This window comes from Spodoptera frugiperda, chromosome 26 (genome assembly GCF_023101765.2).
Source record: "Spodoptera frugiperda isolate SF20-4 chromosome 26, AGI-APGP_CSIRO_Sfru_2.0, whole genome shotgun sequence".
Classification (NCBI taxonomy): Eukaryota; Metazoa; Arthropoda; class Insecta; order Lepidoptera; family Noctuidae; genus Spodoptera; species Spodoptera frugiperda.
This window is the reverse complement of record NC_064237.1, coordinates 10,174,637-10,318,815: the sequence shown is the minus strand read 5'-3', so window position 1 is coordinate 10,318,815 and position 144,179 is coordinate 10,174,637. Positions and strand designations below refer to the sequence as shown.

General features: G+C 35.0%; 7 protein-coding genes, 1 long non-coding RNA gene, 6 other non-coding genes and 1 pseudogene across 16 annotated transcripts; 5 read left to right on the top strand and 10 right to left on the bottom strand.

Annotated features, from left to right (window-relative positions):
• Positions 1-55,160: 55,160 nt before the first annotated feature.
• On the bottom strand, positions 55,161-58,564 carry LOC118264815 (ecdysone oxidase). The gene is made up of 4 exons (XM_035577469.2): positions 58,441-58,564; positions 57,860-57,984; positions 57,323-57,456; positions 55,161-57,126 (listed from the first exon to the last, which is right to left on the bottom strand). The coding sequence occupies exons 1-4, from the start codon at positions 58,446-58,448 to the stop codon at positions 55,552-55,554; spliced, it is 1,842 nt and encodes a 613-aa protein (XP_035433362.2). The 5' UTR covers positions 58,449-58,564; the 3' UTR covers positions 55,161-55,551.
• A 2,927-nt stretch (positions 58,565-61,491) lies between these two features.
• On the bottom strand, positions 61,492-64,534 carry LOC118264388 (ecdysone oxidase-like). The gene is made up of 4 exons (XM_050704780.1): positions 64,335-64,534; positions 63,820-63,947; positions 63,137-63,270; positions 61,492-63,069 (listed from the first exon to the last, which is right to left on the bottom strand). The coding sequence occupies exons 1-4, from the start codon at positions 64,340-64,342 to the stop codon at positions 61,495-61,497; spliced, it is 1,845 nt and encodes a 614-aa protein (XP_050560737.1). The 5' UTR covers positions 64,343-64,534; the 3' UTR covers positions 61,492-61,494.
• A 588-nt stretch (positions 64,535-65,122) lies between these two features.
• Positions 65,123-81,202, bottom strand: LOC118264860 (ecdysone oxidase-like; annotated as a pseudogene).
• On the top strand, positions 66,137-84,015 carry LOC126912479 (uncharacterized). 2 transcript variants are annotated; one of them, XR_007707181.1, is made up of 2 exons: positions 66,137-66,283; positions 83,826-84,015. It is a non-coding gene; the product is annotated as an uncharacterized LOC126912479 (long non-coding RNA). The 2 variants fall into 2 exon arrangements; XR_007707180.1 differs by lacking the exon at positions 83,826-84,015 and adding an exon at positions 79,857-80,046.
• On the bottom strand, positions 82,753-85,249 carry LOC118264588 (ecdysone oxidase). Its single transcript, XM_050704753.1, has 4 exons — positions 85,210-85,249; positions 84,853-84,980; positions 84,418-84,551; positions 82,753-84,350 (listed from the first exon to the last, which is right to left on the bottom strand). Exons 1-4 carry the CDS (start codon positions 85,215-85,217, stop codon positions 82,776-82,778), a joined length of 1,845 nt encoding a protein of 614 aa, XP_050560710.1. The 5' UTR covers positions 85,218-85,249; the 3' UTR covers positions 82,753-82,775.
• A 1,449-nt stretch (positions 85,250-86,698) lies between these two features.
• Positions 86,699-90,114, bottom strand: LOC118264453 (ecdysone oxidase-like). The gene is made up of 4 exons (XM_035576968.2): positions 89,828-90,114; positions 89,305-89,447; positions 88,794-88,921; positions 86,699-88,458 (listed from the first exon to the last, which is right to left on the bottom strand). Exons 1-4 carry the CDS (start codon positions 89,836-89,838, stop codon positions 86,884-86,886), a joined length of 1,857 nt encoding a protein of 618 aa, XP_035432861.2. The 5' UTR covers positions 89,839-90,114; the 3' UTR covers positions 86,699-86,883.
• Positions 90,115-91,661: 1,547 nt separating this feature from the next.
• Positions 91,662-97,330, bottom strand: LOC118264738 (ecdysone oxidase). Of its 2 annotated transcripts, none has more exons than XM_035577357.2 (4): positions 97,182-97,330; positions 96,527-96,654; positions 95,579-95,712; positions 91,662-93,438 (listed from the first exon to the last, which is right to left on the bottom strand). In XM_035577357.2, the coding sequence occupies exons 1-4, from the start codon at positions 97,187-97,189 to the stop codon at positions 91,864-91,866; spliced, it is 1,845 nt and encodes a 614-aa protein (XP_035433250.2). In that variant the 5' UTR covers positions 97,190-97,330; the 3' UTR covers positions 91,662-91,863. The 2 variants fall into 2 exon arrangements, with proteins under 2 accessions (XP_035433250.2, XP_050560709.1); XM_050704752.1 differs by lacking the exon at positions 97,182-97,330 and adding an exon at positions 96,964-97,140.
• A 1,158-nt stretch (positions 97,331-98,488) lies between these two features.
• On the bottom strand, positions 98,489-102,411 carry LOC118264729 (ecdysone oxidase). Its single transcript, XM_050704754.1, has 4 exons — positions 101,329-102,411; positions 100,683-100,807; positions 100,453-100,586; positions 98,489-100,375 (listed from the first exon to the last, which is right to left on the bottom strand). Exons 1-4 carry the CDS (start codon positions 101,334-101,336, stop codon positions 98,801-98,803), a joined length of 1,842 nt encoding a protein of 613 aa, XP_050560711.1. The 5' UTR covers positions 101,337-102,411; the 3' UTR covers positions 98,489-98,800.
• An 18,810-nt stretch (positions 102,412-121,221) lies between these two features.
• Positions 121,222-121,294, top strand: Trnav-cac (transfer RNA valine (anticodon CAC)). The gene has a single exon. It is a non-coding gene; the product is annotated as a tRNA-Val (tRNA).
• A 726-nt stretch (positions 121,295-122,020) lies between these two features.
• Trnav-cac (transfer RNA valine (anticodon CAC)) lies at positions 122,021-122,093 on the bottom strand. Its single transcript has one exon. It is a non-coding gene; the product is annotated as a tRNA-Val (tRNA).
• A 595-nt stretch (positions 122,094-122,688) lies between these two features.
• Positions 122,689-122,761, bottom strand: Trnav-uac (transfer RNA valine (anticodon UAC)). The gene has a single exon. It is a non-coding gene; the product is annotated as a tRNA-Val (tRNA).
• Positions 122,762-123,147: 386 nt separating this feature from the next.
• Positions 123,148-123,220, bottom strand: Trnav-cac (transfer RNA valine (anticodon CAC)). The gene has a single exon. It is a non-coding gene; the product is annotated as a tRNA-Val (tRNA).
• Positions 123,221-123,609: 389 nt separating this feature from the next.
• Trnav-cac (transfer RNA valine (anticodon CAC)) lies at positions 123,610-123,682 on the top strand. Its single transcript has one exon. It is a non-coding gene; the product is annotated as a tRNA-Val (tRNA).
• An 826-nt stretch (positions 123,683-124,508) lies between these two features.
• Positions 124,509-124,581, top strand: Trnav-uac (transfer RNA valine (anticodon UAC)). Its single transcript has one exon. It is a non-coding gene; the product is annotated as a tRNA-Val (tRNA).
• Positions 124,582-132,746: 8,165 nt separating this feature from the next.
• Positions 132,747-139,390, top strand: LOC118264489 (uncharacterized). Its single transcript, XM_050704779.1, has 3 exons — positions 132,747-132,913; positions 137,471-137,556; positions 139,190-139,390. Exons 1-3 carry the CDS (start codon positions 132,854-132,856, stop codon positions 139,350-139,352), a joined length of 309 nt encoding a protein of 102 aa, XP_050560736.1. The 5' UTR covers positions 132,747-132,853; the 3' UTR covers positions 139,353-139,390.
• The last annotated feature ends 4,789 nt before the right edge of the window (positions 139,391-144,179 follow it).

Sequence of the window (144,179 nt, the reverse complement as noted above, 5' to 3'; positions counted from 1 at the left end):
CTACATACTAAATTAAATGCGATTTTCTCGAGCCATTTACGTACTTTCTAAGATTTATTTAGACCCCAGTGACGTACGGTAAAGGAAAACATGGGCTTATGATTTCTAATTATAAGTTTGAAATCGGCAACACGACTTGAGCAAGCGCGATGATTATTTCTCAAACCTTCTCCGCGTGAGAAGAGGATTGCTTATTGGTAGGCACTTATAGGCTGTTGACATGAGCTACAGACTACCTACCGGGGCTCCGGCCCGAAAAGCAGGAGTAGGAACGGGGTGGTTTTCAGTCAGTAAGAGTCTGACATTCCCTCTCGCCTCGCCCAAGGCAGGAGAAGTCATTGGATGATTTTCCCCCCTTAAAAAAGGCTGTTGATATGTGACATGAAACTGAATACATCACAATGTGACCGAACCCGAATAAAAAGAAATATTATTGAAGTTTTCCTCCAAACAGCGATCAATGAAGGAAGTTATTTGAAGTTCTCAATCACGCTCTCGGCTTTTATTTACGATTGTTATTATTCAAAAGGTTCTGTATAAACATAAACAAAAGGTTGATGACATTTTGATGGCATTCCCATCGTTTATGTCGACGTTTTATGTTGGTTCTCTTGACAGTGCAACCGTTTGCCTTTGGTTTCCTTATTGTAATGCAAAGAGACTGGTTCTAAGGAAATATTGTTGGAGCTTGTCAATTCGTTTTTGTGATGATGTTTGAGATTAATGACTATGAAATTATTTTGTCTGTATTAGAGTGCTTTTCCACCAGTGAAGTGCTCTGCTATGTTGCTGTGGGATCCATGTATTACACTCATTGGTACACATATCTTAGTACTGGTAGAAATGGACTGAGCTAAGCTATATATTTTATATGTAAAGCTATATTTTTTATATGTAAAGTTATGCATGAAATGGATGTGTGCTATAGACGTGTGCTTCGGATAGCTACCCTACTATTGATACATCGCATACTCATACCACGCATCTTCCACTTTGCAAGTATTATCAACAAAAACCTACGCATTTAAAACCCTTTTCAATCTTTGTCACCCAATACTTTGCCCGCACCATTTTCTAATCACGTCGTTAAGCCCAGTTTATTTAGCTTAATTGGTTTACACAGCTTGTGTTCCCCGTTAAGTGAATAAATAGAGAATATATAGCAATCCTTTGATTGTAATTACGACAATATAGGAGATTAAGTCGACAAACGCTAGCTTAGCGGGATTAGGACTAAGTCACGTACGGATTGGTATAACATGCTTTGTGCATACTATAGTACTGGTTGTATATGAATGCAGTGGAGGATTTTTGTTGGTTTTACAGATGAAAGTATGTAGCGTACTCTTTACTGGTTTAATGGGTGAACAGAAGTGCATTTATAAAGTATAGCTCATAAAGCAAGTACTAAGAGGAGATACCATAACGTGATACGAAAAACGGCTCCGTTCAATGATATTATAAACAAAAAGGTGTAGATTGGTTATACGCACTCAGTGGCACATTAAATTGAGGACAATTGGCTAGATTGTTTGTCAGTGGTGTCTAAATAGTCGTAGAAAGTAAATGTAACTCGGAAAAAAACATTGGTAGGTTTTGAACCGGCGCGCGGCGTCTTGATGCATGAGAAGCGGGCGTTTTAAACGTACGGGCCACATCAAATTCTGTAGCCATATTTAAGTCAAGGATACATTAGGGGATAAATATCCTACGACATATTCTGTCGCTAGCAACGTTGGGTGAAGTAGCGCGACGTTGCCGGACATACCTGGCAACATCGCTTGTCACGACATCGCTACGGACATGAGTCGCGTTATCGCCATTATATGTCGGGTGAAAATACGTTTGACATGTCGCCGATCCATATCGTAGAACATTTGTCCCCTAGTGTATCCTTGGCTTTACTCTCCCATAGCCAACAATACTGTTCTTTGACCAAAAGATTAATTTCAAATTAAAAATCCTGCTTATGGTTTATTTTGGGACAACAAATCCTACCTTCCTCCGTGTGTCTTCAGATTAGTGGCGACATCCACCCACGCTTTCCTTTTAATATTACTGTGGTATTTTTATCCACAATAGACCTTATTTAAGGTACACATTGTTCACAATCGTTAATACAAACTTCATCCTTATACTCCTGTGATAGAGTCTAAAGTCTGTTGAAGAAGTTTGATGGAATTGGTTAGTTTAATGTGCGTTAGACTAATGACTGTAAAGTTTTTTTGGGGATTGTGAATTGGGAATGGGCGGGACGTAGGTAAGGTTGGTAAGGAGTAGGTAAAGTTAAAGGAAAGAAACTTTTGTACATTTTATACATACATACATATGCTTAAGTATTTGTTCCCATAAAGTAAATAGAACCTACAGAGTGTACTATGGTTTTTGCATGCTTCGATAGTTTTTATTGTATTTATACGTCCGCGTCGGCTTGTCGGCTTCCAACATTTTTTTAAATCTTTTAAGTGAATACTAGCTTCTACGTAGCCTTCACACTGAAGATTATACTTATGTATAAGCTTTATACGGCTGCATAAGGTTAATACGTATGTATAAGCGTCACACTGAAGCAAAATACAATTCAATGCATGCGTCATTTTGAAATTAACAGTTAAATATTTTATTTACGATTAATTTCCGTCTAGATTCAGTTTTAATAACGGATCACCCCTGTATATAAATATGCATAATTTCGAAAAAAAAAACATTGTTACACAGTATTTTCGCGTAAAAGGGCCCTAAAGCTGTGACACAGGTATTAACTCACAACATTATATAATTACTTGGAACAAAACGTAAAAAAAACTTTTTTAATCTTATTTATATTCATAGACTTGTATATGTAAGCGGTTGTACATGAATATAATGGCTCATTCATATGTGTAGCGATGAAAAAGGTCAGGAATTTAGCCTAAAAATATTTTTTCATACTGCAAATACTAGGTTTAACATTTAGGTGGTAAATAAATTAAGAAAAAAATTAATGTAAGCTGTTTTTAGACGTGTAACCTTTTGATTATAATGTTAACGTATAAATGCCTTAAGGACCTGAAAAAAAAAATCGACAACCTGTAGCACGTATGCACGAATGCACCAAACCATTATGCATTGTATTCTTTTCTTTGTACTAATATTCTAAATGCGAACGTTTGTGAGTTCATGTGTTTGTATGTTTCTTTGTTACTCAATCTCGTTAAAACGGCTGAAGGAATCGAATAAAATTTAAAGCAGGAGTAGATTATGGTTTGGAATAATAGAATAACAAACATAGAATACTTTTATCCCACGGGAACGCGGGATAAAAGTATATAAAGTAACACATCATCAGCCTATAAGTAGCTACTACTGACTAAAGGCCGGTCCTCACACAGAGAAGGTTTAAGCATTAATCACCACACTCGCTCAATGCGGATTGGCGATTTCAAAATTATAATTAAAATTTTATTATAAGCCCAGGTTTCCTCACAATGTTTTCCTTCACCGTTTGTCAGTGGTGTCTAAATAATCTAATAGAAATTAATGACGTAATAATAACGGATGTAATGCAGTAATTGGCTGTCCTGGAAATAGAATGAGAACATTGCACTCACTCTGGGCTGATTAAATTCACTTCTTCAAACCAGACTTCACTTACTTATATTATTTGCTTGTCTTTCTTGACACTCGCTTCTCCTTAAATTTCTCAATGACCCTCTGAAACGTTCCCATTTTGGAGACCGTCCAATTTCAAAAATCTTTTATGTACTTCCCAAAAAGTTGTAAATTGACATTTTATAATATTGACCTCATTTGAGAGTTTTGTCTTTGTTAAATACGAGTCATTCTGTGAAGATTTTATAGATATAGTCTTGGAACGGTATTGGATGAAAACGAGCTGTCTTGGGTCACGTGGTGGTACAAATAATTGGAAACCAACAATTCTTTGGATAAGTGCGTTGCTAGTGAAGTACATTTTGTAAAATAGTGTTAAGAAGATCCTTTGGAGTATGTATTTCATATCTACACCTATATTGTATGGAGTTGGAAAAATCACATGAATAGCCATTTTTTAAGAGGGGAAAATTATCCAATATCTTCTCCCGCCTTGGATGAGCAAAGAGGATTAGACTCTTACTGACTAAAATCCACCCCGTTCCTACTCCTGTTTTTCGAGCCGAAATCCCCATTAACCCGCTAGGTAGTCCGCAGCTCTGGGTCAATAAGTGACTACAGCTGATTAAGGGCCGCTTCTCACTCGGAAAAGGAATCATAATTAGAAATTATAAATTCAGGTTTTCTCGCGATGGTTTCCTTCACCTTGCCAGTGGTGTCTAATTAATCATAGAAAGTAAATATAACTTGGCAAAGTTACATTGGTAATTGCTGTTGGTAGGTTTTGTACCCGCACTCAGTATGAGATGGATATTAAACCTCTGGGCAACCTCGACATAGAAATCATATGCAACGCAAAAATTCTAGTTAATTGAATCCAGTGTCGGCGATAAAATACCGAAATATTGCATTTGAACATTGCTTTTGTATCGGAGATTTTTTGGAAATAATATAAAATTTTCTGCTGTGAACAATGGATTTGTTTCGAAAACGATCCTTTGTTCAAAATACTTTTTGCACGCAAAAGAATGGCTGCAATAGTAAATGGTATTGACGTCCTGTGGAACTAAGCTTCGCAGGATTTATGTCACCGATTAAAAAAATATGGCTTCTTTTTATATCAGTCCATAACATGGATTTATATGAAAAAATATCTATAGAATACCCGACATGCATATACATATAAAAATGAAATATTATAAAAGTCCGTTTCAAAATCTTGTTTGATGTATTGTTTACAAAAATAACCAAGTTTTGTTAGAACTTTAACATGAAATTGAAAAAAAACTGAATTTATGTTTTGTTTTCCTAAGGCCGCGTTTCCATTGACGCGGAGCGGGGCGGAGAGGAGCGGTGAAGAGCGGTGAAAAGTGGTCAGTGTTTCCACTAACGCGGATCTGGGCGGAGAGGAGCGGTGAAAATGGTCAGCGGAGTGAAGTGAGGCGGAGCGGAGCATACTTTTGGAATCATATTGAGAGATTGACCATGTCTAAATACAATAGACCCTTTATCGATCAAATATCGCAATCGATATTTTTATTTAGAGTTTATTGTTTTTTTATATGATATATTAAACGAAATAAGATTTACAAATATAGTTAATTTTGTCATTAATAAACGATATTTCGACATGAAAATAAAACTAAAAGAAAGTATTTTCTCAATTGAAAGTTATGATTTACTTGAATATCAATTATCATTAACGACTATTTGAGTAACGACTGTTTAAGAAAATTTTAAACATCATTGAAAATAAATATATTTTTGTTTGATAAATAATTTGTTTCATAGTAATCGATTTTAAGAAAATCGATTAAACAACACCCTGACACGCGCTATTTGGACATCCCTTTTTGGTTACTTCGTGAATCTTCGTGCTTATTCGGCAATACTCGGTACTCGGTTATGTCTCTGTCACACGTTAGCATTGGCGTCGTGTTAGTGTCACTATCCCTGTCTTAAGTACAGTCCGCTCCGCACCGCCCCGCTGTCCTACGCACAGCACCGCCCCGCTGTCCTCCCCACCGCATCGTCTCGCTATATATTTGTATGAATATCCGCTCAGCTCTGCTCCGCCCCGCTCATGCTGTTTCCATTGAAGCGGAGTGGAGATTTCGAGCACAGTGATTGGTCAATTCGTGCACCGCTAAGCTCCTCTCCGCCCCGCTCCGCGTCAATGGAAACGCGGCCTAACGCAATAGGCTAGTTTTTGCAATGATGATGATTTATGAATATTTCATTGTATTGGAAAGCCGAAGTAATTTATTTTTGACTGAGGACCTACCCAATTATTTCACAAATTAACTAACCTTCAAATGAAACAAGAAAATATTTCTAAATGTAGATAATGCGAAAGAAAGGTATGTCAGACTTAACCAATCGACTTTAAATAGATCTAAATCCACGACAATTTCTAGACAAACACCTTCTCCATACGTCTTACACACAACAGCATATCAACACACATTTATCTGCCTTTCTTCAATCGATTTGCAACCTTATCGCAAAAACATAATGTTGAAAATCCAATAAATAATGTGTGATAGATTGGTATACCTTGATCTGCTTGTATGTAAGTAGTATTCGGGATTCAGACGTGACGATAACGCGTGTAAAATAACAAAAAAAATGTGTGTCTGTATAAAAAGCGTCCTTGAATATTAAATTCATATTGTTTTACTCCATAATCAAAGCGAAGGGAATCAATAAGAAGCAAGTATTTTGCATAAACCTTTGATCAGTTTCAGTACGAAATGAGGATCATTATTTTTTGTGCTGCAAAAAATGTTGGCTTTGAAAATGTTAAATTGAAATGAAAATTATTTTGAATATTGTCTAGGTAAGTTATTTTTGAGACCTAAAGATTTTAATGAAGCTGGTTTAACAAAAGTATTTATATAAAAGTTAATTGAAACGTCTAGGATTCTAATGTATTATCACTACATAGTATAAAATAAAACTACTAATGGAAATAGGCTATTAAATTTTTATTTTCAGTACCTACTTTGGCAATGACTGTGTTTCAAATATCGTCTCAGTGTTAATTCATCATGAATCGAAAGCGGCATGTATGCTCCGTAACAATTGTCACTACATTGTCTCTGCCTGCCCCATGGGAGACACTGTGAGGTTATGTATGTAACAATACGGAATACATTTCTTTTGATTAAAATATGTACATACTACAATAGTAATTTATTTTGACCTTCACACGACATTATAGTTACTACGCGGTACTAATTCAAATAAAAGGATAAACAAGAACAAGGAACTAGATTAGGCTGGACACGGCACTAGCTAACAAAACACTCTCATACTAAGAAAACACTAACAGCAATCATGCGACGAAGTTTTGTATCCTACGCCTCTCGGGAGTAACGTGGACGAAACTTTTCACTTCTAGTTTTATTTATATCTATCATCTGGTTACTACCAGTAATTTCTGCTTTTACCTGCCCAAGTTTGCTTTTTAGGTGAATTAGTTAAGAGATGAGTTACGCGACTAATGTCCTAATTGTGTTTGTGAATTAAGTCTATTTTACTATGGCACTGTTATGGATGTAAGCCGTCTAGTAGTAAAGTTAAAAAAAGTTATTAATAATCAAGAATCTAACATGATGTAAACATTTGACTCGACTTATATATCCATTAAAATCCTTAGAGCTAACTTTTTACGCTGTCTAACTTTAGTATTTTATTTTAAGACATAAGCACTTATTCGGATAACGTGTAAAACAGGACGCTCAAATTACCTAAAAAAGTCTCATAAAAAATTCGAACTTTATTAGGTGCGAAGAGAGAAATTAAATTTTCATCACGCTACGTACGGCGAGGCACAAGGCTTTTTACTTCCAAAAACTGTATTTTTATAGTGGCAAAAAGAAAATCGGAACGTAAAATTTTTCGCTACGATTATACGTGGTTGTAAAACGAGGAAATCGTCCGACGAGTTTCCCGGGGCTTCTTTCGCGGCCATCTGCCAAAAATGTTTACTAAAACGTTTATGAGAGATGAAAAAATATTCTGCCTCCGCTAAGCCCTCGGACCCCAATTTCGTTTGAATCCTCCTATCATTCAAATCTTTAGTATTGCGTATCTGTAGCTACTCGTAGGTATGTCAATACAAGCTTATTGTTTCGGATTTACTTGTTTGTTCACAGAATATAGTTTCGATTTCGATTTTATTGTGAGATAACTCGTGTTTGCATGTAAAAGTTGGGTATTGTGTCTGTTTATCGGATTCGAGGAAGTGTAACTTGTTGTTACTTTATGTAAAGAGAACATTTTGTAACGAAATAAATGTTTTATATTTTTTATACCAGGAAATCCTCCCATTCATGTTCTTGTTCGTGCCTAATTAAGTGATTAATAATATCTACCTTACCTGTTTATTCACAATAAGTTTCACAATATTTTTCCTTTTTATTTTTAAGATAGACTATCAACTTTGTCTAGTTATAACCAAGTTAAGATATTATATTATAAAGTCGTTCAAAGTTTTCTAAATATTGACTACAAGTAATTGTGTTGAATAAAGCGTGGTAGACAAACAAAATTTATATTTAGCCTCAACCTTACTACAAGATAAGTTTTCTGAAATCAATTTGGATCAAAAATAATATGATTACACAAACAAAGGTGAAAATATTTGTCTATTTCTTTATTCTAGAAGATTGATGTTTTCTTATTTCTAAGTCAATCACAAATATAAACGAGATCAAAGATAGTTATGTATACCTACGCATTTTACTATTAAAGATAGTTATATCATAGTTGAACAATTTCTCATCATCGTTGCACAGGCACACTACACGCATATTAATTGGTACACATTGCTTATCGCTGGTGGAAACAGACTCAGCTAAGCTATGTTTTTTATATGTAAATATGCGTGCTATGGATGTATGCTGTGGATGGCTTCCTTATTATCAATCCATCGCATACTCGATCTGTGCATCTTCCTCGCACAGCTACATAGATTAGTATCAGTGGAAATGGTCACATAGTTTCTCAGCTTAGCTATTATATTTTTGTAGCATAGCTACATAGCAGATCTCTGGTGGAAAAGCAGCCTAAGACTAAAAGGGCTTGTTTACCGAACTAAATGGATATCAGGAATCCTTTGCACTAAATGCAGAAACGGCTTCTGTTCCAATGGCCCACATAAATAATTCGAGCGCCAACCAGAGCATCCAAACTGCAAATTCTCAAAGTTTACATTACAAAGCTTGTTTCGTGTGGAAGAATTTTTATCTACATTGTAGTATATAATATTACATCGCTTATACACTGATGCTATATTATTGAAGGTATAGCTAGAGACGTATGTGTGTTCACAACAAAATACAATGACTATTTTCTTCTGTATCGTGGGTGCGTTTACAAACGTACAAGTTCACATACACGTTACATGACACCCAGACTCGAAACAACAATTAATGGTTCACACAAAGAGTCGCTTGCTGGCCACTTCGCCAACCGTGCAGTCATTGTGTCGATGGTATTATTTCAATATCATCAAAACTTTTATAAGATAAATAAAAAAAATATGTCATGTGCATGACTTAAAATCCACTCTTTAACATGGTACCTACTGTACTTTTTCTGAACATATGAACAGGTACAATAATGGATGTACTGACAATCTCTATCACAACAATTTTAAACACAAAACACACGATAATAATATAAAGTCTAACACAAAAGAAAAAAAAAACTGCTAAGCTCCTACTTATTCGCTACCTAGCTTACAAAAGAAAAGGACAGAACTACCTTTGAAACGAAGACAATTGTACTCATTTCACGGGAACGTGGAGAAATGACTTTATGTGGGGTCCCAACAAAGATACAAATTAAACTAAGGCTTTACCTAAGAAAAAGTGGGAATGTAATAAGCCTGGAGGCATCCCCTAGCGAGGGGTACCGTCCCAAGTATGCGTTACTGTGCTATGTAGGTAATGTTCATATATTTAATCGTGGTATATATGTATTTAGTAAGGAGTTCGCTCTTGGTTTTTTGCAAAGTGAGACCACTATTTTGTTAGTCTAACAGATTTATTAATATTATTCTGGTGATTGGATTTTTAAACCGTAATTAGTTTATGTAAAATCTGGCGTTTGGAATCCGATTTATTAAATTTGGCTAAGTATTTTTGGGATTCTTTTTTGGTTTTTGTGAGTTTTAGTATTTAATAACGTGTAGTTAGCAATTACGTTGATTAAGTATCATAGATAGGCTTGATTATTACATTTATGTATCAGTTCAGGAAGCAAACACAACGTTCAAGTAAGTAGGTATGTTTTTTTTTAAACTTCTATGAAAACATGGCCAAATTTTGTCATTACTTTTACTGAGTTTTAATACTACACAGACTTTAATTGGTCAACCTGCTAACGTTCTTTGACTTACGATAGTACACGTCGAGAGCTTTGTAGGTTACTATGTAAAATACACTCAGGAGAGCAGCTTAGCTAAAATATGCTTTAAATTCTGGGTATAAAGCGGACTCGACAAGTACTATCTGTGTGGACTGGGGTCTGCTATTTTGTCAACTTGATCATAGATCACAGAGAAGTGGATCATTTTGAAGACGTTTGGTATTTTGATTGAGTTCGAGTTATTCCTTTTCTTGACATTTTGGGGTTTAAGGACCTTTTAAATAACGAAGGTTAAGGTTAAGATGAGGGTAAGATTTTAACTTCAAGATCAAATCAAATGATACATAAGTACTGTGTTTTCTTCTGTGGATTTTACTACTGAACATTTTTATTCTTAATCCAATTCTGTGTATTCGAGGAGTACAACTATTCAATATGTAAAAGATTATTATTGAAGGCGACAATTCCACTTCCATTTTCACTTAAATGCGATTAATTTCGAAGATCCTCGCACTTGGGAATTTTAGCAAATCCATATTGGCAGCCGGCCGTCAGATCTGCTTTTACTAAATAATAAAATGAAATGTGACGTGTAAAAGACAGATTTTTTTAAATCATTTAAAATAAAATAAAAATCAATTCCTTTACAGAGTAATTGGAGATGAAATTCTTGTTTCTATAGTCGCCATTGTGGTAGGAGAATCGGATGATTGAGAGGTCAATGACTCTATCGGCAGGATCAATTCAGACTGGAGCTAATATTTTTACGATTTGTGATTATTTGTTTTTGTGTGCTTTTATATTTAGAGTGAGTGCGCTCAGTAGTCTCTAAGAAAGTGGATTCACTTCAGTGAAGTTTGTGTTCATGAATGTATGCAGGTCTCACATAAATACATTCCCATCGTTTAATAGAAATAGTATGGTTGATCTTATATTGGTGTTCTCTGACCTCTGCATTGCCTGTATAATGTAATTATTGTTTAGAAAAAACATTTTATTGGTTTATAAAAGATTGTTATTTTACTGTTTTGTAGAAAAATTGGCAATGAAATGAAAAGTAATAATATTAAATAAAAGAAAGTAGGCGTCGCTGTGTTATTCTTCACAAAACTCTTTACAATAACTTTTACCGGAAAAAGGATGTACCCCTTTGGTACTTCTAGGAAATACACACAAAACTTCATAATTTATTTTAATAAATACAAAGTTATGAATTCTTAAAAAAATATATACACAAAAACTGTTAAGAGACCAAAAGGAACAATCTTTGGTATATACTATATGAACGTGTACATAATATCTGCATAACATACGTAATACGTATGTATATATATCTACCATGACACAAGTAATCCAAGCTTATCATATTTTATTAAATTGGTCACCAGAATTAGGGATGTCACCGATTTATTTCGGATTCAGATACGGATAGGGTACACAAGTTTTGGTTTCGGTAACGGATCTTTAATTTTTTTAAAGAATAAGTGAAATACACGGTAAGTACGGTCATAAAAGGTTTCTTTAGGTTCTGATATCGAAAGTTATCAAGAAATAGATCGGGCTCGGTTACTGTTACGTATATTTTTACTGATACTTGATAGTTGTCGGAAAGGAAGTGTTGACGTAATGAGGCAGTGGATGGAAACGTATTGATAATAATGATTCGGTTATTGTTACACATATCAAAAACATCACTACCCAAAAAGCTTATTCGTCAAATATTACGTTGCGGTATGCGTAGTACAGCGGCTACGCGGCTACGTAGCTACGCGGCTACGGCGTAGCTCGGGGCTGTGTGTTGTCTAGACATTGTGTAATATATTGCTGAGGTCCTTTGGCCTGACCTTACTTTGTAAATAAAGATATATTGCCTTCGTATCGCTTATTATGTCAAGGACACTCTCACTGTTTATGTGTTACCAAGGAATATGTATAATACTTTTATTTCAGTATTATCATAAGACGTTGTTATTCGTATATAATGGACTTGTATTGTTCGATTTACTCACTACGAAGTATGATTTTGTTAATTTTCATGACATTTAAAGTAATCACACATATTTTTTTAAGGTAAAAGCAAACATTAAATTAAAAGGAGAATCTGTTCGAAGAAGTAAGTAAACGACGGTAAAGGTACGGTAGTTAGAATGACCAATACTTGCAATAAATCGTCTTTCTCCAAGAATGGTAATACCAACCCAGATAATGTTTCAGTTAGAGCAATCTCCATTCAAATGATACCACAAACACAGTTAGTTCTAAATCGAGTGCAAATTGCAATCTGCCGTCTGACGTAACAGGTGGCGCAAATATTCAACGTTTGTTAACTAACAAGTGCCCGTAATTGTCTGTGAATCATACTATCTCTCTCTTACCAGTACCTAAAACGGTTGCGAGAAAAAGATAGGAAGATATCATAATATTGCAAGGCTAATTTATGATGCAATTAAAAATGTAGGGTGGTAGTTCCTATTTTGGTAAACTTAGTCATGTGAAGATAGCAATGTCTGTAGTTTAACTTTTTTAAGCAATTTCATGTATTTCTATCTCATTAATTGAGTAGTAAATAATCTTGGTTCAGCACTAATCAGTCGCCTCGATCTCGATTTACGTCACAAATGTTAGTTTTCATATTAACCAGTAAAATCATAAAGCCAGGTTTATGTAACCGCTCGACCGAAGCTACAGACGACCGTAATAGTTACCGGGGCTCCGGCTTGCAGCAGGAGTTAGAAAGGGGTATTATTAGCCAGTAAGAGTCTGACACTCCCTCTTACTTTACCCAGGGTAAGATGGGTCATTCAATGATTTTCCCCCTCACCAAAAGGACCTACCTAACCTAACCATTGGTAACAGAAAAAAATCACGTAGCTACTCATCTCCCCTTTATTTCCGCAAATACAAACACGTGTCGACCAAATTCAAGGACATTTGTTCAGAATTCGTTATCGAATTATCGGAATTACACTGATGAGGTGGCGCCACTGTCAACCGCGTTCTAAAACAAACAAACAAACAAACTTTCATTCATCAGTATGTAGGTAATCATGTTAATCTTGATTGAGTTTTTGTTGTAAATGCATTACGCTGTTTGGAGCTTGTCATTTTGTTAAATGTATGTTGTGTTGTTATTAGTATGAGTTGAAATATGTTTTGTAACTCATTTTTGGATGTAGTACTGAGGTTTTTCGGTTTATCGAAAATTTTTCAGTACTAGCACGGAGTCTGGAATTGTGTCCGATATATGGCTCACCCCCTTATTACAAGGGACTTATAACACAAATGGTGAAAAGTGGGTGTACATTGTATAGTGGCATTACGTACCACAATTTGCACCTCTGCCTATCCTTTCGGGGATAAAAGGTATAATGGCGTTTGAAATTGACACCTATTTACAAACTAGACGCGATCTTTAGTAATGAGGAAACCGGCTGAAGAGAAGAAAAACCTACATTCACGTTTTTATCCTATACAATTTACCTTCTTGTTTTAAAATTAATCCCTTCCACATAAACCCTTATGTATGTAACTGCTAACTAATCAGAAACATTCGTGGTTATAACGCTAGGTACAGTATAAAGTTAGATTAATTAAATTAATCCAATTATAGTACTAGGTATCCGTGTTAGAGGTCCAAGCGACCGCAACTCTGACCGCAGGCAGACTAAAGGTCACATGAATGAAAATATATAATTAGGTATGTGAAAATTGTCTGGTTTACGAAAAATTAATGTTATTAATTTAGAGTAAAGGGACCTTATTGTGAGGAAACCTGGATTTTTTATTTCAAAATTATAAGTTTTAAATTGGCAAACAACCTTGAGGAAACGTGGTGATGTTCATTTCTTCTCTGTGTGAGAAAATGAATTATTTCAGCAGGCACTTGCAGGTTGGTGATGTCGAAAACATTAAATAGTTTTAAAAGGATGCCCCACGCTAGCATTTTCTCCTGTGTCATGGACAAATATACAATTTCGCATGCATATGACATTTAGACTTGAAACAACAATTTGTGAATCACACAAAGAGTTGCTCCGTCTGGGATCAAACCCACTATACGTTGCACGGCAGCCAATTCCGACGGTGCAGTTAAATATTAATTACATACAATATTATTAGTTACCGTTCGTTAACCACTGTATTCGAAAACCAATCCCTGTTATGCGACTTATAAAATATTATTTTCAGTGTGCTGCTACATTACATTTTTAAAATTTGCAAAGCTAGAATCTTATATTTTGAAAGATAAAGAGTATCTTACTTGCAGAATACATTTCTGCAGTTTTTACAAGTACTACTTTACATTTCAAATGCTAAGCAGTAGAGATCTCGTTCAGTAGCACGAATCGGTAAAATATACCCAGTTTTAGTGAGGGTACCTGGATAAGGTCAGTCTCTTTGAGAAATAAATAAATGTAATCTAGCTACTAAGTTCAACGGACATAAAAATATACAGATAACTGATATTATGTTTTTTTTAATGGGATAGGCCGGTAAATGAGCAGACGGATCACCTGATGATTGTTTAAATCGGCACCTACTATGGGCACCCGAAACACTGAAGGCGTAACAAGGTGCGTTACCGATGTTTTTGGGGTTAGGATTTTGAGGATTGTTGGGGTTCAGGGATTGGGAAGGGAGCTAATTTGGCCTGCGGTAACCTCACTGCCACGACGAAACACAAGGCAAGCGTAGTTTCACGTCGGTTTTCTGATGTGGTATCACTCCCGTCGGGCCGACATATTTGTGCTGAAGCACTCTCAGACATGTTGAAAACTTTCCTTCTTATGTTTTCAACGTAATAATTGGTTTTTTATTCATTTAGGGGTAAGTAAAGCTGCACAAATGAAATGTAACACATAGTAAGCGCAATATTCGTTAGTCGTAGGTTTAGGACTGTAGGACATGTGATTATTGCCAAGCTTACCACACGTTTAACAATTTGAAAATCAAATACCGTCTTTTTATTTTAGAGTCGTACCTCTCCCCTTAGTAGCTATCGAACTAGAGATTCAACAAACGAGCTAGGTATAATGTTAGTATCTACCTGTTCTAATGAATTATTCACATTTCTACGTATTTAAATTTCAAAGAAGGCATGTTTCTACTTTTTGTAGTTATATTATTATTTTCTAGGTACAAAGTAATTCGAAAGTGTTGGTACAGTACTCTTACTTGCAAACTAGTTTTCACTTTGTGTTTGTTGTGTACCTTTTTCTCTTTTCACATTTGCAATTTTTAATATATGTTAATTTTATAAACAATTTCTTCTGCCGTGCAGACACTAAAACGCAAACGCCTAATGTAAAATATTCTTATATTTTAATTATAGTTTATATATGTTATTTAATGCATAATGTACAATTTTTCAGCCATCTTCGTCCTACTGCAGGGCAAAGCCCTCCCTCCTTCTACTCGTCTCGTCGTAGAGCTTTATGTGGCTGAAAAAAAAATTCAATAATTATATAAAAATATTTTCCATTAAAATAAGACTAAAGATATCAAACGGTGTTGTGTGCAGGAAACCGGATACTTAGTAAATAGCTGGATATGGCTTAAGCCCAGCCCCAGGTTATTAACCTTTACAAATGTATTAATTAAATTTGTATTCAGTTACAGATTCCACCTACATCCATAGAAATTGTGGCTGACTGCCGCAAGCTGAATGGGGGTTAACTTGAAAGGTCAAGTACAGAACATCAGGTCAACATACACCGATCAGTCAAATAAGTAAAAATAAGATTCTCAACTTAAATACTTCGAGATAAAGTCTACAATCTACTGGAGGTAGAGTGTATAGCATGATGTGCGTGAGTCTGAACTAGGTGAATAATTTTAAATAAATCAATAGCTTTTATGCGGGACCCTGTCCTCTAAAATGTTAGGGTTAAGTTGAGATATTTTCTTAAAATATTTTTCTGAATAATGCTTTTAAATTTTACTTTTACTTTGTATTTGTCTAGAAAATTATGCGATCATATTTTTTGACTTATATTTTCTTTTCAGATGGGTTCTTGTAGGTCTTTTTAAGTAACCAATACATACTTCTTTATTTCTTAACATACTTTTTGAATTAATAAAAACCATAAATCGATCATTAAAATCAGGATCTAGATTTGAATAAATGAGTGCTTCATTGGAGCCACATAACCTACAAAACTTATTTAATCTACAAAACCTTGTGATAAAAACATTAAAGTGTGGGAGAGCCATGCTTCGGTACGAATGGTCCAGCTCGACAGAAGTGATACTACGGCTTCGTTGGGGTTTTGTTGCGCGATTGAGGTTATCGGAGACCCAATTACCCTCCTCCTCAAACTTCCCAATCCCGATATCCCAACAACTCTTTAATTCACCACCCCCAAAGGGCCGACAATGCACTTGTAACGCCTTTGGTGTTTCGAGTGTCCATAGGCGGTGGCGATTGCTTCCCATCAAATGATCCGTCTTCTCGTTTACCATAAAGAAACAATAGTTATATTTCAAAATCTAAGAATCACATAAAAGCTTAAATTTTCCCTAAGCAATTTCCAAATAGACCTTAAAATAGGATTTATTTACATTTTAAACAATGAGGCCTAGGGTAAATAAAATAGTGCCTAATAATTTATTCAAATATTCTAGATCTAACTAAACTAAACGGGCTATTTATTGGCAGTCTGATTAATTTGTTGAATTTTGTTGTGATACCTAACTTTTTCGACCTTTGTAAGACTAGATTTAGGTCAGTACTAAGCACTAAGTTTTATCTAGTTGGCTTAGATTATTAGTTCTCCAATTTATTATGTGTATACAGATAACAATAATAAATAATCCGACCGACCAATGCTAAGAATTTGAGTACTTCCAAGGCTTAAGTGACTATTTAAGAGCGTCTACCGAGCAATAAGTTTGATTTTCATGTTGGGCACTTGTATGGTTTCATAATAGGGATGATGATGGGGTACGAAAATATAAATTATATTTTTAATTTGTTAGGTAATGAAAAAATATTAGACACGTATTTTTTTCTTTTGTCATAAAAGACAACAATACTTATATAAAACGAATCAAATTAGGGAGTGGAAGCAAATATATGTCATTTCAACGTATTAAATGCACCTAGAAGTCATGTCATATTTCAAATCGATATACTTTCGAAAGTATTTGTTTCTGCATAGAAATAAAAATACGTGTCTAATATTTTAAAATAATATACACGACGGACATTAAAATAAAAATTAGTCATCTACCTTATTATACTACTTTTCTCCACTATAACATACGAAAGTTTTAATCTCCAATTTGGTACCATACATTGGTGGTTGTACCAAATTCTTGTTGTCAAATTACATGATAATAAAAAAGGGTCAGTAACAAAATAATTTACATTCCCACTCCTAATACCATTGGATAACGACGACAAATTACATAATATCATCCACTGCGTGCTCCAGCATTTTCTATTCATAAATTCATAGACTAAAGCAAGTAATGGACGATTTTCCTCCGATAGTCTCACCACTCTTTTTAATGGTTTAAATTGAAATGCAAATGTTCTTCGCAACGTTTCTAGAACTCAAATAAGATATAACTTGGAATATAGTTCGTGAAATGCAGCTGCGTGTAGGATTTATTACATTATGTTATAGAGAAATGAGATATTGCACTTTGAGTAGAGCATCTATGTAAGGAAAGTTTAAGTGGTTATGAAACGGTTGCTCTTTTGCTGTCTACATTAAGAAGTAGGTGGAAGTTTTATAGTTAAGATGCACATTTTATGCTTTTTATGTTAGTTATATTATTTACGTTATTTATTCTGTTATGTTATACTAAGTGCTTTGGTAATAAAGTGTGATGTGCCACCACTTCTACTCTTCTCTGCGGATGACTATAAGCTAAACTACACATTTGACAGAGATCAGGTAGTCGCTCTTTTAAGCTTTATTTACATTGTCCCATACTAGGATTTTCTTTGTGTCGTGGGTGCGTTTTCAAACATACAATTTCACATACACATGACACCCAGACCCAAGCAATAATTTTTGAATCTCACAAAGAATTGCTCCGTGTAGGAATTGACCCCGCTACCCGTTGTATGTATATCTCAATTTCCCTAAACACTTTCCGCACGTACGATCACTACAAAAATTCGAATGAAAGAGGCATCGGCAATCGGACTGCTGATACTCGTATCGACAATCTGATCGCAATGGACGCAGTCTGAAAATTAGTTCGTTTGATGCGATTCGTCCGATGCATGCGATGCGGCACTGTGGACGCTTACCTTTATGTACTCCTAGATTATCAGTCTACAGTGACCCACGGGCAGTTAGTATTCCTGATGGTGTTACTCAATTTCCCTAAACACTTTCCGCACGTACGATTACTACAAAAATTCGAATGAAAGAGGCATCGGCAATCGGACTGCTGATACTCGTATCGACAATCTAATCGAACAATGGACGCAGTCTGAAAATTAGTTCGTTTGATGCGATTCGTCCGATGCATGCGATGCGGCACTGTGGACGCTTACCTTTATGTACTCCTAGAGAAAACCTATAGTCTACAGTGAACAGCCACGGGCAGTTGGTATTCCTGACTGGTGTTACTCAAGCAGTTCAAAAAATCAAAAACTGCAATTGAAAACGTAATAAACTTAGCAAAAAATAACTTTTTACTACGGTACTTACCCACTCCAACTCATTACTTAGTGTCCAGTATAGTAAATCTAATTTCCGACTAAATAGCAAAAAATAACTATTATTACTACTGCTCCCGATGAACCAAATGAATGTAACGAAACCATAGCGCGATCTATTTCGATCTATCGAGGATAAAGACAACTTGGATTATTTATTTATACTCCGTTCGGGCATTTTCTTTGTACTAAAAGTTTAATTATATTGTTTTTTTTTTCATACCTTTTTACTATTTATTTACTTTTTTTCGATGAATTAAAACAATAACATGAACCGAAGTCGTGTAACGATCGACATAGAATTATCTATACTCCGTTAGAGCATTTTCTTTGTACTAAATGTTTTATTATATTGATATTATTTTTTTCATACCTTTTTACTATTTATTTACTTTTTTTCGATGAATTAAAACAATAACATGAACCGAAGTCGTGTAACGATCGACATAGAATTATTTATAAATAATTTATTTCTTATTTTTATTTTTTGATTTTTGAAATAAAAATATATCTATGTCCTTTCTAAGGTTCTAAACTATATCTGTACCAAATTTCAACCAAATCCGTCAAATAGTTGCGGAGATTAATGGTATAAGCATAGAATGTTTGACGTACTTTAATTTGACATAACTTTTTTATTTATGAACCGATTGACATGAAACAAACACTAAATGTAAATTTAAGCATCCCACAATATATTCGTGAAAACCGCATCCAACTCGGATCAGCCGTTTCTGAGATTAGCGCGCACAGACGAACAGACAAACAGACAAACAGACAAACAGACAAACAGACAAACAGACAAAAAAAAAGTTAATTACATTTTTGGGTTCGACATCGACATAACAATAACCCCTGCTATTTTTTTTATTTTTATTTTCAATGTACAGACAGCACTTTTCTACGATTTTATTATATGTATAGATTATATCTTCCTACAGTTCATTCGACCAGGCCGAAACTTTAATTAAGACTGAAACAAAACGATACTACCTACAATAACTTTGAAGCTAAGTATATTAAAGGAAAAATGTTCATTTTAAAACTAATAAGATATCTGACGCCACGTGCGACTGACTACTATCGGCATTTTGTAAGAGCTCAGTCTTTATAGCTTCGAAATGAGCGGTGATTGGTTCTTATACAGGTTGTAAATTCAGACTAAGGAGGTTCGTTTTCATCTCAAATGGAGTTTCGTGCTCGTCCTTCTCCATTCGAAGCTACACTTTGGAATGAACAGCTTCATTGATGGACAGACTGACAGACTATTATTTATTTCTTAATTTGTTGGCATTTGTATAGTACCTATTTATAGTTTAATTGAAATAAATGATTTGACTTTGACTTCTCAAATAGAGTGGAGAGTATTTTGAATGTAACTGGTAAGAGAAGTATTCATTCCGCGCGCGCCTCAAAGAGCCATCAGACCACCACAGATGTGGTCCAGTAGAGCAGAAGTAGGACCGTTATCCTGCTCTTCGAGCCAGAGCTCCGGTAACCTGCTCGGTAGACCGTAGCTCCGGGATGGGACTTTACGACTTGACGGGACCCCTACCACACGCTTATAAAATGAATAATAATAATGTTACATTACACTTCTGAGCTCAGTCGCGTTTTTTTAGCCGTAGTCTAATAAAATTACATTATAAAGTGAGATTGAACGATCACAGTAATAATTTGCTTTAAGGTGCTTACAGATGGTATAACATAACAATTTACAAAACATGTTACGGATTATTATGTAAGTAGGTAAATTAAGTACTTTTGCGGTGCCTAATAGGGCCTATAGTAGGAACATATTATTGTATAAAATTGTAGACCACAATGTAAACTATGGATGCAAGAAAGTGATTTGATTTATGTATACACTGAATGTTAGCAGCTATCTTTTTAATAGATAAGCCGACAAAAGAGCAGAACTAGGACCTTACAAGAGGCAGTTACAAGTGCGTTGCCACTGTTGATTTTTAGGGGGATTTGGACATAATTATATTAAGTAATAGTACCAATATCAGTTATTATAAAATGTTGTACAACAGGTTTTCCCAATAGGCTACTTCAAGAGTAAATAGGTTTCTTATGGGTCATATAAGCCCCAAGTTTTACAAACGTTCTTAGGTCACGGTAACCTCTTACCATTAGATGGACTGCGCGCTTTCTTGCCACCTTGTCGTGGTATTAAAAAAGTAACCTTTTGTACAATAGTCTGTTGAAGTTGAAACATGGCTTGAAACTAGTCGAGTGCCTCGTCAAACAGTTACGTGAGTAAGCCGATGACATAATAAATAATATAGGATATGTTAAAGTGTCCTAAAACATAAGTTGCACAGCATGTTACATGGTTTGTACGCACCTTTAGGCTCATTCTGATTACGTTGATGTATTCAACCGAGACCCTTAATGGATGGTCGTTATGATACCAAAGCGAAACAGGTTAGAAAGTCACGCAACCGCTTTATTTACAAATAATTTATTTGACGCGATAAAAAAGGTAGAATTAAGATTGTTTACGTTTTTCTCTAATTTTTTTCGAAATGTTTTTTTGCCTTGCTCAAAGTATTTTTATATTGTTATTTAGTTATTTTGTTTGTTGGCTAGAATAAAATTTAGTTGGAAAAGTGCCGGCTGTTTTTTATTTAAATGAAAATAAAATTCGTGAAAAAGTGAGTGAACGAAAAAGTGTTTACTATGTTGAAACTCGTTTCATTTTTGGAGTACCATAAGCAAAAGCTAAAACTGGAAAATAGGATCCCAGTTTTAGTCAGTAAGACTCCGCTGCCAGTCTATCTGTTCGTCTGTCGTATCTTATAAACTTATTGTCTATTATTGTCTAGACAGTTTGTTGAGGCTTTCGTAAGTTTAGCTTATGTAGTTTTGTTACTACATAGTACATATTGTCTACCTATTAACTGATATACCCTTATAACAACCACAATAAATACAACGTATTTAACTCTTTGAAATCACAGAAACCATACACAATTCTTAACCACCACAAACAAATAAAGTAGAAAAATAACATTGCACACATGAATGAAATGTTTTCTAACATCCAACAAAAAATTACGATAAAATAAACACACAGCAAAAGTCAGCCATCATGTTTTTTCATTGTAAATAAATGGTGGGGTTTTTCCAAAACAACTTAATAAACAAATCCACACAAAGGCTTCAAACCAGCCACAATGCAATTTGTAACTGGAAAATTTTGATTTCTTTTTAGAAGTAAATAAATACATTTTTTTTGGAAGTGCATGTAAAACGAACTATTTTATTTAGTTTTCACTATTTCCATTTTGCAAGCTTTTATTTATTTTTTCAATCGCCAAAGTGCGAATAGGTTGATTGTTAAAAATTTACACCTAACACAAAAAAAGTCCGGAGCTGTGGATAACCTGGAGGGTTTACCGTGTTTCCAGTTTAAAGCAGAAGTAGGAACGTGGTGGTTTTTAGTCAGTAAGAATCTGACACTGCCATTTCGCCTCACCCGGGCGGGAGAAGTCATTGGATGATTATCCGCCCTTGATAATATACTCATAAAATTAAATAAATATATCCACGTAGGTATGTATGTACTGACTTACTGAATAAGATGATACTTATCAATAAGAGTTTCAGAAAAACTTAATAACAAAAATAGATTTTAAATGTATGTAGTTACGAATTTGAAGTCTTTTACTTTAACGTGTTATCTACCTTTATAAATAGTAATTTATTCCCTCAGACGAGAGCTTTAATTCTTTCTTAAGATGTAGCTCAAATTCTTAATATTTTAAAATCCTTCTCTTATTTATTTAGTGTCAAAAAGGGATTAAATTAACTTTCTTCTGAGGACTTGGTAGACTAGCAACAGATTTCTGTTGATACAAGCAACAAGTATACTTACTGCATTTTCTGTAGTAAAAATAATAGACTTGAATGAATACTGAAAAATTAAGTAGTATGTTATATAATATCCTTTAATATTTTTTAAATAAGAAAAAAGTAGCTCAATACCATCCTAAATTCTTAGCCAATATAATTCATTCTTACTAAGACGCAGTGCAATATAGCTTTTGAACGCAACAAAATCGCCAGCAATCGGCACCAAAAGTTGCACGTTTGCTAAACCTTTATACACAAGTACTTACGTTTTTATTACCCAGTATTAAATGATCGTATAATATGAATATTTTCTTTTTTAATGGAATAGAGCATACGAGCCGATGGATCACCTGATGATAAGCGATCAGCGCTGCCCATGGACACCCGCAACACTAGAGGAGTCACAGGTGCGTTACCGGTCTTTTAAGAAAGAATAAGTACGCTATTTTCTTGAAGTTTCGAAGGTCGTATCGGATCGAAAATACTGGCGCCGGCAGTTTCCACAGTTTTGCTGTGCTTTACTTTATGCTTCTAAACTTTATGAGATCAATTTACGCTAGAAAAAAATTAGTCTTCATATATTATATAATAAGTCTAGTCTTCATATACAGCTGGCCCTTAGGTACAAAGATGTTTTGTTAGCTGAAAGCTAGTCGATGTTTCAGGGTTAGTGCAGTGTTCAGTGTTCACTCGACTTTGGTGTTTATTTAGGTCTCTTTAGTGTTCAAAGTTGGTTTAGTCTAGACACGTATCATGCTGGTGAAGATTGCAAAGGTTGGTTTGCTTAAGCTCAAAACGTTTGGTCATATAATTTTGTGCTGTTTGTAATGTTTATAAAGTTAAGACCTGTAGATATGATATTTTGATTATTTCTATAATTGGATAATTTATTTTATTTTCAGTCGTGTTTGTTCCACTGCAGGGCGAAGGCCTTCCTACCCTCCTTCCACTCGTCTCTTGGATATTGGTCATTTGGTTAATTGGATAATCTTAAAAAAAGGGTATATTATATTTTAAAGATAAGTTTAAAGTTATGAGCGCGATTCTGATTACCTTCATTAATTCTTCAATTCTTCAATTAATTCTTCAATTAATTTAATTATATTTCATATTCTACTAGCTTCCGCCAGCGACGTCATGTCACATGAAATACAAATCCTATCACCCAAGTCAGTTCATACCCTGTATGTATACCAAATTTCATCAAAATCCGTTCAGTAGTTTCAGCGTCAGATTTTGTTGACAACAGCATCGAATATACTTAATAAATATATAAGTAATTAATGATATAAATAAAAAACAGAAAATGTGTTTATAAAAAGTAAATCTCTACCAACTTATCTAGAGATTAATTGCCACGTAACTAAGAGATAGCCTGTGTATAATAAAAGTGCTTACTTAACAAACTTAAAAATGCTTAATCCGTTGCCAACCAGTTTACTTAGTCCGCTTAAACTGTAATAAGCCGAACTTGTTATTTAAACTTGAGTCGTACTTCAACTTAACTTTTTTGAAAACTTTAAGCTGTTTTTAAGTATATAGTAATATTCTTAGAAATATAACGTGTTTTAAAATTATCTGCCACGGCTTTAATGGGAGGTAGTGTTGTGTTCGAACATTACAATAGTGTAGAAATTTCGTACCTCAGACCAGTTACTTCAATTTGAGAACATAAAGAAGTTAAATAATCAAATATTTCTATGGATTATTTTCTAGAATCCCATCTCTAGTAATGAATTTCACCGACAAAGGTTAATGATTGAGTGATTTAAGTAATTATGTGTATGTAATAAAGGCCCTATTAAAGTTTATATAAGACTTATTGATTGAACTCCAAATCGCAATTGCAACCACTCTTGCAACTGAGTAACTTTCTTAGCTTCCAAATACAGTTCTAACATCAAATCAAATAATTCTTTGATTAATCGTTTTCTAAGAACGAAGAGAGCTAAGAGAGATAGAATTGACAAAGCAATAAAGCTACTACAATCTTGATAATAAAGCTACTCAAATGTACAACAAATCTACTCTTTTTAATACCGACAATGTGTTTACTGATATAGCAACATGTTTGTGTAACAATGTTACAATCATTGATACACATTATAAAAGTATTCTGTTACTGGGAACTAAGTGATTAGGTGACCGACAGACAACACACAGAATACTTATAATATATGAAGATTTTCACTCAAAATTTAGAAAAAAAAACATGTTTTGATTCGGGTACAAAGTCCCAACTAATACTAGTACAAGCTATTAAAAAAAGCTGACGCGTCCTGTAACATTAACACGTTGCTGCAACATAGTTGCGAACACTTGACACGTTTTTCCGTGATGGTGTTGTTGCGCAAGCTGCTACGCTACGTGTTGCACGTTCGACTGTAGTAGCAGGACAATTTGTGTGTTAGTTGTTTGTGCTTTACCTTCTTAGCTAATTGTGTGTTTGAGAATTGGTGTTAATTCAGTGTTCTAAATGTGTACCAGTTTGCTTTATTTTTAAAGTAATCGAAACGAGAGCGCGTTCGGTCCTCTGTACTCCTAGTACGAGGTCGCTTTACGTACAACGATAACAAAACGAGAGCGCGTCTGGTGCTCTGATTTGCCGGTGGGAATGAACCAACCAATCACACCGCCGAACACGCTCTCATTTCGATCTCGTTAAACGTAAAACAAATTCGTACTAAGGCCTCTGATTAGTTGGTTTATTCGAGCCGGCCAATCAGAGCACCGAACGCTCTAAGGCAAAACTCAAAATAAGGGTACTGAAAATAACGTTTACAAACAAAACACTATCTTAAACGTTTTTTTTTTATCAACAAAACAATTACTTTAACCCAACTAACCAGAATTTACTTTACAATTCAACGAATAACAATAAATAAACCGTATTCGTAAACAAAAGAGGTTCTCTATCACTTATTCCAAGTTTAAAGGACCGATATTTACCTTAAATCTTTGGAAAATAAAAACAAAGGAGCCGTTGGTTTTGCGAGTATTTTGCAGTTCCGTAGAACGGAAACCGCACAGGATTGTGTCCTTTTGTCTGTCCTTTTATTACGAATCTCTGCTTTTCATGGAACTTGTGTAATACGTTCTGACGTATGTTAAAGGAATAAGGTTTGTGAATAATATTTTTCGTGATGTTGTAAATATTATTTGGTGCATGTTGTTATTGAGTGGGTTTTTTAAGGGAGGAAAATCATCCAATGAATTCTCTCACCTTGGGCGACGCGAGGGAGAGTCAAACTCTTACTGACTAAAAACCACACCGTTCCTCACTCCTGCTTTTTCAGCCGGAGCCCCGGTAAACCCGCTAGGTAGACCGCAGCTCCGGATAAGAATATTAGTATTTAATTTAATAGTATATAGGTATAGTCATACCTATATACTATTAAATTGTTCGTGTGTCAAGTCTTTCTATGTCACATAAAACCTTCTAATATTGTGGCTTGTGGGTACCATTTAGTTTGTATTAAAAATAGTTTTCGGACTTCATACAAAACTATTTAAACAAAAATCCAATTAAAAACAGACATTCTAATCGCTAATTTACCACGTCACTAAATCAGAAATCAACCTTCATTTTAACAATAAATAATAATAGTCCAACTAACTCGAATGAGTCACGGAAACTTGAGCGCATGTCCAACAAACTTGGGTGGTTTTTGACGGCTAAAGGGCTTTCCTGACCTCAGCATCTTCAAAGTAATTAAACATGGTGACAGGGAGGCGATGACTGGTGTTTTTACCCTGCTTCGTGGTTAAAGAGCCTTTAGCGATAACGCGAACCTTGCAGTATTTGAGGGCGACTCCAGAGGCAATTAGTGGGCTATTGGTTGCTACGCTATTTTTAGGTACGCCGTGGGCACACCTTAATGCCAAACTGAAAGTAGAAAGAGGTTTTATATTGAGTACTTATTTGATTTATGAAAACTTAAAATAATATATTTTTTTGGTAAATCGTAACATATTATTGAGTACATATAAAGATCAGATTGGCAATATATTATATTAAATAAGGGCCAAATTAAAAGTACCCTTTACTAACGAGCATACATGAAAAGACTGATGACTGTTGAGGAAGCGAAAGAGGTATGTAAGATTCGTAGCAATTGCCATTCTATTGCCTCTGTCTACTTCTATGAGAGACAGGTGTGAGGTTATGTTTATTGAGTACACCAACTTAAAAAGGAACTCATATTATCTTTCTAATAATTTGCATTTGCATGTCTTTGATACTAAACCCGAAAAAAAGGAAAAGGTGTACAGGTGTACATAAAATACATGTATGCAATGTTCCAATCCTGTTATACGCCGAGGGGTTACGTGAAAATGCACTCACGGTGAACTAGATTTTCGGTGTAATATTAGTGTGTAGGCCTAATGCCATAGATTGGAATTGATGTTGACCTTTTCGAGCGTAGTTTTACTAAGAATTTCAATCCGTATTACTTAGAAACTGTATTCAAATCATTTTACTGTCAACCGGAGATCATTAAAAGAGTTAGTAACGTGGCTTAATAACCACTTTCCTTAACTTAACTCCGTTGTATCTAATTATTGCAACCTTATATGACAAAATAAAAAAATACATATCTAATATTTTTTAATTATCTAACAAACGGACTATTTAGACTTTTAATTTTCATACCCTATAGCACTCATAACAGCTAGGTATACATAGTCTTACTGATTCCATAGTGATAATTTCAAGGTTAAAATTCTCTTGACTCTATTTCTCTTTTTAGACAATACTTCCGCGCAGTTTCACCCGATCTGCTCGGCTCCTATTGGGCATAGCGTGAAGTTTTATAGCCTATAGCCATCTTCAATAAATGAACTATCTCACACAAAAATTATTATCTATTCAAATCGGTCCAGTAATTCCGGAGATTAGCGCGTTCAAACAAACAAACAAACATAGTATAGATTCTATCTCAAATTATTCACGAACAAAACCAAACTTAAATTAGAATTGAGCTACGAAACTGAATGAATTTAAAGTTTTAAAGTTTGTAAGAGTGCTGAGCGCTTGAGAAAGTGGAAGCAAAGGGTTTGAATGAAGTCTTTGATCAATTCTGGGTTTCCTATCGGGTGCGTGGTGTTCTATGAGTTTAAGAAGGTTGTCCTACATTAAATATAAATGCAGTTTTTAATTAAGTCTAAAGGCTGTGCTCCGGCACGGCGTTGTTCCGAATTGTTGCTACCGGTAGTTGCCAGTGTGCTTACAATGCGTCGCCCGCGAGGTGCAAGCTCGCAGTCAGCGCACCGACGATGGCGAGCGACGACGACGTTGTTTTGCTTTCTGGCGAGTGATTCGCCGCTGGGTAGCTGTCTGTTAGCAGTAAGTATGTGGCACGCATGCTTTAAGCGCGTGGGCGCCTCAACCAAAAGTCAAGGGGACTGTGCGCTGACCACTCGTCCCGTCGGCTCTTTTGTATATATCGACAATTTTAAATGACAAGTTAATTACTGAGTTGAAGCGGTGCTAGTTAATTGATTTATGGTATAAAGTCTGTAATTTGATAACAACGCATTGAGTAGTTTAGTTTTTTTTATATATTTCCATGTATTTATAAAATTTCTTTCAATGTTTAAGTAAACAGATCTCCTTCAATTACCTATTTTTGGCATACAAAATTGAAAAAGTCTCACCTATTTATTATAACAGTGAAATAAATCAATTTCTAGGATGTCATTTGCAGAAAAATAGGACTGTGGAGGTGACTAGGTTTCAAGATTTATAGTTTTGTCTTCTAAAAATAGTTTGGCGTGGTAGTTGGAGCTTCTGTACCGTGTTGCGACTTTTTATTCACAGATCGACTATGAGGTATTGGCTGTAGTTCCAAGTCTGTACGATATTTTAATTTTTGGATAATTTATCTTTGCGTACTTGACATATGACTTGAAATTATGCAATAAAACTACTTCCAGTAATCACCAAAAGAAATACATTACATGTAATTAATATATCAATAAAATTGTGTGACAAAATGGGTGAAACATATTCTTTATTATTAATTATCAGGTATAGCTTACTCACGTAAACTTTCAAGGATGCTCGACTACTTTCAAATCTTACTGGGGTTTATAATTTTAGATATTTGACTGCACGGTTGGTGCGGTGGCTGGGCAACTGGCTGCCGCGCAACGGGTAGCGGGTTCGATTCCAGCACGGAGCAATTCTTTGTGTGATCCACAAATTGTTGTTTCGGGTCTGGGTGTCATGTGCATGTGATCTTGTATGTTGTAAACGCCCCACGACACAGGAGAAAATCCTAATGAGGGGCAACGTTTTTTTAAATAAAAAAAAAAAATAGATATGTACGGCGAAGTACATTGCTTTGACACCAAGCAACTTGAGATAAAGGCAGGAAGGTGGTCAGTAGAGTAGATACAAAATATTATTAGTTAAGCTACTTTCTTTTAATCTACTTGTATTGTAAAACAAGATGATAAGCCCTCAAGCGAACAGGACAATTAAATAAGTTTCAGAGAGACTGTAATATCTCTTAATATCAGAAATTGGAGAGAGTAACGTACAACTAATAATAGTTGGGCGATATTGAGTATGGATGTTTGATAGGCCTATATTAATATGATACCGTACCGAATATAAGGACATATCTACATATTATATTTTGTTTGTATATCCGTTGTCTTCTGAGACAATCATCATCGGATTTTTGGTTTTTTATTTCTTGTGAAATATTTTAATGGTAATATTTTTTTGTTCATTCACAGACCGTAGTTTGAAAATTGGATTTTAATTTTTTATCGTCTATATCTGGGTACGTTTTACAAATGTTTCAAGGTTTATATTATTATCTTATACTTGTGTCGGTCCCTAAATCTGGAAAAATAGTTATTCTACTTAATACAGAAAATGTAGTACCAAAAGTACCCATTTCTATCCAAAATCCCATTTCTATCCAAAATTCTAGAGAAGCTGGTCCACCAACAACTCAGCATATTCCTTTCCAAACATAATCTCCTTAGTCCCTTCCAATCTGGGTTTCGACCGGGGCATAGCACTACAACGGCTCTTGTTAACATCACAGACGATATCCGGTCGGGCATGGAATCAGGAAAGTTAACGGTTCTCGTACTCCTAGATTTCAGCAACGCTTTTAACACCGTTGACTTCGATTTATTGCTCGGCGTGCTCAGCTCCTTTGGCATGTCCCCGTCGGTGATCGACTGGTTTCGAAGTTACCTGTTCGGCCGCCGACAGCGTGTTCACTTTGATGATTCTAAATCTTCATGGTGTTCCACTGCTGCCGGTGTGCCACAGGGCGGCGTTTTATCTCCTCTTCTCTTCACTCTATTTATTAATTCTATCTCTCAAGGCCTGTCTTCTTCCTACCACCTTTATGCAGATGATCTTCAGATCTACACCCAAGCCTGTCTTGAGGATCTTCCGGCCGCCATTAGTTTGATTAACGTCGATATGGCACGGATAGGTGACTGGAGTTCTAGATTCGGTTTGCTGGTAAATCCGACTAAAACACAAGTGACGATCATCGGTAGTGCGCGTACAGTCTCCAAAATTAACTGGGCGAGTCTTCCTCAGGTTTCTTTTCTAAGTTCAAACATTCCTTTCTCTCGCGATGTTAAGAACCTGGGGATTTACATCGACAGTAACCTCTCTTGGAACAAACAATTGCAGGAGGTCAGTCGTAAGTTGTTTGCGTCTGCGGGCTCCTTGAGGCGACTTCGTAATTTCTTACCCACAAACACCAAATTGCACTTGCTCAGTCTCTTCTTCTACCAATACTCGACTATGCTGATGTCAGCTATCTTGATCTCACCCAAGAACAATTAGACAAGCTTGAGCGACTTCAAAACCTTTCTATCAGATTTATATTTGGTTTGCGCAAGTATGATCATGTTTCTGAATTTCGTAATAAGCTCAAATGGCTTCCTATTCGCCTTCGTCGGAACGCTCATATTCTTTCTTTATTGTTTAATGTACTTTTTAACCCTGCTGCCCCTTCGTACCTAAAGGAACGCTTTCAGTTCCTGGGTGTAACGCATACGAAGTTCCTGAGATCATCGGAGAATCTTAAGCTCAGCATCCGTAAGCACTCCACTTGCTTCTACGACAAGTCCTTCACAATACAAGCGGCTCGGTTGTGGAATGCATTACCAGTGGAAGCGCGGCGTGCTAAAACTCCAGGTCAGTTTAAAAGGCTCGTGAGGGAACACTACCTGTCATTGTAGTTTCTTGTATCCTTGCAATTCGAGGACACACACACACACACACACACATGTAGTTATCATATTGCATTTACATATTTATTACTACCATTTATTTGTTATATAATATATTGACACGCCTTTCTAAGTAAAATATAAGATTTAGATGTAAATAATCTATTTTAATATTATTTATGTATGTTTATAATATCTAACTATTTCATCATCATCATCATCATCAGCCGAGAGACGTCCACTGCTGAACAAAGGCCTCCCCTTGGTCCTCCACGTAGAACGACAAGCCGCCACCTGCATCCACTGTAGTTGTCTTCTAACTATTTACCTATCTAACACATTATTTACAACTTATTCCAAAAAAAATAAGGAATATTATATAATATTAGTTTATTTATTACTTAGAATTATGTCCAATTTCTCATGTTACTATAGTACATTTTAGCATAGTTTGTAAATTTTATTTTTTAGTTGTTTTTTTTTTCTTTTTTTTCCCCTTTTGAATTATTGTGCACGCACTACCCATTCCCAGATCATATGATAAATTCCATCCAAAGGTTGTCTGGAAGAAATCGCCGTGTGTGATAAGACCGCCCATTGTACTTTAATTACTATTAATTACAATGTTAATGTGTGTGTGCAATAAAGTATAAAATAAATACATAAAGTGTATCATACTGCCGTTCTCAGAGTCATTTAATGCTTATGGTTACTTAACACTGCCCTTATCAATTGTTTTAGTAACAAAATCGTTACTAAGAAACAGTTTAAGTGATCATTAAAAGTCTCTGAATAAGGCAGATACTCACATCTTACTTCTCATCTTCAAAAACCAAATTACATATAATATTATATTAAAGCTGCGCATTCAAGAAACTATTTTTTATAACAACAGTTCCTCTATTCATACATTCTAACAATATACAGCGTAGGACAAAGTTATTCATAGTTGGAACAGGCATCCTAATTGAACAAGTTGCGCTTCGTGGGTAATTCTATAGGAGGGAGTGGGGGTGATATTCTATAGAATATTTATACGAGTAGTAGAACAATATTTTAGTGACATAGTAATAGGATGTGTGTGGCAACAATTTGAATTTAAAAATCATGAAATACTTTATGTAATGATTAAAATATAACCTTTTAAGTGTGGGAGAGCCATACTTCAGCACGAATGGGTCAGCTCGACGGGAGTGATATTACGGCCTAATAGAAAATCCAAGTGAAACAACGCTTGTGTTGTGTTTCGTCTAATTACCCAATTACCTTCCCAATGTCTCCGGTCCCCAAATCCCCAACAATCCTCAGATTCCAAATCCCTCCCAACACGTAACGTATTTGTAACGTCACTGGTGTTTCGGGTGTCCATGGGCGGTGCCGTTTGCTTACCATCAAGTGATCCGGCTGCTCTTTTTTTTTTCTTTTTTATGGGACTTGCCGGTAGTCGAGCAGACGTATTACCTGATGGTAAGCAATCGCCGCCGCCCATGGACACTTGAAACACCAGAGGCTTTACAAGTGCGTTACCGGCTTTTTGGGAGTTAGGAATTTAAGGGTTGTTGTTCGGGAATGGGGATGGGGAAGATTGGGAAGGGGGAATTGGGCCTCCAGTAACCTCACTCACACAATGAAACACAACGCAAGCGTTGTTTCACGTTGGTTTTCTGTGAGGCCGTGGTATTACTCCGGTCGAGCCGGCCCATTCGTGCCGAAGCATGGCTCTCCCACACTTAATGTTTACCGCCTTATACCATAAAAAAAACTAGTAGGTATAATCAGAGAGTATTTGACTATAGTAATTATTTGTAAGCATTGATATGAGTACCAATGAGAGATGGATAATATCGTATGATTAATATTCTGTGAAAATTTTAATACAAAAGTGAAATAAATATTTATTGGTGAATTGAGAAAACATTTTCTTTGTTTTCGTTGAATTTAAAGTCGAAATGTTGAAAATGTTTCATCATGGTAATAATGAGTCGCAATTATTATGCAGTACATCTGCATAATAATTGCGACTTTTTTTAAAAAGGGAATGGCCTTTTAATTTTCTTTATTATTACCTTGCTCCACACTACGATTCTCTCCTGTGTCGTGGGTGCGTTTAAAACATTACTTGAACAATTTCACATACACATGACACTCACATTGAAAACAATTACTTGTGATTCACAAAAATAATTGCTGAATTGCGCGAATCGAAGCCACTACATAGGCAGCTGGTTGCCAACCGCCGCGCTAACCGAGCAGTCGAAAGTCTACCATAAATCAAAATCTACCATAGTAAGTAATTAAGTAAAAAACACACACACAACGTCACGTCTTTTATCCCCGAAGGGGTAGGCAGAGGTGCACATTACGGCACGTAATGCCGCTATGCAATGTACACCCACTTTTCACCATTTGTGTTATAAGTCCTATGTAATAGGGGGTGAGCCTATTGCCATATCCCGGGCACGTTTCCAGACTGCATGCTGAAAAAATCCCAGTAATACTTTACCCGACCCGGGCATCGAACCCGAGACCCCTTGTTCGGCAGTCGCACTTGCAACCACTCGACCAACGAGGCAGTCAGTAAGTAATTAATTACTTAGTGTTACATATATTTGCTATAACTTAAAGATATTCAACTATCTATTCCATTATGTATATCCTTCAGAAAGCTAGGCGAACTTGACTTCTTGACCCGTTTACCCAGCCTCCACTTCACTCCAAGTTTACGGGCCCTGTATTAGACACTTGTTGTATGTATGCCTTAGAAGATAGTTACGAGTTTTGTAGGCTTCTGAAGAAGTACTATAGCTGTTTTAACTTTCCTTCCTTATCTAGGTTTTTTTTTGGTTTTTGTTTATTTCTAACTAACTATGTAGTATACTACTGACTATAACCGCCCATTGTACCATCTATAATATAAAAATAAGTCGGGTTTTCCTTCCTGACGCTGTAACTCCAAATCGTACGAAACGATTTCCACAATTTTGGCTCCTATAAAATTTTCTTTACTATAAACCTCATGGTAGTTATAGTAAGGAAAATTTAAGAAAAAAATAATTGGTGGCGAAACGGAGTTCGCCGTGTTTTCTTGTCAAATTCTTAATGTTTGTCCTTTGTGTTTATATTTATTGTACTTAATTGCACAAATACACAAGATACGTTTTCAAAGTCTTTTCAAATTTATTCCAATTAAACCATAAATAGGTACTTTTGAAATGTCAACAAATAAAGAAATAAATAATATTCTGTCAGTCTGTCCGTCAGTCAACCTCTTTGCAAAATGTAGCTGTGTTTACATGGTAATCCGGCTATTCTTTGAAATGGCTGGACTGATTTTGACAGGAAATTTTATTGGCAGATATCTGATGTACTAAGAAGTAACTCATTCATTTTATGAATCACAAAATCTGTAATACACGCGAGCGAAGACACGATCATACTTCAGTTACTCAAAATTTATCAAGGCAAGCAGTACGCCACTAATGAAAATTTTGCTAGTACTAACTGAAACTACTTTATCATTACAAAATTTATATCAATTCATTGAAAATAACATGTTTTTTCAGCTTTACAGTTATGAAAAGTGTTCGTGAAAGCTGAGGATCCAGTGATTCAGGAATTTTGTTGGCAGTGATGAATTACTGGGCAGCTACATAGTGTTATCAGAATAAAATTATTATTAGAATCTAGTTTTCTACGGGATTATAATATTTATGAGCTCAATGTGCTTACATAGAAGAAGTGTTACGTAACAGACTACGTACACTCGTAAGTAATCATTATTAGGTAATTTGTACCTACTCTGTTCGTTTTTTTATTAAATTGTACGCGTACTCAGAAACAAAGTGGAGTGAACGAAGCTTAAAAGAAGTGTGGCGAAACTGACAAGTGACAGATGACAGAAGTCGCACATAGACTATCGACGAGCAAATCAACGGATGACGTCGTAAATACTTGCATCGCACATATGAAGTTTACATGCGAATTAGCACGGATAGAAAATCCCAACGAACAACAGTTGGGCAGAAAGCCCGCCAGGCATGATCACCTCGCCTGGTCGGAGGATCCTCCTTTTCTTAGGGAACTTTACTCTCTGTTCCCTAAAGAAGCATGGCTAGTCCTGAAGAGGTACCTGGAGCTGCGGACTACGTAACTGGTTACTGGGGCTCCGGTTCAAGGCAGGAATAGGAACGGGGTGGTTTTTAGTCGGTAAGTGTCTGATACTCCCTCTCGCCTCACCTAAGGCGGGAGAAGTCAAAATAAGGATTGAAGGAGTAACAAGAATTCACAATTAGAACACAATTTCAGCTTGAATCTCGAAAAATAACTTAATATAACGATCATAATTATTCATTATGTGGAGTTAAATAAGAACGGTGTAATCTTAATATGTATATATTTCCTCAAGCTAACGATACTAAAAATAAATGTCGGTAGGTAATGTCACAATATGTATTTCGTTTCCATTTGTAAGAGAGGTTTGTACCCGAGTTACCATATTTCCAGGAAGGGCCGTGCTAACATTACTTAGTGTAACATTTCATGCATATTTCACTAAACATAAGTATTCCATTAAAATTCTACATCTGTGTAAAGGTGTTCCTCTAAAGTAATTTAAAATTAATTTCTCTGATTTATATTCTATGTATTAAACTTTTGACATAACTGTGTTCGCACGCACACAGCCCTATCATAGGCTTGTTTGTATAAAGCTGCCATTTCGACTTTTACGACGTACATACGTAGGGTTGCCAAATGGGCTCATGAAAAAGAGATCCAAGCTCGATACGGGGAATATGTAAATGATTTTTTTTTATATTTGAGTGTGTTCGAGGAGCATGTACTGATGATTAGATTCGGTGAGACAGGTTGATGCTACAAAAGAGGTTTTGTCTCCATTGTTTTTTTTAGAAAGGAATACATTTCTAAGTAAGTTCGTTTTGAACGCAAAATAACCTTTACTTCAATCATAATGCCAATTAAATGGGAACAAACGGCTCGGGGTACTACGTAATGCAAAATGATTGCGGAAAAACAAGGAGTAATTTAATTCAAGAGGAAAAAAATAAGGTAAAATTTCCCATTTAGCACTCGACTTACACAAATAATGGAAATGAAATATGTCGATTATTGTACAATAATACTTTGGAAGTTCGTAATACTAAAGGAAAATGTTTGTAAATAAGAAGAAAACCTACATACTCCATAGTAAATATAGGATAATTTGAAACATAAACACATTTTTCCCTATCAAATACATTCGCTTTAAGGATCAAAAAGGCACGTCGGACATATGAAATTGCTTTTAAAAGGGTGCCGTTATACGCTAGATGTACTCATTGAATTATGCAAACCTACCCCATCTGAGAGACCTAACATTTTACGATGTGTAACATAATTAAATTCCGAAAGCGTATGTATATTTTGTCGTCGATCTCTTAAAAGAAACTCGTCACGTTGTAAAAATATTTGCTGTCATCCCCAACATTTAAATTAATGACAAAAACTTGGAACCGAACCGAACTTTGTCAATATACCGCCGGAACAATATGGATGAACAATTTTAATAATCCGCGAATGACGCTACGAATGGACGCGTTTGCAATTTTTTCATAGCTTTGTCGAACGTTTAATGCTTCGAACTTGAGCGATGACTCACATTTTTGGTTGAATACATGCCTATTAAGTTTTTTCATCGAAAAATTATTAAATAAATTCCTTTTTTGGATGGTTTACTTTTGACGCTGCAGAAGTTCTTAAGTTTTTGTACATCTCAATAAATATTAAGTGACGGGACAGTTGCTGGCAGATTGATGGCATGAACTAATTCAATGATAAGACAGCATTCTCAGTTCTTGCATTTAAAATATAGCCTTGTTCACAAAACAAAAACCCAAACAAAGTAAAGTAAAGAGAGCCATCACGTCCCAACATATAATACAAAAATGTTTTCGCCAAGAACAAGAGAGTTGTTATGCTGTACGAATTTATAGAATCTCGGTCATGAATCATGTTTTTCACCGGTTTATGTTTTTCTACGGCAGACAGGAAAATGTTGCCTCCATTTTATAACCGTAAGGAGCTTGTTTGTATTAAGAACATTGACTTCCGCGATTTCAATTCTGTTCAACGTTCAAGGAAAGTAAATATTGATATTTTTTTGATCTTTCACCCTTGTTTTGACTCAAAGCCAGTGCTGATAAACTTATTAAAATTTGAAGTCTGCTTATTGACATTTAATAAGGGGAATCTAAAATAAAATCGCCTTATTTTTGTAATTTAGCGAAGTACTATACCGTGCTCAATGATTCTGAGAAAACAATAATAAGAAATAATCAGGAGAAAATTGATTTTATATTATGAGTTGATCGATTCGTGTAATAGACGAAAATAAACTAAGTAATCGTTTACTTGGAAAATTCCAGAAAAGAACCACTTACGTAAACGAGAAAACTGAAAATTCCACAAACAAAACGTAAATACGTTGAAATAAGTTTTAGAATAATTACGTAATTTAGTTTAACTAAGAGATTGGCGAAAATAGACAAATGGAAAATTTTCAGTACCTCATAGCACAGTTATATAACTATTTTCGTATTCCTTCAAACAATATTTTGTAACCTTTACACCTTTCCTGGACTGTCAAAAACAATTCAGGATCAAAATTAACCAAATCGATTCAGACGTTCTCGAGTGTTAGCGGGACTGACAAACAGCAATTTTATTGATCAGAAATACTTAAAATTATTTATGTACCAACTAAGAATTCCTCATCAAAAATACGATAGCAAATAATTTTTTACTCAAAAAAATCAGGAGGGATCAAGGAACAAACATTGATTGGTTTATTTCAATCAAGGATCAAAGGGAACGGATTGATTGCTGTTAAGAGGAAAAATATTTTACATTCCAATAATACCGTGACTTCTGCCTGTTTACTAAATAATAATTATTTAAACAGACATTTTATATTCAAACGTAGAACATGTTTCAAGATAAATGATATACTTAATGTTATATTATTTTAATAAAACGGTTATCACAATTCACGTACATCAATAGAGAAAGGTTCTACTAGTTTCAAGTCACAGAGGGACTCTCAGACGTGGTGACATCGCATCTACGCGTACATATATCACTGAGTGAGTAAACTCAAATTTTTAGTTAATTTAGTATGTCTCATGATAGTTATGACAAAAATTCTATTAAAAATTACCAATTTCCCAATCTTCCCAATCCCAAATTCTTAAATTCTCACCCTCAAAAGGCTGGCAACGCACTTGTAACACCTCTAGTGTTGCGGGTGTGGCAAAGGCGGCAGCGATTGCTTACCATCAGGTGATCCGTCTAGTAGTTTACCTGCTCATACAATAAAAAAAAATCTTTTAAAATTCTACCAACCCAATTAGCGATTTGTTTCTCCACACCTAGTGACGTACAACTGTGCGTTATTTGTAAAGTAAATAGTAGTCACGGCTCAGTTAGCGCGGCTAACGAACTGTCGGTGTTGTACTCCCAGCTAACTCGTTACTCCTTGGTGACTAGTCATACGTGGGTTCTATATAAACAGCTTATGTACTGCCTAACAATATCTAGGTACTCCGTCTAAGATCTTTTTATTGGTTGAGTTGAACTAGTTATAATTCTATTAGATTTTTCGTTCTGTAATATCATGAAATAGAAATAAGCATTATCAGAAGTATTTAACAAGGTTTAATTAATAATTCTCGCCAAAGGTATTTCAGATTTTTTCCTCCTGTGAGTTACCGGAGGCTCAATTGCCCCCTTCCCAATCCCCGATTCTCCAACAACCCATAAATTCCTAACTCCTAAAAGGCGACGCACTTGTAACGCCTCTGGTGCTTCGAGTGTCCATGGGCGGCAGCGATTGCTTACCATCATGTAATCCGTCTGCTCATTATTCGGCCTATTTCATAGAAAAAAAAACCCTACTAACATTCGCGTTTATAATAATTATGTATTAGTAGGATACACTGAAAAAGAGTATCCGTTTTGTGACATAATCGTAATGATATATTTTAGGTGCTGTTTTTACATAAGCAGTAGAAATGTTATAGTACCCATTTAATTTAAGTATTAATAGTATGTAAAATAAAACAAATTAGGTACTTAAGTACGGTAAACAGAGATCGATTAATCTGTAAAATATTCCTAAACAAACTCGCTCCAAGTTACCCATTACAAATTCCTTTTAAGTTACGAAATATAATTAACACAGATACCCTCTTTATTACTAAAATTAAGATTTAAGTAAGTTTGCTTTTTTTTGTTAACGAATTTGTTAACATTTTTGTAGATTGTAATGTTATATTGTGTAGCTTTTAAATGAACATAGTTCATCATCAATAGCTAATGACAATACTTCTACATTATTAGACAATAAGGGCCTGTTACATAAAAAAGTATAGATACAATAATGTTAATGGATTAGAAATCACAGATTCAGGGGGCTTACTCTGGATTCCAATTCCGATCAATCGACATTGATATCTATAGTGAAATTTCGTAATCTTGACTTGCAACAATAGCATCGCATTGCTGCGGACTACCTAGCGAGAAACGCGTCCATTGCATCCGTATTACGTGGATATTGAATGAATTAAATGGTATTGAGTTTGGCTTTATATTCCGTACTCTGAATGCTATAACAACTACGGTTGAAGTTCTATAGTTTTTACATTAAATAATTATTGAGATTTTATTGGATTAAAATTGCATTTAAATTGAGATTGATTTTAAGACTAAACGCCCTAGTTTAGCAATAAGTACAGTGCAGTGCTTCTGTTTCCTATACATTTGACAAAAAGAAGACAGATTGTTGGTTCTTACGACACCAAAAGTAGTGATGGTGACCAAATGTATTATGCTCCTTTATCACCACACGCTGAAGAGACAATGAACTTTAAAAGTTCTGAAAATGCATCAGAATTCAACAACTTCATTTCTTCTGCTCTTTAATTATTCTTAAAGCTGAATGTTATAATTAACTAAAAATAAGAAAAGCAAGACTGTTTGATGTGCGAACGTGTTTAATTTTAATCCGAGACGTTTTGCTTTGTTGTAGTGTTCGTGTATTAAAGTTTAGTGTACACTGTCGGTGGTGGTTAAGTCAGAAAATATCAAAACTGACATTAAAGCACCAACAGAAATAAATGATTAAGTAGATTAAGCGTCAGGAGCAAACAAAGAAATAACCTAGGTATTAACATAATCTTAATAATCATTATTTGTGTATTATAACTGAATTTACTTGACAAAAGAAAAAAATCAGCGGCGTCACCTTCGTGCCCGTCTGATAAAAAGTATACTATCACCCACGCCAGCTCATACTCTGTCTGTATACCAAATTTCATCAAAATCCAATCAGTAGTTTCAGCGTGATTGACGGATAAACATCCAAACAATCAAACAACCTTTCAGATTTAAAACATTATAGCGTAATTTGTCTCAAATATTTTGCTTTGACAAAATTATTACTTATTTAGTTCGTAAAATTGGAAACATACATGAGTACCTATGCTAACTTGCAGTTACATTCCTGTTGCAAGCGACCAGCTGTGACTGCGACGAAAATAAACCCGAGTTCTTAAATGTGTTACAGGCATGCAAGTCAACTGCATGCCGCTGTGTAACAGTGCTTTTACACTGCACTTTCATATTTTATAAGGTACGAGTATTTGTATTGAGTTTAAAGGTGATCGTACTAGTTATTATAAATGCCAAAGTTTGTGAGCTTATGTTTGTTGTATGTTTGTTACTCAATCACGTCAAATCGGCTGAAGGGATCGGGATGAAATTTGGAACAACGCGTAGATTATGGTCTAGAATAACACGTGGAACTTTTTATTTCACACGAACGCGGGCGAAGCCGCCGACAGAAACTAATTTATAATAAGGAAAATTCGTCGCATTTCCACATTCAAATGTCCAGATGAATTTCATACATTGACCGTAATTTTAGAATTTTGAAAATCTGTGTGCTCAGTAATCAAGGCATTCTTGTTGTTGCCAAATGAGGCAAAATTAGTTTTCACAATAAGTACAATGATAACGGTAAGTACAATGTAATTATGAGTTCAAAATTAATAATTAAGTTAGAAAACTATTACGTGAAACCAAAATTATCCTATGTACGGTACTAAAATTATTTTTCATATTATAAATGTTCAATTGAAAATAAATTAAGCAAACACCATAATTAGATATTACAATATATAGTCCGGTCAATTTAGACCTGAAAAAAACAGTAATGAAAGAACAAAAATTCCGACAGAGCTGAATTTTGGTACAGACCTTTATTTTACTATAAAGATTAAAAAATTAAAAGTCCCCATCGATCCCATATGTGCTTCAAAAGTTATTCGAGGTCAAAGTTCAACATTTTAGGTATTTTGAGTTTTCTCAAAAACCGTAAGTTTTTCAAAAAAATACCTCAGACCAAATTTGTAGATCTCAAAATTCTCTACAAAATGGTCCTTATAAGTTTTTCTATAAGTATTACCGTTTCTAAGATAGATTCGTGTGTCCCCACACACATTTTTCCACTTTGGAAGCGTCTAACTTTTAAACGATTGATTTTGACGAAAAGTGGTTTTAGAAACCTTAATGTCTTTTTTAAAGACCTATCCATAGACACCCATCACGGATATGTAAGCTGAAAAAAAATTTTTTTGAATCAGTTCCATGTATGGAGTGCCCCCCTTTACTTTTTAAATTTATAATTTTTTATTCAAAATTCGAATAGCGGTTACCGAAATACACCATCTTACAAAGTTTCAACTATGTAGGCCCAACAGTTTCGTGGCCCAACAGGCTGTGACATACGGACGGACGGACGGACGGACGGACGGACGGACAGACATTTATTTCCGAAACTGTTGGGCCTACATAGTTGAAACTTTGTAAGATGGTGTATTTCGGTAACCGCTATTCGAATTTTGAATAAAAATTTATAAATTTAATAATAAAAGAGGGGCACTCTATACATGGAACTGATTCAAAAAAAATTTTTTTTCAGCTTACATATCCGTGATGGGTGTCTATGGATAGGTTTTTAAAAAAGACATTAAGGTTTCTAAAACCACTTTTCGTCAAAATCAATCGTTTGAAAGTTAGACGCTTCCAAAGTGGAAAAATGTGTGTGGGGACACACGAATCTATCTTAGAAACGGTAATACTTATAGAAAAACTTATAAGAACCATTTTGTAGAGAATTTTAAGATCTACAAATTTGGTCTGAGGTATTTTTTTGAAAAACTTACAGTTTTTGAGAAAAACTCAAAAAACCTAAAATGTTGAACTTTGACCTCGAATAACTTTTGAAGCACATATGGGATCGATGGGGACTTTTAATATTTTAATCTTTATAGTAAAATAAAGGTCTGTACCAAAATTCAGCTCTGTCGGAATTTTTGATATTTCAATATCGTATATTGACCGGACTAATAACAACAAACTACATTTATTCTGTTATTCAAAATTTTCCCCAAAATAATAGACAAAGTTGTTTATAAGACACATAATTCACTGGCTATGCTAAGCCCCTAAAGCAAGGGCAAAGTTTACTGGCCATCAGTACTTGGGGCTACTAAGTATTGAACATCTCTCGTTAACGTAACTGTCTGGCTCATTAGTATAAGGGCACAAGTAGAGAATGCAAATCCGCCGTGTTTTGAAAATCCGGATTTTTAAGAACGGATTTTTGGTCCAATCCGGATTATCCGGATTTTACGGATTTTTCATGAAAATAAACAAATCTACTTATGTTAGTTTAATAATATGAAGTTTTTTATATCCAACATCAGAAATCGATGAAATATCCTGTGACTGTAATGAACCTGTACTTATTAATACACCAGAAATAAATCCGTTAGCGTCCGATCCAATCGATGTACCAAACTTAGGAGATTTTGAAGAATCCAGTGTTTCTAGCAGTAATTAGGCAGAAAATTATTTTTGAGCAACAAATAAAAAACTAAATGACTGATTAGGAATTAAAAAAATAACTAAGCATAAAAAATTTAATTACCAAAAATTTATGTAAATAGCTGATTGAAAATTTTTAAATAGACCAGAGGGGGCCTACTCCGGTTCTCGAATCCGAAATTTCGTTTAATCTTCGGCCGTAGGTTTTCTTGATTTACTAATAGAATTACTTGAAATAACGTTTTATTTTTAATTTCATATCAAAACCTATTTATTTATCTTCATTTCATTCGTTTATTTTGGTTCCCGAAAGTTCGCAATAAATAGAATAAAATTGTAGTACGAAATCTGCGAAGTTTTGGACAAAACTTCGTTTTCTTTGAATTAGAGTAGACCTACAGATTAGTTTTAAAGTGCCCATTTATTTACTACTAGCTACTTCCGCGCGGTTTCACCCGCTCTGCTTGGCTCCTATTGGTCATAGCGTGATGTTTTATAGTCTATAGCCTTCCTCAATAAATGCACTATTCAACACAAAAAGAATTATTCAAATCGGACCAGTAGTTCTGGAGATTAGCGCGTTCAAACAAACAAACAAACTCTTCATTCAGCTTTATAATATAAAAGTATAGATAAAGAAAGATGATTGGGATCGCTGTTATAGCAGCGGTAAGTCCCCTCTTTGAGGAGTGGCTAGAGAGGCGTCATGGCGTCCTCACCTACCGCCTGACGCAGGTGCTTACCCGACACGGAAGTTTCGGTAGGTACCTGTTTCGGATTCGGCGGGAGGAAACGCCCGGGTGTCGGCATTGCGAGGACCACCCAGAGGACACGGTGGAGCATACAGTAGCGGTGTGCCCTGCATGGGCTGAGCACCGCCGTGTCCTTAGGGATGTGATCGGCGACGGTGACCTCTCGCGTCCGGCTCTGGTTCAGCCCATGGTGCGGAGCGAGGGGGGATGGGACGCCGTCTCCTCCTTTTGCGAAGCAGTCATGCTAGCTAAGGAGGAGACGGAGCGCGTGAGAGAACGATCCTCCTCACGTCCTAGCCGCCGCAGTAGACACTCCGGGCGTCGGGGATCGCGTGACGATCTCCGGCCACCGTAAGTGCGGGTCTGCGGACGGCGAGCAAGGGTAGCTCGCCGCCCGACCAGAACCAGACCCGCGCGTGCGGCGCGTCGCGTTCCGCGCGCGCCTCAAAGAGCCAGACCACCACAGATGGGGCCCAGCAGGGCTGATGCCCGACCCGGAGCTGCGGACAACGTAAAAGGTTACCGGGGCTCCGGCTCAAAGCAGAAGAAGACACTCCCTCTCGCCTCACCTAGGGCGGGAGAAGTCATTAAATGATTTTCCCCCTCAAAAAAAAAAAAAAAAAGATAAAGAAAGATGATGAAAATTAAGTCTAATCTGACATTACTAAGCCTGAAAACCATGAAGGGAAGTTTCCAATCACTAAAATAACATTAACAGTATCATCCATAGTTGGCTATTAATGACTATTAACTGTTTTTAATCGATTTATTAGCCGAATTATATTAAGCGGAATAACCATCACTACCTCTGGAGGACGCGAGCCGAACATACGCGTGATAATGTCATTGCGAATTACGATTTCTTATTATTCAGAAAATCCGCGGATTTGATTTTCGAATCCGGATTGACAACTCGAGTAAAAATGTACGGATATCCGGATTTTTCGGATTACGGATAGTCCGGATTGGATTCCCTAGGCACAAGTGGACACTACTAGTTATAGTGGTCCTAGAGTCAGTTCTTGTATTATGATTAAGATTTAATGTGCTTTTTCGTTTTGATTTTTTTTTTATTTTGCGTGGAACAAATAGGGAATTGATATGGAGCAATAAATAGCAATTAAACTTGGCTAGGCATATACAAACTGTGTCTATTGTTGATGAATTCTCATGTAGATACATGACGAACTGATGATTTGTTTACGATTTCCCACTGTTGTAACTTATAAAACAGTGGGAAGGTACTAATAAATCTATAATAAATAGTGAAACAAAATCTTACATCATGCCATTGTGTAGAACATGGTTTCCCAACCTTTTCCTGACCAAGGACTACTTTTATATCATTATTGTTAGGTTAGGGGCCGCTATAGTATTGTTCTTGCGTTTTCATGTGGTCTCACGGTCTAATTTTCTCAATGTAAAATCAGATTATTGAAATCTGCAGCTCCTCTCAGTTGTCTCCATTAATTTAAGTTTAATTTGAGTAAAATTTTATTGGATAGAGGTATAGTCTTAAATATATATTTTTTTTATTTAATTTCGCCAATTTGTTTTCTGCTGAGCATTAGTCCACGGATCACCGCTTGGGAACCACTGGTGTAAAAGGACACAAACAACTGACAACAGTTGTTACAACTGTTTACAAATGATCACAACTAGGACACTCCAACACTATACATTTGGAAACTTCGGAAGTCGTTCGGGTGTAATCGTTAGCATTCGTCATTCTATAACTGCAGTAGAGAACATGGATCAAGTGTTTGAGAGAGAAACATGGTGTCAAGATAAGGATCGATCTTTGGAACGAAATATACGAGTGTTATCCCCAGAAAAAGTACAACTCACAGTTTCAACCAGCTTTGTTTTTAGTAGATAAAACTAAGTTTATATTATAATTTTAGTGACACATATTAAATATTGTTTTATGTTTTTCGAACACACGACGCGGCGAATATAGCGCGACAGCGTGCTGCAGTATTCTGTTCATGTATATGAGCTTTTAGGATGGCTTGAAACTAGTCGTGTTCTTCATCAAATAATTACGCGAGTAAACCGAAAAACATAATAATTAACATAAAACTATTGTAATTTGTTATCCTGTTGCTAAATATCGAAGGGACTTTCTCGGTAAGTTCCACTACTACTTTATAGGACATTTCAAGACTAGATACTTAAAAATATTTTTCTGGAAAAAAATATGTGAAAAACTCCATTCAGTCTTTTTGATCAATCGGTTAACTGTCGAATAACGATTAAATGGCTTACTTCTTAAATCAAAAATGTTGTTACACATTTAAACAGCCTTTATTATTGCTCGTTCCATACAACTTGACAAGTAATACGGGACGATCATGAATATCAAATTCACAAAAGGACATTTCTAGTTGAACTGAGCACTGTACAAATGTACATACATCTAAGATCAAGTATTCCGAGCATCCACAAAGAACTACAAGTCCAGTTCAGTTTTGTATACTCAGCTGTTTATTTGTGAATCGTGTGGAATTCGAACTATTTCTTTACATTGATATTTTGTTACTAAGACTGATATTTGTGATGTATGACGTATGAGTTGAAGTATTAATTTATCTGTTTTTAGTATTAGATGAGGTCAGGTCTTTGAGTTTTTTTTTTGTAATAAGCCGGTAAACGAGCTTTCGGATCACCTGATTGTAAGCAATCGCCGTCGCCCATTGACACCCGAAACACCAAACGCGTTACAAGTGCGTTGCCGGTCTTTTGGGGGTTAGGAATTTAAGGGTTGTTGGAGAATCGGGGAAGATTGGGGAGGGGGTAATTGGGCCTCCGGTAACCTCACTCACACAACGAAAGCGTTGTTTCACATCGGTTTTCTGTAAGGCCTTGGTATCACTCCGGTCGAGCCGGCCCATTCGTGTCGAAGCATGGCTCTTCCACAACAAACAAACTAATGAAGTGAATCGAAGTATTGTTATGAGCATTTATCGAAACGAAATGGAATCAAGACTTGCAACAATGCCAGTTTAATTTGGCTTACCCCTGCTCTGGTTTATTATACATACAATTGGAAATAAAAAGGCATGATATTGATGTTATTTTCAATACCCCATGAGTTTCCAATAAATTATTTGCGTAAATAATTCCTATTGTATGGATACTCGTAATATGAATAGGAAGGATGGAGATAAAGAACGAAATGTATTTACAAGTTTGAACAAAAGATATTGCCTTGTGGGGTCAATGAACTCTACGCGACCCTAAGCTGGGGGCTATTTACTAAGATTTAGTAAGAAAATAACATAAAGCCTTATTTTATAGGCATACAGATTTATGAAGGACTAGATTCTGTCAGCGGTTTCGCCCGCGTTCCCGTGAGATAAAAAGTATGCTTTGTGTTATTTCAGATCTTGGGTATCGGAATGTGGAACATGGGTAGATTTGGGTCTGCAATAACACACAGGCTATTTTTATCCTACGAGACCCTGAGAAGAGAAGACCCTGAAGCCGCTGGTAAAAGCTAGTAATTATATAGATTTGAATCCTAAAACAAAAGTCTATTTACACTTAGCTGGACTCGAGAATTTAAACCGAATTGCTCAGTTTTAGATTAGAGGTGAGGATACATTTTTATAATAACTATCGTGAGATTTACTAAATTAAATAAGAAATCACCGGTTACTCTCGTACATTAATGGGGAAAAGCTCTACAAGTTAGTTACTCAGTAGGCTGGGCGGACGTCGCCGCGTCTGCGGACGCTGCTCATGATTTAAGAGTCCCTCTGTGTCCCGAAACTAGTAGAGCTTTTCTCCATTAATTTACGTGAGCAAAATTTTGATGTTTTAGTTAATTTGGAAGTGAAGAGGTGTTTATGTAGATATTTGATTCAAAATTAATATAAAATTCCAATAATATCCTAAACTGTTCAGCTATCTATTCAAAAAGACACACGTGTTTTATCGTTATAACAAAGGTACCAAATGTGAGTGATTCAGGTTATTTAGTTCGGCATTAGCTCAAAGTTATTGTTTAGCCAGTTTTCTAGATACACGTGTTTCGTATTCTATGAAAATGTTCAATAGAAGAGAATAACGTACTTCAGTATTGTGAACGGTGAACTATGTCAAAGACAAATTAATAAAAGGGTTTTTATGACTCTTTTGATGTTTATACACTGAAACACATTAAGCTATGCAGAACCAGTATAAAGTGACCGTTGAATGTCCAGTATGAGTATACAAAGCAAGACCATGGTACACTTTGTTTTATCTATAAAATAGTATTTATTTTACCTAGATACTACATTTACATGGGAACTTAAATTTCAGAACTATCAAAACAAAAAGTTCAGTACCTCTTTGTCATACATTTTGTATGCATCTTACAAAATGACGCTATAATGTTATTTTCACCCGGAGCTAATTTTTGAAATGCATTTCAGTGACAAATATATCGACTACTACTAGACTAGTTAAAATGTCATGTTATGGTTGTGTCATTCCGGAGCTGCGGACTACTTAGTGGGCTCCGGCTTGAAAAGCAAGAATAAAAAAGGGGTGGTTTTTTGTCAATAAGAGTCCGTCACTCCGTCTCTTCTCGCCCAAGGCGGGAGAAGTCATTGGATGATTTTCCCCCCTCAAAAAAGGCAACATTTTCACCGGAATCCATTGTTTTATCTTACAACACTGGCCAATTATTTCGTCCCATTAATTCGATATATTTCACGTTAAAATAAACCACTGTAGCACACAGAACATATTGATGTCCCGTTTTATTCGGTCGCATCCGCCAACTAAAGTCAACAGTTTAAAATTGTGGGTACTTAATTGAACAAACTATTGGTGTTTAAAATAAAAACGTCAAAGTGCTTTATTGGAAATGATTCGTGAATTTAGAAATAGATTTGTCTTTGTTTTGCGGTTTTAGGCAGTGAAATAACGATGATCTATTTGTCATAAACATAAAACATATGTATATACGTAGGATAACTGAGATTATGATCTTTTTGAGGAGGGAAACTTATTTAATGACTTATCCCGCCTTTGGCGAGGCGAGAGGGAGTGTAGGCAGACTGTCCACCCCGTTCCTACTCCTGCTTTTCTAGCCGGAGTCTCAGTGAACCCGCTAGGTTAGGTTAGCTAGCTCCGGGTTAATACAACCATAACATGACATTCTAGCTAGTCTAGTAGTAGTCGACACTTTGGTCACTAAAATGCATATTAAAATAAATGAAATTCTACTACAATTAATTCCATAGTAACAAAAAACAATAGACCGTTTAAATAATCGTTTCTTAAACGGTACGCGTGTTGAGACCGATATGCCAAAAAAGCTGTGGCGTCTCTCGCGCCGACGACATTGACAAATAACAGACATCTTTCTCACGCATCTGATTCAAGTTAGGAACGATAAGATTGAATGTATGCCTTATAAGAAATGAAAAAAACTTTCAAAACTTTTAAAGGAAAGAAAGATATATCAGTCTAAGGTAATCGCCTCAAATGAATTACTTGTTTCTTCCGAGTTAGTCTCGATAACTCCTTTTGTTGTTTTATAAGAAAAAATGTAGCGAAAGATGCTTCTATTGTGTTCGTTGTTCTTTTAATACAATGTTTTGTAGCTAAAGATATAAAAAGATACTTATTTTTATATTGTTTGTTTGTTTATAAATAAATATTGGTGTAGAGGTTGCTAGTAAGGCCAATGAATCCAGTTCGATTCGTTCTAAAAGATATTTTTAAACCTTTTCGATAATATCAATTAAAATATTGTAGCGTACTGTTGCTAGTGGAAATATTGAATACTGTGTAAAAACGAAATCTAGAACATTAAAAAAAAACAAATAGTTTTTCGTTAGCAACTGAGCTACTGAACTAAGCATCTTAAGTAAACATAGCTTTGGATGAAATTGAACACTAAGCTTCTTCACGATTTCATAGAAGTAATAAAAATAGAAACTAGCTGTAGGTTAAAATAGGTTTAGGTTATGTTCGGAAAATAGGTATACGTACCTGGTCTTATCTTCGTGGAAATCCGCCGTGATGTTTATGTTGTCAGGAAATTAAACTAAGAACTGAAGGTAAGGTATTAAAAAGTAAGTATCTAGGACGAAAACATTGACAGTAAAGCTTGATATGTACATAGGTTGGAAAATAAATAAAGTACATAAACATTGCAGTGTATGATGTAACTTCATTGATTGAGTGGTCATTAGTGCAACTGCAGGCAAAGCAAGAAGTGTCTCGAGTTTAATCCTCCCCAATCCCCAAGTTCCTATCAATCCCCAAATTCCTTACCCCCTAATAGGCCGGCAACGTACTTGTAACGCCTCTGGTGTATCTGGTGTCCATGGGCGTCACCGATTGCTTGCCATCAGATGATCTATCTGCGCGTAACTTAAAACTATAGTAATATCCGAATTCGAATCATAAATACACAATACTATAAAACTGACTGTACTCTACGCAATTTTTATTTTAATGTAGACTATTCAATAATTTCCGACAATAATAACTATTCACGCCTCCACATGTGAAAATACAGGTGGCTTTGTCAGTAGTAATTTTACAAGGAAAACGATGCGATTTTTGAACCAAACAAATCTTATAGACTTTTGCAAAGACTGCTCCATGTGTCGACTGGTTGTCAAAACAACTGTGAGAAAAAGGAGTTGGAGTTAAGTTTTTCTAAAATTTGTATTATATATGGCTATAATACACATCAAGTTAAACACACATGGTGTAAACGGAACGCTCCCGAAAATCTCTATGCCTTTTGTTATTATTTTTTGCAACATCAGCCTTAAGCCGTTAATTTTTTTTATGGAATATGTGCCAAACGAGCAGACGAGTCACCTGATGGTAAGTAATCAGCTCCGCCAATGGACACCCGCATCACCAGAGGAGTACAGGTGAGTTGCCGGCATTTTAAAAAAGAGTATGCTCTTTTCTTGCTAGTTTGAAGGCCATATCGGTTCGGAAATACCGCCGACGACAGCTTATTCCACAGTTTTGCTGTGCGAGGCAGAAAGATTACAACTATTACTACTTAAAATAAACAAAGAATTCCCTAATTTTCATTAGAATATATCTCGTTTTTTAACATCACCTGTTTGCGGCATTTGGGTGTATTCCATTTGTATCCTGTATAACCACCAGCAAATAAGATCTCGCTTTATATGATCTTTCCGTATATTCATAGATCAGGTTATATTGGATTGTAAGTATTACATTCACCTCTGTCTAAATTATCAGGAATTAAAAGATGAGGTTGTATTATATTATAAACCTTACATGGAAGTTGTTATATTTTCTTTTGTTCTGACATGTTTGAACACGTTTTGTTTTAATTATTAAGTTATGTTTCTGTGTATTATTTTCAGTATTCAGACTGTTTAAACAAAGGTCTACAGGTGTGTTGTATTTTTCAGCTGCAAATGATTAATGTAGTATTTAGTGATTTCATTATTTGATACATGTAAAGAGTAATTTAATTTTAGGTAGTGTTTTCAAACCAATGGGACTTTTGTTCATGTTTTGAATTAAATACCACTATAAAATCACCATTTAAACATAGGTACTAAGTTTGACCCGTTTATTATTATTTGTGCTGTCGTGTCCTTATACAAAAATCTTCAAAAATAAAAGATAAAATCATAAAGATAAATCTCTTTGAACAATGAAAGTTAACTAAGCTTAGAATAAACGGGAACAAACATTTGAATATCTGGGACAGTCGCCGAAATATCACTTAGGTCGACTTTTAACAGGATCATGGTACAAACTGACCTGTTTTGGTGAATAGGGAGAAAGTCACGGCTGACCTGATAACGTTTGAAAGCAAATAGCCAACGTTTCCTTTATAATATCCTATAAAAATAAACAAGTATTAGGGACGTCATTTAAACCAAAGCGAATAGTGCGTTACGATTTGTTTTTTCCTCAAAATGTACGTAGAAATTTCGAGAAGAAACCGAAGGATATTCTCGGTATTTTCGCAATACGTTCTGACGGCAAACATAGGGGCTTTCCAAGGATTTCTCTCGGGGACTATGCGAGTAAGGAGATCGAGAAAATCGAAGTGAAGAAAGGATATCTGTTGAATAAGATGAAAATGCAGTAAACTTCATATAAATATTGAATTCAAGAAATACAGTTTCGATTTGGTATAACAACACTGTCCCACTTGAGCGCATGAAAGATACCTACCATTTATATTACAAATCATCTTTTAAAATAAAAAAAAACCTATGTATTTTCGTACATTAAAAAATCTGCTCTCTGCTTAAATTTTAATTCCAAGTAAATATTTAGACCATTGAAAAATACCAAAGGATTGGTCCTTAGCATTTGCTTAAGAAGCCTTGATCCGTTAAGGATCCATTAATACAACGAATACGAAACAGTAAGACAACGAAATCACCCCATCAATGTAGAAATTCAACCCGAAATAAGAGCTCGATACATTTATTTGCTTTTACTGATTCAGCGGCTATATCCGTACATGTTTATGCATGTGATATATTGATATTCCTACCCAAATCCCTTAAGGAGGAAGACAATGGAACCCATTCTCGCTTACAATAAATATTTCACTTCGAACCGCAATTATGAAAAAGCCTACCATTTTCAATGTCAATAAAAGGTCAGGGGTTGGAAGATAATGGTAGTTTACATGAGATAGTTTTAGTTAATATTATATTTTATGGTGTGTTCTTTGCAATAGATGATTTGCTGAATCTTAACCCCTAAACTAATTGCTATCTATATCTAATAAAAACTGTGGACACTTACGTGTGGGAGAGTCATGCTTTCAGCACGAATGGGCCGACTCGACCGGAGTGATATCATGACCTCACATTAAAACGACGTGAAGCAACGCTTACTCTGTATTTCGTTGTGTGAGTGAGGTTACCGGAGGTCCAATTAACCCCCTTCCTAATGTTCCCAATCCCCGATTCCCTAACAAACCTTAAATTTGTAACCCCTAAAAAAAACGGCGACACACTTGTAACGCCTCTGGTGTTTCGAGTGTCCATGGGCGGCGGTGATTGCTTACCATCAGGTGATCTATCTGTTCGATTACCGACTTATACCATACAAAAGAAGTCAATCTTTTGAGTATTCATGTTTTGCATGTTACAAATTTTCGTCATGGTGTAAGAAACATAAACTTTCACTCTGATACCTCTCGCTCAGGAGTTACACTTTCAGCTACGCAACCAATAGTCCCTAAAGGAACTTGTTTTATATTTATTATGCTCACTCGAGGCAGTTTGTGTGGGCAAAGATAAAATTAGCATTGTGGAATACTTTTGGGTTGTTATAATAATAGTAGGGTTATGGTACGGAATGGCCGAAGAGGGTTCTATAATGGCTACTATTAAACTTGAAAGTGAAACATCAGTAACGAATAAAAACAACGATTTGGAAACAATCGTAGAAGGTGTAATAGTATAATTATTCTAGTGCCCTCGTTTATTTGTGAAATGGAATTTAGTTTATTTTTTGAGGAGGGGGGCAGAAATCATTCTATGGCTTTTCCCACCTTAGGCGAGGCGAGGAGTGTCAGACTTTTACTGACTAAAAACCACTCCATTCCTACACTCGCTTTAGGAGCCGGAGCCCCGGTAAACCAGCTAGGTAGTCCGCAGCTAAATGGAATTTAGTTTAGATCCACAAAATATAGTATTTGTCAGTACAAAAATCATTTCTATTATATATCCAGTGTCACTCTCACAGTATGCCAACGACACCTCTCAAGCCAAAATAGGCTGCAGGGCGTGCCAAACAAAAACCACTCCATTCCTACACTCGCTTTAGGAGCCGGAGCCCCGGTAAACCAGCTATAAATGGAATTTAGTTTAGATCCACAAAATATAGTAACATAAGCTTCCCCCTTTCGCATTATTGTGGACGCACTATCCATTCCCAGATCATTTTAAAAATTCCATCCAAAGGTTGTCTGGAAGAAATCGCTGTGTGTGATAAGACCGCCCATTGTACTCAAATTACTATTACAATGTAAATGTGTTTTATGTGTATGTGCAATAGAGTTCAAAATAAATAAATAAGCGTAATATTAGTCTAGTTTAATTTTGTATGTTTGTGTTTTGTAACGTGCAGGATTTACCCTTTGGACAATGCGCCGCAGAAAACGACATTGTCTGTTCAAAACAAAAGACAGCTAGTGCACTTCCTACTCATTTAGGGACATACAGACTGGCGACTTGTGACTTGTATTGCGTTTAATCGCAGCACGAAATTTCTTGCGTTTTGCACACACTAACTTACAACTATTGTCAACTACTGCGTCGATATTAGTTGATGTCTCGTTTTATCTACGTATCTCTTGCGTGTACATATAATATTTAACATTATGGTAAGAAATTGTTTCATAAGATTCAGCTTACTTACGATAAATGGATTCAATGACAATCCAATTAACAGTTTTGCCATGAAAAAGTTCACATCACATCACATTAGCAGCCTATAAAAGTCCATTACTGAGAAGGATGCGGCATGTGGATTGGCGATTTCAAACTTGTAATCAGAAATTATATTAAGTTGTCAGTGGTGTCTAAAATAATCTTAGAAAGTACGTATAGCTTGGAAAATAATCATATTGGTACTTGCCGTTGTTTGGTTTCTGCCCTCATGCATGAGAAGTGGGCGTTTTAAACCAACGCGCCACCACGACAGGAAAAAGTAAAAAAAATATAGTTATAGAGTGCAATTTTGGTGTCACACGTTGTTTAAAAAAAGGAGAGGTCTTTATGTACGTATTGTCTGGCCAAGCTCTAGCTCTATAAAGCATTGTATCAGGAATGCAATGCTTTATATTCAGCGATCTTCTACTCAACAGTCAAAAACGTAATAAAAAAAGTAAATTCAACGAAAGTAGCACGTTTGCTTCAGACTTAACGAGCGCAAACAAGCAAAGGAATCGATGTTCGCAGAAAACACCTTTTGTACGACGTCTCTATTCATCTGCGCACCAACAATGAGCTTGCCTGCCTCTTTTCACAGTCGGTTAAGAATAGTTAATGGTTTTATCTGTTGAATGACTATTTATACTTGAACGCGATATCCATGCGTTTTCAGATATAATTCATTTCGTTTTTTGTTGGTATTTTGTTCTTTATATCTTCAGTAAGAGACGTAATTTGGTGGCCATTTGTGTTTTATGTATGGGTGGAATGGTGTTATATGTGAGTGAAATAATATCAAATACAAAAACATAGACATGAGTGTGTAATAACCACTAAATCTTAATTAACTTTGGCATAATACCGTAGTGTTTTAAAGATACGTTTTTTTTGGCGTAAACTACTATGAATATAAACTACTAATTACTCAAAACAAAAAAATTGCTTGAACTAAAGACTAGAGACATTTTATATTTTTATAGAACACAAAAATTATTTTGCTATTACATAAAACTTTTGTTTTATACTTCGGCACTCTTTCACCATAATTTTTATATATCAACGACGATTTTCGGGGTGCCAACTAGGTCTTTAGTTGTGCCAAATCTCGATAAATGTGTTTCCGATAATCTGAACTATCTAGGGCGTCTTCCACACAATAGCCGGAGAAATTTGAAAGATGGGTTAGCTTATAATGTAGAATTTATTTAATACATGCTGCTATTATAGGCTTTCACGTATTTCATTTGTGTTTTCATATAAAATAATCCTAAATGTTTTATTAAGTCTCCCTGACTAACCGTCAGGAAGTTTAAATAAAAATATAAATTAAACATAATCATTTTATTTAGCACTAAACAAACAAGAAACCATAATAACAAAATGATAGATACACGATTAAAATATAAATATCAAAGTGCTATTTTAACTGTTTGCAATCTAACTCACGTTATAGATTAGAGATAAACAACTTTCAAAAAGCAAAAATTGTACTTACATTGTTAAATAATGTTTACAATGCAAAGGAGTTTAATCTACACACTGAAACAATAAAAGCGGCTCCTTAGATAATGCCCAATGATAACCAGTTATGAAATAAGTAACTATTTATTTTTTATTTAAGAAACGTTGTCTCACATTAGGATTTTCTCCTGTGTCGTGGGTGCGTTTACAATACAATTTCACATGAGGCTAGGCATATAGTAGTGTTGAATACGTTTTAAAGCTTTCTATAATCTTCCAAAATCAGTTCTGCACCTCTTTCTCCCACCACTCCAGTTGGTCCGTTAGTATTTCCACTTATTTGTGTTGGCATTACACTTGCATCTATCACACGAAGGTTTCGGACTCCATGGACTTTCAATCGACTATTTACTACTGATGTCTTTGGATCTGGTCCCATCTGACATGTTCCTACAGGATGATATACAGTGAATACCATCTCCAAACAAATACACTTCCAATAATCTATACTGTCTAATTCGTAAACATCACACGGTGGCCATTCCATTCTTGGTAAAAAGGCATTTATTTCTCTAAATTCTGTAGTATTCACTAACTTAGTCAGCATTTGAATTCCAATTGCTGCTAATTCTAAATCTTCATCATCACCGAAGTAGTTAGCATCTATTATTGGATAGTCATGTGGATTTGTTGAATTCAAATAAATACTGCCTCTTGATTTAGGATGGAGAACATGGAATGGGAACATGTATGCTGTATGTTTTTTGTTAAGTTCAAGCAATGGTTCTACTACGTGGTCTTTGTATTTGAACCATGAACGTAACATTTCTTCTAATATTTCACTATTTTTCCATATCATTCCAACGTGACTTTGAAACTGGGGATAAGTGATATCTGAGTCCGCAGAGTAAAATGCTAAGGCATCGATGACATAATTGTGTGATAGATACCCCGTGCGGTTGTAAAGATAACGGATGGCATCAAATTGTTGTTCAGCTACAGTTTGTTCTCCAGTTTCATCACAAAATACTATAACAGGAATAAAAAGATGATCTTGTAAATTTTGTCCTACCATTGGAGAATCAACTACGACTGGTATTTTTTTAGAACGAAGATGCTTTTTTGGTCCAATTCCAGACAACATTAAAAGCTGTGGAGAGTTTACAGCACCTGCGCTTACAATAACTTCATTTTTAGCATAAAATTTAAATATTTTTGAGTCACGTTCTACCTCAACTCCACGAACAGTTTTAGAACCTTGTTTAAATATCAATTTGGTAACGAAGCTATTCTTAATAATTTTTAAATTTTTTCTATCAAGTATTGGGCCTAAATAAGCCTTACTAAAGCTCTGTCTTTGCCCAGAAGTTGCTGTACCCCTCATGCGACCAGATCCTAATGTGTTTGCGACATTGTAATCTGGCACATTCTTGATGCCTATCTCATTCCAAGCAGATAAGACTCTCTGTCTAATATGTGGGTATGTATAGTTGAATGAGTTTATGATTAATGGTCCATCGTGCCCATAATGTGCGCTGATATCAGGATTCTTCAACATTTCCATATCTTGGAAACTTTCTTGTTTCCTAAAACACCGACGGACTTCTTCGACACTCCATTCTGGATTACCGAGGTCAAACCAGTTTTGATAGTCTTGGTCATTTCCTTGTACGTAGATCATGGCGTTTATGCTGCTACTTCCACCCATCATTTTCCCGCGTGCCCAGTCTATATTTCCACCTATAGTAGCACCATCTGTCCTTCCATTTGGCAGTGTCTTATAGTCCCAATCGTATCTTGAATGATATAGTGTCGTGGATAGAGTTGGGATCTAAAACATGTTGCATAATAAAGTATAAAATATTTTCATAGTTTTTTACTTTTTTATTGATAAGGATCTAATTAAAGATGAGATATTGAAACTTGAAGACAAGTTTTATTTTATGTTTTTTTCTATTTATAAATCGTATAATAGTAAGGTTTTCCTTTAGAGTCATATTTCCAAATGCAAAGACATTTCTACTTACATCAGATTCTGCTGGAGCATCATCACCTGCCTCGATCAGTAAAACCTTCCATTCTGGTACAGCGCTCAATCTGTTCGCCAACACACTGCCAGCAGTTCCAGCGCCAACAATAATGAAGTCGAAACTTTCTCCGTCTGTGACAAAAGAGGTATCAATAAAAATATTATATTAACTAAAAATCACCGTTTACCCACGTGAATTAATGGAGAAAAGCTACTACTAGTTTCCAGTTACAGAGGGATTCTCTATCATGAGCAACGTGCGCAGACGCGGCGATGTCGCGCATCCTACCGCAGCGCAGCAATCCGTGATTTTACTTAATTTAATAGGTAAGTCTCACGATAGTGATTACAAGAATATTATGCTAATGACTTTAAAATTTTAACATTCAAATAAAACCACTTTATTTGTCGTTAATTTAATGTAGTACAATGTGAAACACTAGATAAGTCTTTACTGCGTTGTCGGCTTTTGATCAAAGGTCTAAATACTTTAAAGTTGATACGACAAAGATAATTATAATATTATTCTATTTACTTGTTACATCAGCATCTGGAATTGACAGCGTAATTCCACATTGCAACGCAGCCACAAACTGGATAGCCGAAGCAAAGATGTTTGGAGCTACACCAGTCGTTGCATTCACACATGATGAAGTGAAACTAAAAAAACAAAAAATATTCAATAAATAAGCTGGTAAACGAGCATATGGATCACCTGATGGTATACTATAGGCGCCGCCTATCGACACCCGAAACATCAAAGACGGTACAAGTGCGTTGCTGGCCTCTTGGGAATTTGAAGATTGCAGGGAATTCGGGGATAAAGGAGATTGAGGAGAAGGGCCATTGGTCCTCCGGTAACCTCGCTCACACGACGATACAATTATCTGTAAGGCCGTGGTATTACTCCGGTCAAGCCGGCCCGTTTGTGCCGAAGCATGCTTCTTTCCAGAAATATGGCAAGCCCACTTTCATTTGTAATAAGATTAAATACTCATCTAATATTCGAAAGATAAAGGGTTTCTATTCAAGTATAAAGAAAGAAAATTAAAGAAAGAGTTGCAACCAGCGTACCTTTTTTAAGTAAGTCCATGATAAATCAAAATTGTCACTTACCATTCCATCCTTATCTTTAAGAGTGGTGGACGAAATGAAAATTGGTTTCAGATGAGTATAGAATTTCCTTATGATGAAACCCTATACATTGCCACCATTAAACTAAGATTAAAAGATGTATGAGGAGACTTGCCTTTTATATCATAAAGTTTGTTGAAAGAAACTAAAAATACCCCTAAATATTATCATAACCAAACATATCTTAATTAAAATTTATTTTATATTTAATTAGGTGTCATCTTTTCTTACTGAATTTCTTTAGGCTATCTATGCAAATTTTTATATTCAGAGTACCGTATCGGAAGTTTGCGATTTCCGGGTTTCGTTGTACCGTTGTAGTTTTAACCAATATTATCAGCCATAAGGTGTCCATGGCGTCTATCCTTATCATGATGGCCATCCCTATCATCTAATGTCTTGCATTACAATTGCCAGTAGGTGGTCTCCATTATCTTTCCGAAAAATTTGACCTTTTGTCTTTTTGGTTTTCCGCGGCCTCCACCACTTGTCTTCCGTTGATCAAAGTGATTAATATGTGCTTCGGTATCTTTTCTTTTAAATGTTGCTCCACACTACGATTTTCTCCTGTGTCGTGGATACGTTAACAAACATACTTGTACAAGTTCACATACACATGATACCCAGACCCGGAACAATAATTTGTGGTTCACAGAAAGAGTTGTTCCGTATGGAAATCGAAACCGCGATACGTTGCACGGCAGCCAGTTGCCTAGCCACCGCGCCATGCGTGCAGCGTGCAGTCAGTGCTTCTTCCATCTTCTTATTTTCAATTTAAGAGCTATAAAAATCAAACGTTATTTGATTCCGTACAAATTTTCTGTGAAAACCTAGTTATTAACCCCCGACGCAAAAAGAGGGGTGTTATAAGTTTGACGTGTCTGTCTGTCTGTCGGTCTGTCTGTGGCATCATAATTCCCGAACGGATGCAGTGATTTCAGTTTAGTTTTTCGTATGAAAGGGGACTTATGTGCGAGTGTTCTTAGACATGTTTGATGAAAATCGGTTGAGCCGTTTTAAAGTTATGGGCGGTGAAAGTGGGGAGATTAGCCGAAGGTCTGCAAATATACTGGGATGGGGTCTCAAATTAAACCGCACTGAAAGAAGATATTGAAAGATATTATTTTTTCGTATTAACAAAAATAAAAAATAAATAAAAAAAATAAAAGATAAATAAAAATTAAATAAAATTTAATAACAAAAATATAAAATGTTTAATTTAACGTTTTATTATAAACAAAAAATCTTGCACCAATGTAATCTTTAGCCTACTTATAGAAACAAAAACTAGTAATTAATAAGTAAAAAAAAAGCGAACGAGCTTGACCTTTGATGTAATCTTTACCTTAACAAGAATCGAAATTATACTAAGTATATGTAATATACTAAGCCAAACTTAACCTAACCTACCTATAAAAAGTATAAAATAAAAAATTAAATTAAAAATTTAAAAAACTCCCGACATAAAAACTTAGTTTCCCTTTAAAAAGTAAAAAAATATAAAAGAAACTTAATCTTAAAGTACCTAAGAATGTACTAATAATTCTAAGAAAAAAAAATACGTCTCGTTGGGGGACCGCATTCATACGGACTGTACACCGCCGCCCGCGCCGCTATATTTCTATTTTCTGCGTTATAGTTAAGTACTTAAACAGCAATTTACTTTAATGTTAACACCAAGCATGTGATACTAATGATCAAATCGTAGATAAGTAAGAAATAATTAGGAGCGGTCCCCCAACGCGACGTATTTTTTTTTAGAATTATTAGTACATTCTTAGGTACTTTAAGATTAAGTTTCTTTTATTATTTTTTACTTTTTAAAGGGAAGCTAAGTTTTTATGTCGGGGGTTTTTTTTAATTTTTATACAGGGTTTAAACGAAACGCTCCCAAACGCCGCAAACAGGTGAAGAAAACTATACTAGTATTATTTTCAAAAACAATTAAGGAAATCAATGTTTATTTTGTGTAATAAGGCTGATGTTTAAAAATATTAGATGATTAAAACAAAAAAAAAAATTTTGCTTTTTGGGAGCATTCTGTTTCCACCTTGTAGACTGCGACAACAATGAGTAGTTACTAGTTACGTGTACCTAATTTTTACTTAAAGATAAAACAAAAAACCAATTTAACTATGCACGTGGAAATGCAAATTGAGTTTACTCTTTTTTATTCATGTTTGAACAAATGCAACGGAAACGGAATGACCCAGCAGTTTTTTAATTTGTACCACTATCAGTAGGTAGTGGCTTATCACGTGCGCCTTCTGATGGTAAGCAATTTCTAGGTGTATTTCGTTATAATTCTACATCTGCTTAACTTTTACATAGGTAGCAAACAACTCATCTACTTTTTTTTTTGAGGAATGAAAATCAACAATTGAATTTTCCCGCAGTCAAAGTCAAATCATTTATTCCAATTAAACCATATACTTAGGTACTTTTGAAACGTCAACAAAGAAAGAAATAAACCATAGTCTGTCAGTGTGTCCGTCAGTAAAGCTAGGTGCTCGTTCCAAAGTATACCTTCAAATAGAGAAGAAAACAAGAAACGAGTTGATTGGACTTGGGTCTGACAAAAGGGAGTGTCCAACTCTAACTGACTAAAACCAACTCCTACTTTATTCTGAAGCCGCGGTTGTCTCAGTTGTGGTAGCCCTAGCATAACTCACCTGGCTGAGTGTATTGTCCACCCGTCCGTATCATAATCTACTGACGGATCTTTAAGATCATGGATGCTGAAAATGACTCTAGCCGTTTACCCAAACTAAAATAATATTATTTCTATAAAATAAAAGAGTTTAAATTAAAGAAGTTTAAATTATTTAATTTTATTATTACACAGAACACATATATATGTTTAGATGAATACATTACATTTAGTACAGCCAAAAACGAAAAGGACGAATGGCACTATGGACAAGTGCACAAAATACAAAACATACGCTTTATTGCTTACTTTATAATTATAAAAAATAACTAAACAAGTTTTACAAACGAAGTACATTTAGTATCAAACCAATGAGAAGAAATGAATCACAATTTGTTGTAGTCTTCCAGTATTAACTCTGCTCCTCTTTCTCCAATCATTCCAGTTGGACCGTTAGTGTTACCACTGGTCAGTGTTGGCATGATGCTGGCATCTATCACACGAAGGTTTCGGACTCCATGGACTTTCAATCGACTATTTACTACTGCTGTGTTTGGATCTGGTCCCATCTGACATGTTCCAACTGGATGATATATAGTAACTACCATTTCCATACAAACACACTTCCAGTAATCTCTACTGTCTAATTCATAATCATCACATGGTGGCCATTCCATTCTTCCCAAAAAGGCATTTATTGCTCTAAATTCTGTAGTATTTACTATCTTAGTGAGCATTTTAATTCCAGTTACCGTTAATTCTAAATCTTTAGGGTCACCGAAATAGTTCGCATTGATAATTGGATGAACTCGGGGGTCTTTTGATTGCAAATCAATACTCCCTCTTGATGCAGGATGTAATGTGTGAAAAGCATGCATGTAAACAGCATGTTTTTTGTTGAGTTCAATTAATGGATTTTTTACGTTATCTTTGTAATTAAACCATGAATCTAAAATTTCTGCCATATAGGGACTATTTTGCCATATTATTGCAACATGACTTTGAAACTCAGGATAAGTAGCATCTGGGTCATCAGAGTAAAATGCTAAAGCGTCGATAGCAACATTGTGTGATAGATACCCTGTGCGGTTATAAATATAGCGAATGGCATCAAATTGTTGTTCAGCTACAGTTTGTTCTCCAGTTTCATCACAAAATATTAAAACAGGAATAAAAAGATGATCTTGTAAATTTTGTCCTACCATTGGAGAATCAACTACGACTGGTATTTCTTTAGAACGAAGGTGCTCCTTTGGTCCAATTCCAGACAACATTAAAAGCTGTGGAGAGTTTATAGCACCTGCGCTTACAATAACTTCATTTGTAGCATAAAATTTAAATATTTTTGAATCATGATCCACCTCAACTCCGTGAATAGTTTTAGAACCGTGTTTAAATATCAATTTGGTCACTAAGCTATTCTTCATAATTTTTAGATTTTTTCTATCAAGTATTGGGTTTAAATAAGCCTTATTAAAACTCTGTCTTTCTCCAGTAGCTGCTGTACACCTCATACGACCAGATCCCAATACGTTTGCGACATTATAATCTGGCACATTCTTTATACCTATCTTGTTCCAAGCTGATAAAATTTTCTTTCTAAGATTTGGATATGTGAAATTGAATGAGTTTATAGGCAAGGGGCCGTCGTACCCATAATGTTTACTGGTATAAGGATTTTTCAACATGTCCATATCTTGTAAACTTTCTTGTTTCCTAAAGCACCGACGAACTTCTTCGACACTCCATTCTGGGTTACCGAGGTCATACCAGTTTTGATAGTCTTGGTCATTTCCTTGTACGTAGATCATTGCATTAATATTGCTACAACCGCCTACCATTTTAGCACGAGGCCAATATACAGAACCGTTTACGTTAGCTCCGTTTGTTCTTGAATTAGGAGCTGTCAAGTAGTTCCAATCGTATCTTGTATGATATAGCGTTGTGTGAAGGCCTGGAATCTAAAACATTTTTGGTTAATATTTTCTGTCTTCACTGACTTTATGATGTTGAAATATTTTTACTTACATCAGCTTCTACTGGAGCGTCATCACCTGCCTCGATCAGTAAAACATTCCATTCTGGTACAGCACTCAATCTGTTCGCCAACACACTGCCAGCAGTTCCAGCTCCCACGATTATGAAATGAAATGTTTCTCCATCTGGTAGACAATGGAATTGGCGTTTATAAATTGCTGGCTGGGGCCGTAAATTATTTGACTAACTAAACATATAATCTATATCCATACCTAGAATACAACTGTGTAAGTTTAAATTCTATATATTTAAAGGGTGTTACTAGATAAATCAAAACTCATTTGATTAAAAAAATATGTCTGTCTGTCTGAATGTTTAATTATACATACTTTAATATCCGGGGCATAATCTTTATGTTTATCCCGAATAAACACTAAAAACAAACTTAATTGTTATTCTAGACACGATAACTGTACCAAACACAAATAATGTAAGTGTCGACTATGCTGTAACTGTAAGACCGATGGTCGAAATTACTTTGAGCCGTTATTGTAAATGCGAAAGATTGTAAGATTGTGTGTTTGTGTGTATGTTTGTTACTCAATCACGTCAAAAGCGCTATAAATTTATAACAAGGGTAAGTAATAACACATAGGCGCATTTTGGCATATTTTCGCATTTATGTTTTAATCATATTTTTAAACCAGACTAATTATAAAAAATATTCTATTAACCTGTTATATTGGCATCTGGCGTTGGCCCTTCTGTGATGCCACATTGTAATGTAGCTAAAAACTGGAATGCTGTAGTGAAGATGAATGGGGCTACTCCAGTCGTTGGAGAAATACACGATGCATTGTAACTGAAAAATAAGCCATTTTATTATTATTATATGGATTAACGTGATAATAAGAGAACGATTGCATGATTCAGCCTATACTGTAGTATTTCAGTGGTCAAAGTCAAAGCATTTATTTCAATTAATCCCAAATTAGGCACTTTTGAAACGTCAAATTGAATTGTCCGTCAGTCTGTATGTCAGTGAAGCTAGGTGATTCGATTTTAGGTTCAATCACGAATTTCACGTGCGCTTTTCTTCAAGAATCAATTTGACATTTATTTCAAGCTGCACTAGTAATGGTTGTAGGCACCAAGCCAAATATTACTTTCTTAAATTCTTCCAATGATTTTGAAAATAATGTTACTCAAGTTTTTTAGTATTGTAAATTAAAAGTAAAATATGACTTACCAATCCATCCTGACTGTTAAAAGGTCTATCAGTTTGTAACTGTTTCCGATATAGTCAAAGTATGAAAAGAAACCTTTACATTGTAATAGTTCATCGACTTACTCGTATTACGCGTATAAGGAAACAGTTCTTTTTATATTGCTGTAACTTCTATTGTAGAAAAAAAAAACGCAATAAATACAAAATAACATGAATCAAGTTATTTTTTTCATATTCAATTAAGTATTATTGTAACATTTTTTTTTACTTGTTACGCTTAATCGTGAATTGAAATAGTCTAGCTTTATAAACTAGATTTAAACCTACGGATTTGGTTACAAGAAGTAACTCTTGCTAACTTCTTGCTTCAAGCCAGAGCCTCGACTATCCATTAAGTCTTTCACGGCTCCGGGCGTTATTAACATCGGTGGTGTGAAGGTTATCCTTAGGTTACAAAATTTAATTGACAGGGCGAGTTAAACGAGTTTGAATACAGGTCTTATAATTGAATAATTTCCAATTTAAAATTATCTGATAAATATTTAATTAGTAACAAACAGGTGCTAAATAATTTCACTCATATGGAAAATTGAATTTTAATTCCTTGTATAATTGTCTGCATAAATTAATTCGTTAGGACTGTGAAAGTGAATGTCACCTTTATTCGACATATTAATAAATATTTAAACAACTGTTTTTTTATTAACGTCTTCAACATTCACGTTTATTAATAATATAGGTATAATAATCTCTATATATAAAAATCAATTGCTGTTTGTTAGTCTCGCTAAAACTCGAGAACGGTTGGAGCAATTTGGCAAAGGTTTAAAAGGGTCTGAGGTATCTTCAATTAAACAACAACATGTATTGATAGTATTTACTATCGTGTATGAAGTGGTAACTTGGCAAGTTGAAATAAATCACAATTTGTTATAGTCTTCCAGTATCAACTCTGCTCCTCTTTCTCCAATCATTCCAGTTGGACCGTTAGTGTTACCACTGGTCAGTGTTGGCATGATGCTGGCATCTATCACACGAAGGTTTCGGACTCCATGGACTTTCAATCGACTATTTACTACTGATGTCTTTGGATCTGGCCCCATCTGGCATGTTCCTACCGGGTGGTTTATGGTAATCACCATCTCCATACAAATACACTTCCAATAATCTCTACTATCCAATTCATAGCGATCACATGGTGGCCATTCCATTCTCCCCAAAAACCCATTAATTTCTTTGAAAGCTGTAGTGTTCACTACTTTGGTAAGGATCTTAATTCCAGTTACAGCTGCTTCTAAATCTCTAGGATCAATGAAATAGTTGGGGTTGATAATTGGATGGTCTCGTGGGTTGTTGGACCTCAAAGTAATATTACCTCTAGAATACGGATGAAGGAGGAGAAAATTCATTTGGTAAAACGCGTACTTTTTATTCATATCTACTATTGGTTTAACCACCTGGTCTTTGTATCTGTCACGGTTGATCCAAATTGACTGAAATGTAGAACTATTCCGGAAAGTAATTGAATAGTGACTTTGAAAATCAGGGTAAGTAGCATTAGGTTTGTCAGAAAAAAGAGCTAAAATATTCGCAGAGAGATTTCCACCCAAGTATCCAGTGCGATTGTAGAGGTACCGGATAATGTCAAATTGTTGTTTGGCAGTGTTCTGTTCACCTGGTACATCAGCATAAATAATGATGGGAATCAAACAGTGATCTTGCAAATTATGTCCAACCATTGGAGAATCTACGATGACAGATATCTTCTTTGAAGCGAGGTGTTCTTTGGGTCCGATTCCGGACAGCATAAGAATTTGAGGAGAATTTACAGTACCAGCGCTTAGGATTACCTCCTTTCTGGCATAAAAGCAGTACTTTTTTGAGTTTCGCTCTAACTCCACACCATAAGTAGTTTTTGTATAAGGATTTATCAACAACTTTGTTACCAAACTATTTTTTAGGATCTTAAGGTTACTTCTATGAAGAATGGGATTTAAATAGGCTTTGTTATGACTCTGTCTTTCCCCACTAGCAGCTGTGACTCTCAAAAATCCTGATCCTAAAGAGTTTGCCACATTATAATCAGCCAAATTTTTTATCCCTATTTCGTTCCAAGCAGAATACATTTTTTCCGTAAGAAACATATTGGTTGTGTTGAAAGTGTTTATAACCAATGGCCCATCGTGGCCATAGTGATTGCTAATCTCTGGATTTTGCAACAACTCCATATTTTGGAAGCTTTCTGCTTTTCTGAAGCACCGACGAACTTCTTCAACACTCCATTCAGGATTGCCAAGGTCAACCCAATTTTGATAATCTTGGTCGTTTCCTTGTACGTAAACCATGGCGTTATGATTACTGCAACCGCCCAGCATTTTAGCGCGAGGCCAGTTGATAGAACCGTTTACGTTAGCTCCGTTTGTCCTTCCATTAGGCGGTGTCACGTAGCCCCAATCGTATCTTGTATGAAATAATGATGTACGTAGGCCTGGAATCTAAAACATTATTAGTTAATATTTTCTGTCTTCAATGTTTTTATGCTGTTTAAACATCCCTTATTGAGCTTGCTGTTGAGCAGAATATCACTGAAAAATAAAGATTTTTTTCTACGTATTTTTCCAGGATAAAAAGTATCCTATTTTATGCCCAGGATAATAATATAATACCTTTAGTTTTCACGTGAAGCCTGCTTACAGACACAGACAAAAAAAATACATATTTGGGTTTGGTATCGATCCAGTAACACATGCTATTTATTCTTTCAATATTTTCAATGTACAGAATTGACCCTTCTACAGATTTATTATAAGTATAGAAGATGAATGAATGAATGAATGACAGTGTTATAAACGTAAGAGTAGACAAATATAATCAGAAAGCTCCGTTGCTAAGCTATCGGGAGTTATATGTGTTTTTGTGAGTCAACCATAAAAGATAGACATTTGCTGTCGTGGAATATTTTTTAAACAATTTTAAGGAGGACATTTCCGTCATACATTATTTCTGTGTAGCTCCATTAAGGCTTCACAACGGAAGCTTAAAAATGGAGTAAGTTCTCCTGTTTTCCCAACCCTACTGCTCTGCTCCTATTGATCGTAGCGTGAAAAAGTATAATAACCTGCCCATATGAAGAACAATTGTACCAAGTTTCGTTGAAATCTGTCGAGGGGTTTTTATTTGTAAAAGAACATACAGACAGACAGACAGACAAAAATTGATTGCATTTTGGCGTCAGTATCGATCACTAATCGCTGATAGTTATTTTGGAATAATTTACAGTTTATTATAAGTATAGATAGATTATCTGTCTTCAATGTATAACGTTAACATTTTTACTTACATCAGCTTCTACTGGAGCATCATCACCTGCTTCCACAAGTAATATTTTCCATTCTGGTATTGCGCTCAACAGCTGTACCACCTCCGACAATAATAAAATCGAATTTTTCATAATCTGAAAGAAAAAATATCGCATGCTATTGTAAAAACACCAGGAGACAAAATAATTTGAAATAACATTAATATCTATCGTTTGATAAGAACATGCATTGCATTTGTTTTTAATTTTTCTATCATTGATGAAGATGAGATAGTATTATGTAAGAAAGTGGCATTTTTTTACATTTGTTGGGTCGGCGTTTGGCCGCTATCTCGCCTGATGGCAAGTGATGATGCGGCCTACGATGGAGCACGTCTGCCCATAAGCAACCTATTCACTCGAGCTTTGAAGACACTCAGGTTATACCCATCAAGAAACACAGACTCCGGCAAAGAATTCCACTCCCTAGGAGTTCGCACAAGGAAGCTTGAAGCGAAGCGCTTCGTGCGAGTGGGTGGGGTATCTACCATGAAACAGTGGCGCTTCGCCGATAGTCTTGTGGTTCAAGGATGGAAAGGACTAGGGGGAATCAAGTTGTGCATGATGAGAAATACTTCAAAAATGTTTATGTATCAAACTGTGTGTACCGGTAGGTAGGTATTATAAAAACAAAATAGGTATACGTACTCTCAACTTGTGAATCAGGTATCAGGCCTTCTGTGATTAAACATTGTGCGGCGGCAAAGAACTGAAGGGCAGAGGCGAATAGTTGTGGAGCTGTGCCGGTTGTAGGCGTCGCACATGACACGTTGTAACTAGCAATAAAATGTAATCAATTGTAACAACATTTTCTTATTTCTGATAACTAGTGACCAATAATTTGTAATCTTTATTCTTAATTTTACTGGCCAATTCTTCACTTATTGAAAATAATCTTATACCTGACAATAACTAATATTAAAATTCTAATCTATTTTTTTGTTTATGTAACTTACCAGTCCATCACTCGTCGTCAAATGATCAAATAGGTTGTAAAACATAACACAACAAGTAAATTATCGTATCTATGTACTCAAGCGTGAAAGAGTTCGGATATGTAATTAATGTACTTGATTACTTTTTTTTTAACGTTGATAAGTCTGCGTTAGGCCACCAACCCGCTTACTTCCAGGACGGCGAAGCGAAGATGCGACTTAAATAAATTTATAGCTACTTAGAGCTATACCTGTGACTTTTCTTATTATATTTTTGATGGAATGAGTATTTCAGCTGCTGTACCCCTCATGCGACCAGAGCCTAATGTGATTGCGACATTGTAATCTGGCACATTCTTAATACCTGTCTCATCCCGAGCAGATAAGACTGTCTCTTTAAGATGTTGGTATGGTCCATCGTGCCCATATTAGTAATAGCTCTTACATACAGTACTGGTGACCACGACCAGCTGCCTTTACTGTCACTTAAAAAAAGTAAAGACACTATGTTCATGTCCACTAGATACAATCCGGGCAGGATTGGCCTATCCTCAATCATATGTTCTATATTTTTTTTGTATCTGTCACTTGGGGTTGGATCGCCAGCATAAACCCTTTTGTTTCTGGAAACAGCTCGCTTCGGTTTAACCATTCGTCTGACGCTCTTTTTTTTCCTTAAGGGGGGAAAATCATCCATTGACTTTTCCCGCCTCGTGCTGCCACTCCCGGAGTGTCAGACTCTTACTAACTTAAAACCACCCCGTTCCTTCTCCTGATTTGACCTGGAGTTCCGGTAAACTGTTACGTTGTCCGCAGCTCCAGATCGGGCATCAGCCCTACTGGGTCTCATTTGTGGTGGTTTGGCTCTTTGAGGCGCGCGCGGTCTGACGCTATTTTATCAATATGTATCTATTGTTTTTTACTGATTATGGTCATTATCTTTTTGGATGGTTGGCTTAAGAAAGTTATTATTATTGAATAAAGGATAGTTGACACTTCAGGGGATATAAAGGCTACTACTTTGGGCAAGCATTGCCATTCAAGGAAACAACGCTGTCAGTCTTTTGGACATGCTACCTCATTATAACATTAAGGATATTTTTTCGATGCTTTAAGTTAGTTAATTTTTTTATCTTGTAAATATTTTAGTGTGTTGATATTTTAGTCACGTATATTATTTAAAAATATAAAAATAGGAGCCGACCAGTAGCGGGAGCATGGTCCAAGCTACCGGTGGTTAGGGCTCCAGAGACAGAAACCACCCGTCACAATACGTGCCGTTTCGAGGAGTACTGCCTTCTGCACCAGACCCTTGATCCATCCGCCCAACCCTAGCCCCTATTTTTTTTTTTTTTATTTTATCTTTTCTGCAACATGGCAATCTGTTATTATTAACAATAAACCATTTTTCTGTCCGATAACATTTTATCTAATTGGATATTGTTACGCTTGGTAAGAGACTTCTCATTGGATGTCTCCATCCCTCTTGGTGAACCTATCTAGAAGTGTTGGAACACTATGTCGTTTTAGTCTTCTATAGCACAGGCTTTTGTCTCCGCTCAGTCCGAGGGCCAGCTCATTTTTATGATGTGCGAGTCTTTTCTGGTAGTTAGTGCTGTACTTCATGATCTCTTGTTTGACAGTTGGCAATTTCAAGTCGTGGTATATGATTTTATTGCTGATGTATTTTGGTATGCTGAAGATGGTACGAAGAGTTTTAGTCTGGAATCGCTCCAGTATCTCAATATTGCTATTGCTAGCCGTTCCCCAAAGTTGTATGCCATAGGTCCATATTGGTTTTAATATAGCTTTATACACAGTCAGTTTACTGCTGCTGCTCATTTGTGAGTGTTGTCCAATAATTTCGATGCGGGCACCGCGCAGGCGCGCGAGTCCTGAGCGCGCGGGCGCCGTGCGGGAGCGGTCTATGCCACAAGCGATAAGCGGGAGCGAGAAATTACAACCAAACAAAGAGGATAAGAATGAATGGACAACGGTACAGAAAAAGAAGCCAAGGTACAAGTTTGCAGGAAGTAGAGGAAAAGCGGCTTCGGAAGTGGATACAAAATTTAAAGCTGCGGAAATGAATATTCCATTATTTATATCCCGTGTTGATAAAGAAGTTACCGATAGCGATATTATTGAATACATACGGTCGAAGACACAAACGACCGTAACAATAAAGAAAATTATAATGCAAAAGGAAAGAAATTATAATGCATTTAAAATCTTTGTACCACACCACAAACTCACAAAGTTTTTAGATGATAGCCTATGGCCAGAAGGTGTGTCGTTCAGGCGTTTTGTTTACTTTAATAAAACTAAGCAACGCGCTAAGCAAGGCGCTAACGATGTTTTGACTAGTGATGTGAAACATAACAATTAATAATGGGTACACAAACAAATACTAATACTACTACTTCTTTATCTAAATTTGTCAGTTTTAACTGTAAATCGATAAAAAGATCAATTGATTGTGTTAGAAAACTGTGTTGCTCGGCGGATATAGTAGCCCTACAAGAGACCTGGCTATTTCCCTATGACATACCGATATTGGGCACAATCGACCAGGACTTTGCGTACACAGGCACATCAGCGGTGGATCTTTCAACCGGTGTTTTTAAAGGACGACCTTACGGCGGTGTGGCAATATTGTGGCGTATAAGTGTGTTCAAAGAGGTAACTGTTATTGAGTGCAATAATCCGCGTATCAGTGCAATAAAAGTGTCTTTAGGAGATCGTGCATTCCTTGTGTTTAGTATTTACATGCCGACAAATGGAATAGACAATTTGGAGGAGTTTACGACATGTTTTGGCGAGGTATGTGCGATAGTTGACCATTACTCTATCGAATCTGTGTACTTACTAGGAGATTTTAATGCTCATCCGGGAGAATTGTTCGGTAACGAATTAATTAATTTATGTATGGATCAACAATGGTCCTGTGTGGATATAGATGTACTAGGAAGTGTAGCAAATAATTATACATTTATAAGCGAGGCTCACGGGTGTGTGAGGTGGCTCGATCATTGTGTTACTAGTCAATCTGCCAAACAAACTGTTAAGAATGTATATGTTAATTATGATATGTTTTGGTCAGATCATTTGCCCATAGTCATTGAGTGTGAGTTAAGTGCAATTATATGTAAAAATAACCATTGTAGTATTAATAGAATAAATAAAGCTGTATGGGGCTATAGAACTAAGGAGCAGATAAAAAGTTATACCAAATTGTGCAATAGTAAACTTAAATTAATAGATTTTCCTGTAGAGTTAAGGCAATGTAGTTGTGATATTTGTAATTGTAAGGAACATAGAATATATTTAGATAAACTATATAAGGATATAATAAGGGCAATAACAGACTCAGCTATTAACACCTGTAATACTCAGTCTCATAAGCGTAAGAAAAAGCATGTGATAGGCTGGAATAAGTATGTATGTGAAGCTCACAGGGAAGCTAGAAGTAAATTTTTATACTGGGTTTCTCAAAATAGGCCACAATCTGGTACTGTATATGAGGAAATGTGTGAAAGTCGCAAATTGTTTAAAAAGAGATTAAAGTGGTGTTACAACAATAAAGAACAGTTAAAAATGGAAATAATTTCAGAATGTCGTGCCTCTAAAAACTTTTGTGATTTTTGGAAAGCAACAAATAGTTTAAACCATAAGACTGGCCTTCCAGTGAGTGTGGGGGTGCGAGTGATAGCAGAGATATAGCTGAACTCTTTAGAGAACATTTTACCACCAAGTCTCCTCTGGGGCCGTGTTCTGCAGATCCTGGGTCTAGCGTGACCGGTGAATTGTATAACGTGTCTGCTAAACAAGTTCGTCAAATTGTGAGCAGCATGTCTAGGGGTAAGTCGCCGGGTCATGATGGACTCAGTATCGAGCATTTAAAATACGCTGGTGTTCATTTACCACGCGTGCTCGCGATGTTTTATACTTTATGTCTGAATCACTCGTACTTACCTCCAGATCTTATGAAAACAATCATAGTACCAATTGTTAAAAATAAAACTGGCGATTTGTCCGATAAGAACAACTACCGGCCGATTTCTTTGGCTACGATCGTAGCCAAGGTTTTGGACAGTGTGCTCGACTCAGAACTTGATAAACATCTTAATATTCATGACGCACAGTTCGGTTTTCGAGCAGGACTTTCCACTGAAAGCGCAATTCTGAGCCTGAAGCACACGGTTCAATATTACACGAAAAGAAATACACCTGTGTATGCATGCTTTCTTGACCTCTCCAAAGCATTCGACCTTGTGTCGTATGACTTGTTATGGGAGAAACTCAAGAAAACTGGCGTGCCTACACAGGTGCAACGTATTTTTCATTTCTGGTACCGCAACCAGAATAATTATGTAAGATGGGCAAACACCTTCTCAGACACGTACAGGTTGGAGTGCGGAGTGAGACAAGGTGGTTTGAGTTCTCCTAAGCTCTTCAACCTGTACGTTAACGAGCTTATAGTTGGGCTCAGCAGCACTCGAGTAGGATGCTGGATCGACAACGTTTGTATGAACAACTTTAGTTACGCGGACGACATGGTGCTGCTGACCCCAACTGTAAATGCTATGAGACAGTTGCTCACAATATGTCAAACATATAGCCTTCAGCATGGTTTAAAATACAACGCTGACAAGAGTGTGTATATGGTCTTCAGGGCCCCTGGTAAGTGTAGATTAAATGTGCCCGCAATAAAGCTAAGTGGCATTGAACTCAAGCGGGTAGAAAAGTTTAAATATCTAGGACACTACGTTACTGAGGACCTTGAAGACAACGTTGACATTGAGAGGGAACGGAGGGCACTGGCGGTTAGAAGCAATATGCTGGCCCGCAGGTTTGTGCGTTGTAGTGAACAAGTTAAAGTCACACTGTTTCGAGCCTACTGCCAGACTTTCTACACGTGCAACCTGTGGTTCAGGTATACGCAGGGGACGCTTAGTGCCCTGCGTGTCCAATATAACAACGGATTTAGGATGTTGTTGGGGCTGCCCCGATTTTGCAGTGCTTCCAGTATGTTTGCGGAAGCCAGGGTAGATGGCTTTCATGCCATAGTACGCAAACGCCTCGCGTCGTTACTGAGCAGAGTAAGGAGTAGCACTAACAGCATCCTAAGAGTGATTGCGGAAAAACATGATGCAAATATCCTGCAAGCATTTTTACGTGCTCAAGTGTTGTAATATTTTTAATGTGTAATTTCTCTTCTTTGTAACCTTTGTAATTGTGTTTTGTCATTGTGTGTATAATTTCTGTATGGACATTTGTTCTGAAATAAATATTTATTATTATTATTATTATTAATAAGCCAGTACAAATTTCGCAACTTTAGATCGAGTTGCTTTCGCTTTGCCCATATATGTTTTTGCCATGTCAATCTTCTATCTAAGTGCATGCCTAAGTATTTTGCATGGTCGTCCTGCGGAATTTCTTCGTTGTAAATTTTTACTGGGGGACACGTGTCTTTCCTGAGGGTAAATGTCACATGTGTCGATTTACTTTGATTAGCTTGCATTCTCCAGGTATTAAGCCATTTTTCAATTTTGTCAATATGATGTTGTAGATGTTTAGAAGCTATTATTGGGTTTTCATGTGCGCATAATATGGCAGTGTCGTCCGCATATGTTGCTACTATGGTATCGTCTGTAGTTGGTAGGTCAGCCGTAAATATGGTGTAAAGAACTGGACCGAGTATACTTCCCTGGGGTACTCCTGATTTGATCTCGTACAAGTCCGAGAGCTCTTCATTGAATTTTACTTCGAAGCATCGACTGTTGAGGTAAGAGTGTAGTATGCTGTAAAATGAGTGTGGAAGCAACTTTTTGATTTTATATAAGAGACCTTCGTGCCAGACTTTATCAAATGCCTGGCTAATATCTAAGAACACAGCAGAACAGTACTTCTTTTCCTCCAGCGATCTGCTTATTACATCAACAATACGATGAACTTGTTCTATCGTGCCGTGGTTCTCTCTAAATCCAAATTGGTGGTTTGGTATAACATCATTCAAGTGGTCTTTCATTCTTTTCAGAAGTAATTTTTCGAAGAGTTTTCCCATTACGGGAAGTAGACTGATAGGTCGGTATGCAGTTACTTCGTTAGGTGGTTTTCCAGGTTTAGGTAACATTATAACTTGCGCAATTTTCCATTGACCTGGGAAATGGCATAGTCTTAGGCATGCATTGAAAATATTTACTATTGCCACAATTCCCTTTTTTGGAAGTTTTTTCAGGAGAGTGCTATCTATGAGGTCGTATCCCGGAGACTTACCATCTTTTAATTGATTTATTTCGTGGGCTACTTCGGATGGGCTTACATACTTTAATGGAAGGCTCATTTGTAGTGCACTTCCCAGATATTCTTTAAAGTGAGTGTCCTGCTCAGGTCTTAGCTCGGTAGGTGGTTGGAAGACTTCACTGAGGTGTTCCGCAAATATTTTAGCTTTTTCCATATCTGATCTGGCCCAATTTCCGTTGCTTTTTTTAATTGGAGGTATCTGATTATTTGGCCGTTTTAACTTGCTTGTTGCTTTCCAGAGTGAATAGTTTGTGTCTAAGTTAGGAGTCAATTTAGAGAGAAATGTTTGTAGGTTGTCATCATTATATTTTTTTGTCAAATTCTTCAATTCATTAGAGGCTCGGTTAAATGCGGCTTTGTCTACAGGATATCTTGTTTGATGCCAGATTTTTCTGAGGCGACGTCGTTCAATAATTTTTTCTTTTATTGTTTTGGGGTATTCGTTTAACATGAAAGGTAGTTTGTTTCGCATTTTCGTAGACATTGACGCTGCAGCATGTATTGTTTTGTTAACATTTTCTATATTTTCCTCTATGTCATCTGTTGTTTTAATTTGTTTCAAAAGTTCAACTTTCATCGTTACGAAATCCTGGTACATTTTCCAGTCAGTATTTTTGTTGTAAAGCCTTTCTTTAGGCTGAACTAGCACCACACTAGATGTTAAATTTAATATGACTGGTGTGTGATCGGATGATAGGTCTGTGCATGCTTCAGTAGACATGTAGTTCCGACTTATATTTTTAATGACAAAAAAGTCAAGCAAATCGGGTATTTTGTTACGGTCCGCAGGCCAGTATGTCGGTTCCCCTGAGGATAGACAGTCAAGCTTTAAATCCTGTGCTGCACCATACAGTTGCCTTCCGCGTGTGTAATCAGACGAGAGCCCCAGTTCGTGTGTTTGGCGTTCCAGTCCCCACCACATATAAACCTTGGGCCAAGTGAATAAAAATACGTCATGTAGTCCTGTTTGGTAATTGTGTGCCTTGGAGGACAGTACACTGCAGACAATGTTGTCTCCGCTTTACCATTCTGCACTTTTATTGATGTTGCTTGAATTTTATTTGTTTGGTATTTGTCTAGTTCATAGTGTTTAATGTTGTTTTTTATTATTACTGCGGTCCCTCCGTGACTATTTCCTGACGGGTGATTCGTGGTATATACTTTGTAGTTGTTTAATGCAAAGTGTGATTTTGCGGTAAATCTGGTCTCGGAGATTAATGCTACGTCAATTTTTTGAATTTGAAGGAACGTTTGTATCTCCTGACGACGTTCCGTCAGTCCATTGGCATTCCAAGTGACAATTCTGAGTAAGCTGCTCATTTTGTGACTAGGCTTGCAACCAGCTGGATCATACGATCCATCATTTTGTCCATCATGTTAACCATGATTTGTTGAAATTTAGCAAACATTTGTTCTAGTCTGTCCGTAAAGTTATCAGAAGCAATTGCATCTTCGTTTATCAGTCTCTCTTTTGTCACATCCGCGTAGCTTCTATTTTGTGCATTGTAAGTGTTCCTTATCTGTGATTTTGACTTTTGCTCAGTGGTTTTAAGCTCATCACTAGTACGATTTTGAGCTGGAGCTTTAGTGGTTGGTTTGGTTTTTAGTATTCTTTCTTTGTACTGTTTATATTTTGCACATCCTTTATAGCTCGCAGGATGCTTTTCCTGACAATTTGCACATGTTGCGTCAGTATCTACTGGTTTGGTGCAGGTCGAAGTAGGATGATTATTTCCACATTTTACACACCGAAACGGTCTAAAACATTGGTTCTTTGTGTGCCCAAACCTTTGGCATCTTTTACATTGCATCACCTCTTTTTTTTATATGGTGCTTCAAATGTTACTTTCATTTGGCCCAGATATCTTACTTTAAATATATCTTTGTTGTTTTTATTGGGTTCTAAATCCACAAAGAACATAGGTAGTGCTTCTTTAGTGGTCCTGTGTAGCACATTGACTATCTGTCTGACTTCATGTCCTTGTTCTTTTAGTTCTTGCTTAATTAGGGACGTATCTTCTGTGGAGTGCAGTCCCCGTAAGACTACTCTATAGGCTCTTTCGCACTTCAGTTGGTAAGTATAATGCGCTACATTGTTTGTCATGAACTGTTCCCTTATTGTTTTGTAGATATGTATATCGTTCGGCATTAGTTTAATGATATGTCCCGATCTTAATACTGTCATTTTATATGAGTTGATATCTACAATTTTATTGAGCATTTGTTTTAGTGCTGTGATATCCAGGACCCCTGTCACGAAGATAGGTTCAGGTTTGGGAATGTATTCAGTAACTGGTTCTTCCGTTTCGACATTGTTTAGGATGTCGAATTGATTGTGTGTCGGCACAGAATATGTGGATGTATTCTTCGATTTCTTTTTGCTTTCAATATTTATTGGGCTCGTCTCTTTTCTTTTTTGTCTTCTGACAGGTATTTCATCATTCTGCCACGGAGTCAAAGCGAGCTCGATTTTATTTTCAGCTTCCAAATCATGTATTGGAGTTTGTTTATCGCTTGGTGTGTCTGGTGCGACTGTTGGAAGGCTGTTACTTCGATGTCTGGTGAACATGCTTCTGTGTAGTTTTTGTTGGATCATGGTATTTGGATTGTTTGATAGTTTATTGGTTTCATTCATATTGTTCCCACGAGTTAGGACGATTTAAAAAGTCACTTGAAGGGTGACGCCTATTCCCCCAAGAAGGCACATTACAACAACGTTAGCCGGGTCCGTTGAGGTTGGCGCTATCAACTTGCCTCCTGCAAGCCATGCATCCTCTTGGCGCGTTTCCCACCTTAGGATTAGGGTGAATTTTTAGAGAGGCTTTCTACCTCGTGACACGGGCAGTTAAGCCAATGCCCCCGATTCCAAAATTTGCACATGGAGTTGCGGGTTGTGGAAGTCATTTCTTACCCCCAGCTAGAACCTGCTTGTGGGCAGGTTGAGTCAGGTTTTTTTGTTTATACCTCCGCCCGAGGCTCGGCGTTGTTGCTCGTTTGGCACCACCCGGGGGAGACGTGTAGGGTGGGTCTCAGGTAAGATGGTATTTCCTACGGACGTGAGTAACTCCCTCCCCTATTGTTATTAATTTGTTAATACAATTTGGATATTTTAAGTAGCTTAATGTTAAATAATTTTAGTTTTTAATAATTTTAAAATTTATTTGTCCTGTAAGCAAGTGAATCACTCACTTGCTCATTTATAATTTACAATTTTAATCGAGCTCCTTCACAGAGAGACAGGTTACGAGAAAATTGAAAGTATTTGTCAAGGTTGTTTCGGGTTGCGAAACTACGTTTGTGTAGCGGTTCACCGTATAAGTGAGCAGAATAAGTTACCAGAGAAACAGTCCAGGGAAGATTGGCCCATCCACAATCTCCAAATTCCCTAAAGATTGGCAACAATCATATTACTACTTTCTTAGATATCGTGGGTGTCCATAGCCAGCTACAATTGCGTACCATCAGGTGATCTAGCTGTTTGTTTGCCGATCTATTCTATACAAGACATAGCCGTTGATGGACTTACATAGATACGATGATTGAAAAAAGAAAATAGTTTTGGTTTCCTGTTAGTTTAAAGTTTATTTGGTTTGTTAAAAAACTTAGACTTTAGTCCCTTAGAAGGACTTGAAATATAAATTAACCTCTCAAGTGTTAAATGCAATAAGGGTCTTTGTTCCCCAGAAGGCACATAAATAATTATTACACTTACACTATGAGTTTATTTCATTTCCAAGTTTGTTACAATCGATATATTGTGATGCATAGGACAAGAGAATCTTCGATTTACATGGATAGACATAATGCTATATATGAATATGACTCGAAAGAAAGTCTATGTGGTACTTATCACATAGGTTCATAAATTGTGATTTGTTTCTACTTAGAAATAAATCACAATTTGTTGTAGTCTTCCAGTATTAACTCTGCTCCTCTTTCTCCAATCATTCCAGTTGGACCGTTAGTGTTACCACTGGTCAGTGTTGGCATGATGCTGGCATCTATCACACGAAGGTTTCGGACTCCATGGACTTTCAATCGACTATTTACTACTGATTTCTTTGGATGTGGTCCCATCTGACATGTTCCTACTGGGTGGCTTATGGTAATCACCATCTCCATACAAATACACTTCCAATAATCTCTACTATCCAATTTATAGCGATCACACGGTGGCCATTCCATTCTCCCCAAAAACCCATTAATTTCTTTGAAAGCTGTAGTGTTCACTACTTTGGTAAGGATCTTAATTCCAGTTACAGCTGCTTCTAAATCTCTAGGATCAATGAAATAGTTAGGGTTGATAATTGGATGTTCTCGTGGGTTGTTGGATCTCAAAGTAATATTGCCTCTAGAATACGGATGAAGGAGGATAAAATCCATTTGGTAAAATGCGTACTTTTTATTCATATCTACTATTGGTTTAATCACCTGATCTTTGTATCCGAAACGATTGCTCCAAGTTGACGGAACTGTAGGACTATTCCGGTAAGTAATTGAATGGTGACTTTGAAAATCAGGGTAAGTAGCATTATGCTTGTCAGAAAAAAGAGCAATAATATTCGCAAAGAGATTTCCACCCAAGTATCCAGTGCGATTGTAGAGGTACCGGATAATGTCAAATTGTTGTTCGGCTATGTTCTGTTCACCTGGTACATCAGCGTAAATAATGATGGGAATCAAGCAGTGATCTTGCAAATTATGTCCAACCATTGGAGAATCTACGATGACAGATATCTTCTTTGAAGCGAGATGTTCTTTGGGTCCGATTCCGGACAGCATAAGGATTTGAGGAGAATTTACAGTACCAGCGCTTAGAATTACCTCCCTTCTGGCATAAAAGTAGTACTTTTTTGAGTTTCGCTCTAACTCCACACCATAAGTATTTTTTGTATAAGGATTTATCAACAACTTTGTTACCAAACTATTTTTTAGGATCTTAAGGTTACTTCTATGAAGAATGGGATTTAAATACGCTTTGTTATGACTCTGTCTTTCCCCACTAGCAGCTGTGACTCTCAAAAATCCTGATCCTAAAGAGTTTGCCACATTATAATCAGCCACATTTTTTATCCCTATTTCGTTCCAAGCAGAATACATTTTTTCCGTAAGAAACATATTGGTTGTGTTGAAAGTGTTTATAACCAATGGCCCATCGTGGCCATAGTGATTGCTAATCTCTGGATTTTGCAACAACTCCATATTTTGGAAACTTTCTGCTTTTCTAAAGCACCGACGAACTTCTTCAACACTCCATTCAGGATTGCCAAGGTCAACCCAATTTTGATAATCTTGGTCGTTTCCTTGTACGTAAACCATGGCGTTATGATTACTGCAACCGCCCATCATTTTAGCGCGACGCCAGTTGATAGAACCGTTTATGTTAGCTCCGTTTGTCCTTCCATTAGGAGCTGTCATGTAGTCCCAATCGTATCTTGTATGATATAATGTTACGTATAGGCCTGGAATCTAAAACATTATTAGTTAATATTTTCTGTCTTCAATGTATTTGTGACGTTAAAACATTTTTACTTACATCAGCTTCTATTGGAGCATCATCACCTGCTTCTACAAGTAATATTTTCCATTCTGGTATTGCGCTCAACCTGTTCGCCAAAACACAACCAGCTGTACCACCTCCGACAATAATAAAATCGAATTTTTCATAATCTGAAAGAAAAAATATCGAATGCTACTGTAAAAACAACAGGAGACAAAAAAAACTGAAGGATTCGTTTGATAAGAACATGTCTGTCTTACTTAATGAAAAGGTTTGCATAATGCATTTGTTTTGTTTTCTATCATTGATAAAGATTATAAATAGAGATAATATTATGCAAGAAATTGGCATGATGAGAAACATGTTTACGTATTAAACTGTAGCTGTACTTGGGTAGGTAGGTATTATAAAAACAAAATAGGTATACGTACTCTCAACATGTGAATCAGGTATCAGGCCTTCTGTGATTAAACATTGTGCGGCGGCAAAGAACTGAAGGGCAGAGGCGAATAGTTGTGGAGCTGTGCCTATTGTAGGCGTCGCACATGACACGTTGTGACTAGCAATACAATGTAATCAATTGTAACAACATTTTCTAAATTCCGTGTTATTATATATAAGTAGTGAGCCACCCCTGCTTTACACGATACGATACGATTTGTAACTTACTATACTTAATTCTTAATCTTCCTGGCAAATTCTTCACTTTTTCAAAATACCCCTTACCTAACAATAACATAATATTAAATTCTTGTCTAGTTTTTTGTTTATGTAACTTACCAGTCCATTACTCGTCATCAAATGATCAAATAGGTTGTGAAACATAATACAAGTAAATTGCCGAATCTGTTTACTCAAGTGTGAAAGAGTTCGAAACTGAAATTAATGTACTTAATCACCTAAATAAATGTATAGCTACTTAGAGCTATACCTGTGACTTTTCTTATTATTTTCGATGGAATAATTATTTCAGCTGCTGTACCCATCATGCGACCAGAGCCTGATGTGATTGCGACATTGTAATCTGGCATATTCTTAATACCTATCTTCCTCAGCAGATAAGGCTTTCTCTCTAAGATGTTGCTATGGTCTACTATGCCCATAACCAGGTCTGTATCTTTTGTTCTTTATTGATTATGGTCATTCGTTTTGGATGGTTGGCTTAAGAAAGTTATTATTATTGTATAAAGGATGGTTGACACTGCCGGGGATAAAAACGCTACTATGTACTTTAGGCAAGCATTGCCATTCAATATAACAATGCCGTCAGTCTTTTGGACACCCTACCACATTAAGGATATTTTTTCGGTGCTTTAAGTTAGTTTATTTTTTATGTTGCAAATATTTTAATCACGTATGTTGATTGTTATTTGATATTATTATTAAGTTTATATATATTAAGAATTTTAAGTGGGTTAATGTTAAATCATTTTATTTAATTATTTTAAAATTTATTTATCCTGTAGTTTAGTGATTCACTTGCTCTTTTGTAATCTACAATAGATCACCTTCACAGAGAGACAGGTTAACAGAAAAATTGAAAGTATTTGGCAAGGTAGTATCGGGTAGTGAAACTACGTTTGTGTTGCGGTTCGCCTTATGAGTGAGGTTACTGGAGAAAAAGTCCAGGAAAGATTGGCCCATCTCTAATCGCCAAATTCCCTAAAGGTTGACAATGATCATATATTATTATTATTTCCTTAGGCATCGTGGGCGTCCATAGCTGGCTATAATTTCGTACCATCTGGTGATCCGGCTGTTTGTTAGTCTAAGTCTAGTCTAACCTCTTAAATGTAATAAGGGTTTTTGTTCCACAGAAGGCGTTAGTATATATATAGCTAGACCTATTAATCAATAAGATATGAGTATATTCGTTAATGTCATATACTTAATCGGTCAAATTGCGACAGGTAAGCTTCATTAGATTGGATTTAAACTTCTTCTCTTTCTGTGGACTTAAAATACCACTTGCGCCAACTCGTGAGCGTAAAAATCTAAAATCCACAATATTCGGAAACGACACCGGTAATAAAAGAAACAATAACATACATACAAATGATGTTTTTAATTGTATGTACACATTTTATATGTGAATGGAAGATCATTTGGAACAATAAACATAAATTGTCGATGCCCTAGTCATCAAAGCAAACAAAATAGTTATCACTTGAACTGGTTTCTATATTAAGGAATATAAGGACAGATAAATAATATAGTTTATTTCATTTGTCAAGTCTATTACAATCGATATATTGTGATGCATAGGACAAGAGAATCTTCGATTTATATGGATAGACATGATGCTATATATGAATTTGACTCAGGTTATATAACATTGTGATTCGTTTGTACTTAGAAATAAATCACAATTTGTTGTAGTCTTCCAGTATTAACTCTGCTCCTCTTTCTCCAATCATTCCAGTTGGACCGTTAGTGTTACCACTGGTCAGTGTTGGCATGATGCTGGCATCTATCACACGAAGGTTTCGGACTCCATGGACTTTCAATCGACTATTTACTACTGATGTCTTTGGATGTGGTCCCATCTGACATGTACCTACAGGGTGGTATATGGTAATCACCATCTCCATACAAATACACTTCCAATAATCTCTACTATCCAATTCGTAGCGATCACATGGTGGCCATTCCATTCTCCCCAAAAACCCATTAATTTCTTTGAAAGCTGTAGTGTTCACTACTTTGGTAAGGATCTTAATTCCAGTTACAGCTGCTTCTAAATCTCGAGGATCAATGAAATAGTTGGGGTTGATAATTGGATGGTCTCGTGGGTTGTTGGATCTCAAAGTAATATTACCTCTAGAATACGGATGAAGGAGGATAAAATTCATTTGGTAAAATGCGTACTTTTTATTCATATCTACTATTGGTTTAATCACCTGATCTTTGTATCCAAAACGATTGCTCCAAGTTGACTGAACTGTAGGACTGTTCCGGTAAGTAATTGAATGGTGACTTTGAAAATCAGGGTAAGTAGCATTAGGTTTGTCAGAAAAAAGAGCAATAATATTCGCAGAGAGATTTCCACCCAAGTATCCAGTGCGATTGTAGAGGTACCGGATAATGTCAAATTGTTGTTCGGCTATGTTCTGTTCACCTGGTACATCAGCATAAATAATGATGGGAATCAAGCAGTGATCTTGCAAATTACGTCCAACCATTGGAGAATCTACGATGACAGATATCTTCTTTGAAGCGAGGTGTTCTTTGGGTCCGATTCCGGACAGCATAAGGATTTGAGGAGAATTTACAGTACCAGCGCTTAGAATTACCTCCCTTCTGGCATAAAAGTAGTACTTTTTTGAGTTTCGCTCTAACTCCACACCATAAGTATTTTTTGTATAAGGATTTATCAATAACTTTGTTACCAAACTATTTTTTAGGATCTTAAGGTTACTTCTATGAAGAATGGGATTTAAATACGCTTTGTTATGACTCTGTCTTTCCCCACTAGCAGCTGTGACTCTCAAAAATCCTGATCCTAAAGAGTTTGCCACATTATAATCAGCCACATTTTTTATCCCTATTTCGTTCCAAGCAGAATACATTTTTTCCGTAAGAAACATATTGGTTGTGTTGAAAGTGTTTATAACCAATGGCCCATCGTGGCCATAGTGATTGCTAATCTCTGGATTTTGCAACAACTCCATATTTTGGAAACTTTCTGCTTTTCTAAAGCACCGACGAACTTCTTCAACACTCCATTCAGGATTGCCAAGGTCAACCCAATTTTGATAATCTTGGTCGTTTCCTTCTACATAGACCATGGCGTTTATATTACTACTTCCACCCATCATTTTCCCCCGTGGCCAAAATACGGACTCATTTTTATTAGCTCCATTTGTTCTTCCATTAGGAGCTGTCACGTAGTCCCAATCGTATCTTGTATGATATAATGTTCCGTATAGGCCTGGAATCTAAAACATTATTAGTTAATATTTTCTGTCTTCAATGTATTTTTGAGGTTAAAACATTTTTACTTACATCAGCTTCTATTGGAGCATCATCACCTGCTTCTACAAGTAATATTTTCCATTCTGGTATTGCGCTCAACCTGTTCGCCAAAACACAACCAGCTGTACCGCCTCCGACAATAATAAAATCGAATTTTTCATAATCTGAAAGAGAAAATATCGCATGCTATTGTAAAAATACTAGGAGATAAAAAATCTGACAAAAAATAACATAATTTTATATTGTGTTCGTTTGATAAGAACATATTGTTCGTCTTACAGAAAAGAGGTTTGCATAATGCATTTGTTTTTTCTTTTTTATCATTGATGAAGATTATAAACAGAGATAGTATTATGCAAGAAATTGGCATGATGAGAAATATGTTTACGTCAAAAATGTTTACGTATTAAACTGTAGCTGTACTTGGGTAGGTAGGTATTATAAAAACAAAATAGGTATACGTACTCTTAATATGTGAATCAGGTATCAGGCCTTCTGTGATTAAACATTGTGCGGCGGCAAAGAACTGAAGGGCAGAGGCGAATAGTTGTGGAGCTGTGCCGGTTGTAGGCGTCGCACATGACACGTTGTAACTAGCAATAAAATGTAATCTATTGTAACAACATTTTCTAAATTCCGTGTTATTATAGATAACTAGTGATCTACCCCTGTTTTATATGAGTATTTATTATTAATTTGTAACTTACTATAATTATATTCTTAATCTTCCTGGCAAATACCTACTTCATTTTTTTAAAACACCCCTTACCTAACAATAACATAATTTTAAATTGTAATCTATTTTTTGTTTATGTAACTTACCAGTCCATCACTCGTCGTCAAATGATCAAATAGGTTGTGAAACATAATACAAGTAAATTACCGTATCTGTTTACTCAAGTGTGAAAGAGTTCGAAACAGAAATTAATGTACTTAATCACCTAAATAAATTTATAGCTACTTAGAGCTATACCTGTGACTTTTCTTATTATTTTTGATGGAATAAACTAAATTAATGTACTTAATCACCTAAATAAATGCTACTTAGAGCTATACCTGTGACTTTTCTTATTATTTTTGATGGAATGAGTATTTCAGCTGCTGTACCCCTCATGCGACCAGAGCCTAATGTGATTGCGACATTATAATCTGGCACATTCTTAATACCTATCTCATCCCAAGCAGATAAGACTTTCTCTCTAAGATGTTGGTATGGTCCATTGTGCCCACAATTGTAATAGCAGACTAAGGCCCCTGGTCTGTATCTTTTGTTCTGTATTGATTATGGTCATTCGTTTTGGATGGTTGGCTTAAAAAAGTTAGTATTATTGTATAGAGAATGGTTGACACTTCAAGGGATAAAAAGGCTACTTTGGGCAAGCATTGCCATTCAAAGTAACAATACTGTCAGTCTTTTGGACACGATACCTCATCATAGCAATAAATTAATATTTTAGCGACTAAAATATTAATTTTATTGTAGTTATTATAATATTTTTATTATTTAGTTAATCAAATTATTTTTAAGTAGGTTAATGTTAAATAATTTTAGTTTTTAATTATTTTTAAATGTATGTATCCTGTAATGATTCACATGTTCATTTGTAATCTACAATTTTAATCGATCACCTTCACAGAGAGACAGGTTAATAGAGAATTGAAAGTATTTGTCAAGGTAGTATCGGGTTGCGAAACTACGTTTGTGTTGCGGTTCGCCTTATGAGTGAGGTTACTGGAGAAAAAGTCCAGGAAAGATTGGTCCATCTTCAATCGCCAAATTCTCTAAAGGTTGACAATGATCATATATTTTATTTTTCTTAGGCATCGTGGGTAAATTGTCCATAGCTGGCTAGGTACTACAATTAGGTGATCTGTGTTGATAGTCCCTTAGAAGGACTTGAAATATAAATAAACATCTCAAGTGTTAAATGCAATAAGGGTCTTTGTTCCCCAGAAGGCGTTAGTATAGCTAGACCTACTATATAATGTCATATAGGTAATTAATCGGTCAAATTGCGACAGGCAAGCTTCATTAGGTTGGACTTAAACTTCTTCTCTTTCTGTGGACTTAAAATACCACTGGCGTCGTGAGAGTAAAAATCTAAAAGCCACAATATTTGAAAACGACACCAGTATTAAAAGAAACGATAACATACATACAAATAATGTTTTTAATTGTATGTACACATTTTATATGTGAATGGAGGATAATTTGGAGCAATAAACATAAATTGTCGATGCCCTAGTCATCGAAGCAAACAAAATAGAAGTCACTTGAACTGGTTTCTATATTTAGGAATAGAAGGGACAGATAAATAATTATTACAATTACACCATTAGTTTATTTCATTTGTCAAGTCTGTTACAATCGATATATTGTGATGCATAGGACAAGAGAATCTTCGATTTATATGGATAGACATAAGGCAATAAATGAATATGAAATGAATACCACACAGGTTTATAAATTGTGATTCGTTTGTACTTAGAAATAAATCACAATTTGTTGTAGTCTTCCAGTATTAACTCTGCTCCTCTTTCTCCAATCATTCCAGTTGGACCGTTAGTGTTACCACTGGTCAGTGTTGGCATGATGCTGGCATCTATCACACGAAGGTTTCGGACTCCATGGACTTTCAATCGACTATTTACTACTGATTTCTTTGGATCTGGTCCCATATGACATGTTCCTACCGGATGATATACGGTATAGGCCATCTCCAAACAAACACACTTCCAATAATCTCTACTGTCTAATTCGTAAACATCACATGGTGGCCATTCCATTCTTGCTAAAAATGCCTTTATTGCTCTGAACTCTGATGTGTTCAATACTTTAGTCAGCTTTCTAATTCCAGTTGCTGCTAATTCTAAATCTATCGGATCACTGAAATAGTTCGGGTCTATTATTGGATCATCTTGTGGATCGTTCGATTTTAAATAAATACTCCCTCTTGATTGAGGATGTAAAAGATGAAACGTGAACATGTAAGTTGAATGTTTTTTGTTAAGTTCAATCAGTGGTTCTGATACTTGGGATTTGTACCGGAACCAGGAGTTTAAAATTTGTTCAATAAAGCTACTATTTTTCCATAACAATACAACATGATTTTGGAACATGGGATAAGTGGCTTTTGAATTTTCAGAGTAAAATGATAGAGTATTTACAAGAGGGCTATGAGACAAATACCCCGTGCGGTTATAAAGATAGCGAATGACATCAAATTGTTGTTCAGCTTCAGTTTGTTCTCCAGTTTCATCACAAAATATCATGACGGGAATCATAACGTGATCCTGTAAGTTTTGTCCTACCATTGGAGAATCAACTATAACTGGGATTTCCTTAGAAGTGAGATGTTGTTTGGGTCCAATACCAGACAGCATCAATAGCTTGGGTGAGTTTACAGTACCCGCACTTACAATAACTTCCTTTGTAGCATAAAATTTCAATGTTTTTGAGTCACGTTCTACCTCAACTCCATGAACAGTTGTAGAATTATTCTTAAATAACAATTTTGTCACTAAGCTATTTTTCAAAATTTTTAGGTTTTTCCTTCCAAGAATCGGGTTTAAATAAGCCTTATTGTGACTTTGTCTTTCTCCAGAAGCAGCTGTGGCTCTCATGAGACCAGATCCTAATGCGTTTGCGACATTATAATCGGGCACATTCTTAATGCCTATTTTGTTCCAAACTGACAATATTTTCTTTGTAACATGTGGATAAGTAAAATTAAATGAATTTATGACTAATGGTCCGTCATGCCCATAATGTTTGGAAATTTGACGATTCTTCAACATGTTCATATCTTGTAAACTTTCTGCTTTCCTAAAACACCGACGGACTTCTTCGACACTCCATTCTGGGTTACCGAGGTCAAACCAGTTTTGATAGTCTTGGTCATTTCCTTGTACGTAGATCATGGCGTTCATATTACTACTTCCACCCATCATTTTACCACGTGGCCATGTTATAGAACCATCTATGTTAGCTAAGTTTGTTCTGCCATTAGGAACCGTCGTGTAATTCCAATCGAAACTTGAGCCATAATACGATGTATGCAGGTTTGGGATCTAAAACATTTTTATACATTAGATCTATACTTATTACGATATACTTATATACTTATTACTATATAATATTATAATAATATTAATATTATAAAGCTGAGAGTTTGTTTGTTTGAACGCGTTAATCTCCGGAACTACTGGTCCGATTTGAATAATTCTTTTTGTGTTGAATAGTGCATTTATCGAGGAAGGCTATAGGCTATAAAACATCACGTTATGACCAACAGCAGCCAAGCAGAGCGAGTGAAACCGCACTGAAGTAGCTAGTATGGTATAAATGTTAGTAGTAGTAATGTAGTAGTTAAATATTTTTTTAAATGTAGTGTTTCATGACTTACATCAGCTTCAATTGGAGCATCATCACCAGCCTCGATCAGTAAAACATTCCATTCTGATTCAGCGCTCAATCTGTTCGCCAACACACTGCCAGCAGTTCCAGCTCCCACGATTATGAAGTCAAAGTTTTCTGTACATATAATAAAGAAAATATTAACAACAGGATAAGGAAATTTAAGTAAATAGGAAAGGCTGAATAAGTGAGTATAAAGGCTTTTTCTAGGCATTTATGGAGGAGGTGTTTTGTCGTGTATGAAAACAATACTTAGATAAAACGAATCAAAGTGGGAGCAAGGGGATAGCTAGTGATTTTAAAATAATTTATAAAATATTTAAAAAGAAACACACATTCATTCATAGATTTGGTGATTTAATTTTTTTCTAGCAAATTTTCTCGTCTTTGACGTTGACGTAACACTCTAATGAAGTCCCATCGCACTATTTCATATAAAATTCATTGAAAATATCGTCTTTGGTGTTTCGAAAACCAGCGTATTATAAAATTATATTTACCTCCAGTCTCCAGTCCCACGGAATCTGGTATTAAGCCTTCTGTCACACCACATTGTAATGCAGCTATATATTGGATAGCCGACATAAACAGTCCTGGAGCTACCCCAGCCGACGGAGTCGCACATGATGAATTGTAACTAAAACTAATTTAGCAATTATTTTACAGATTACAGATAAAATTCATTATTACTCTAACCTTCGAGGAATAAAAAAGTATAATATTATTGCTTGTGTGAATGGCAGTCGCTTTTTTAACCGACTTCAAAAAAAGGAAGATGTTTTATGTTTCACTGTCTATATTTTTGTTTAAGAGAGATCACATTGCTTTCTCTATTGTACTTTAAACGTAAAACAAACTTGTACTAAGGGTACTGATAACATTGATTGATTGACAAATGAATGATTTTTGTTTCTTGATGATCAGACTTGAACTTAAAAAAATCATGGCATTCATCATATTTAGTGTTATTAGCACCATGATAACAACTAAGATATAGCACAATTTTACAAAGGTATCACTTACCAATCCATCATGGAAAAAAAATGTTTAACTGATGAATAACTTCATAAAAATAAATAAAATTTTGAGCTGGACAAGACTTTACTCTGTCTAATAAAAATGTACTAAGCAAAGTTGATTTTATACAATCAGTCTCATGAAGAAAATGCGACCAGATTGCAAATTATAAACTATTTTCGTATTAAGTTAGCTGTGACTGAATCGGACTTTAATTTAGTCACACATTTTATGAAAATTCGTTTCTATTAGACTTGCTTTCAGCCTCAAGATTCGGTCGCATTACGTCTTTATTCCAAAACTTTGTATTTATATAAATTCCAAATTTCCTTGAGAAGTTTAACATGTGCCAGTTTTTTTAAGAACCTTGTAATAATAAGGACTAATTTCCATATGTTTACGTGTTTTTAATACCTGTTTGTGATAATAAATTTTATAGGTACTTAATTTTCATTTTACTGTTGACTTAATTTAATTACCAATTTAACTTTTTTGAATGGACTTAGTCTACCAATAGTGAGCTCTATCTTAAGATCTTGGTATCAACCCATTGTCAGCCAATTTGCCGTTACTGATGTTACTGGTAGTGGTTATTTAAGAATAATTATTTTTGTATTATAATAAATCCAAGTAATTATTTTGCAGCTAACGGTTTGAAGAAGTAACTGAACTGTAACTTAAAACTATTCAGGATACGCTAGGGGCTTATAGCTTATAGTTATATCGACAAACGCGGCGAGCACTTCGCAGCAAACAGTGACTTGGATAATATTTTTAGGATTAGGTCATTTCCTTGGAAACTTAGACAGCTTCGAAGTTTTTTGAAATCTGGCAATTTAATAGATTATGATGTGTTTTTTCTGAATATCAATTTTACTACCTCTTGTTCGCCGCTCGCTCTGTAATCAATGCCTAAAAACAGTTTTAATCAAAGAGAATTTCCTAATACCACCAATTTGACCGTCAAATATAGTACATTTTTACAGTTATAGTGAATGGATAAGTTAGACCTTATGCAAATGCAACAATAGCGTTATAATATATTGAGCACATAAGCGTTAGCCCACATTTAGTTCGTAGATTAACATGTAGTTTTCATCTCGGCATCTTAATGTGTTTCGTGATATAAACGGTTATTATAGATGGATAGACTGACAGACAAAACAATTAATAAATTAGTTATTTTTTTAAGTAAAAAGTAGATACAATTTTTTTAAATCCAAAAATTAATAATGTACCTATTGCTATGTTGATATGGCCTCGAATTTTTATTTCACAAATCATAATTGTAATACAAGATATTTATTTTTTAGATTTATTGGTGTCCTTCACCACCATAAAAAGGTCGTTGCTCTATCACATCGTTTGTTTTGACGTCAAAAGGTTCAGCGACATACACTGTATGGCAATGGCTTAGAAAACAAATGAAGACAAGGATTATAAACAATGCAAACAAATAAACATTAAACTAGATAAAACGGCGAACTCATTTTAAAAGTAGAATAAATATTTATATGGATAAGAAACAAGGTGCTATCAGTTCGTCTGATTTATTTAATGGTTGTGCTGGAATAAAATAATGACGCGTTGATTAACAAAAGTATATAATGTGAAGACAACCCAATAGAATATATTTATGTCACCATTCCTATTGTACGCGGGTATTGTAAAGTCGAGTAAGGATTGCACATTTAACAGACTTCAAGCAGCAGTTCTCCTTATATATCTAAACTTTTAACTGCGGTCTCCAGACCTAACAGAGGAGGCTCATAGTGGACAGTGATGGAGTCCAACGGGCGATTGATAAAATATGGGAGTTTTGAAAGAAATTGAAAACCAAGCCACTATAAAATTTTATTTTTTCAGCTATAAATTAAAATAGTTTTTTTTCAAACTACACACAAGTCTTCAATTAACATCATTAAATGATACATACATTGTTAATCTTAATATGGCAGTAAATGAGAAAAATAACATAAAGTTACAGGAAAAATAACTTATTTGATAGATTTACAAATTGTTCATTTTTAAGTAGAAATAAATCACAATTTCTTGTAGTCTTCCAGTATCAACTCTGCTCCTCTTTCTCCAATCATTCCAGTTGGACCGTTAGTGTTACCACTGGTCAGTGTTGGCATGATGCTGGCATCTATCACACGAAGGTTTCGGGCTCCATGGACTCTCAACCGACTGTCTACTACCGAGGTTTTGATGTCAGGTCCCATCTGACATGTTCCAACAGGGTGGTATACGGTTAGTACCATCTCTATACAAATACACTTCCAGTAATCTCTACTATCTAATTCATAATCATCACACGGTGGCCATTGCATTCTTGCTAAAAAGGCGTTGATTTCTCGGAAAGCTGTAGTGTTTAACATCTTTGTAAGCATTTTCAGTCCGGTTGCAGCTGACTCCAAATCTTCGGGATCAATAAAATAATTTGGATTGATAATAGGATAGTCACGCGGGTTATTAGTACTTAAAGAAATGTTTCCTCTAGAATCTGGATGTAAAAGATTAAATAGGAACAGGTATAATGTATAATTTTTGTTCGTTTCTATCAATGGCTGGGCTACTTGATCTTTGAGCCTAAAACGAGTTGTAAGAGCCCGTTGAATATTAGAATTGTTTTGCCATAGTAGTGAAACATGACTTTGAAATTTCGGGTATGTTGCATTAATATCATCCGAATAAAATGCTAAAATGTCAGCTATACTGTTTTGTGCTAAGTATCCTGTACGATTATAAAGATACTGAATAGCTCCAAACTGTGTATCAGCTACATTTTGTGGTCCTGGTTGATCACCAAAAATTGGCACGGGAATTATACAATGGTCTTGCAAATTTTGACCAACCTTCGGCGAATCGATTAAAACAGGAATATTTTTAGATTTCAAGTGTGACTTTGGGCCTACTCCAGATAGCATGAGCGTTTGAGGAGAATTTACAGCACCTGCACTTAGAATTACTTCTTTGGTGGCTAAAAAGGTATATTTTTTCGAATTTCGTTCTACTTCCACACCATAAGCGGTTTTACATAATCGTTTGAGTAAAATTTTTGTTACTAAGCTATTTTTAATAATTTTTAAGTTTTTCCTTTGAAGTATCGGATCCAGATAAGCTCTGCTATGACTTTGCCTCTTTCCAGATGCAGCTGTAGCTCTAATTACACCAGATCCTAACGACTGAGCTACATTTAAATCTGGTACATTTTTAAAACCGCTGTCGTTATAAGCAGACAAAATTCTTTGGGTAACTGCGCCATAGGTTGTGTTAAATGTGTTAATAACTAGGGGCCCGTTGTGTCCATAATGATTATAAATTTCTGGATTCTGAGATAATTTCATATCTTGAAAATTTTCTGCTTTCCTAAAGCACCGACGAACTTCTTCGACACTCCATTCCGGATTACCAAGGTCCACCCAGTTTTGATAGTCTTGATCACTTCCCTGTGCATATATCATAGCATTTAGGTTACTGCATCCTCCAATCATTTTTCCACGTGGCCAAAATATGGATCCATTTATATTAGCTCCGTTTGTTCTTCCATTATTTTTGGTTAAGTAAGACCAATCATATTTCGTTTGAAACATTCCTTTGTCTAGTGCAGGAATCTGAAAAAAGGTAAATAATTTAGATTTATATATAGTGTGTGATGGCGTACTATGTACTTGTGATATTTCCCAACTAACAATTTTGCCCTATAACCAAACCTTATATCTCAAAAAAGCTGGGTAAATGATGTATAAAGGTTTTGGTGGTGACTGATTGTTGTGTAAAAGCGTTTGACAACACAGTTTGGCTCTATAAGTTTATATAGCAAAAACGACCTATTAATAGTTGATGTAAAGGTTTACTTCACGACTTTATATAGCTGTTATAGTCAGGCGTTATAGCAACCTCCATTGTGACTAGTATACAACGATTGAACTTCATAACAGTTTTAACTATCACCCTAATGCGCCTAATTTGCGCAATAAAGGTTCGAAACGAACTCCTATGTGTCGTTTGTTAAAGTAGAGATGACAACTCAGGAATAGGACGATATTACGATATTGAGGGTTTTAAGATCATCGTTACAGTACACAGTAATTAGTGGGCACAAAAAGTCTACATCGGAGTGATTTGGTGATACAGCTGAGTTTCAAATTATATTTATATAGCTTAATTGTCTTATAAAAGGTTGTTAATGCCCATTATAGCTGTAGTGATAAACTTATATCACAAATACACTTTTTAGAAGCAGATTGTTTTTTTATAACTATTATAGTTCCTCTATTACACTACAGTACTATAACGGAGATCTTATGTGTTTTAAAACATTATTATTGTGTATGAAGTTAGGCTAGCAATGCTTTTAAATGATAATTCCGTTTTGTAAAAGCACTTCTATCGCTCTTCTACAACAATATTGACATTTGAATAATTCTTTTTGAAGACCCATTTATAGAAAATGGTTCCGTACAAAATACAGTTCATGTCAGTGATGAAATGGAGAATAATTCATTTGTGGACAGCGATTCCAGGTGTGACAGTTTTTCAGATTGTTTGATTGATTCAACTGAAAAAAAAACCAGCAACTACGAGATGGTTTGAAGCATTGGGCTATTAATTATAATATTTCACACGAAGCAATAAAAAGTCTGCCTCGTTGGTCGAGTGGTTGCAAGTGCGACTGCCGGGCAAGGGGTCTCTGGTTCGATTCCCGGGTCGGGCGAAGTATTGCTGAGCCTTTTTCGGTTTTTCGAAAATTTCTCAGTAGTAGCACGGAGTCTGGAAATGTGCCCGGTATATGGCAATAGGCTCACCACCTATTACATGGGACTTACAATATAAATAATTGTGAAATGTGGGTGTACACAGTGGCATAACGTGCCATAATGTGCACCTCTGCCTACCCCTTCGGGAATTAAAGGTGTGACGATATGTATGTACGTAGTTATACTTCTCTGACGTCATACGTAGTACCTACACAGATTTAACATTTATTCATTAACAAAAGTATTCATCATATTTATGGAATAAGGACAAAAAATAAAACAAAAATAACAAACAAGCTCAAAAGGAACCCTAATTTCATGTAATGGTGGATGTAATTTATCATAATGAGTACTATAGTAGAGTTAAGGAACCTGGAACTATGTTTATAACTTAAAATAAGAAATTATTTTAGTAAAAGCTCATTAATTCGAAGGGGGCATTCAAATATGTCGTAAATCCATACATAGTTTATCAGTAAAATTACAGTCGCACAACATTTTCCTCGTAAGAGACGAATAATTCGATTAAGTACAAAATAATATCTTAGTCACCACGATACCCCGTCACTTTTCTTATTTTTTTATTTCTCTTCTAAAACACTGAGACACAGCAGCGACGTGAACGAATGTAAAATGAATGAATGATGAATTTTAGTGATGTAATGGAATCATGAACTCTTTTACAGTACCCAAAAACACTTTAGTAGTGCTGCGGTGGCTTATATATCACAAAATTGTCATGCCTGATACCCATATAGTTCTACTTTAACACTGAATGGAGATATAATTGCGCCACTTTCTTTGTAGATGCACCTTCTTTGGCCTTTTATTTGACCACCGTTTAGTTTTTACAAAACGTTCTATGGCCTTCTATAAAACTAACTTTTGTTGGTTGGGTTAAAAACATAACAGAGGCTAATTCGGCTATTGTTCTAACCTGATTGCCACCCTTGCAATCACTTTACAAGTCTGCAAATAGTATTGAGATACTTACAGCAGCCTCCACTGGTGCATCATCACCAGCTTCTATTAGTAAAACATTCCATTCTGGTATTGCGCTCAGTCTGTTTGCCACCACGCTGCCAGCCGTTCCAGCTCCGACGATTATGAAGTCAAATTTTTCATAATCTGCAATAAGTTAAAAGACGTTAGATTAAAAAACTCTTAAAATATCTAGTTATTCGTTTTAACGTTACGTTTTCTACTGATGACATGAATAAGATACATATGTATGTATATCTATCAACATAATGATATCTTGTTTTAATATTGAAGGTATAGAATTTTGTTTATTTAATGTCCTTTGCTTGTTAATAATATAATCAGTGAGAAATATTCTAATTGTATGATAATAAAATGTTGCGCTGAGGGATTTTTCGTGGGAAAGATATAATATCCGGGTCCAATAAACCTACCTCACATTAAAAAATTATAATACGTTAATACTATTCAAAGAAGGTCTATCTGTCATTCTGTTTTAACACGAAATTAGCAATATTCTCATGCATGTGGATACCGTACACGTCAAGTCAAGGCAGACAGAACATTCACTGTTCTTCATTAAAAAAAAAACATGTCCATGACCTTACACTCTAACTAGCTTACTAGCTTTACTGATAGACAGATTGACGAACAATTCAATTTGACGTTTCAAAAGTACCTAATTTAGGATTGATTGAAATAAATGCTTGAACTTTGACTTTGACCCTAAAATTGACATAATCTTGTTTCCTTTTTCCTTTTAAATTAAATGGTACTTGTTTTACAACACTATCATTAAATACAAAATTATTATTTCATACCAGTATTAGTCGATATTAGTTTTTATATAAGAAAAGCAATGATTTTCCTACTCATGGTCAAAGGTGGCACTCGTTGCCATCAAAACCTTAATAAGGAAAAAACATTTCTTTTATAAACTAGTTACAAATAAAATAATTACTTGGTATATCTGGGTTCGGTACTGGATCCTCTGGCATTACACATTGTGCTGCAGCAAAGAACTGTATTGCTGATAGGAAGGTTTGAGGAGCGGTGCCTGTTGTCGGCGTAGAGCACGATGCGTTATAGCTTGAAAGAAAAGTCACAAAATTATTAATTTTCATATTTATATATCAGTACTATTAACACCGACCATGCTAATACTGTTTAGTTCATGCCTTAACTAGAAATAGGGAATTAATTATTTCAAGATTGTGCTTTAGTAGAAAAAGGAAAAAGTGCCTTAAGTAGAAATAAGGAAATAATTATTTATTGATATGATATGAGTATGAGATATTGTTACGTAAATTTCAGTGCATGCTAAATAATAATTTTGAAACAACCATATCGTGCTGTTGGCTTTTTGTACCCCAAAAATTTGGACAAATGTGGACTTACTTTACATTCACTTATCACCAGTTATACTAATCTAGAATTATTGAACGTAATTCCAAACTTCACACAATAACAGATAATATTCAAAATCCGACTTTTTAATCTGAAGATCTAACGAGGCTTGTTGATCCCAGAGATATGGAGTCGAACAATAACACACAACGAGACATTAACTAAATTTTTTTTTTAATTAGACGATTATCATTGCCATGTCTACTTACCACTCCATCACGAACGAAAACTGATGTGAAAAGATAGGTGTAATTTAACTCGTTTAATTAAAGCTTATACAAACAATAACCCTGACAATGCCAGCGAGACTATTATACACCACATACACTAAACAATTAAAATTATCAGTCATATAATTGTTCCTGTATTATGTTATAGAATAAAAACCTTGTTTGAGCAAGGTTTTTTCTGATTAAATGTAGGTATAAGATAGAAATCTCTTCTTAAAGTACTTTTTTATTGAGAAGGGCGTGTGTACATATAATTCTAATTTACATTTAAAACAGTTTTGTCGTTTTCATTTTTATTTTCATCTCAAATTAATTAAATTTTGTTCTGGTGTAGTTTTTAAACATGTAGAAATATGATGCATACTTTATAAAGAGCATGAAATTCACGTATTATTTAGGCAGACTTATTAGGGAATCATGTGGCGAAAATCTGTCAAATCATTGTTAGTATTCTGTACCATTGTATTGTATTGTATTGTCATCATGATTTTTAATTTTTTTTTGTCATGAAATTTTTTCCCTAATTTTATTTTTTCAATTAGCCATTACTAAAAGGATTGGGAAGGTTATTGGATAGCTATTCAACTCGAGTAATAAAACTTAAAAAAAAACTTATCTAGTACTTAAAGATATCAGCAATAACGACAAAGTACCACTAAAATTCGTCTATGAAAGTATGTAAACGGAACACATTAACGGGTTTTTATTATCCAATTGTTAATCATTTAACTACCAAAGACAATAGAGTATCAATATATAATGTATTATATATTATATTTCATGTTTGCACAGATGCGCATTTATTGTTCCTAGTCTTAGTGACAAAGATATCGGTTTTATTAAAAATGAACTGTTGAAAATTAATTGTTCGTTATTTGTCTTTTTTATTTGCATTCTTGTAGGCAAATGACGTAAGCTAATAAAATAATGTTTCTTCCATGAAATTCATTTCTAGTTATAACTACTGGAACGAAGAAAATTCTGTACGCGAGAACAAGCATCAATGTGAAATTATAAGATCTACTAATAGAATATCTATGTATAGAAGTAGTCTTTGGGCTACCCAGCCATTAAGGTAATAGAGTATTTAATATATAGAAACAGACCTTTAAGAACCAGTAAACTGTAGAAAGATTACAGTGGAAGATATCAATGTCATGGACTGTAAAATATTAATAGGTAGGAAGAAAAAACTATGTATTGAGCGATTTAGAAAGAAATCGTTTAAGAAGGTCAAAACTTATATGTACAAGATCAAGATCGAAAAACAAATTAAAAGGTTAATATGGCATCAGGAATTATATTTTGGTGAGTTTCTAGTAAATCTCCTCGTTGGACTTGACTTAGTATATGGCCTCAAAGCAACTCAATTATGGTTTATTATATCACATTCTAGAAAAAGTTAAAACAAATATAAACAGGGCACGAAAAAAGACAAAACAAGTAATAATTCAATTGTCTTTAATAAATTGTTTTACATACATTGCATTTTTTCTGAAAATTTTTGAGGACAATGTTGTATCAATGTTTTAAGTATCTTATTTGATAATTACATTTTAGGTGATAATTACATGATAATTAAACTTAAAAAATATTTTCTACAATTCATTATAATCTTCTAATAACAATTCAGCTCCTCTTTCTGCTACCACTCCTGCTGCTGCATTAGTATTACCACTTATGGTAGTTGGCATTACACTAGCGTCTATCACACGGAGTTTCTGTACTCCGTGGACTCTCAATCGACTGTCTACCACAGACGTCTTTGGGTCTGGTCCCATCTGACATGTTCCTACAGGATGATATATAGTAACTACCATTTCTATACAAATACACTTCCAATAATCTCTGCTGTCGAATTCATAGCTATCGCATGGTGGCCACTCAATTCTTCCTAAGAAGCCGTTAATTTCTTTAAAGGCTGCAGTGTTCACTACTTTAGTAAGCTTCTTAATTCCAGTCGCAGCTGCTTCCAAATCTCTGTGATCGCTAAAGTAGTTGGGGTTAATGATCGGATAATCGTGTGGGTTGTTGGAACTTAAAGAAATATTACCTCTAGAATAGGGATGGAGAAGGTTAAACAGGTACAGATAAAGAGTGTGGTTTTTGTTCAGTTCAGTAATTTGATTTACTATTTCATTTTTGTATCTGTAATTATTCTTGAGGAAACTATTCAAAGTTGGTTTATTTTGTTCTGTCAGTATAATATGACTTTGAAATTTAGGATATTTGGCATTTGGGGAATCGGAAAAGAAAGCTAATACATCAGCTGCACTCAATTGCGCCAAATATCCAGTGCGATTATAAAGATACCGGATAGCATCGAATTGTTGATCGATTATATTGCTTTGTTTAGCACCATCACCATAAATAGTAATTGGAATAATAAGGTGATCTTGTAGATTTTGTCCAACCATGGGTGAGTCAACTATTACTGGGATATCCTTGGAATAGAGGTGTTCTTTCGGCCCAATTCCTGATAACATTAATAGCTGTGGAGAGTTTATAGCTCCAGCACTGAGAATAACTTCATTTTCAGCAATAAATGTGTACGTGTTTGATTCATTTTCAACTTCTACGCCATATACCGTGTTAGTAGTGTTATTAATTAGAAGTTTTGTAACCAAAGAATTTTTCATAACTTTTAAATTTTTCCTATGAAGTATTGGAAGCAAATACGCTTTGCTGTGACTTTCTCGTTCTCCGTTTGCAGCCGTACCAGTCAGGATTCCTGATCCTAGCATGTTAGCAACATTTAGGTCTGGTACATTTTTAATACCAATATCATTCCAAGCAGATAAGATTCTTGACGTTTCTTTTCTTTGTGTACTATTAAATGTGTTTATTACTAGAGGGCCATTGACTCCATAATGGTTTTTGATTTTAGGATTTTTCAACATATCCATATTTTGATAACTTTCTGCTTTCTTAAAACATCGACGTACTTCTTTTACACTCCATTCAGGATTGCCGAGGTCAACCCAATTTTGATAGTCTTGATCGTTTCCTTGTACGTAGATCATGGCGTTTATGTTACTACTTCCACCAATCATTTTCCCTCGTGGCCAGTTGATGGAACCATTTATATTAGCTCCATTTGTTATTCCATTATTACTTGTCAGGTAACCCCAGTCGTATTTGGTTTGTTGCAAAGCTGTATTAAAAGCTGGTATCTGAAATTGTATACTAATTTTAGCATAGTTTTAAATTATTATCGATCATAGAAATTATTGTCGCTGATTACACTTACATTAGCTTCCATGGGTGCATCGTCACCGGCTTCAATAAGTAAAATATTCCATTCTGGGATTGCACTCAGTCTGTTTGCCAGAACGCTTCCAGCTGTTCCCGCACCAACGATTATGAAGTCAAATTTTTCGAAATCTGAAATCATATACATACAAAATTAATATAAACAGTCAAAAGTACTAAGTATAATCTATCTGATTGTTTAACGCAATTAAAAATAATTATATTTACTTTGTATATCGGGAGTAGGTACTGATCCCTCTGCAAGGATGCATTGCGACGCTGCAAAAAACTGCAAGGCGGATGTAAAGAGCAGTGGACCAGCCCCTGTTGTCGGAGTTGCACATGTTGGGAAACTTAAAACATAAGGACATTAATAGTATATAAGATAAGTCTATTTAATTCTACTAAACTAAAAAATTTGGCTTAATAATAACGCTTGTAGCTCGTAAAAAATACATTTGTATTTTTTTATATAAGATTTGCAAGGTCGAGTTATTTAAATTACGAGTAGACAATGTCACATAATGTGATTTTTGTACATTGTATTATCATAATAAACAAGTCGTCCATGTGCGTACACCTGCCAGTGTCAACGTATAATGTTTGTTAGTTATAATTTTCGCTACTGTTTGATCAAACAAAAATTTTAATAGAATTTCTATGAGACAATGTTTCATGTCTTCACATTTTGTATTCTCTAAACGGGTCTGATTGCTGTATCTAAATACAAAAAGGACAGATTTCTTTAAAAATATTATATTTATTAATTTAAAGAGTCATCTAATTGATCGATAATTCGAGATAGTCTTTAGCAGAATTATTACCAAAATCTAAATTTAAAATATTGAAAGACGTTTATTAAAATTGCACTTACCACTCCATTCTGTGTCGAAAATTTTAAAGATTGTGTATACAGTAGCATGGCACCTGCTATTTATGCCTTTTAATGTGTACACAAGTACACAAAATTATATGTACTAATCATTATTCTTGACTGCACAGTTGGTGCTGGGCAACTGGCTGCGGTGCAACGTGTCGCGGGTTTGATTCCCGCACGGAACAACACTTTGTGTGATCCACAGATTGTTGTTCCGGGTCTGGGTGTCATGTGTATGTGAACTTGTATGTTTGTAAACGCACCCACGACACAGGAGAAAATCCAAATGCGACGTTTAAAAAAAATATTCTTATCGCGCGGTTTCACTCATTTGTTATGTATTACTAGGTTCTGCTAGCGGCTTCACTCAGCCTATATGTTATTATCAGACTATTATCTAGCCCTATTCCAAATTCCACTCCCGATTCTCGTTTTGACGTGATTGAGTAATAATACACAAACACACAAATTTTCCTATTTATAATATCAAGTGTGTGAGTGCAATACTGCGGCATGAATTGGATGGCTTGAATTCCTTGAAACCCTTGAATTCCTAATCCCCAAAAAGCCGACAACGCACTTATAACGCCTCTAATGTTTCCGGTGTCCATGGATGTCGGCGTTTTCTTACCATCAGGTGTTCCGTCTGCTCGTTTACCGGCTTATACCATAAAAAATTGTTTATTAAGATAAGGCAGTATAAATAGGAGGTAAGATAACGTTTGATAGAAGAGAACGGAAAAGGTTTTGTTGAAAAGGCATAGTGTTAATTAAAGTGGACCTTAACACCGTGGCATAAGGATAAATAAAGAAAAGATCAGAAAGTAGATAATTAAATCACAGTATGACCACCAAGAAAATTGTGACAGGCCACTGCTGGACTATGGAGTTCTTCAATGTTGGTGACGGTTTCTCTCTCTTAGCCGACTCTTACAACACCCACGGGCAGAGAAGGGATGGTGGTAGAAATATATAACACTCAAACATCACCACACGGTTAAATAGCACAAATAAATAATAAGATTTTTTTCACAAGACTACATTTTCAGCAGTTCATTCACAAAAAGTTATACTAATACTAAAAAAAACTGGCAAAAACATTTTACTTTATAAACGGAGATGGCTGATGACTCAGGTTTATTTTAATCATCATTATAACGATGTAAACGCGGTTTGCTTGAGACATTCATGTTTAACGCCTAAAAGATACATGAATTTGTATTTGACTAAGCAAAAATAAAGGTTTAGGTAAGTATTTTTTTTTATTATTGGTACTGCGCATCATAATTATGTCCATCTACACAAATTTATTTTTAAATGTTCTCACATGACTAAAAAGGTGAAAACATACCGTGATTTATAAAAAAACCCATTGGCAATCGGGCATAAACTCTACCTTTATTTTTTCTTTTCGCCCTAAACGAAGTAATCACGTGGTAGTCCACGTGACGACCATGATCCACTAGGAAGAGGGAGTGAGGTTCTTTTTTATGTCGGGAGAAAATCATCTAGGCGGGACAGATTGTCAGATTTTACTGATAAAAATTACCCCGTGCTTACTTCTGCTCTACGAGCCGGAGCTCCGGCAACCCGTCAAGTTTTCCTCGCCTCCGTAGGTGTAAGGTCCCTTTTTGCAGTCGTTCATTCAACTACCAATAGTAGATTTTATTTAGTCGGTCCACCGCAGGTTTTCCTTAATACTAAGGTGCTAAGGTTTGGATACACGGGATGTTGTATTAAAAACTAAAAATGTCATTATTACAAAATGTTACCTTTAAGGTAAATCAAGGGTTAATAATAATCTACTGCATGACTTAACTGCAATTATATTATTTCACAAAAAATTTTACACACAACGCAGCAGCTCTATTCATTATCTAATTATAGTATGGTACTGTTCATTTTATCAGAAAATATTTTTGTCTTATGCTGGAAAAACATTTCTAACAATAAATGAGACGCTATTTTTGTACATAACAAATTGCGGAAGTATTTATTTTTAACGGTTTTATAGTCAATGTGTCTTCCTATTTATATGTATACATTTACATTTTGACAACTGAAACCGTTATTATTTATTACAAACATTAAAATTATAATGTTAATATTATTTAAATGTAGAATAGGTACGTTAATAAAAACAATAATGTCTGCATAGTTATTAAATTTTAAAATAATTTGACTAAACTGTTGCTAACTTATTTTCTGAGTCTTTTTATGGATAAACAGAGTACAACATTCAACAAAAAGGTATTTGGATAACAAATGCATCTCAAACGTAGTGAAATAATGGGATTTTCAGATTTTTCCGGGATTCATCACTGTGACGTGAATTACCATAATGGCGGACTGCGAACATGACGAGGGACAAACTCGTCCTTTTGTCAAGTACTGAACGCGCATAAACTACGTAATATGTATGACTAAATGAAAAACTGTTTATTACATGTTTATTCGAATATCTTTAAAGACGCTTTGATGTAGGCATCAATCGACAATGATGTGATGCAGGTAGGTAATGTATTACTAGGAGAATAGTTGAAAGAAATATTTAGAATAAGTTACATTGATGACGATCGAGGGCTGGGTCTTATTTTAATGTTTCAATATTTCCAAGGCTGGGAGGGGGGGAGGTGGAGGGTAATAGCTCCTGAAGGAAAAGGTTTAATGTAAAATAAAAACAGATAAAACGAAGCCGGAATCAACTATTAGATCTGGAAAAAGGGAAAAGCAATAAAGCAATTATCGGACTTCTAGAAATTTTACTCCTCTAGCATTAAAGAAAAACACAACTACAAAAGAAAATTCTAGAAAATATTAACAAATGTTCATATAAACTGCATTAAATCCGGTAGGTTTTGTTAGCGGCAGAGCCGACTAACCTCCACTTGCTAATGATCTGGTATCCTCTTTATAACTCACCTTACCCCGTGCGCGATCACATTTGCCTGCCTCAAATGGCTGTAAGAAGCCACGCTCCGCTTCTCCTGTTAGGGCTCTCACACACGAAATGAATTTAATTTGATTTTTTTGTGATAAAAGGAATCAATTTTATGGCATTTATTATTTGCAATGGCAATAAGTGCCGTTGGTAACATAACACAACTTACCTTTAGGGTCAAACATGTGTATGATTTAAGACAGTTAATTAATTATTGATACTAACAATTATTTATAATATTGTGTTAATAAATACATGAGAGGCTTATGTCCAGCAGTGGACGAGAACAGGCTGATGATGATAATCATTTTAAATTGTGTCACACAATTTAAACCTTAAAGAGAACAATTCTAGATTTCATGTTACTATCATAATCATGAGAATTAGAAGTCCTCAATACGTTACTGACCTATGAATTGAAAAGATCCGAAACATGTAGGTCATAGAATAGCAAAAACACCAATTTCGGGCCAGGAGAATACCAACGCTACAACCTGTCTTGCACATGCTGAACTGGTCCCATTTCACCGTAGACTTGGGACACACATATAAAAATTATACAATACATATAATTAGGTATCAAATCTTTTCATAAACTGTACTAACATGACATTTGTTTTCTTTTGCGTGAGAAATAAATTTTATTTCTTTGTTTCTTCGAATAAATGCTAAAAAGAAATATTGTTTGTACCTCATACACACTTTAGGTAAGTGTACCTATATGTCAAGTCTAGGAGAATATATAAGAGTAGTTAATGTGACAAAAACAGTCAGTGTGTATATGTCCTAAAAAGGAAGGCAAACTAATTTGTTACAAGTCGGCATTTTTAAATGGAGCCGACAGTTGGGAGGCGGCCCTGAATACTAACGCGCGTTCCGACAATAAAATGCCGACTCTTTTATTTTGTTTGTTTGTTTTTAGTTTAGAAGGTGACTGTTTTAATTCTGCCCTTGTTTTCAAGTTGATTTGGAAATTAAGTAATAAATTATATTTTTTTTAAATGACGAAGGCAGATTAATGAAGGAGTTATTTTAATTGAAGCACGTTAAAAATGTTAGGTTCGTTTTTCCACACCTGATTGTATATTGCTTTCTAAAGCCTTCTATTCTATATATGGTCTATTTACATAGGAAGTGTATGTTTGCTATTACTACTATATTCCAATACAATTCATTTTAAATTGTATATTATATTTGTATAATATTTTGAAAGCGTTGTATAATAATAATGAAAGCAACAAGTATGTATAAGCCTTTATAATATTTTGAAATTGGTCAACATAAACCACACAAAATAGATACATACTAATTTGAAACCACCGACATGAAAATATCTAATATTAATTTTCATGTTTGTTAACCGAAATATTACACATTTTAGTACTATATTCAGCTGAGTAGGTTTCCATCATAAATCTATTGTTTTCAAAATAGTCGTAGCTTTTTAATTAATTAGTAGAATGGTATTCATTAATTCATACCAATAAATAAATGTGCACTACCGGGGTCCATAGGTGGCGGATAATGGAACGTAAAGATATTATTTAGCTGCATAAACAGTCCCCGATAATAAGCAAAGAAGCTACTTATGGGCTCAAAATCAAAACCGTTTGAATGAGGCTAAAAAGAACAATTGGCATCAATGCAGGATGTCAATTTAGGACGGCGGCGGAGGAGTACCTAGTGTACCAACGGCGGCGTCCACAGGCCTAGTCAGATGGCTTACTGCATAAAAACCAACCCGCATTAGACAAGCGTGGCAGGTAACTGTCTAAACGACCCAAGCACCATGACTCTCACTAGTTAACCAATTGGCCCCAAGTCCCCGGCGTCTCCAGAGGTGACGACGCCGATGACAGTAGGTTGAATCACTCTGGAGCAAGGGGCGCATACAATCCCCGGCTCGAGGACTTATAAAACCTGTCGAGTGACTTTGGCGTAATCCTTTGGACTTTGATAAACTAAAAATCTTAACATTTAATGTTAGAACTCAGGGCACCGAAAATCACTCCAATGGACATGCTCCCACACTAAAATGGGTGAGGTCGGGGTAGGGAGTGAAAGACTCTTACTGACTAAACAGCACCACCCCGTGGGTTCTCCAGCAGTGCTTATGAGTAGGATTCTTAATACATAAAAAATGGAAAAATAACCTCATTACGTATCATATTCAAATCGCAGCTCATACTACTCAAGTTTAAAATAGCAAACAAAAACCCTCACTATTATCCAAGTATACGCCCCATCAACCCACACTGTGACGAAATCGAGGAGTTCTACGATCTCCTCAACCGAGCATGTGATGAACATAGCGCCGGACTTGGATGATAGTTGTAGGAGATTTCAATGCAAAAATCGGCTCAGCACTACCAACGGACAACTACAGCATTTTAGGACCACATGTATAGGCCACAGAAACGATCGCGGCACACGTTAATTCGGTTTGCTTCAGGAGAAATTTAAACATTAACAACGCATTTTTCTACAAAAAACCACACCGCCGCGGACGTGGTTCTCTCCTGATGGCCACACCAAAAATGAAATAGATTTTAGCCTTTCCTCCAGGAAACAAATAGTTACTAATGTCGTTCCTAAACAATTTTAAATTCAGCTCTGATCATCGCCCTCTCAGGATTACAGTCTTAGCTTAACGCGAAAATACAACGGGTTCGCATGATACAAAATTCTATAAAAAGGCGTAAATCCCACTGATTGCTAATAAAGAGCACTACCTACTGGAACTGAACCAGTTTTCGGACGCTTAATTTAGAGGTGGACCGTACAAACACAATACAGAAATCACATCCCTAATGTATACAATCAGCTAGTCGAAACATCAAAAAAGCACGAAATAAAACGAAGAAATTAAGTCCATCCACCATACTAATTGACGACCGACAGAAACTTAACATCCACACACCAGAATATAAATTAAAAGTGAAGAAGTTAAACGAAAAATACGTACGATATCCGGAATTATAATACTCAGTTAATAAAAACAACTCTAGAACAAAATCAGTCACTTAGAATTGCAATTAGGCATCGAAACAGGAAAAATACCTACAGCAACGAAACTAATAACGGTCAAAACAGACTGATAAAGACAAAATTTTAGACATTTGTCAGAATACTATAAATCCCTTTACGGTGAGGACAGCTCCCAAATCCATCTAAATACCTACTCATATTCAGAAAACATCCCACCAATAGAGTGGCTATGAAGTTCATCGAGCGCTGCCAATATGAAATACAGCAAAACACCTGAGGATGGCATTACCACCGAAGCTCTAAAGATTGGAGAACCAATTCGTTGCTTCACATTCACAAATCTATTCAACTGAGATTAAAAACGGTACACTACCGAGAAGTTCATGCCACTCCAATATTATAATACTGCATAAGAAAGGCGGACAAGTGGGGTTTCGCCCGATTAGGCTAGTATGCGCCATTTGTACAAAGCGCATCAAAGTAATAGAAAACAGCTGTATCCGACCAACTGGACCAACACCAGCCAGCCGAGCAAGCACTTTCCGACGCGGCCTCTCTACCACAGACCATTTACATACCCTCAACGGCAAATTATAGAAAAATACTGGAGGTTAGCTTCCATTATACATTGCGTTCCCGGATTATCTAAAGCCTTCGACAGTACCCATTCCTCCATATTCACAGCCCTACAGAACCAAGACATTGACCTCACATATATTAACCTGGGAAAAAATATATATCACAGCACCCAGCCATTAAGCTACACAGGTTAGTGCCAATCCTTTCCTATCCCAAGGGAGTTAAACAGGGCGACCCGCTATCTCCTATACTTTCACAGCGACTCCTGCAAAGGTATTGTTGCGCCATTGGAGCACTCCTGGTCAGAAGGGTTAACAAACCTTCGATTACAGTCGGTAAATTGACAATCGCGAGGATTGATTTTGTGTAATTACGGTCGGTAGTGTTCATATAGTGTGTTCCCCTAGTTGTGTTATGTGCTGTCATTAGTCATCGATTCCGCTATGGATTAATTGCCATCGTTTGACGGATTAACCGGGCTTTGCTACAATGATTGCTGACGATATATTATTTATGGGACGAGAGCTATGCCCGTGATTTAGCTGATGGGAATTTCTGTGATTGGGAAATATGGGAAATTCTTTAGCTATATTTTTATGTCCGTTTATATGGTGTCAATTTTTAACCGCATGTTAATTATTTTGGCAATCCGTCGTCTTATATATTTTTAACAACATTAACAGTCTGTAAGTGGCCACTGCTGACCAAAGGCCTCTTTTCTCTCACACGGAGAAGGTTTGAGCATTAATCACCACGCTTGTTCAATGCGGTTGCGATTTCAAACTTACGATTAGATAGTTTAAATTCTATTTTCCTAATCACTGTAGCTTAGTGGTGTATTACTTTTACAAATATACAATGAAGTGAGAAAAGTGACTTTAATACTTTTGACATTGGTAGGTTTCGATGACAAACTCATGCTTGATATGAGTTTGCGGACGTCTTAAACCTCCGGACCACCACAACATGCATGTATACGAGTATTTTACTTTCATAAAAATTATTAGTAATACGATTATTATGTCTTAGTAGCCTTGGACATCATTAGTTTATTTTCACACTCAATAAAGAAAAGTGTAAGTTTCAAGGTTTATTTTAATCACAATTACTTAACATAAAATAAAAAGTTGTAAAAAAATGGTCAGTCTTTTAGTTATTTCATCTGCGTACTCATTTTCATTCTACAAGGAATACTTATGAATAATTTTACACTTTTGTACCCAAATTTTTAGATTGTTTGTCGTCTGTCAGTCTATGAAACTGAGTCCTTTATGAAGTGGAAGATACGAGTAATTGCGGAGTAAGATTTTATTTTACTTCTGAAGAAGTAGAAAATTTAGCGTTGAGAGCTGCTTTTTGCATTATTAAATGTAGTGAGGTAATATGATTTGTCTTTCGAATAAGAACTCTGTCTTTGATAGCTATTTCGAAGCATTAGATAGCTACTGATGACGTAAAACTAATTTACCTTGGTCTATAATTAAGACACGAAGGTAAGATGTCTCGATAATTTTCTCCATATTTCGTCTAATCTAAAAACGATTCCGATAATCTAATTAGGGAATTGAAAGCGATCAAGTTTTAATTAATTCAGACCAAAATTTTGATCCTATCGTACCGTCGAATAAAATTATTAATACCAGCTATATTTGGAGAAACTACTAAAGTTTATCAAAATCTATTATTTGTAGCATGAAACCTATATAGCTAAGTTATTATCTCCGCTAAAATTTCAGTTCACAATGAAAATATGGTTAATACCGGTACCGGAGTAGGTACCCAGAATAAATTAGGGTAAAGGGCCTTAACGTCGACCTTTGGGCTAAGGGATGGCGCGTATTCATATAATCACTGAGATTAAATTCGACGGAATATACCGAGGATTAACGAATGATATTCCGAAGATGTATTTTTATTATCATTTCCATAAACGAGGAAAAATTGTGTAAGCACGAGCAAATGTTTGGGATTCGGCTTTTGCGTTCATTTTTTCGTTCGGTAATAATTTTATTAATTGCAGCCTAATTGATTTGTACATGGTTTATTTTTGGGGTTGTTTCAATTTTCAACGATTTTACAGTCGCTTGGGATTGGAAAATGGTAAATTATTTTTATAAGTATCTCTACAAAACAATATCTATCGGAAAAGATGTGTTTTTTTTAACGTCGCCGCGTCTGCGAACACTGCTCATGATGAAGAGTCTCTTTGCGACTCGAAACTAGTAGAGCTTTACTCCATTAACGTACTTGAGTAAACGTGATTTTTTAGTTAATTTTGTATGTATCACGATAGTTGCTTATGTTCTTTGGTGTGTAAACGTGTATCAAGAGTGTGTTGTAAATAATATTAATTTTAATGATTTTTATCACTGTTGTCAACAATACTTATCGAGACTATTCTTTTGTCAAGGTTGCCACGAGTTAGGTGATTATTATATTACTTTTCCATGGAAACTTAAGTAAAATTAATTGTAACTAAGGAAAATCATCAAACTGAGTTTTGTTTAATCTTACCTCTTTCTTTATGATTGGTTGCTAGGACAACAAGCATTATTTAATGTTGATTACCCCCAGATTGAATAATTTGTTTTTAACATCCGTAGAAATTACCCATATCGGTTTTCCGGTTTCCTCTTTATTATTTTTTCATTATCGGGTCTTTATACTTTTCAGGGTCAAGCTGTGTAGTATAAATTATTCTGTGCTAATAGTTGCCAGGGAGACGCTGGATGCAGGTTGCTTCCAACCACTCTGTCCGGAAATCATTGGGAGAGGCCTAGGTTCAGCAGTGGACGTCTTATGGCTTATATGATGACGATGATGATGATGAATAATGATTGGAAGATAGGAAAAATGATAAGAAACTGTAATGATTTGAAGGCAGATCCCTATATACATACATAGCAAAAAGTAAATTTGCTTCTAACACCAAAAAAAATATCTGGGAATAAGTAACAAATTCCTAAAACAATATTGAATTTTTGTTACTATGGTTGCTATACCTAAATTACAAAATGTATGAATTTTTGTACAGTGCAGAAATATTTAATAAAATAACATGAAATATTTTTCAGTTCCTATCTGTTTATGCAACGAGTTTTGGAGGAACACCAAAATGCTTACGAATATACATATTATGCAAATACATACATTTTATTTTTGTAATCTGTATGTAAAAACAACAATGTATCATGATGTAAATGACATTGTTAGACAATTCGTACATAGATGACTGTTCACATAGAAAAAATCTCTACGCAAACTGTTAGACAACCTAATAATCTTAGTCTAAATAATTATAAAGTACAATTTTGTGTTATAGTGTCTCAATTACTTATTTTTGGTAACAAAAGTAATGCTATTTTAATAGAACTTTAATGTTCAATTTAAGTAGGAAGGGCTATAGCTAAAACCAGCCTTATTACAAGGAGTTAAAGACGACAACAGGGATAAACAATGTCATTATAAATTGCCATGTTCTATCTTCGAAGCCAAGTAGAGACCGGCTAAGCTCCACTAAACCTCCAAAATCTAAGCGGCTGAAGATCAGACTGTTTACGTTTGAAGAGTAAAATTGATGTTAAGTGCTTCATTTGAATGTAAAAGCGAATGATCAATATTTAAGTGTAATGTTAATTTGAAAATATTTTATATGGAAAAACGTGTATTCTGTTTATACAACTGGTAGACATACAATTACTGGATGTTTTATTTGATTTGGTGTGTGTGAACTGTATTTTATGTGATGCATATGGCGCCAGTCACATTTTAAGACTAATTAATTATTGCAGTCACTGTCGCTATTTACATATCAATACTAAATATAGCTGGTTAATATCAATACAAAATTAATATGATACCTACGTTTCATATTAGTTCCGACAATGATAAATAAATTGTAATATAATTAGTATTTGATATACTTTTCTAGGAAGTGATAATGGGCAGGCCACATCGCTTTTAGGACTGGCGGCTGCCAGAAAAGTGATCGAGTGGAGACGACGGACCGAAAGACGAATCGTGGGCAGACCTGCCATTAGGTGGACCTGTGACATCGTCCGTCGCGGGGAGCTGGATACAGGTGGCGAGCTAACGTGTGTGGAGGACCATCGTCCGTCGCGGGGAGCTGGATACAGGTGACGAGCTAACGTGTGTGGAGGACCATCGTCCGTCGCGGGGAGCTGGATACAGGTGGCGAGCTAACGTGTGTGGAGGACCATCGTCCGTCGCGGGGAGCTGGATACAGGTGGCGAGCTAACGTGTGTGGAGGACCATCGTCCGTCGCGGGGAGCTGGATACAGGTGGCGAGCTAACGGGTGTGGAGGACCATCGTCCGTCGCGGGGAGCTGGATACAGGTGGCGAGCTAACGTGTGTGGAGGACTAAGGGGGAGACCTTTGTCGAGCAGTGGACGCCCTCTATGCTGATGATACTTTTCTTGAACTATTGATATTTGCATTCTGTTTCTGTTCTTCACACCACACATAAAGAAATATCGGAAGTATGTTTGTTACAATAACAAACATAATATATGTGTTAACCCAGGTAACTTATTTGCATAACCAATTCTAGTTGAATACGTTTAGTAGTTTTTATATGAATGACAAGGATAAGAACATCCGTTGTCACGCAATTTAACATTAATGAGAATGCTTAATGTAGTAGGTTATTACGTCAATGCAAAATACTAGACTTGTTTTGAGAAAAAAACTATTTAATTAAAATAACTAGACATTAAACATAGTCGTAAATTCAACTAATAACTAATTTTTGACTTGGTAATTCCAAAAATGGGTCACTAAACTAGTGGACGGTAGACCTTAGATTTTTATATATGCACTTTGCATAGGCTATTTTGCATAGGTTAACTAGAGAAGAATTACGCTCTCACATTTTCTTATTATCATATTAAGTATGTATGCTTCGTATACACAGAATGTCAACGTTAAAGAGATGTATTGTTAAGTCTGGTAACTAATTCAGGTTATCCAAACCATTTTCGATGAGGATGATCCCCAAAAACAAGGATACAATTCAGCAATAAATATACAACGGTACATAAAACATTGCAATTATTTACTTTTGGTTATTGCAAAGACTGTAACCGCTTAGTATCAAACCGGTAATTTACCTCATTGCTATCGATAGTACACTAAAAACAAAAAGTACCACAATATCTCAGACTACTTAATAAATGCGGATCTATGGACATCGAGTAAGGGTAGCTCACCGCCCGACCAGAACTAGACCCGTACGGCGCGTCGCGTTCTGCGCGCTCTTCAAAGAGTCATCAGACCACCACCGATGGGGCCTAGTAGAGCTGATGCCTGATCCGAAGCTGTGGACTACCTAGCGGGTTTACCGGGGCTCTGACTCAAAAAAGAGGAGTAGGAACAGGATGGTTTTTAATCAGTAAGAGTCTGACACTACCTCTCGGCTCGCCCAAAGCGGGAGAAGTCATTGGATGATTTTCCACCCTTAAAAAAAGACTCCCTAACAAAGTACCTAAGTACAGGTGTACTTAAGCAACAGCTTATAAAATTAAAGTCCAGCTTATTATCTCAGTAAACAATTTTGAGTTATAATCACGAGTCTTCTTCTGCTTAATAATTTATATCTAACGACACCGACGGTTTCAAATTAATATAATATTATACGGCAGCTGAAAACTCCTGAAGATACACTGAAAGTACACTGAGTTGCGGGAATTTTGTTAGTGTTGCAACTTAAAGTGCTTATCTAACAACTGAAGTAGCTTTTACGAGCAGATTGAAATTGCCTGAAAATTAAGTTAAAATGTTTGAAGTAGCCAGCATTTGCAAGATGGAGTCCGGTCTGAATTATACTTACATTACGTGGATCACTGTTTTGTTTTGGTTAGTTGTTGTAAGTACGATCGCTTGACCTCAGCGTCGGTTTAAATTTTTGACCTTAATTGCATTTTTTATTTCAAAAAACTATACATCTCCTACACTAATTAAATTATCTCTATTCAATGTCAGATTATACAGAATGAACATGATCTGCTATTTTTTCTATCTCCACAATCAGATGACCAAGTTATTTAAATGACAACTTGAAATTACTATATTATTCTTATCAAACCAACAATCGAACATTATCTAATACCATATAATCAGTAGTTCTATCTAGTACTGCGTGTCTACTATATACAACATTGTTCAGCTACGGACAATAATGTGTTTACGAGTCCCAACGGGCGAATTTATGTTTAAGTGAACACTAAACAGTGAAATATTAATGTTAGGAGTGCCTAGTACATCAACCCTAACTTAGTATTAGTAACGTTATTCCTGAATAGGGTCGGAAGAGAAGCGCTAGTAATAAGTACACAAATTTTAGCTATATTATTATCCCCAACAAGAAGTTTATTGTATTTTATGTTTTTCAGCTTATTCACGTAATTGTTTGACGAGAAACTCGACTTGTTTCAAGCCATGCTAGAGGCTCATATTCATGAGCAGTTTTCCGCGAAACACGACGCAGTGACTATAGCGAAACAGAAAATAGTAATTGGTATGTTTCACAAAAGTGGTGATATAAACAAAAAGTCTATTGCCGCACGCCAGATTTTTTACTTTCCAGTATTCCAATAATCAAAAAAACCGCTGTAACCTGCAATACTTTAGAACCTAAAAAGGGGGACATTTAGATACCATGTTTATTGGTTTTTGTGAGTTTCCGATATTTCGGCACTGTTGCAATTGATTATGCGCGGGAGGATGTTTATATAAGAGTAAGTAGACAAATCGGTCTACCCTCTTTCTTGTTCGTTTTTATTAAAAACGTAGTAAATATCCCGTTTTAAGTTCTAATGATATTACTAGTGACCATGTTAGTTTAAAAACACAAATTGCAATACTTTATCTGATTTAAAAATTAGGCCAAATCTCCTTTTTCAGCAGTGATCCTTACTCACACATGTTATAACAATGCAGTCTTAGTACTTAGTACCAAAATAAATACTTCCCTATTTTCTTTACAGTAAGAACTCGTGTCTAAAGTGACGCTTTGTTAAGATTAGAGGATTGGGATAGAGCTGGGTTGTGGGTAGTGGTTGTTTAATTCACAATCAAATTCTACTCAAGCAGATGTATGTAAGTGCTTCGCTCCACTTCGCTTGAGTCGCTCCACGCTCCCAGTTGTCCTTTTAGCAATATATTTGTTTGTTTCTCTTGGCTTTTTACAAATCCTTTTTCTGGTAGGTACTGAGCTTATGTAAAATTTGACTAAGAACATAGTAATTATGAATGGGGAAATTGTATAACAAAATAAAATTTTCTTGCATTGGTTGTTTCATAGAAGTTTTATTAATAATAATCCAGTAATACCTTTATGATGGCTGAATAACTTTTTATTATTTTTGTTTTTGAGGTGCAAGCAAAAATAAGCTTTATTTATTGACATTTGCAAAGCTCTATTTACCTTCTCTAAGCCCGTTGCACTTCAAAGAAGAATCAATTTTATTCCCCGATCGTTATTTTCGTCCGTATTCCTCCATTCCTTAGCACATTCTAGTGTTTGTTCACCGCCTGACCTCTGGATTCCTAATAAATGTAAATGTGATGTGGGGTATTCAATTACGGGCACTGCTTGACACCTAAAGCTTGGCACGTAGTTTTTTCCTTTTCCGTATCTTAAAAGATTCTGGTGAATTTTAAATCTTTGCGGTTTATTCGATGTTTTAGAATTTGACGCTATTGATTTTTGTTGGTTACAAATGTCATGTTTGTTTCACTAAAAGATTTTAATACAACTGAAGCCCAGAGATCTAAACAAGTATAGTAAACCTATTACCATAGAAACCCTGCCAATCCGGAGAAGCTAGTGTTTGTGGGTCAGGTTAATGGTAAAAGACCTCGCGGTCATTCACCAATCTGTTGGCTAGATGCTGTAAAAAGTTGTGAGATCCATGTAATACCAAGTCCTCACCGGCATGACAGTTCCTCAAGCTATAAAGACCGCACGAGGATAGGGGCACTTGGAGGAGGATCATACATCAAGTGACGCGAGCACCAGACTAGACATAGATTGAAGTAATATTATAATTATAATTACCTTCAAAAAACCTAACCTACATGTAATAAAATTTCGCAAGAGGTATCAGGTCGACTGAGAAGAAGAAACTATACCAAGTAGACACTATATTAACCGACTTGGTATTACATGGATCTGACGGTAAAATAAAGGTCTTATGGGATCTTTAAGCAAACTTAAAGGTTAGGTTTCGACACAAGTGAGGGCTCACGTATGCATCTTGTCTGTCATGATATTTTGCTTGTCAGTCATTCTTTCGTAAGGAGGCTATGGATATGTTTTATGGCTACAAAACCAATCATTGGCGACCATTTTACAAGTAATAATACATGGGCTATCAAGTATATGCCACACACCTATTAAATTTATAACCACCACCAACCACCAACTGCATAAATAACTTTGTAATCCCATATATTTATATGGGAGTTATTGAGCAGTTGCTGGACCGAAATTACAAAATATTTAAGTCATGATTAAGACACTAAACCACATATTGGCAAACTCGATGATCGGTGAGTCAGTGAGTGACAAAATTTAGAAACTTTAACAAGTTGTCATTCTTAAACTACTGGTTCAAATTGACTGAAATTTTAAATATTCTGTGTTTATACAATGCCGGATTAGTTACTGAAGATTCAGGTTTCTTGCTTTATCCACAACCGAATTATAGGGGGTCGAAAAAGGCCCGAATTGCTTCGAGAAAAGGATGGTACGGCCGTGCCGCTTTTTTTTTGCTCGACTTGGCGGGGGCACTGCCGTGCCCCCAGATTATTTGTGTACTCGTTACTTTTAGTAGCAATCTGACTGACATCCATATTTCCTAATTCTAGGCTTTATTAATAGATTTTATATAATATCATTTAATACGTTCATATAATATGAAGATATAATAAAATATATTCACATTTAAATTGCTATACAGATCTCGGAGCGTTAACCGCGGGCTTAGCAAGGACAATCAAACAAAAAACCAACGCGACATTCAAAGTGCTTGACAAAAATGAAGACATTGTTTCTTCGCAAACAAACTTGAATTCTATTAAAATCCCCTTGCGGCTAAATTCGTACCACTCAAGAATTCCATGTCAGTGTAATTTGAACACAATGAAACTTCCTCCTTCCGAGTCTGTCCCAACGTTCTTAGGTAATAAATTAAAGGTCTAATCTCTTACTTGTCTCAGTCGGTCGTCTTCATGAATCAGATGGAATTTTGTAGACAAAGAAATAAGGCTTCGCTAACTACGAAAGCTCTTCAAATTGATTACAATATATTTTTTGTTGAAAACTTTACATTTCAATCGGAGTGTCTTAAAGATTATTTTGTATTGACGAAGGATTGTTGAGTCTAAAGAATTGTTAGGCTTCGCGCTCCGGTGTATTGGATTTCTTTTATTCTAATAATCGGAAAGATTTTTTAATTGAATTGTTAGGAAGTTAATTGAATTCTTAGTAATTTCTTGAAGAACTTAGGTACTTACGACAATTTACATTATTGTATAAAATCCTTTGTCTATATACTCTAATGATATAGCTACCTTGTCACATAGTTGGTCACATGTCAGACATTTAAGCACTATAGTATCCTGAGTCGGACTAAGTATCACGGCATTATGCTCTAGATTTGCTCACTGGAGGTATTCGTGTTTAGCTAAATGCTACACAGTCTGGGAGGGGATACAAGAACCTCCCTAAAGCCGTCTGACCTGTAACAGTTGCCTTAAGCTTGGGGACATGACTTCTATATTATTCTCTTCTCTAACCACAGACGTCTAAAATCTGCTAATTATAAATTGCAAAGACTGTTTTAATAAAAATACATTAAATACATAGGAAGTTCTATTTGGCATTGTGGCTTGTGTGTTTTTAACAAATATTACGTCATAAATGCTAAAATAATAAAGTTTGTTAGGTTTTTACGTCAAAACCTTTAAGTACAGAGATAGATGGGACCCAAGAGATGGTTATGGACCATTAACTTTACTTCTGTTTTGCGTATAAAGCCACGGTCAGTGGGGAGAATACTCATACTATAAAAGTTGAAAGAAGTTAATAAAATACATATTACTTACGAGTTACATTTAAGTAGGTATGTGGCCTAAATATCAAGCACACAACACAAACAAAGATATTTGATTATACTCAGAAATTCTCTCTTGGGACTGACCCTTTATAATACACGACCTAATCAAGTTTAGGTACTTCCTAAAACCCCTACAAGAGTAGGCCTGACAAAACCAAAATTAATATAACAATCCGTGGTTTTCCCAAAACTTCATTGTTCTGTGCATAGGCGTATGATCGATATCTTGGCCGAAAACATAGAAATTCAAATGAATTAAATTTTATAGATGGTGCATGCGTAGAGCGAAGACTTGAGGAGAGGATTTAAAGATAAAAATCAGGAGATAATAATTTTAGGAGATAAAAATCATTTCTATTATACTCGTTATAATGGTTTACTTCACACTGAATTGAAATAATCATATAACAGTTTCCCATATCTGTTAGCCCCTTAGTTTTTTCAAAAGCATGCAGTCACTATTTTGTTACTTGCTTTGCTACTTAAAAGGTTAAGATTTTTAAACAATGCTAGTGATTAACTAGTTTAGAATCAGTTGTAAATCTATCTGATCAACGTTTATAAACTGTATTCGAAAGTTAGCATCACTTTTACTTTATGACAATCCAACCTTCACTCTCAACATCATTGTTGTCTAATCTTCATCATTAAACTCAAAATTAACAAAATTAATGGCTGATAATAAATTTGTAATACGGTTTAATCCCTTCAATAGCACTTCTATGAGATTATTTAGATTTCCGTGGTCCAAACAGAGGAGCGCCCTTGTGCGACTGTGGGGTAAGCCTCCTTTGTTAGATTAGACCGAACTTGCTTTGATAAGATGCTTGGCATTACATGGATTAGTTCGCTCGCTTATATTGATTGAGTGAATCATTAGCACAGTAATTGCTATTACTTGTGTCAGAGAACATATTGGAAGGAGTATAGAGCTACTGTTCTATGGTTTTCTAAGAAACTCGGAAATTGATGTGTTTTTGTGTAGGTTAGTAGCATTGTGCCAACCAATTTCTGGTTGAGTAGATTTTTCATCAATTCTACGTTACCTGTCATTATTTATTTTTGAATAGGAGTAATTAACATGAAATAAAATTATTCATAGTTTTCTACAGAATCCCAATTATAATATTACAGTGTGCACATACAATAATAATACAATACACTGACTTTATATACATTTTGATGGTATAAGACAGTACATTTACTATACCATAAAAAATATACTTACCATCTTTACCATCGCTTATGTAAGTAATCGCCGCCGCCCATGGACACCCGAAACAACAGAAGCGTTACAAGTGCGTTGCGCGCCTTTTGGGGGTTAGGAATTTAAGGGCTGTGGGGAATCGGGGATTTGGAGAGTAATTGGGCCTCCGGTAACCTCACTTATACAACGAAACACAACGCAAATGTTTTTTTACGTCGATTTTCTGTGAGGCCGTGGTATCACTCCGGTCGAGCCGGCCCATTCATGCCGAAACATGGCTCTCCCACACTTAACATATATACATTTGGTTAGAAAAGACGAACATAACATTATCACGATCTTTATCACAACATCCTCAACCATCAAAACCCACAAAATCACTGCAATAATCAATAACAACTCAATACGCTTCAATATTATGGAGTACAGAAGAAACCTTTCTCCAAGGAACGAAATACATTTCAATTTAAACACTGAACTACTTTATCCGAGCCAGCTTCGTTGGGTTAAGGTCTTGGGGAGATAAAGCCTGCTATTGTACTATTTGCCTGCAAAATCTAACTCTAGAATACGAAAGTTGTTTTCTCCTTTCAATCTATACAAACTTGCTGCTTGTTTGTTTGTTCGTGTAGAAGCAGTTTGTCGTGTTTTTGTTTATTGTCATTGTATCAAAATTGAATGTTTTGAATGTCTGATTTTGCCTAGTTTATAGTTCATTGTATAGCAAAAAATCGAGTAGCTGCTGAGCCTATTTTGGTAATTTTTGTTGTTCTTGGAAATTCCATGAAAAGGTATTTATGACAGACAATTTTAAAGAATGATTAGACAGAAGATAACAGCCACATCTTGATTCTTTGATTTGACTGCACTTTTGGCGCAGTGGCTGAGCAACCGTGTACCAAGTAACGTGTAGTGGGTTCAAATCCGGTCTGGGTGCCAACTTAACTGGGTATAAACGCACTCATGTTACCGGGGAAAAACTTAGTGCAACGTTTAAAAATAAAAATAAAAAAGAATCCCACGAAAACTATAAACAAATTGTATAACTTGCTCTGAAATAGGAACAAACAATAACAAAAAAGCAGAATCAAAATAATAAATTGTTTAGCACTGACCAACGAATGTGAGTGGAAAATGGAAAAATAGAGAAAATGAGTGAGCCGAAAAAGTCATTTGAATTCAAACTAAAGCAAGCTAGGATCGAAAGAATCGTGAATGGGCAGGACTACAATAAACATAAAACTGGGGTAACGGCAGTCAGGTGGAGCCCATTGAATTTAAATAAATAGCAGTCAGCTCTGATTAACAGGAATTCGAAAAAAATGCTAAAACTTTAATTTAGACCCTGTGTTTTGGTTCTAAAACATATTTTCCATTAAACTATTTAGTTCATTGCACAATGTTTTGGGTTTGCATTGTATGATACAGTGAAATAAATAAAAGTTTGTTTTGTCCTTTTAATAAATACCGTACGGGATTAAATTTTTAAAACTTTGCTGTGCATTCATTGTAAAAAATCTATTTGAATTTTACAAATTCAAAATAATGGCCTCTATGTTTAGCTTACTCCAATTTTGACCAGTATTTTTATATTTTTATACGGATTTTGACTAGTTATGTTTTTATTTTAGGACCATAGAATTTTTTTTTGCGCTATATGACTAAATAGTTGCACCTACAATCTATGAACCTAACAATAATTTTAGGCAGCTGCTGGATACAGATCGTTTCCAACCTACCTGATCTGGAAGGTGAGGCCTATGTTCAGCAGTGGACGTCAAATCCAATTCAGATTAAATCACTTTAATGCATCCATAGTGTACAGTGTACCTACGTCTTGTAGCTTATATATTGATGAAGATGATGATGTAGTTTACAAAGATATTATTCTATTCATTTAAATTCAACAGCTACATGTGATTGCTCATAATAATACTAGTGCACCAGTAAGCCTTACATTTGCCGTATTCAAGGTCGAGTGAAAGCTGCTCTACTTTGTCCAATATTGCAACTAAATTAGAGCTCCATGTACCAAGTTTCCGTAGTGTAGCGGTTATCACGTGTGCTTCACACGCACAAGGTCCCCGGTTCGATCCCGGGCGGAAACATTTTTTTTGTAGATTCATTTATTCTATAGCAATTTTATATCAAGTATTGTTTTTCACATCGTTTTAAACATTAACTGCCATAATCAGAGTCATTTAATGGTTACTTAACCCAGTCCTTAGCAATAGTTTTCAGTACAAAATCGTTACTAAGGAATAGTTTAAATAACCATTAATTGACTGAGTACGGCAGTTAGTTCATATTACTTAACTTATTCCAAACCAACGACTAATAAACTCGAAGGTTGGCACGGCTGGTGGCCCGTATCACAGGTTCACTTTGTACTAGGCCACGTATATAATTATAACAAACACACTTATGGCATAGGAAACAATATCAGTTTAGTGGTTCCACAAGTTAAAAAATCCAAAATCAGTAAATCAAAATAAATATGTAAGATAATACAAAAATACTGATGGACTCTATAGAAGATATTTCCACCTTATTAATGTCTTCTGCATTATAATTGTCAATATGAGTGATGTAGGGAATTAATGCTCTTGCTTGGGTCATATCGATGACTTAATTACGAGTATATAAGTTACAAGAGTGTGATGTTAAGGAAAATGACACAAATGAGATGTTTGATTAGTTTTGATAATTGATAAGTAAGTTAGTTTGACAATATTAGAAATAAATCACTTAAAGTGCTTGATTCAGTGCATCCATGGCGAACTTGAAAATTTTTTGATGTCAGGTTTATTATTTAAAGTGATAGTAAAACAAAATGTTTCCGCCCGGGATCGAACCGGGGACCTTGTGCGTGTGAAGCACACGTGATAACCGCTACACTACGGAAACTTGATACTGACTTGTCTAATTTTGTCGCAGTATTGAACTAAGTAGAACAGCTTTGAGCTTTCACTTCGTACATAGGCATTGCATGCAAACTGGAGCGCTTTAAAATACAGTATTACTGCGACTGGTTACGTCTTTGTAAAGCTTATAATTGTTATATATACTACTAGCTGACCCAGCAGCGTCGTGCTGCTTCAAACATTTAGTTCTTACCTTTTAAGCCTTTCCTGGACTTCCATAAATAAATTCAAGTCTAGCTAAATTCAATATTATTTAAATAGATCCAGCTAATGTCGAGTTTTAGTGAGACTAACGTGTCAACAATTGATTAGTATTATATAGAGATTATATAAAGGTCAGGACTATAAAACATCACGCTACGACCCATAGGAGCCGAGTTGAGCGGGTGAAACCGCGCCGGAGTAGCTAGTTGGTATATAAAATAAGTATAATATACTAATGATAAAACTTTATCCTGTCTATAAGATCAATAGTCCTTGCAGTTCACAGCTATGCCATGGGACTAATAAACCAATAAAAGGTTTGCTACCATTGCACTTGCCAGACGTAATAATAAAAATAACTGACTAAAAACCACTGTTTCCGCCCGGGATCGAACCGGGGGCCTTGTGCGTGTAAAGCACACGTGATAACCACTACACTACGGAAACTTGATTCATAAAGCGATAATGTGGAACAGCATTTAGTTAATCCGGAGCCACGGATTACCTAGCGGGTTTACCGGGGCTCCGGCTCGTAAAGCAGGAGTAGGAACGGGTGGTTTTTAGTCAGTAGTAGACACTTCTTCTCGCCTCGCCCATGGAGAGAAAAGTCATTGGATGATTTTACCCCCTTAAAAAAAGCTTTTAGTTAAACCATAGATTTAGCATTACAAAAATACTTAAATGCTTTGGCGCTATACATATAATGTAAAAATAAGTTCAAAAGAAAATATGAAAGCCAGTAGACATAAGAAAAGTGCTTGGTTACGTATAATTGGTTAAGTGAAAATGGTAGAAAGCTTATGGAGTGCCTGGAGAAAAAACATAAGCAAAACTGTTTCCGCCCGGGATCGAACCGGGGACCTTGTGCGTGTGAAGCACACGTGATAACCGCTACACTACGGAAACTAGATACTAGTCCACGCAATTTGTCATTCGCCATTTGCAGTAAATGTAGAACAATTTTAACACTTTAAACGCCACGGGAGTCACCGGTGACCGACGTTAGCGGAGGATTTGCCTTCAACAGTTTTCTATTGTACAGTCAAAGACTTAAGCTTTGTAATTGTAGCCATTATTAGGTCTTCCTCATCATCATCACAATAGCCATACATGACCGTCCACTGTTGATATTTTTATGGGCAAATAATAAACCTACTGACATTCAATGGTACGCATTCTTGTTAGCTAATACTACGTACTTGTATTTAGTGCCTCGAGGCATTTTGTACATTGGAAGTGAAAGTGGTTCCTACTAATTTAAATGGCGAATGACAAATTGCGTGGACCAGTATCAAGTTTCCGTAGTGTAGCGGTTATCACGTGTGCTTCACACGCACAAGGTCCCCGGTTCGATCCCGGGCGGAAACATTTTTTTATTAGGTAAGATAGATATCTATTGAAATTAGTTACAAGATTTTCGTACCAGCAGTAGAAATTGTCTAGTATATTTTGTTTTTGATTATTTTTCTTGAATGCTTATAATTCACCAAAATTATTGTATTATTCTTATCTAATTATTACTATTAAGAAAACTAATAGACGATCACCTAAATAACCTTTACTTCAAATGTAAAGTAACTCTATAACTGCAAAATGGTTGAGTTCGGTTTTGATTTTTCGAAAATTTCAACTCGTTGGTGGTAAGTGCGACTGCCGTATACTAGGTAATGTGCATCTCTGCCCACCCCTTCTTGTTGTGTGTGTGTTGTGTAACTCTATAAAACTTACAAATGATTTATGCTTTCAGCTACCTATTCGGAGAGTATTCAAAAAAAGGAATGTAATGTATGATGGAAACAGAAGCCACTCTGCCCTCGAAAACAATATGAAATGTCATTAATTTCGTAACAGACCTAGCATGTAATCGCATGAATTATTAATAACAGAATATTGGTATTCATAAAGATAATTCATCGATTATACGCCATACTGATATATTGGCTCGTAAATTATAATTATTATCAATTGAAATTGGTTGCAAACTTGCAGTAGATTACAAACATGTTGTTTCGTGGGCCATTCGTTTTGTGTGGGCAAGTACTTTCTTTGTTATTAAATGACCTTTTTGGTCATCTATATCATTTTGATTTATAGTTAAAGATATTTAAGAAATAAGGGAACGTTGACGCATTTAAAGTGGTTATTACATTTCTAGGTTCTGACTTTGAAAGTAAATTAGAACTCTGCCTATCAAGTTTCCGTAGTGTAGTGGTTATCACGTGTGCTTTACACGCACAAGGTCCCCGGTTCGATCCCGGGCGGAAACATTTTTTTGCTGCCAATTCAATTCAATTTCCATTTGCAAGTCCAAGTTTATAGTCTGTAGTGGTATCTAAATATTGTAGCACAACTGTTGTTTATGTCTAAAGTCACTTGCCATTTACCTAATAATGTTTCCTAACAACATAACTGGAAGATAAAGAAGAAAGTATATCATAAATAAAGTGATTTGGAAAATCTAACCCAGAAACAAATTACGCAAAGTGAAGAGTAATACATCTCTTTTGCGAAGACATTTGCTAACTCTAAAGTAATAATACCACCCACATACATCTGAGAACGTCAAACATTATTATATCCTGATTTGAAGAATGTGGGCGTTGCTATAATTACATGGCCATGAGACACGAGACAGTTATATATAAGAACATTCTGATATCTGTCGTTTTCCTATCAGATGGACTGCGTGTTTGACATCCAATTAAAAGAAGGAAAAAGAAGTAAGATATTTGTTCCCCCAACGGGGGCAGTGGGGCAGTTTCTGGCTTGCCCTTCTGCTGTCATGATCATGCCCATGTAATCATTAAGTCCATTACAACAAAACTCGCTTCCAGCCATACGATACGACATATTTATTTCGTCGCGTCACCCTTGACAAATGAGCGAGCCGACAGCCGACAGCCGACGGGTCATTCTTGTTAGAAGCAATTTCGTGTCACGATGATTTTTTTATCGTCTCGTGCAACTTGTTCGTTATTGTGTTAAAATTTTCATGTTGATATTATTGTATTTGAAGGCGTAAATTGGCTGTGAATAATTGATAATTTGAAAGTTAATTTTGATTGTTACGATAATGATTATTATCCTGTCATCTTGCAGAATATATTGCTTGCTTGTACTTATTAGATCATTAGCGATCAGTGATTTAGATTACTTTGATTTTATTTTTGTTACTGAAAGTGGATCATGGAAAAGCAAACCACTACGAATAAGGCCAGTTTGAAGAAGAATTAGCATTAATCACAGCATCTTACTGTATAAATATTATACATGTAAAAGTTTGTGCTGACGGACGGATCACGATTCATGAAATTTGGTATTAGGTTATGAGCTGACTTGGGAACCAACCCTTGGGATAAAATGAAAATGCGGGCGAAGCAGCTGGCAGAGGCTAGTTGTAAATATATAACATTAAGCAAAGCAACAATATACAATCGTTGGTGACTGATAAAATTCAGTATTTCACCTCAGTGGCAGGTAAGCAAAACCTATTGTTGTGTATGGAGATTTAATTTCCGGTTTGGGCTGCACTATTGTAGTTTTCATTTTTCAAACGTTCAGGTCGTTTGTGGTTTATTGCTATTGAGAGGTATTACTAAGTTATATTTTTATTTTTATTGTGGTAAGATTTAATTCGAGACTTTGCTTAGCATGTGATATTTCATTGTACGTGAAATAAAATGAAACCAATCAATGTTAAATATTAGCAATAGTGATAATTTGCCAAAGAACTAGTTACCGAAATAGCTCGCAAAATCTGCAGCCTGAAAATAAGCAGGCCACATCGCTCGAAGAATGGGCCAGGAAAGTGATCGAGTGGAGAACACGAACTGGAACATGAAGCGTGGGCAGACCTCCCGCTAGGTGGATCGACGTCCAGAGTCGTGGGGAGCCATTGTGTGTAGGTGGTCAGCTGCCATACGGCGTGGAAGACTAAGGGGAGGTCTTTGTCTAGCAATGAATGTCTTCTGGCTGTTAATGATGATGATGGTGATGATAGTCTTAATTATTATAGTGTGTACAAAAATACCAATGGTATTAAGATATAGTCAATCAACATTAAGCTGAAAGTTTATAAGCAAATAGTTTAATCTTTATTATAGAAACATTGACCTTGAGAATGATCAATATCAATGAGCACAATTCTTGGATACAAGCATCTGAAATAATCTTTCCATCTAATAAATCACTGTTACCGTCAACAACCTTGAAGTGGAAAAGTATGATAAATTAACTATAGGATAAGATTAGGCTAAGTAGGCTTAGCTTAAAAATAAACGAGCAGAGTTTAGTACTTCCAGATTAAGATTATTATTTAATTTATTATGCTGCTAAAGTACGAGCAAAACTAGACTCTATTGACGTTACTTTGTCTTTATTCATTTTGCTAAACTAACATTTGCTCGGGTAGTGAAGTAGGCGTTGGCATTTAGCATTAAGGTTCTGAGTTATAAATTCTTCTAGTGATATAATTTTGGCGTAAAACAAAAGGCAACTTTATTTCATGAGACAAATTAATAAGGATAAAAAAATATGTACAATATATTATTATATAATAATACATTTATGTATGCCACTTGAACTGAAATGAAACGTCATCTTCCTATCTTACTTTTTCTTACTTATAAATGCAAAAGTTTGTGTGTACGTTTGTTACTCAATCACGTCTGAACGGCTGAAGTGATCGGGATGAAATTTGGAACAGGATTAGATTATGGTCTGAAATAGAACATACGCTACTCTTTATCCGACGAGAACACGAGACGCGTGCAGAAGCCAGTGTTATATAATACTTGAAATCGGATGAAAGGGAGCCTTTTTCCAATACCAACAAACATTTTTGAGCTTCATAACCCTGTCCACTGTTTTAAAACAAAAGCAAAATGGATATAAGCTGCAGAGAACAGTAGCTTTTTCCTTTGACAGTCAGTAATTGAATAAAGTCGAGGCATTTGGCCTGCCATTCACAGTGGTTCAATCGAAGTAGAGCCTTTGCACAGAAAAATATAACGAATTCAAGACCTTTTATCTAACTTAATAAAACGAGAAACATAAATTTCATATATTTGATAAAGAGAATTCATAAAATGCAACGGTGCAGCTTATCTAACAGTAAAGATCTTTTCTCAGATTTATCCTAATGGTACTATTAAATTCAATGCTGAGTTAGAAACTAAGAACGGCATCTATCTGTGGCCACTATCTTCTCTGCAATAATACATGACATGACACGCACATACATTTTAAATAATGATATTATTGAATTTGGATTTCAAAATCAGTAATATAATTCATACGCGTATTCACCATTCAAATGACGCGAAATTTTATGTTTATTTATTTAGCAGGTGCAAATAACAATCATTAATTTATAAATACTTTGTAAAAATTGACGGTCGAATTATAATGGTAATGATTTTTGCAACGGACGGAATCAAAAAACGGCCATCCTGTATTCAGGGTGCGAGCACAGAATGTCAATAATGGACGATATCCGATTATGAAGATTTTCCTTCTGAATAAATTTTCGGTACCTATGATAAAATATTGGTATGGTTACGGTGAATGAAGAGATATTTGATATTTAAAAAAGTTCACAATAGGATTTTTCCTATATTGCAGGTGAGTTTGGCAACATAAATCTCTATTGAACTCGCTCCCGGAAAAAACTAAATAACAAAGAATAGTTTTTTGTGGAATTTATCGTAACAATTTTGCCTTTGAAGTTGTTTATTTGAAATCGTATAGGATATTTTTGTCACTGCACTGTAACTGACACTAGTGATGCGAAATTCTCTTTTTGATTTCATTGTGTGGCATTCAGAAAAGTAGCTAAATATAATCACAATTCAAAAAGCTTCGACTATAGGAATGATGCCGACCGAAAATTAAAAATCTATTTAGTAAAATATTAGATACGTATTTTTTTATTTTGAAATTTAAGACAACAATACTTAGACAAAACGAACCAAAATTTGGAGCAAATACGTTAATCTACGCATAAAATATACCTAGAAGTGACGTCACGCGATATTACAAATTGATGTATCTCCGAAAGTATTTGTTTCCGTAAGAAAATAAAAATACATATCTAATATTTTAAAACAATCTACAAGATGGACATTAAAACAAAAATCAATTTGTCATCTACCCAATTCAATTATAATCTTTCGAAGACCAAAGTCAATTATAATTTGTAGTCTAACTGTTTGAGTAACTAACTACAGTTAAGTCGCTATCATTACAAAGTTGGAGATGAGTGTAGTCACAAATCAATTTCACTCGAGTACCGTACAAGTTTTTACTGTCATACCTGTGTTTGGGGCACATACATCTTATTTGATAAATGTGATTGTGCGCATTTAGGAAACACTTCAGAACTGACAAACTTTGGAAACGTTGCTCTTAGTTAAAGTTTTGATGGATGCCGGGGGAGAATCAAATGCATTGCTCTGGGTACTATTTACTCGGTATTTTGATAATATAGTTTGGTATTAACTATTAAAAGTGTAATGAAGATTTAAAAATAAATTACTTTTTCACATTGTAAACCTTAAAATATGTAGATAAATAAATGTATGAACCTTTTTTTTTCAGGGCGAAAAATCATCCAATGACTTCTCCCGCCTTGGGCGAGGCGAGAGTGAGTGTCAAAATTTACTGACTAAAAACTACCCCGTTCCTACTCCTGCTTTTCGAGTCAGAGCCCCGAATGAAGCATCAGCCCTACTGGGTCCCATCTGTATGAATGAACCTACATACTGATTTAGTTATAGCTAAATAGAAAAAATCTCTCTCCTTTACATATCGACACCAGCAATTTATACTGCGCTAACTCAAAAAGCGTACTTTACAGTAGAGGCGTTTAAAGGGAAAAACGTGATAACTTTTACATTAATTAAGATACTTTTTTGAAATTTGGTATGCTTAATATTTAATTTATTCATTGTAATATCTCATATTTATATTTCCTTAATTATTTCTATTTTTTGATTTAGCGCAAGTTAGCCGTATATAAACGTAATTCATCAAAAAAAAAATACATCTTATACACGTCTAACTTATGTTAGCGTAGTGTAGTACGGGACGTCGTAGTGCATGATCAATCATCTGATGCATATTTCAATATTTTATAAAGAACATGTACTTACTTACAAAAATAATAGTCAACGTACCATTAATAAACTAATTAATACGTTAACACATGAGTATTTACTATGTAAAAGTCGCTAAGTCGTTCATTTTACAAACGAACAAGTATACACACGAACGCACTAAACTACGCTAACTATGAGTTAGTGCAGTGTTGCACGGACTTTGACCAAAGTGATCCGCGCGCACACTCCGCTAATAATAGTTGGCGTAATATAAATCGAGTGATTTCAAAAAGTACCTTTACTTAGCGTTTTATAAGATTTGTAACTTTCTTATTTTTGCATATTTCTTCTCAATTTTTTTATGACGTATGTAAACACACATTTTAAGCAACTTGGCATAAAAAAAGATTTTTCCAAATTTCGAGTTAGCGTAGTATAAATTGCTGGTGTCGATATAAAGGACTTTACATATAAGAGATCAACTGAGGTGAGGTTTGTCATAACAAACCTCACCTCAGTTGATCTCTTAGAGTAACAAAGAATATACCTAAACAAAATATTTCTATTCAATTACACTTTCCTTATATCGATAAAACATTTGAATGGCCCTTCGTTATGATAAGCACGTAATTTGTGGCTGTAAGATGAAATGGCGTGGAAGGTTTCACACCGCCATCGCCATTATAATTTAAAATTCGTTATATATCAATTACACAGAGAACGTCTGCGGTCGTGATCATTACTGTTAGGGATGTGACGTTTATGTTATTCGATGTGTTTAGTCGATTGTGTTTTTGTATCGATTATTTAGTACATTTTAGTTGCTATGTGAATTTTATCCTCGTGTTGGTATTATGTCAATTTTATACCATTTTTAATCCTGTTATAATTTAAGTATGGTATGTTTTACAATGGACTATTATAAGTATGTATTTATCCCTCATTCTATATGTGGTTACAAGAACACGTTTAACTTTTAAAATGAAACAAAAGTTAAAACAGTATCGTCGCTGAAACAAATTGAACCACTAAACTAAACTGCTTATTAAAACTATGCACAATACCTATAAAATCTGATAATAAACAAGATTACGCGTCAAAAACCCGCCTTAAAACGAAAAGACAAAAGCATAAGTTTAATCGAAAATGAAATTGCGATGCATGCAAGCTTATCTATGGTGTAAATCAAGCTGCTAAATCGATTAGTCGATTCAGTCGACTACCATTTCCAATGCAGCACATCACTAATTATCATTATCTCGCTCCAGCAGATTTTAATGACCCTCGCTCCGTACAGAAAATGCAACGCATTATGAAATCCCGCCGTCTAGGATCCTATGAAATGCTGCGAAAAAATAGAAAATGATTTTTTAAAAAAGGGAATACTATTTTTTTGCGGTTAAAATACTGCTCCACTGCGAGAAACGTTTGCTTGATGGATTTCAAAATGATCGTTTATCGCTAGTCCCAGTTTTTAGTATTTATCACGTTTTACACTACCGACTATCTCGTTCAAAGGGTTTGTATAATTACTAGCTTTTTTTAATATGGTTTTTTATTACTGAACAACCTTATTTTATTTTAATTGTCTCTTATAATTCTTATCCTTTTGTTCATAACAATCTATTATTGTTCACCACATTTGATTTTCAATTACATGAATAACATATTTGGTTATGAAACCAAATCCCATAAAACACCATATGCTCGGTACTATTTACATTTTCCTTAGCTACCTATAGCTATGTTTGTATGTGTTGAAATGTCTATAGTCCACCCTCGTTTTCGTAGATGCACCGATCCTTCGGATAAAACTGTCATCACGTTTTAGGGTGACGCTCAATTCCCGCGGATTCAGTATTCTTTGCTCAGCTCATTTCAGGTGCTTTTTGTTCGTTCGTGATCAAAAGAAATAGGAAGGAGTTATGAAATGATTTTGGTTATGTTTATCCTAGTAATATAATAAATGTGAAAGTTTGTATGTTTGTTTGTGACTACTTCATGTCAAACCGGCTGATAGGATCGAGAGGAAATTTGGAACAGAGGTAGATTATGCTCTGGAATAACACATCTGGTACTTTTTATTTCTCACTCGCTTTACATAATATATTGATAGATTACAATGTAAAATTTCCTTGTAACCTTTATTTATTTTAACATGCAGTCCCATACTACAAACACGTTGCCAATTGTCCATATTCTAATATGCCACTTTCTGAGCGTTTAAAATCTATCTACACCTTTTTGCTTATCCTATTTTTATTTTTTAGCCTTCTATCTCTTGAAGAGCTAGACAGAATGGACATTGAAAAGAACACTCACTGTTTGTCAGCTAAATGACAAGTTCCATGTAATATCCTCGTTCAAAAGAGCAGCAATAGAACCATAAACACTGAACACTAGCGCCTTACCAAAAGACCAAAGAAGCAATTTTTTAGAAACCTCGTCTATTAGTTCACAAAGCGTAAAAGCACAGACAAAAGGTTCAATAACCTTACAAACGAACCGAGTTTAATTACTTACTCTCTTTTGTTTGTGAACTCTAGGTTACAATTTCGTTCTCTCAAATAATTTCGTTCGAACCACTAAGGACTTAATAGTACAATTTGTGTCTTCAGTAATGATATTTAAAAGAATATCGCGTGTTTCGTTAATGAGAGTCTGTAGAGGTGTACGTACCCATGAAGCAAATACAAAAAGGAGATGTCATAACGAATTTCCCTTTAACATAATTCATGGCACTTTACAGGGAGCGCCAGACGTTACAAGCCACGCATCTCTCTATTTTCAAACATAGTATGGGACTGCTCCCATACTACAAACACGTTGCCAATTGTCCACATTTTAATGTGCCACTTTCTGAGCGCTTATAACCTATCTACACCTTTTTGCTTATAATATCATTGGGCAGGGCCTATTTGTTTTTCACAGAGCACAATCAAATTTTGGCATTTTCTCTTTGTACTTGCTTCATGTACGTACATACCTACCGAATATACTTTTTTACTATATATGACAATTATTCATTTAATTGAATTAAAAAAAATGTTCATTACAAATTCCCACTCTTGTGCTTGTCGAGAATTTACCAACACTTAATTAATACTAGACCCGAAATTAATACTAAAATCGTCGGTAATAGAAAGCTATACATAATACACAGAATAATTCTTGATTTTCTAATCAAAGCAAAATGTAAATATAGTTCGTGTATACATAATTAAATCTCTATCCAATAAAATCATAGTTAAATTGGTACCTGTAATAATACAAATAAAATGTTTATAAAGCGGTAATAAGTTCTGTAACAAATAATAACTTTTTTACTGCCAATGAACTATAAAACCGTAGACGCAATATAATATGTAGTTTTCAAAGAAAATGAAGTGCACATAAAATGTGAGTTATAAAAGAGAAAGGAAACGTTTTGTTTACAAAGTTCATGAAAAAAATGAGGAACAAAGTATTACGTGTAGCTCAAAGTGCTATTACTCTTGTTATGGTAAAATTATTTATCCTATTATCTATACATATAATAAAATCGTAGAAAAGTGCTGTCTGTACATTGAAAATAAAAATAAAAAAAATAGCAGGGGTTATTGTTATGTCGATGTCGAACCCAAAAATGTAATTAACTTTTTTTTTGTCTGTTTGTCTGTTTGTCTGTTTGTCTGTTTGTCTGTTTGTCTGTTTGTCTGTTCGTCTGTGCGCGCTAATCTCAGAAACAGCTGATCCGAGTTGGATGCGGTTTTCACGAATATATTGTGGGATGCTTAAATTTACATTTAGTGTTTGTTTCATGTCAATCGGTTCATAAATAAAAAAGTTATGTCAAATTAAAGAATCACGTCGAACATTCTATGCTTATACCATTAATCTCCGCAACTATTTGACGGATTTGGTTGAAAGGACATCAACCAAAATGGGCTAGAGTTTTGAACAGCTGTATTGAGAAAAAAGAAGTTCACAAATAATTTAATAATAATATTTAATGAATTTTGATTTCTATTCGGGAGTGTAAATATAAATAATATTAAATAAGAATAAAAACAGTTTTGTAATTGATTATTGTTATTATTGGTGACACTACCATGACAACAGTTTTGTGACAGTTCTTTTTCGTATTATATTGTGAATATTATTTCGATTTTGGCTATTTTTGACGACTGTGCTATTCAAAATGGATTCTGGTGATTTTCTATCCGATGACCCCGGCTCACTCTTGGACTCACTTTTTATTATTTTGGTACCCGCTCAAACGTTAACCCTGGCAACGAAGCCGCTTTACATGACGACGACCCCGTAAACTTGGACTTTCCGATTTTGCCTAGTGAATCTATATATTGTGTCATTTGTGGAACTGAAATCACTCACAGGAGAAGACACAATGTTAATCTTGTGGAAGTGCAGCGAGTTATACTGCAAGGGATCGCACCACAAGTGGTAAGTCATTAAGTAAGTAAGTGTAAGTGGTTGCTGCGCTCATATCATGTCTGTGATATGGTATTTAAGTTGGGCAAGGCATGAAAATGTAACTCCACCAGCTCAGTTTCTAGAAAATGTTTTGTTAACATTATGAAAATGAATAGTTTCACAAATAAACGATTTATTTTAAAGTGTTGAAGTTTTTTCATATATTATGTTTAATTATTAATTTGATACAAAGTTTCTTATCTATACGTTTTCTTTGTACTGTAAGCCGCTCAATAAAGTAAAAAATAGTACAATATTTTCATGTTCATGTTCAAGCCCAAACGCCATACAAAGTGGTTGATGTCCTTTGGTACAGATATAGTTTAGAACCTTAGAAAGGACATAGATATATTTTTATTTCAAAAATCAAAAAATAAAATAAAAATAAAATAAAATAAAAATAAAATAAAAATAAAATAAAAATAAAATAAAAATAAAATAAAAATAAAATAAAAATAAAATAAAAATAAAATAAAAATAAAATAAAAATAAAATAAAAATAAAATAAAATAAAATAAAATAAAATAAAAATAAAAATAAAATAAAAATAAAATAAAAATAAAAATAAAATAAAAATAAAATAAAATAAAATAAAATAAAATAAAATAAAATAAAATAAAATAAAATAAAATAAAATAAAATAAAATAAAATAAAATAAAATAAAATAAAATAAAATGAAATAAAATAAAATAAAATAAAATAAAATAAAATAAAATAAAATAAAATAAAATAAAATAAAAATAAAATAAAAATAAAATAAAAATAAAATAAAAATAAAATAAAAATAAAATAAAAATAAAATAAAAATAAAATAAAAATAAAATAAAAATAAAATAAAAATAAAATAAAAATAAGATAAAAATAAAATAAAAATAAAATAAAAATAAAAACAAAATAAAAATAAAATAAAAATAAAATAAAATAAAATAAAATAAAATAAAATAAAATAAAATAAAATAAAATAAAATAAAATAAAATAAAATAAAATAAAATAAAATGAAATGAAATGAAATGAAATGAAATGAAATGAAATGAAATGAAATGAAATGAAATGAAATGAAATGAAATGAAATGAAATGAAATGAAATGAAATGAAATGAAATGAAATGAAATGAAATGAAATGAAATGAAATGAAATGAAATGAAATGAAATGAAATGAAATGAAATGAAATGAAATGAAATGAAATGAAATGAAATGAAATGAAATGAAATGAAATGAAATGAAATGAAATGAAATGAAATGAAATGAAATGAAATGAAATGAAATGAAATGAAATGAAATGAAATGAAATGAAATAAAATAAAATAAAATAAGATGAAATTAAATGAAATGAAATAAAATGAAATGAAATGAAATAAAATAAAATAAAATAAAATAAAATAAAATAAAATAAAATAAAATAAAATAAAATAAAATAAAATAAAATAAAATAAAATAAAATAAAATAAAATAAAATAAAATAAAATAAAATAAAATAAAATAAAATAAAATAAAATAAAATAAAATAAAATAAAATAAAATAAAATAAAATAAAATAAAATAAAATAAAATAAAATAAAATAAAATAAAATAAAATAAAATAAAATAAAATAAAATAAAATAAAATAAAAATAAAATAAAAAATAAATTTATTCCGGACATACAGCGCCATCTATTGTTCAATTTCGTACTTATAGTACGGAATTGAACAATGTCGGGCTGTTCCTATACTCCGTAGATAGATGGCGTTGATCGCGCAATGGTGTAATTACAATTGTTCAGTTCATGTTATTGTTTTAATTCATTGGAAATTTGTTTTTACAAAATTGTAAAAAGCAATGAAAAATATAACATAATACAACTTTTAGTACAAAGAAAACGCTCTTACGGAGTATAGATAATTCTATGTCGATCGTTACACGACTTCGGTTCATGTTATTGGTTTAATTCATCGAAAAAAAGTTAACAAATAGTAAAAAGGTATGAAAAAAATTATATCAATATAATTAAACTTTTAGTACAAAGAAAATGCCCGAACGGAGTATAAATAAATAATCCAAGTTGTCTTTATCATCGATAGATGGCGTTGGGATCGAAATAGATTGCGCTATGGTTTTGTTACAATTATTTGGTTGGGTATCGGCCGAGCGCTTCGGTACTATTGTAGAAAATGTGTATTATCAGTCGTATGATTATTTGTCTGTAGTGGTCCTGCTGTTTCGTATATTCTAAATTGGTTTCGTTGTATTTGTCAATTAATAAGTTTATTTGTTGGGTTTTCCTGGTTTTCTGGTTAAACTTTTTAACGTAGGTTTAGTTTGATATCGATTATTAGTAGTTACTGTAGTTAGTTTTTTTAATAAAATTGTAAGTCTAATTTATAAATTTATTAGATTAGATTTAAGTCGTTTCTTTTAAATTATTTAGTTTAAGCTTGGTTATTATAGCATAAAGGATAGGTTCTAATATAATTTCTTTTTTAATTGTTATAAATTCGTAATTCGTAGCTTTCTTTAGTTTTCATCTTAAGTTCGGAAAGATTATAATATTTCTTTAGTTAAAGTCCGTTTTTAAACTATTTTTTCAATGCCCTAAGTGAGTATACATCTATTAAAATCAAACGCAGAGCTCATTATGTTGATTTTTAAAGAGTTCCCTGGAATATCTTCCACATCTCATTTTTGAAGAGATCCCGCGAGATCGGGAACTCATCATCATCATCATCATCATCAGCCTATAGCTATGGGAACTATGTGGTTAAAACCAAAAATTTGCCGGAAGTCACTATTCCACGCGAACGAAGTCGCGGGCAAAAGCTAGTAGTATAATAAAATTAGTCCCTTAGGCGCTATGTTCAGATCAGATTAACCTATCATCACTATTGAGAAATAGAAAATTAATTATGAACAAGTTGTAATCGATTAAAAAAATGTTTTGTTAAATCTTTTACGTATTTACTTGATTTATTTTGCGCAATAGATATCTGTGTTTTACTTGAAGTTCTTAGACTGGTGACTGTTTTCATGTTTAGTGCATTTTACTTGAATGAAGATTTGATACATATTTAGATTTGATACATTGTTATATTGTTGGTGGTTAGAGTAATTTAAAGTCGTATTCAAACGGAATGAGACTTAAAATTCCTTGAACTGTCACTTGAAAACTGTCGAAACACGAGTCCTAATTAAAACAGTTTCTTTGCATTAAAATGTTAGTTCTTAGTCTGAAACAAATTGAAAATAAATTACCCTGTGGATGACTGGTTGACAATGGCATTAAGTCCTTATGTACAATTATTTCTTTGTTATTTGTACATGAAGTTTATATAAATAAATAAAATATAATATAGACCACAGTTTTAAACTAGAACATTGTTTTTGAAATCAAGTATTTATTGTTGTATTTTTTTTTAATTGGCACTATAATATAAATGCCATTTAGTATGTTGACCCATGGGTCCAAATAATGTTACTGAAAATTCAAAACAAATGAAGTTTGAAGTAACTGTGTGACTTTATACGACTTACTTTTTGTTAGGTGTTCTATACTACATTTACCTACATTAACCTGGACTTATGTTGTAAATGGCAATTTTTACTTTCAGATTGGAATGCAGATGTTAAATGTAGAAGCCCAACATCAAAATGATTCGATCGTGTTTTTTGATGAAATGGATCTTGTGACGATAAGGTACGTATGTATTGTATTTTTAAAAGGTATAACATAGGTAGATAACATAACATTTTAGTAATTTTTGGTTTATTTGTTTAGATACAAAATTGAAAGGAAATCTTTAATCTTGTGAAACCAACACTTAATTAATACTAGACCGAAGTTTGAACCGATATCTCATTTAAAATCGTCGGTAATAGAAAGCTATACATAATACACAGAATAATTCTTGATTTTCTAATCAAAGCAAACTGTAGATCATATTTAAAAGATATAGTAATTTTTAGTTTGTTTAGATACAAAATTAAAAGAAAAGCTTTAATCTTGTGAAACAAACAGTCAAGTAGTTTTAGCCCTTAGCAATGGATAATAGTCAAGAAACCAGCATTGTAACAAACAAATAGCGACCTAAAGTTACACATTTTTAGTCCTATATTTGTTTGAACCCCATTCTAAAAGGAACAGTCACATATCATGTCGGTGTAGAATTAAATATGCATTAATCCACGCAAAATGTATGAACACACACGTTTGTGAGGTAAGTGCCAGCCGTTTAACATAGCAGACACCGGATTGGCAATTAAAACTTTTTAATAATTTTGCTTTTTTTTACGGGCGACAAAAGCAAACTACCGGCCAACTTTTAATTTCATTTAGGAAAGTTTGACACATTTTGTAAGTAATAAAAATATACCATGTGTGAAAATGGAGCTGTGGATAATTTGTAGCGTAAACGGATAACAAGACTTCTTATATACTGCTCTGTTAGTATAAGTAGTGGTTATAAAAGTGAATTTCAACCCGATGCTTAAAATCAAAGAACAAGATTCTAGTACAAGTAGTACATAGGATAGGTGTCCAACAATTTTTCAACAAGACCTTATCGTACTACAAATAAAGTTTAGATTCGTCTCCAACTCTTCACAAACCAAACTAAGTACATTATTCCGTAAAACCAACACACAGTACAAATTGACATTGCTCACCGTTTTAATACGGTTCAAATTCCCAAATTCGGTCGCGTAGAAAAAAAAAGAAAGAAAATCAAGTTGATTCACCAATTTTACTCTGTAAACGCGGAATCAAGGCAAATGTACCATGTCATTCGTGATTTCATTATCCCCAAAGGAATTCAGAGAATCCCTGATTTATTCGTGACCCATTCTTATGCATTTCGGTTAAATTTAAAAGGTTGATTGATTTACGTATTTAAGTAGCGATTGATTTATTGAATTAAGAGTTGAAATATTCAAAGTACTTTGATGTATAAATTATGTTTTGATACCTAATATTATAAGGAATGGTGACCTCATTTTCATATACTAAAGACACTATAATGTCATACGTTGGTAAATTTGGAACGTCTGCACGTTAAAGTTAAAGCGAGATGATATGTTTTGTTTCTCAGAACAGTAGTAATACTAATAGGTGGTAACGCGTACTACCGTAATCCAACTTGCTAATAAAAATAATCAGAAGGTATAGATCCTTTACAGAGTGACATTTTAGACTGTTAATTGAATGCGCTCCAGCAAAATATCATAACGAAATGACACAACCATTATTACGTTTCTGTAAGCACTTTGTTTCCTAAATCCTTTTGAGTTTAACAAAACATATAATTGACTATAATATTTTTATTTTGTTACAGCCAGAGAACTATAGACCAAATGGAGTTGTTGGAATCTCTTGTGAGGCTGATGAATAAAGGAGACAGGCCAGTTAGAAGATACTTCGACTCTTATTCCACACCTTTTGCCGGATTCGAAGAAATTACTTTTAATAACAAACCAGTGTTAAGACTTCATGAGTAAAAATTAATAATAAGGACAAGTAATTATTTAATAAAATACAAAACTTAACTTTGTAAAATATACTGTTATATCATAAGATTAGGATTTTTATTATCAGACCTATATCATTTATGGTATAAGCCGGTAAAAGAGCAGGCGGATCAGCTGATGACAAGCAGTCGCCAGCACCAATGGACACACGAAACACCAGAGGCGTTGCAAGTGCGTTGCCGGCCTTTGGGGATAATGCCTTTTGGGGGTGTTGGGGAATCGGGGATTAGAAAGATTGGGTAATTGTGCCTCCGTTACAACGAAATACAACGCAAGCGATGTTTCACGTCGGTTTTCTGTGTATCCGGTCGAGCCGGCCCATTCGTTTCGAAGCATGGCTCTCCCACACTTAATTATGTCTTATATTACTTAATTATCTATGGCAAGAAATGACCTGTTCTCATATGAAGAAAGAATACGTTACAAATCTCCAATTTGTAACTTACAACGTATATCTTCTGAATATCAGACAGCCTTGCAGCATAGTCTCCATATCATTAACATAATTAATTAATCGTACTGGCAATGTATGAAACCCTGTTTCATTCTCCGAACACAATCTAATTAAATCACAAATACCCAACTAGCGTACAGTTTTGTGTTAAACATGCGCTGTTGTATTCTCAGACAAAAACAAATGAACTAACTAACTCGAAACAGGAACATTTCACCAAAAAGCTGGATATAATTTTAATTAAAGAATGCTACAGCGTTGCAACGTACCCGCTTTTGTATATAAGCCATAGACTACCGTTTGCGGTTGCACCGAACTTTTGTAATGGGGAACGATAGTGAATTTATTGTACAATTCTTAGTAAGTCGACTACAGTTTTTGTGTAACTTATCATTTATTGTTTTTTGTCGTTTTTATTTTAAGTAGGTCAGTGGAATTATGTGACTGTTTACATTTTCTTGTGCATTATTTGTTGTGATACTACAATAAGCTTGTTGTTTGCGTTGAGTTACCCGAAACTTGTTGTTCAGTAGTCACATTGTATTTCTGCGTTGTCAGTCGGGTTGGGTACAGCATAATAGAGCTTTTCTATTTCGAAATTATTTATTAGTAACCAAATAACAAAACTTAGGGCAGCTATTTACCTTAGGGATGTTCTGTAACAGGCGTTGCACCGTGGGGGCTTCGAAGCAGGTCTATTCAGAGGACCCGATGTCCCTTACAGATGCAGAGGGTGGTCATTGGGGTAGTTTTAGTGACGTAAAAACCCCACACTCTCTAGGCCTTTAACCTCAAAAAGTTAGGCGACTTTTGAAGGTTTCCCATTTATCAAAAACTAGCTATTTAAAATATACTTACTCCTCTCAAACTGCTAATGAACTGTTAAAACTCAATTCAAATACCTAGTAGATAATAGCTATACCTATATTTATCACATTTTCCGAGACATAAATCTATTTCAGTCTCAAGGACGTTGTAAATCAGAGTGCGACAGCCAGTAAGAGACCTGCATTTATTGAGATAACGGTTACCTACTGAGTGAAGTGCCATTAGATATTCCTCTTGGTATTGGAACATCGAAGTACCTTTTTGTGTTTTTTGTTTAAGTACCTTCTAAGTATACATGTTTTACGAATATTCTCCCGTTTCAAGAATTCTGTTGTACATATTATTTTCTAGATGTACGAGTGTCACTCGTGTGTTTAATATAGCCCTTTTTTTCTGAGGGTGAAAAATCATCCAATAACTTTTGGGCGAGGCGGGAGGGAGTGTCAGACTCTTACTGATTAAACCACCCCGTTCCTACTTCTGCTTTTCTAGCCGGAGCCCCGGTAAACCCGCTAGGTAGTCCGCAGCTCCGGATCTAATATAGCCCATAGTAACAAGGTTAAGGAGTATTCTACATGTTTTGTGAACTGTTTGACTTCGTTTTATACAGGAAAAAACTTGAGTTAAATTCAATGCGTTTTCCGAAAAGCTTATCTCTATTTTAATTGTTTTATTATTGAAGTTGTCTAGACTCTGAAATCGTGTCTGATTTAGACGTTACGATGCGATTTAGATGTTGCAAATGCGTCAGCACGTAATTTGCGAATAGATTGACGTAATCTGGTGGTGTCTATAGGCGGCGCTGATCGCTTACCATCAGGTGATTCGTCTGCTCGTGTCCCTCTATTCAATAGAAATAATTGATTATTACCCAAATCCTCAGATAAGATGAAACTACGTCATGTATAACTTCTATTGTCATTATGATTCGTAGTGTTTATTTAATTGAATAGAAGCCAAAACTATCATCTTTCCTAAAGTGTTGTGACGACACAGTGGTACATAATCCTGAATATGGAAAAAGGCATCAAAAAGTATACTATTGGCATGGCTTGGCATTCCAAGTACTTATAAACCTCATGCAGAAATAACCAGTCAGTCTTGGACTGCAAGTAGCACATGGCACAATAAGCATTTAGTTTTATTACCTACTTGAAAACACATCTAGTGCAGACAAAACCATTTGCCGCATTTAAAATAATTATCTTTATAATCACTTTATTCTATAAAACATTTTAGCCAAAAATAAAAATACGTGCATAAATAATTAACAATTTGTAAATGCCTAATATTTTTAAATACCTATTCATAATAGCTATGTTTACGGTAATCAGTATTTTTCCATTACATAAGAATATTTAGTATTTATAAAAAGTGGTGTATTACAATGACGTAATTAAATTCTTAACAATAAATAATATGTTTGTGTATATTCAAGTTTAATAATGTTTAAACGAATTACTTCACAGTTTACTTTTGACGCATTATGTTGGTCGCGGAACATGGGAAATGGAGCTATTGTATTGAAATATTAATTACTTGTTTTGAACTGGTTCTCATGAAGTATGCACACGTCAGAGGTCCACACAATGATATATTGTGTTTTAGAACTTGATTCACTAAAAATAGATGGATTTAATTTAGGTACATTGTTTCTGTAAAAGGAATACAACATTATGTAGAACGTATTGTTTTTTTTTATTAAAATTATTGTCTAATAGTTCTGCGTGTGTTCTCTAATTTTTATCAAAGTGTGAGGTTAGAATTTTTAAGCCAATGCTAAAAAGATTTTTTGTTCAAATCATAGGAGTAATATTGCAACGAAGTAAATAAATTAAAAGATTTTTAGGTCACATTTTATTTAAAATAAGGCACCAATTCGCTCAACAAATAAAAATAAATCCACATAAATAAGACTAAAACGCATTTTACGTATACAACAAACACCAATAAAACATCCATTAACTTGAAAAATTGTTGTTTTCCAAAAGCCGATTAATCTAAATACGATTTGAAAATAACATTTTCTTATAAAAAACTTATTTGAAATGTATTTCGTTTAAAATGTAGTGAAACGAGTATCGAATACAGTTGTATATCGAATACGGTTTCATTCAGTCAAGTTTCATATCGGTAATCCCTTGGCTATCCATATGCCCGATGCACGGACCGTGCCCTAAAGCTTGGACATGCTGTGCCGAAAATACTGTGGATACGTAATCCTTCACTCGAAGTTTACGTTTTGTGAAAAAACATTGAGATAATGAGCTCTGAAACCAAAATATAATAAGTACCTTATTGCAATTATGTATAATTTTTCTGAACAATCAGAACCATAGCTGAGTATCGATGTATATTTTTGAGTATGTATCCAACATAGATGGAGACTTCATATTCCATTTTAAAAGGACGGCAACGCATCTGTGGTTCTCTGGCGTTGCGGGTGTCCATGGGCGGCGCTCATCGCTTACTGTCGGGTGATCCGTCCCCTATCCCATAGAAAAGTAACTATGTCTCGGTTTCTGAGGATTTCGAAATCTAAGAATTCAATAATAATATTATGACTGTTGATATATAGTTACCCACCCTACACATAGTTACTGGCAGATGCGTTTGCAGCGTATGAAGGGACAATTACATATTTTCTACCCACCTTTCTTTTGCAGATGTTTAAGTTCACCTTCTTTAAGTTGAGACTGTATATTATCTGATGTTCCTTCTATCTATCACGTACATAAACACACCCTAATAATCCGTGCACTACACAACATCAAAAAGTACTACACACATACATACGTATGTCCACGGATTTCCTAAATTGAAAACTGCCATCGATTCCGGATATGACGTAATATTGATATTTGATACACTACGTGGCCGTGGCCATTTTGTATTTTTTCGGTGAGCTCTGATTATCCTCATCGGTGGGTGGCCATTGAATTTGATGAGGTAATCCCGTGGAAATAATGTCCTGTTCCGAAGCTCTGGAGATAGAAAATTGTCTGGACGGTTCCGATGGGTTTATCAAGGTGTTATGATGTTGTTCTGAGTTTTATGTGCAGAAAATATATGTGACGAAAGTGACAAATAGTATTTTGGATTTGATAAGATGCTTTGTTCATAATATAGAAATGTGAAAGACTGTTTACTAGTAAACGTCTACATTGCTGAATCAATTTTAATGGTTCTTCAGACGGAGTTCATTTCGTCACACCTACACGTGTTAACGCCACATGAATGAAGACAATGACGTGTGTACCAAACGTGTATTTTGGTGATGGCGCTCTAAAAAGGTGTTGTTTTACATGAATATGTCCATATAACTCATAAACAAGAAAAGTTAATTTTACACAAACAATGATTACTTTTTTAAAAAAGTGACATAAAACATCATTTATTTATTATTTCCTGTAAAATCTTTAAAATATGAAATGTTGTGGATAAACATTTTTACTAAAACTGTTTGATACCTAATTATTAAATTGCCCTAAGTAAAACAAAGCTATATTTTAAAA

Coding starts and splice junctions, on each gene's coding strand:
- LOC118264388 (XM_050704780.1), bottom strand. Junction 63,271..63,819: donor GCCAGATGCCAATATAACAG/GTTAATAGAATA, acceptor ATTGTCTACCAG/ATGGAGAAACATTTCATTTC. Junction 63,070..63,136: donor ACGCTCCAGTAGAAGCTGAT/GTAAGTAAAAAT, acceptor AAAATGTTTTAG/ATTCCAGGCCTTCACACAAC.
- LOC118264588 (XM_050704753.1), bottom strand. Junction 84,552..84,852: donor ACCTGATTCACATATTAAGA/GTACGTATACCT, acceptor TTTCTCTTTCAG/ATTATGAAAAATTCGATTTT. Junction 84,351..84,417: donor ATGCTCCAATAGAAGCTGAT/GTAAGTAAAAAT, acceptor ATAATGTTTTAG/ATTCCAGGCCTATACGGAAC.
- LOC118264729 (XM_050704754.1), bottom strand. Junction 100,587..100,682: donor ACCTACTCCCGATATACAAA/GTAAATATAATT, acceptor ATATGATTTCAG/ATTTCGAAAAATTTGACTTC. Junction 100,376..100,452: donor ATGCACCCATGGAAGCTAAT/GTAAGTGTAATC, acceptor ATACAATTTCAG/ATACCAGCTTTTAATACAGC.
- LOC118264489 (XM_050704779.1), top strand. CDS start 132,854: ATGAAAAAAATGAGGAACAAAGTATTACGTGTAGCTCAAAGTGCTATT. Junction 132,914..137,470: donor GTGCTATTACTCTTGTTATG/GTAAAATTATTT, acceptor TTTTACTTTCAG/ATTGGAATGCAGATGTTAAA. Junction 137,557..139,189: donor ATGGATCTTGTGACGATAAG/GTACGTATGTAT, acceptor ATTTTGTTACAG/CCAGAGAACTATAGACCAAA.
- LOC118264453 (XM_035576968.2), bottom strand. Junction 88,922..89,304: donor CGTGGGACTGGAGACTGGAG/GTAAATATAATT, acceptor TTATATGTACAG/AAAACTTTGACTTCATAATC. Junction 88,459..88,793: donor ATGCTCCAATTGAAGCTGAT/GTAAGTCATGAA, acceptor AAAATGTTTTAG/ATCCCAAACCTGCATACATC.
- LOC118264815 (XM_035577469.2), bottom strand. Junction 57,457..57,859: donor TCCAGATGCTGATGTAACAA/GTAAATAGAATA, acceptor CTTTTGTCACAG/ACGGAGAAAGTTTCGACTTC. Junction 57,127..57,322: donor ATGCTCCAGCAGAATCTGAT/GTAAGTAGAAAT, acceptor AACATGTTTTAG/ATCCCAACTCTATCCACGAC.
- LOC118264738 (XM_035577357.2), bottom strand. Junction 95,713..96,526: donor ACCGAACCCAGATATACCAA/GTAATTATTTTA, acceptor AACTTATTGCAG/ATTATGAAAAATTTGACTTC. Junction 93,439..95,578: donor ATGCACCAGTGGAGGCTGCT/GTAAGTATCTCA, acceptor ACCTTTTTTCAG/ATTCCTGCACTAGACAAAGG.